General features: G+C 44.7%; 1 protein-coding gene across 2 annotated transcripts; it reads right to left on the reverse strand.

Annotated features, from left to right (window-relative positions):
- Positions 1-12,877: 12,877 nt before the first annotated feature.
- Positions 12,878-118,237, reverse strand: LOC144828395 (vomeronasal type-2 receptor 26-like). 2 transcript variants are annotated; one of them, XM_078686509.1, is made up of 4 exons: positions 117,868-118,237; positions 99,368-99,604; positions 95,822-95,945; positions 12,878-15,159 (listed from the first exon to the last, which is right to left on the reverse strand). In XM_078686509.1, exons 2-4 carry the CDS (start codon positions 99,587-99,589, stop codon positions 14,255-14,257), a joined length of 1,251 nt encoding a protein of 416 aa, XP_078542635.1. In that variant the 5' UTR covers positions 99,590-99,604; positions 117,868-118,237; the 3' UTR covers positions 12,878-14,254. The 2 variants fall into 2 exon arrangements, with proteins under 2 accessions (XP_078542635.1, XP_078542636.1); XM_078686510.1 differs by lacking the exon at positions 117,868-118,237 and adding an exon at positions 117,123-117,268.
- Between the last annotated feature and the right edge of the window lie 25,942 nt (positions 118,238-144,179).

The raw sequence follows: 144,179 nt of genomic DNA on the forward strand, positions 1-144,179 counted from the left end.
TGATTGTGTGACATCAGGCAGAATCTTTGGTACATGATTCTGTATAGTTGATGTGGCTTGTATTTTTCCAGGGGGGGGCCTGGAGAGTCGTGGTGGTGGTGGGTGTTGTGGCCCTCTTGGGTGTCTGGGTGCATAATCAGTGGCTCCATGGCATCTGTTGTTCTTCAGGTGTGGCTCTGGCCTTGGCTTCCTTTTGTGGTGCAGGCTGTGGTCTGACTTTACATCAGGTCAGAGCAGGTATTAGTTTCCTGCTGCTAACGCGTCTTATTGCATGTTTTGTGTTTTTATCGCTGAGCTGGCTGTTCGTTGAGAATATTGCAAAGTGGTGTTGTTGCTGCTTTTTGCATGGGAACGCCTTCTCTACATCTCATTAGCGATAGCTGCTGGGGTCATCTGTGGCGATGTTTTTTTGCGGCTGCTATTGCAGGTAAACTGGTGCTATGGGCTGTTAGCACCAGCTTGTGAATGGGGTGACGAATTTATCGCAATTTGGCTGCAATAAAGTGCTGTTAACTCAGCGATAGCTTCTTGAGAATATGCCTGCATGTTTTAAAAACAGTTTGCATTTCACTGCATGCTAGATTCTCACCCCATAATGGTTTGCTGGGCCTTTGGTTGGCATTGTATTTTTGCCCATAACTTTGCTTGGGGTGGTCCTAATAGGATGCGACCACCACAGTCGTTGAGCATAATATCCTCTTTATATTCAAGGCATCTGGTTGGTCTTCCCCTGGGTTGGGGGGACCCCAAAATCATCACCTCTCTCATTGCTTGATATTTTTCAAAGCTCACTTTTGTGAATTGGTTATATGCTTTTTAGCATGTAAAGGTTGTTATATCAAAGGGTTGTGTGTGCAGTAGCTTACTACAGAGGTTGTGCATGTTATTCATATTAATAAAACAGAAATCTTGTTTTTCAAATATAATGCGGAATAATAAAACAGAAATCATACATATTTTTTATAAAACTTTAAATATATATCTTTACATACTAAAACACACATAATTATTGCACAAAAGTGAAACAAAAAACAAAGCAAACAGTACATATAGTTAAACAATAATTAATGATATCTTTACATGCTATAATGCATACAGTCATCTCACAAAAGTGAAAATGAAAATCTAGCACGCATTGAGAGAGGTGATGACATTGAGGTCCTCCCTAACCTAGGGAGAGAACCAAGCAGATGCCTTGAACACAAAGATGACGACCTATAACCCAGTGTCAAACCAAGTGGCTAAAATAGTCCAAAAACAAGACCCCAACTGAAGAATCGACCCGTGAACACATTACACAATGCTTGGGGTTTGCCACGAGCGACTGGACATCACCCATGTGGTAATTGCACCCGTCCGGGGCCAGGGGCCACTTACTCTGCCCGATTCACTCATTCCTACACTGCCACTGAGCTTAAAGCTCTCCAGGGAAAATAGCCCATCAACACCGATCTTCTCAGTACCTTAAATATTGCCGGGATTTGATCATCTACCCACGTCTCCCTCGCCCTTCTGAAAGATCCTCCCTTATCACATCCCCCCTCGAGCCCTAGGGCCCCACACCCCATAACCTCCTCCCTCCCCCTCAGCTTAAACCACGATCATCTTTCCATCTGGTACTTAAACACTCGCTCGTTATTCAGGCACCATCTTGAGATTTTCCACCTCTTAGACTCCATCAGACCAGACATTCTGCTCCTATCCGAAACATGGCTCTCATCTTAGTCCATGCCAGATATTCTGGCTGCCATCCCTGACAACTACTACATTCTTCAGGCTAACATACCAGATAGGAGGGTAGGGGGGGAGTTGCTGCCATCATCTCCCATTCTCATATATTCACTTCCCTCACTACCCCCAAAACGCCCTCTGCTGATATTTTACTATTTAAACTTGACACTAAAAGCTTCCCTCTAACATGTGCTGTCAGTTATAGGCCACCTTCTCCCTCGCAAAATTTTCCCCAGACTTTCAGTAGCCTGGCAGCAGAGCTAGCAATAAACCATGTCAATATCCTCATTATAGGGGACTTTAATTACTGGCCCAATGACGTGTGCGAGAGCACCTGCTCGAAACACTTCACAGACTTATTAAACGGTCTGAAGTTTTACTGAGCATATTAAAGTGGCCACCCACATCAAACATGGACATCACTGATCTCCAGGTTTCCCCCTGTGCCTGGTCCGACCACTACTTTATATCCTTCAGCCAGGCCAGACTCCGGACAACAGTAAAATTAAATCGGGTGAAGAAGCCACAAAAAACAGGCAGAACACCACCCCTCCGGTCACGACCTCGGAGACATGTTCGGAGTCTAAGCCGAAAACAACCAGTACCACGTCCATGATCTCGGAAATTTGTCCTGACCCCCAGCCGAAAACATACAGTGCCCTCTGGGCCACGAAGCTAGATAATGACCAAGGCGGAGGCTCACTCGGTGTATCATCCTCTAGCCACGCCCTTGAGCAACCTTCTCATGCCACCAAGAGCCCACCGATGGTTCCAACAAAATCGCTATGTCAGAGCATTCCAACCTCAATTCTGTTTATCCCAGAATATATATCCAGAGGGACGGAAGACACATTGAATAGGGGGAACATCCTAAGACTCCTGCACTCTTCAACAAATCTAGCAAACATCAGCACGAATGACCTTTTATTAGTAGGGTTCGAATCGAACACCTCGACCCATCAGCCTGATATAACCAAAACTACCTGGATTTCGCAGGAGATAGCTAACAAAATCTTGGAAGAGGAGCCAATGTTCCAGCAATGGGGAATCGCCTTGAAGCTGGAAAGGCAACCCCGCTATCCAACTCCGCTTTTACCCTCCATTCAACCCCAGCTTAAAAAAAACTCCACTTCAATATGAAAGGGAGCTAGGAGCTGTTCACCGGGGCAACGTGACCGGCACACTATAAGTCCCCAACGGGGTCAATATCGCAATCAAGATACAAACTTGTCGTTATCGGCAGACCCCAATTGGAGATGTATTCAGCGTACTATCGCGACAACGACCGCTGACGTTTGACAGAATGGGCAAGTGCCCGCTAACTTCATGGTGGTACGGAGGGTCACAAGAATCTGCTCATGGAATATCAATGGCTTAGTTAATAAAAAGCACGACCCGGAGCTCATACAATACTTAACCTCATTCGATCTCCTGTTAATACAAGAAACTTGGGAAGATAAAGTATTTGATGTACAGGGATTCACGTCACTCTGTACGCCAGCAACCAAAACTTCAACCTTCGGCCGTTGTTCAGGAGGATTGATGGTATTCGCCTCTATAACGACAATAGGCGAAATTAGGGCTCTGGACTTCCATATAACCCCCCCAAGTGTCATACAGGTGGTAAAGCTTTCACTCCCCCTAACAAAGCAGCACCAGGAAGTTATTATTATAAACACATACATCCACCCCAAATGGAAACAAAAATCAGTGGAAGAGCTGGGGCACGTTCTACAAAAAATAAGGGACTCTGGGGAGTCAGACACCTTCATCTTGGCTGGTGACTTTAACATGCTTCTCATCAGCAATGAGCAAGGCACTGACCTCTCTTATGAGTTAGATACAGCATGGGGCGTGCCGCCGCAAGGTCGAACAAAAAATAACAACCTAACGAAACACTCAAAAAACCTTCTTCGGCAATTGAACACCCATAACTTAAGGGCCCTAAACGGACGCTATGCTGAAGACGATCCACCAGCAGTCACTTTCCACTCTAGCACGCAATCCTCGCATTTGGATTACATGTTCATGTCGTTGGACATGTTCAGCTGGATAACTTCATTTAAAATAGACGTGAGGGATTTCAGCGACCACCTGCCCTTAGTGGCTGAGATAAAATCCAATTCGGTAGATAAAAAAGAACGCTACATTGGCCCAGAAACAGAAGTCAGTGCAAATTTAAAACGGATACGGTGTAGTCTTGATAACATCGACCTTATTGGTTCAAGTGCGAAAACCCTCTTCCACCAAATTCACTGCTCATCCAAGTTGGGGAATGTCTGGCATGACTTCATCATCACCATCGGGGAACAACTGGGTAGTACCAGGCCCTCCAATTCTCGCCTTGTGAGGGGACCCTCAAACACGAGACAGATGTGGTTGGACATGAAAACACAAAAACGCCTGATCAATCAAACTCTGAGACAGATACTAAAGGATCAGGGAAACCCTAGTTTGCAAGTAGTGCTGAGGGAAGGAAAAAAGAAACTCAAACGGCTGAAATGGTTAAGTCAAAAACAAAGGAATGAAGAACTTTGGGGGAAACTTGTTCACGAAGGAAAGCAAAAAAACAGTTCTAGGTTCTGGCAAATGGTGAAAAGAATCCAGAACCCTGACCATTTCGGGCAAAATTCGCACATATCAGAGGAAGTATGGACTAAATACTTATTGTCACACTTTAATAATGACAACATAGGAGATGACAACAAAGTCCCCCTGCATGGAAATCACAAAGCTTGGTCGTGATGGTAACTCCAGCAATCAAAGTGGGACAAGCATGTGTGGATTGGGGGAGTTTAAGGGTATGACCTTACCGCAACTAGAACTTTTAGAAGGGGAAGGCAGACCTATAAGGATCATGGAGACAGGGCTCACGGAATATACCCCAGCAGACATCGGGCGGCGAATCACCAAGGGACGACCGAATGGGGCACCAGGACCGAATGGAATCCCCCCCATGTTGTACAAATCTGACGTAGCCTTTTGGAGTGCATCCTTGGGTCAGGTCTTTAACGAGGCCAGACTTACTTTATCCCTTCCGGACTCTTGGCATGGGTCCATTATTAGTCCAATATACAAACATGGGAGTAAGAGTAACCCGAACAGCTACCGTCTTATTGCTTTGCTTGATATAGAAGCAAAATATTTCAGTGGTCTCATTCTGGAAGAACTATCGGCGTGGGCGTCCGAAAAAGCCATTATCCCTCCCAATCAAACAGGTTTCCGTAAAGGCCAAGGGACAACAACCAACATCATGGCCCTGTCCTTACTGATGGGCGAAGCAAAAACCACCAAGCTACCGCTTACACTGCGGCCTTCGACCATGTGGACCGGAATAAACTTTGGGAAAAACTATTTAATTGGGGCATTCCGAAACATCTCCTAGACGCCCTAATACTTCTCCACTCTAACACCTGGGTTAAAATTAAACTTGGAACTGGCCAGCACCTCTCGAAGCAGATAAGGACAACTAAAGGACTAAAGCAGGGGTGCTTATTAGCGCCAATTCTCTTCAATCTGTTTATTTCTGACTTACCGGAAGAACTTGACAAACGCCGAAATCATGCGCCCAAGCTAGGAAAAGTCACCCTCCCTAGTCTGTTATATGCTGACGATTTAGTGCTGATAAGCCGGTCGCCAATAGGCCTTCAGCATCTTTTGAATTGTACCCATGCCTTCTCGGTAAAGAATGCCCTAGAAATAAACCTCAACAAATCTAAGGTCATGACAGTTAACTACAGGAAGAAAAGGATCCCTTGTTGGTACCTGAACGGAGTAAAACTTGAACGGGTAGCCACATACAAGTACCTTGGCATCATGTTGGATTCTAAGAATACGTCTAGGCCTCAGCTCCAGTCTATTCAAGGGAAGGCAACAATGACCCACCTCGCATTGAAATCTCTAAAGACTAAACTCCCTGACCTCACCCTTAAACCCTTTCTTGAAATCCTCCGAGCGAAACTTCAACCAATGCTCACCTATGGGAGTGAATCGTTGCATGGGAAGGATGCTGCATTGCTAGACGCAGTCATAGCCAATTGTTACAGGGCCATCTACATTCTTCCCAAATACGCGTCTCCGGCCCAAATTCGTTTAGAATTTGGGGTGGTCAAACAAACACTAGAAAGACGGAGTGCATATGTAACTAACTGGCGCAAGATTCGCGATGCAGATCCTGACTCCTTCAATGCCAGCATTTGGGAAGAGCTACTTAGATGTCGCACTTCACTGCCGAGGGACTACCTATTTGGATCTCTTGACATGTTAGGCTTATCCGATATTTGGGAATCCGCCATAGATCACCAGTCCTTCAAAAAGTTGGCAAAAAAATCTGCCAGAATAATTTCTGCAATAGAAGATAAGAAAGATCTAGCCAACAGGGCGCATGGATGGATAACGGTGGGAGACTACGGCAAAATACAGCCACAGGCATATCTTAATATCGGGATGAAAATAAAAATCAAAGAAAAGTTCCTGAAACTGCGCCTTGGAGCTATCCCGATATTGCCGCACCTGCCGCCATGGGAGAGAACTCATGCCTCGGCTCTATGTCGCCTGTGTAAATCTGGCAAGGAGGACATCATCCACATGATATGCATCTGCCCGAGACTAATGGACTTGAGGCACAAGCTGTTGCTACCTTTTTTTAGATCATATGCCGTTCGGACTTGCAGGCAGGCAGTTAAACTGTGTTTTTCCTCCAGTGACATTAAACTGAACTGTCAGGTTGTGAAGTTCTTTGATTTAATGAAGGAAAGACTCAAGCACACCTGAAAGACTCATCGGAATTTAATAACAACCTTGAACTGACAATAGTAACTGCTGTATTTTAAATTATTTGTACTGCCATGGCGTTTTATATTTTTGTAAAGATTTTAATTAATCATATACAAATAAAAATATTACTTACTTACTTACTTACCTATATCCTTCTCCATTATCCTACCGACCGCCACCAAAGCCCCCACGACTGACCCTACCAGTAGACATCCCTTCCCTCTGTACTGCCCTTACCTCAACTCTTCACTCCTCCCCCATTCAACCAACCAGTTGTGTTCACCTCTCACACAGGCTGAAGATTTTAACTCCTGGCTGGCCCAGGCGAGAGATAACTTTGCCCCTCTGAAAGTACTCAAGAAGAAGAGACCCCACGATGCCCAACTCTGGTTCACGAAAAACCTTAAAGACAAGAAACTCGTGCTGCGTCAAACAGAGCGCAAGTGGGGACTAGATGACTGTCCCCTTAAGAAATCTATTTTTCTCACGGCCTTACAGGACTACAAAGGAGCTATCCTTTTAGCTAAAACTGAATATTTCTCCACAAAAGTTTTTAACTCGACCTGGAAATCTAAAACCATCTTTTTGATCGTTGACGAACTGGTGAAACCTGATCGGGTCACTGTCAAACCCCTCCCTTCACAATCCCTCTGTGACTCCCTCAACAGTTACTTTATCGAAAAGATCACTAAAATCAAAGCAAGTATCCCCAAAGCCGTATCACCTCCTGATGTTAATGATGCACCCCGTAACCCCGTTCTGTTTTCCAATTTCCCCATGCTCACTGAAGAAGTTTTTTTTTCTCTCCTTAGGAAAGTTCGGTCTGGCTCTCCCCGGGACAGCTGTCCCCTCACATTGCCCAGGGGATCTTCCTCACATCCCTGACCCCCCCTCTCCCTCCTGAATAACTCCCTCACCTCCGGCGTGGTCCCCAACTCTTTCAAAATTGCTGTGGTCTCGCCTATCCTTAAAAAAGCAGGATCCAATCCTGGGGCACTCTGTAATTTCCACCCAATTTCTCCTCTCCCCTACCTGGGTAAAATTCTGGAGGCCTTTGTGGCAAATTGTCTAAGCACCTTTGTGGAATCCACCCACTATCTGGACCCCCACCAAGCCGGCTTTAGGCCTCAACACTCTACTGAATCCATTGCCCTGGTCGTCCATGATGAGCTCAGAAAGGGGGCCGATCATAACTCCTCACAGGCACTGGTGCTCCTGGATTTGTCGGCGGCGTTCGATACCGTCGACCACGCCGTTCTCCTCGACCGTGTCGAGAGCGCCGGCATCCGGGGGCCACCGCTGAGATGGATCACCTCCTTCCTCCAAGACCGTTTTCAAGTAGTCTCCCTTCCCCCCTTCGCCTCGGAAGGAAAACGACTTACCTGCGGAGGCCTGCAGGGCTCCTCCCTCTCACCCCTTTTGTTCAACTTGTATATCCTTCCCCTGATCTCCGAAATTCAGAAAAGATCAGTGGACATCTTTAACTATGCCGATGGTCTCCAGTTCATTTTCAACATTGACCCCCTCCCCTTCCTCCATTCAAAATGTCCAATCCATCATGACTTTGTTATGTTATGTTATGTTATGTGACTTTTATATAGCGCACGGCTACTCGAGATGAGTGTCCCGGCGCTTTCCACCTGCAACTCAGAGTAAAAATAACACAACACAGCGAAAATGAGAAAAGAAACAAGCAGCAGCACTTGGATGAATTCCAACCAGCTCAAACTTGACCCCGACGAGACTAATCTGGTTTTCACTGGGCCCCAAGGTAACCCCTGGAACTCCACTTTCTGGCCCCTCTCCCTTGGTCCTCCTCCTTCCCCAGTCAACTCGGTCAAGAGCTTAGGCATTACCATCAGCAATGACCTCTCCATGAGGGCTCAAATTCATTCAGTGGTCTCCGTCTGCTTCTTCCACCTGCGCCGTATTCGGAAAATTAGCAGACTGCTGTCACGTAAAGCTCTCGTTCAGGTCACGCTGGGACTAGTCATGTCTCAAATTGATTATGCAAATTCTTTGTATTCCGGCATACCTGCATACCAATCTCACCGACTCCAACTTGTCCAGAATCAAGCAGCCAGGCTTATCCATGGCCAGCCTAAGTTCAGTTTATAGGAAAGACAGGAGGGAACCCATAGACCACGTTGGGATGGGTGTATCATGTAAACAAAAACAATTCCCAACAGGTATTATTTAGAAGGCGGTTTCAATTGAGTATGCCACAGGCATTACTAAGAACAGAAACAAGGAGTCAAAAGGTTTTGAAGAGGAGTGGTATTATTCACCAAGAAAAAAGGGGGCATTCAATAAGCATTTACATTTACAGTTTAGGCAGCACTGTAAAGATTAGATCTTGTGACAACCCAGTGGCACTTGGTGCAAGGTGCTATATACAGTTTCAGTGAAGTGAAAGTGCAAGTGCTTTAAAAACAGCATTGGTGGCGCATAAATGAAAGTATATACATCAATTAAAGCTTCAATTACAAGGCAAGTTACAATCACTTGGAAAACAATTATTTTCTGGTAAGAGCTTTAAGTGCGATATGCGTCATATAATTCAGGCTGTCTGGTCGACGGCGTTTCGATCCCCTTAGGTCGGGATCGTCATCAGGACGGGGTTGTCGATAAGTACAGTGCTGTGGACAAAGGAAGGGTAATAATGAGCAGGGCAGGCTGTAGGGGCGGGGGGGGTGGTGAGGGGTGAAGGAACACATACTCGGATTTGATCGCATCAGGTATAACGTGTGAAGGGGAGGGTGACTGAAGTGGTGGCCGGAAAGGGAAGGAGAGTGAAACTTAGGGGTGTCTAGTGTGGAGGGTTGGCACGTAGTATAAGGAACTTAGCAGTGGGATAGTGATCCACACAGAAGGAATGGGATGTACACTCACAAGTAGCCAAGCAGTGATGCGTGGCTGGCGGCACACAGCGGTAATTTAGGCCGATTGCTGGAGGAAAATAAACTATCATTAGTTAAGGCGGCGGGAGTGACCACAACGTAAAGTAAGATTAGTCCATGTGCATTATTCTATCTTTTACCCTGTGTGTGTAAATGTAAATGTAGTAGTACTTGTATAGCGCAGGAATCGACCCATGAGGGTATCTCTGCGCTTGTACGCATACCGCTGTGGAACCCTTCCTGGCTTTTCCCTGTGAAGTGCCCACTCCTGGGCACCCCCAAGCGTTGTTGGGGCCATTGTGGAGATTAAGCAAGCTATTGCCCAAAGTTGCAGAGTGGGACCCATGATTAGAATAGGCACCGATGCAAGAATTATCAGGTCCGCGGAAATTGAGCACAGGACCTGCCAAGGCGGGAATTGAACCCTAGTCCCGAGCTAGACCTCTGCATCAGGGTCCGCCGCTCTAACCATTGAGCCACACTTCCCACCGTCTGCCTCCCGTACTGCCAGCTCACTGTGTTTATTTTCTCTTATCACATCGCCAGAGTTGGTGATGTAACGGCTCTTCCTCCCTCTGCCCAGAAGCAGATTTTCGAGCCTATGTCATGATCTAAATAACTATGCCATATTAGTGTCTGTTTAACTCAAGCACAACTGTATGCGAAGTTTTAATGGCACGGCGTTTTTTTTAAATGAATACACGGCACTCTACGTGTCTGACTTTTCATGAAATTGTCATTACATAAGGAATATCACTATCTCTTGGGCTATCGATCGGGCACTAATGCGCCTATTTATTCTCACAACAAAACGGCGTATCAACCATTTTGTCAACGTTAAAATGCTACTTTTACCTAGGGTGAAAACATGTATGTCTGACACTGTATGTTAAAAACCATGTGCATGTATATATACGTGTATGTCCGACACTACATGCATGTGCGTAAATGATGACTATCAGGATGTCTGACACTGAAGAAGCAACCCAAGACACCTATTCACAAGGATATATGATATTGAAGTCGCATTTATGTCTTTTCCGCTGTGTTATTTCTTTACAGGGATCAGCTTATATAAGGACCCATAATATGGTCAGTCCTTCTTTTTAAAACTTTTTGTATTCCGTGCTCCTTAGCGTGAGTACCAAACATGCATCACACATGGTGATATTTTTACCACTCACTTTCCCTTAATTGAGAGGTCCTGGCGAACATGTTGACCACCATTGGATAATAAATACAGTCACACCTAGTAATGTTTATCCATTCTCTCTTTTTAATCAGGATCAGGATCAGGATCACCACGAATAAATTTAACAGGTATAATCCGGAGGTATTTTTATTATTCACATTTCACTTCATCACACCCACGTTCACCTCAAAACCTGCTCCACTATATTCAGGTGTCGCAGCACAACTGAGTAGGATTTGGCTACTCAGCTGGGACCCCATGATGAAGCATTACACCAACTAGGTTGGTGTGTGAGGGTTTTATAAAAACCTTAGAGGAGCCATACTTGTCTGTTATACACACTCTTGTCTAAATACGGCTGTCTCCGTTGGTTTATTAATTATTGTCGGGACGTGGACGGTTGTTCTTCGGTCCTGGCTCTCCCTTTTGTTTTTTGAAAGCAGAGAATTTACCTTTGCGTAGCTCGTCCCTGGATTGCTGGCCCCTGCCCTCTTGTGACCATACACACCTGAACCCTGACCATCCCTGGAGAAGATCTCTCTGAATTGTTCCGACATCCGCTATAGAGAAAACTCTGTTGCATCAGGCTCGAACAAGAAGAACTGCGGATGATTTTGGCTGGGCTCAGTACAAGAACATTTTGAAAGAATTTAAACTGTTTTCAGACCTGCAGGTGAAAGCAGGAGGGTTCATAACTTTCTTCACTGTAAAAACAAAAGCAAACGCCCGCTGGTTAGAGCTAACTGGATCTGGATAAGAACTACTGAAGATGCCTAACAACACTGAGCTCAGCATGAATGCTATCAGGGAAGCAGTCTTCAAACACTTCTTTGTTGCTGATCTCCTGTCCACTGCGATTAATTAAACTAACCGGTTCCTGTTTTGCCCAAAAGCTTGTGTCTTTATATTCCGCCCAATGTATATTTTGTTCCTTGTTTCATCTATGTTCAAAATCCTTACATTGTTCTCAAAATAAATATTCCCTTGTCCGGCTGGACATTGGAAAACAAAACCATAGGTCTTATTCAAGTCTATGGGGGAATTTCTTCTATCAACAACTAAGCTAAGGACCTTTGTTCTTTATAATAAAGAATTACCCGAGGTCGGCAGCTACCTAATCGGGTTCCCTTGTACACTATACGGATACATTACATTGTCATGTGGTCCCATAAGGTGAAACACAGCCTCAGTTTGGTTAATTTTTGGGCAATTCAAAATGAAACTTTCATCATGATTAGTGGGTATCTTGCCCATAACTGAATGAACAATTGCAGGACTTACTGTAGGAAACGGGGCTTGCAGCTGCAGGCCACCTCTTGCTGGTTGTGCCAAAAAGGTGGGCAAAACAAATTAAGTCAAGTATCTGTATAAAATAGCTAGAGCATTGTATAAGTCTTTTGTTGGGACAAGATGTTGACTAGCAAAATCAGGGTATGGAGTTTCCCCAGCTAAAGCCAGCCATGTTGCCCCATCATTATTACGAGGGCTCATTCATACAGGTTTAAGTATATGTGGGAGGGTGCCAAGAGTCTAGTATGACAGTGGTATTTCCATGAGTGCATATGCTCTGTATTGAGCTGGTGCTGGAGGAGCTGCATATGTATTAAATATATTTGTAATACCATTCACAGCTTTAAATTCTACTCAAGAATAAAAGCCTTCAAAGCAATAAATAGTGTCCGGTTCTACCACAAAGATAAAAGCACCACCTGCATGAACAAGACCATGATGTATAACGTGCATGGACGACAGGGCTGCAATTCACTGCAATAGCAAAAGTCTGTGGCTCTGCCATAAAGTAAGTAATATGGAAAACAAAGTGTAGCACAAAAAATGGGTTTGAGTATGAAAAACAAATAGAATTACGTGCTTACTGAATACTGGGGAGGATGAATCCCCAACACCACGGACGTCTCTCGGGAGAGGTGTAAGAGTATAATGGATGAGCACAAGCACTACTCAGGAGACTCGTAAATAAGTACCAGACCAAGTGTTGCTGGACCCATGTTACAGGTATTCTGCTTAGAAACAGAACTATGCCGGGATTACGGGACTTAAGTATGTAGGGACTCAGTCACCATACCACATTAGTACCTACAGGCCGAAATCCAGGATTGCTCATAACTTCTTACCTGCCATTCTAACATTCCCAGAAAAACAAGTAAGTTGTCACTCCAAAACACAACCCTCTCGACCCTCTCAGGGATCATAGTAGCAGGTCATTACCTTTCGTTCTCTCACTCAAACATGTCCACAATAAATCAAAAGGGACAAAAAGTAAGTTTAAAATATTTATTGAAACTACCATGCTCTATCATGAAGCAACTGCGCTACATTTGGAACATTTATAAAGGTCAACAATGTGAGTAGCATGATCAATGGACTATACACAATACAAAGCCCTGCCATGTTGGATGACCAATTTTCCAAAGCCTACCCTCACTATCGAAGCACAGTGACATATTAGAGATTTCTGGGATTAGTGTCGGACCCCATACCTGGCATCAAATGGTAGCTGATCTACATCTCAAATGGGGCAGCTCACTCGTACTGGGACTTTTGGTATGCAAGAATTTCTCCTCTTTATTTTCAAGACAGGAAAGTCCCGACTTGTCTGATAAAAATTGCATGTTCAAAAACAGCAGCTGGATTCCTCTGTTATGAGTAGGTGGCAGTGTATGACCACAGAGAAATGCAGGGTGCAGTGTTATTTGACCTTTTATGTTATGTGCAGACTGAATCCCAGCAGAAAAGCTAAACAACCAAACATGTGCAGCTTGTTTGTAAAATAAAGTGTGGTACAGTGTGATCTTTTGTAACATTTCCAAAGCTAAAGCAGCCGACTACATGCAGTTAGACTAACATAGGAGACCCTCAACAGTTCTTCTGTAGAGACATATTGAAATGCCCTTCTTGATAAAGTTAATAGCGCATCCTTTCAACTCCACCCACCTGTAGCCCTTAAAAAAGAGATGAAAGAATCTGAAAGGTGATTTCAGGGGGAAGCATTCAAACATTTCTCCACTGCACCTTACATTGCAAAAGTAGAGCATCAATTTATGATAAGGCACACCTGACCCAGATCTTCATCTGCCTAATCAGCCCACATTTCTACAAAGTAATACATTTAAACATTAAACTAATATTTTGAATTTCTGTGAATATAAAATTCTCCTCTCTAATTCTACATTTATTGAGTTTAAAAGTTAGGCCAGTTGATGGAATTTACAGCTCTTGCCTGGGTCTAGTTGTTGTGCCCTTTCTACCCTGCCCTCAATCTGTGCCCCAGCAGTATTGCAGGTAAACAAGGATGTAAAAATATGCTCTCATGTTATTCTGTCTCCCACCACTAGAAGTGCTAGAGTCTCATTGATCAACTCTGACCCACTCTTACCACTGCATTTACCAGCAGACCAGTTGTTCTTAGGAGTATTGGCTGTGCAAAATATCATTCTCATTCAATGTTCACAGCATTCTTCTTTCCTGGAAGCTCCTGAAAAGTTATGATGAACAAGAGTAAGACGTGTGTACCCAAGAAAATTTACAGAACTATAAAAACTCTGCGGTATGTAAAATACACAAAATGTATGTATATGTGGGAGACTATCTCTCTGGTAGTGTGTCATGTAGGGCCACGTGACAATGTATTTCAAGACTATGTATTACTTTTCAAAACTATATGTTCTCTGGTATCGCTATCCATCTTAAATAAAATGATGTAGCATTTGGGAATAAAGATACAGCCCAGCAGTCCTGCACTAGAAGCCAAGATGGCGAAGATCTCCACAGCCACCATGTTGCGGCCTTTAGTGCTGAGGTAGGCAGGAATGAAGGAGACCCAGACGCTGCAGAACACCAGCATGCTGAATGTGATGAGCTTGGCCTCGTTGAATCGGTCAGGGAGGTCCCTGGCAAGAAAAGCCACCATGAAGCTGGCAAACGCCAAGAGGGCCATGTAACCAATCACACTGTAGAAGGCAGTGACAGAGCCCTGGTCACACTGCACGATGATCCTCCCAGTCTCAGACTGTGTGTCAGTGCCAGGGTGAGGTGGAGAGGTGAGCAGCCAAGACAGACAGATTGTCACTTCTCCCAGTGTGGACAAGAGGACAATAGAGCCAGACACCCGGGATCCCAGCCATCTGCTTAATCTGCTCCCAGGCCTGGTAGCATTAAAGGCAATGACAACAGTGATGGTTTTTGCTAAAACACAAGACACAGCAACAGTAAAAATGATCCCAAATGCAGCTTGCTGGATCAGACAGGTCCATGTCACTGGGAGTCCAATAAATAAAAGGGAGCAGAGAAAGGCCAGCATTAGGGCGGCGAGGAGTGTGTAGCTGAGATCCCGGTTATTGGCCTTTACTATCGGTGTGTCTCGGTGTCTAATAAAGATTCCCAGCACTGCAGCTGTGGCTATAGATAAGGATACAGCTGTGAAGACCAAAACCTCACCAATTAAATCACTGTATGAGAGGAAAACAATGGTTTTGGGGATGCAGCCATCCTTCCTGTCATTGGGCCACTTGTCCTCAGGGCACTTCTGGCAGTTTTCCATATCTAAAATGAAGCAGATATTTTAAAAGTAAAAATAGAAGCCATACATCTTCCATCAATGCTACATGTAGCAGTATGTTTACAACATTGTTAATTACATTTTGATATTTAAAAAATAAATAATTATATTCAAGGGGGTTGTGCTTGTGATTTATTTTCATAATATTATGCTTTTGTGATGCCTCATAGCATTTGGGCCCTAAATTCAGATACTGAGTGACATAAATCCATTGGCCCTCTCTGTTTCCTAATATTTAAACAGCAATTTATTCATAGATGATAAACAAACCTTAGGCATTCTAATTCTAATCCAATTCCACTCAGATATATCGCCAACAGGGAGTTAACAACCATGAGAACAAAGTTCAGATACTTTATAATTGTCACGAAAACAGAGCTGCCTACTCTTGACAATACAAAATTTGGCTGTGCACAGCGTCTTTTTTATTTCAAATATTTTATGAAAATATTTTCCCAGCAGATCAATGTTGTCTGGCTGATTGGTTGAAATTCAGGCAGTGATTGTTGTTGCCTGGTCCTAGGTTATAAAGGTCCTTGTTGGCATGGGTTATTTGCTTGAATTGGCAACTCTTCTGTACTGGGAACCAATGGAGTTGTTTGAGGTGGAGGGGGATGTTTTGCCATCAAGTTTGGAGGGGTCGTGCATGAATCTGGCTGCAGTGTTCTGGAAGGCCTATGGAGGAGCATTTAGGGACCCCGTACTAGACGCCATAGTTCAGCCTGCTCGTGATGAGGGCTTGTGTGCCAGTGCATTTGGTGTTAGTGGGGAGCCACTTGAAGATCTTCCGTAGCATGTGTGGAATGAGGAAACTGGTTGATGAGACTACGTCAACCTGGGATTTTAATAAACAGCTTGAACTAAGGTATGATGCAGAGGTTCCTGCGTGAATGGACTGAAAGGGTGCTGGTCCTAATTCGACTGGCCACCACAAAGTGTTCCAGTTGGTGGAGATTTTGCAAACATCTGGTTTGTTCATTTTGAGCTTCAGGCAGTTCTCTCTCAACCAGTTTGTGATGCTCATCATGCCCCTGTGGAATCTGGCTCTCGTGGTGTTGGGGTTCCAGGAGAGGCAGAGGATAAGTTGAGTGTCGTCTGTATTTGAGTTGATGTTGAGCCTGTGGGATCTGACAATGTTGGCCAAGGATGTCATGTAGGTGTTGAAGAAGGTGGGACTCAGGGATTAACCCATCGGGACACCGCAGATGATTTCCTTGGGCTCTGAGGTAAACGGAGGTAGACAGATTTTCTCGGTTCTTCCGGTGAGGAAAACATGATCCATCTGAGGTTGTTCCTTTGATATTGATTTTGTGTAGCCTAAAGGGTATGTGTGCTGATGTATGTGTGTACAAGAGATATATGACTGAGTATATGGTGTCTCGTTGTGTATATGTGTCTGTGAGTGTCTTTTTTGGTGTGTCTTAGAATGCATGTGAATGCACAGGTGTTATACTGGGTGTCAGTGTGCATTAATGTGTGTTGCAGACTAAGTATTTCTGTCAAAGTCTATGTATGTGAGTACAGGCATACATATAGGTAGTTTGTGAATGTTTATATGTCTGGAAGTATAATGGGTATCTCTTGATATAGACAGTATGAATGTGGTTTGTTTGTGTTTCCTAACGTGTGTATTTGTGTCTCTCTGTTTTTGTCTGGGTAGATCTGAGTGTGTGTGCGTCTGTCAGTGCCTCTATTTTGCAAAAGCGTTAGCATAATATAATTTACACTTCTTTATGAACATTACATATAACTAAATAAAAAAACACCATTAATTAGCACTCAAAAAGTAACTGTGTCAAATTATTTCAGAGCCAGGTGTTCCTCTGCTTCATCAGTGTATTCTTTTTCATCTCATAGCCTTTTAAATCTTTTTTGTTTTGGAGACATTTTTGACAGTTTTCCTTATCTACAAGTGATAATTTAACATTTTTAAAAATGAAAGCAATAAGGTTCATCATTGGTTTTAAATATGTCAGTGCAAGAAAGGATCAGAGTGTGCACAAATATCAATTTCAGGAAATTACTTCATGACTCCTTTGTTCAGAACCTGGGGTAAACTAATTCAAAATATGAATCTGATTTTGCTATATAGACTAGACAATCTCAAGTGTTCACAGGCTTTAAAAGATCCCATTTACTTGTGGGAAAGCATCTTTAACTGGAACTATAGAAGTTATTTGTTAAAGATTTCTCTGCAGAGATCGCTTTCCAAGTTTTTCATTTCTGTCTTTTCAGACTTTGTAATGTAAGATGTAACATATCTAGCAAAAACAATGAAATTGTCTGCTACAACTTGAGGGGCAGATTTACGAGAACTAATGCATCTACGCTTTTTAGCACAGAGACATCAGTTTAATTGCGTCACGAAATAAAACCCTTACGCCACCATGGATGCATCATATTTATAATGTAGTGCGCCATGGTGCAAGGATTGGCAGATGCGTCACGCATCTGTTGGCGTAAAGATAACGCATTGCTGGAGTCATGTTGCAAGCAAGACGCAACTCTAGCAACGCTCAGGAATGCCTATTCCTATTGTGCCACATCACTCCTTACGAGATCTTCAAGCAGGTGTAAGAGTTTTGAAAGCAGTGGCGTCGTAAAAGTGATGCAGTGGAATCTTGTAGATTTCACTGCGTCACTTTTATGAGGCTTTCTGGCATCGGAACGCCCACCCTGCAGACATTATACCTGACCCAGGTATAATGTGATGCAGGGCTTTACAATGTGATGCATATTTCTAGATGCGTCAAATTGTAAATTTGTTACAATGTGGTGAATTGTTTACAACGCCTATGCAACACAAAAGTGACGCAACAGCAGAAAAAAAGTGTCACAAGGGGCTTCTAAATCTGCCCCTGAATTTCCATATTTGCATTTTGCATAGACAAAATGACAGAGCTGTAGACATCGATTAGTTTTGAAGCCTTCCATTGCTGTATGTATTCTTTGAAGATTTACCGGTCACTTTATGCGTGACTGCAGACATGAAACTATTCACTGTTCCTTCTGAGATAACAGGCTTAGGAAATCCAAAACTGACCATTTTATAATATACCGTTCGGCTCTATATCTGCAACAGCAGTACTTTCCACATTTTTAGGATTGGGATCGCTACACTTGCTGCCTAAGGGCCAGATTTAAATGTTGGTGGTAATGGTCCTGCTGTCGACTTTTTGAATGTAAACCAGCCCGCCACCGCGAGGATATACCCACCATGTTTAGGTGTTGGCTGTTTCACAGAAAAAAGACTTCATACAAGCCTCTGTTTCCGCAATGAAACATCGGCCGATTGATTGATATGCTTCCCTCCAGAAATCCTAAACTACTTTACCTAGAGGAGGAATTTTTTGTTGCTGATAAGTAAGTTAGTAAGCTTTTTATTGTTTGGTTGATTAAAATTGCAACAATGTAACATAAAAGTCTTCAGAATGATATCAATATAAAGCCATAGAGTGCAATAAACCTCCATGGTATGTCATTTAAGAAAAAGATTTACAAAAATGATTATTCAGTATAGTAGAATCATTCCATCTTCCTATAGAACTTTAAAACCTTTATGTAATGTTGGTTGTGTTGGGCAATGGCTAGGCTGTTTTATTTTTCATTTTTTAAAGGGAAAGTTTGTGGAACTTTAAAAACATTAACAACTTACATTTCAGTTGGGGATCTGCAGGGTTGAAACTCGGAATAATGGCCTCACTGCATGTCCTGATCCTCCTTGATTTAAAATCAGACATCTATACAGTGACACATGCTTAATAAAAATATGGACAAGTGCAAATCAAACATAAATTCCTCTTTTTTTTTGTCCAGACAATCTGCATGCTGTGTGACTGTTGTATTTCCACCTAGGTTGTTTTGTACTTTTGGAAGTTCACCCAAAAAAGTACCATCAAACATTTCTTTAAAAATACCAAAAAAATACCACAAATGTGAGGCTGAAGTAAGCTCGCCCTGATCAAGAAACCCTCCAACAGTCACACCAACAAGAAAGCCAGCTGGTTCACTAAAGACCTCCGGGCCTCCAAGCAAACCTGCCGAAAGCTGGAGAAGATCTGGCTCTGTGAAAGAACACCGGGCCTCCACACAGCCCACAAGAACACCACCCGCAGACACCATCACCTCATCAGATCTGCCAAAAGGGCCTCCTTCAAATGCTGCCTCGACAACAATGCGCACAACAGCAAAGAGCTCTTCAACATCGTGATGGAACTCTCCAACCCCAGCACCAACACCAACGAGGTCCCACCCTCGTAAGACCTCTGCGACTCGCTGGCCACCTTCTTCCACCGCAAGATTGCAGACATCCATGACAGCTTCAAAGCCATGACCACCCGACAACCACTGAGACCTCCTCCCTCATGACCACCATCTGCACCAACCGCCTGCCCTCCTGGACCAACATCAACGATGACGACACCATCAACATCATGAACACCATCCACTCCGGATCTCCGTCAGACCCATGCCAACATCACATCTTCATCAAAGCCTGCACAGCCATCACAACCCATCTACGGAGAGTCATAAACACCTCCTTTGAGACAGCAACCTTCCCGGAGATCTGGAACCATGCCGGGATCAACGCCTCACTCAAGAAACCCAAGGAGAACCCCAAGGACCTCAAGAACTTCCGTCCCATCTCCCTGTTTCCCGTTCCTGGCAAAGGTCATCGAGAAGACCGTCAATGAACAACTGACCCTCTACCTCGAGGACCCTTCCCAGTCAGGGTTTCGCAGCAACCACAGCCCTGAGACTGTCCTCATCGCCGCCACCGATGACTTCAAGTCCCTGCTGGATAATGGAGAAACGGCGGCATCCTGGTCCTGTCAGCCGCCTTCGAGGCGGTGTGCCACCACACACTATGAACATGACTCCACAACGACGGGATCCAAGAGAAGGCCCTGGAATGGACCACCTCCTTCCTCTACGGCAGAACACAGAGCGTCCGCCTTCCCCCCTTACGCTCCGAAGCCACCGAGATCATCTACGGCGTACCCCAGGGCTCATCCCTCATCCCAACTCTGTTTAACATCTACATGATTGATTAAGCCCCTAGCACATGTACAGTATTGTATAAATATGTGATGAAATGGTCTCGACCTTCTTTTCTGTATTAAGAGCCATTTCATAAATGTAATTTTCGCAAATCATTCAGCCAACGTACCATATATGCATTAACTGAATGTTACCTCTGCTTGAAAAATGTACAGTATGATACTCATCTTTCGTGTATATACCATATACCATTTCAAATGCATTTTTTTGTATTTTGGAGTGGGTTGGAAAACACATGCATCGTTATATGTTTAGTATTGCTTAGTATTTCGTAATGATGGACATTATACGTGGAGTGGGTGTTGTGAACGTATCTAGGACCCTATTTAAATATTCCAGATTCATGCCCTTATGTGGTTATAACAAATCATGTCCTTATAAAGGCATAAGAATCATATCCATATTTAGTCATAGCCAATGCAGTCCAAATACGGCAAGGCAAGGCTACTCCCATAGACTCCTAGAAAGTACAACGCGTTCTTTAAACAAACCAAGCCTCCAGCAGCCCGGGAATTCCTCCTGCTTTTGTTTTGATTTGCCCAAGAACTCCTGGAGTCCTAAAAGAACTGCGAGTTCTTAGTGACGTCTTATGTCCAACCTTACGTCAAACTCGGCACCTTCCAGGTATAAATATACCAGCATCTGCCTTAGCAAACACACAATGGTTTGGAGCCGATCGGCTATCCACTTACCCGAAGCCCAGCTGTAACGAGAGCCGAAGGAAGCCAACCCTCTCATTGACGCACTGAGAGAGACGCTGTCTTTTCTCCTGCCGAGAAATCTTGCTCCAGTGTTTCCAGTCACCCTTGCGGGTTACTGGGAGATCGAGTCCTGAGAAAGAGAAACAAGACCTCCTTCATTCTATAACCAAGGTAAGGAGCTGATTAGATCCTTAGAGAATTCTTGATTCAGATTCTTGGCAAAAACTAACTTAACTTAAACTGCAGCTCACTTACTCCTTCCCACGTACTAGGCTTAGGTTAGGTACACCGGGGTAGGCGTATCTTAGAAGCACCAGTTGAGTACGTTTAGTCAATGATTTTATGTATGTATATATTTTATCCGTTTTAAGTATCTTATGGCTTAGGAACCATATAAATGCTTTTACAGTATTATTTCATAATACTCCTTTTACTGTATGCACTTTCCTTTATGACAAGTATTGCAATTGTGGCAATTCACTTCTCTTGCATGAGAAAGAAGACTGCTCAATAAATAACCACTTTTATTGAAAACGCCCGTCTCTCTATTTCTCTGCACTCCTGGTGAAACTAAGCATGCACGATTGACTGAGTGAAATAGCTGTTTATTGCTTCCGCGACTCTGGAGATATACCCCTTATTCTGGAGGGAGCAAAGTTGTCATGTTTATGCGGTTGTCAGAAACTAATCCCTTCTTGTCTATTCAGGAAAGTTAACTCCTTCCTGTTCACTCGAGAAAGTTTCTAGTGACCTCTGAGCTAGCTGGCATTGATAATTAAGTCAAACATATTCAGTAGAGACCTAGTCGACCTCAGTCCTACGTCTAAACTATTGTTTATGTTATTCCAATGCGCAGAGCCTATTGGGAATATAGGAACTACACTACAATATCGCCAACAGGAGTTAACAACCATGAGAACAAAGTTCAGATACTTTATAATTTTCACGAAAACAGAGCTGCCTTCTCTTGACAACACAAAATTTGGCTGTGCACAGCATCTTTTTTATTTCAAATATTTTATGAAAATATTTTCCCAGCAGATCAATGTTGTCTGGCTGATTGGTTGAAGTTCAGTTCAGGCAGTGATTGTTGTTGCCTGGTCCTAGGTTGTAAAGGACCTTATAGGTGTGGGTTAATTGCTTGAATTGGCATCTCTTCTGTACTGGGAACCAATGGAGTTGTTTGAGGTGGAGGGTGATGTTTTGCCATCAAGTTTGGAGGGGTTGAGCATGAGTCTGGCTGCAGTGTTCTGGATGGCCTATGGAGGAGCATTTAGGGACCCCGTACTAGACGCCACAGTTCAGCCTGCTCGTGATGAGGGCTTGTCTGACAGTGCATTTGGTGTTAGTGGGGAGCCACTTGAAGATCTTCCATAGCATGTGTGGAATGAAGAAGCTGGTTGATGAGACTACGTCGACCTGGGATTTTAATAGACAGCTTGAACTCAGGTATGCTGCAGAGGTTCCTGGCATGAACGGACTGAAAGGGTGCTAGTCCTAATTCGACTGGCCACCACAAAGTGTTCCAGTTGGTGTAGATTTTGCAAAAGGTCAGTACTTTTGTTTTGTTCATGTTGATTTTCAGGCAGTTCTCTCTGAACCAGTTTGTGATGCTCATCATGCCACTGTGGAATCTGGCTCTCGTGGTGTTGGGGTTCTAGGAGTGGTAGAGGATGAGTTGAGTGTCGTCTGCATTTGAGTTGATGTTGAGCCTGTGGGATCTGACAATGTTGGCCAAGGATATCATGTAGGTGTTGAAGAAGGTGTACTCAGAGATGAACCCATCGGGGCACCGCAGATGATTTCCTTGGGCTCTGAGGTAAACAGAGGTAGACAGATTTTCTCGGTTCTTCCGGTGAGGAAAACGTGATCTATCTGAGGTTGTTCCTTTGATATCGATTTTGTGTAGCCTAAAGGGTATGTGTGCTGGTGTCTGTGTGTTCAAGAGATATATGGCTGAGTATATGGTGTCTCATTGTGTATATGTGTCTGTGAGTGTCTTTTTTGGTGTGTCTTAGAATGCATGTGAATGCACAGGTGTTATACTGGGTGTCAGTGTCCATTAATGTGTGTTGCAGACTAAGTATTTCTGTCAAAGTCTATGTATGTGAGTACAGGCATACATATAGGTAGTTTGTGAATGTTTATATGTCTGGAAGTAGAATGGGTATCTCGTGATATAGACAGTATGAATGTGGTTTGTTTGTGTTTCCTAACGTGTGTATTTGTGTCTCTCTGTTTTTGTCTGGGTAGATCTGAGTGTGTGTGCCTCTGTCAGTGCCTCTATTTTGCAAAAGCGTTAGCATAATATAATTTACACTTCTTTATGAACATCACATATAACTAAATAAAAAAAACACCATTAATTAGCACTCAAAAAGTAACTGTGTCAAATTATTTCAAAGCCAGGTTGTTAGACCTGTCAGCCTTAGGGTGGTCTCCCCTACATTTTTGCCCTTTTTGCCTCCCATTTTTATCCTATATTTTGTTGGACTTAGGACACTGGGCACCTCACCACTGCTAAACAGTGCTGAGGTGCAGGTGCTCTTCCCTAAAACCTTGTGAGGCTGGCATATCTGCCACAAGCCACTGCTACCGCAGTAAGGTTTAATCCTCCAATAGGCTAACATTGGGAACCTCCCCTTATGGAATAACTTCTGACAGGGACCTAATAAGTCTATCATGTTTGATCGTGTTGGACTCGGGGCGGGGAACCCTTTCCAATGATATATAGGGTTTGGGCACTACTACGCTTGGGATCCCACTTTTATAAAGGGGACCTTTTCCTGCCTACACTTAGATTAGGCTGCAGACTCCCCCCTCCCCTCTACATACTGATAGCCTGCCTGGGTTGGGAGGTGGGAGTGGTGATTCACACCTTCTTCCCTGGGATGAGCTGTGATGGGCTGCCCACTGTAGCCTTAACGGCCTGTCTCTCGTCACTGTGACAGCTAGGTCAGGGAAGGCAGGGAACATACCAGAACTCCCTGGACTCTTCCAGAAGCCCCTGCCCCCAGACCCTTCCAGAGACTTCCACCACTTTCTAGCCCCTAGACTAAAAAGATATATAAGGGAGGGTCCTGGCCTCACATTCTTGTTACACTGCTGGACCTGGAAGAATCCCTGCTGGAGTGAGGACTGCTGCACAAGAGGGTTGCCACTGGAAAGGAGGCTGACTGCTCCAAGGAACTGCTGCCCCACAACCTGCTGAGCTGCCCTACTGTCTGCTGATCCTGCCCTGCATGGGAGACTGCAACATCACCACCAGAGTGTCTCCACAACATCCCAAAGGAACTACTTTTCTTTGAACAGCATTTTAAAGAGTCTTCAACCTTTTAAAGATTGCCTTTTTGGGACTGCACCCTTTTTAAGCTAAAGGAAACTACCTGTCCTTGGACCACAGCGTTTTAAAGACTGCCCTTTGGAACAGCAACAACACTCTCAAGATTTGCCCTGCAACGCTGTGCCTGCCCTCAGCACTGCTTGCCCCGTGATCCTCCCAGGGCTCTGTGATTGCCTCTGCTTCTGGCGCAAGCCCACTGAAACTGGCCCTGAGGTCACCGCCACTGGGACCGGAGCGCGCTGTGTAGCGCTGAGAAGCGAAGCGCTTTGTGGCAGGAGGCTCCGCCGTTGCCCAGGACTTGGAGGCACTGTTAAGCGCTGTGCTAAAGGAGCGCTGTGTGGCTGTGACCCCCACCCGTGCAGCGCCTGCTGAGCCCAAGGCCCTAGGGGGAGAGGAGCCTCGCACCTGCGTCCGCAACCACCACCCCAGGTAACGCCTCAGTGCAACCAGGCTGCTGCGAAGGGGCGGGGTGCGGGTTGGCCGGGTACCTGGAGTGTGAGCTTTGTGCTTGGCTGGGAACCGTCCTTCACTGACCGTCCTACAGGGGCATAATTACTTGGTAATTTACACTGGGGCATTTTTTAGCATTACCAGCAGCGCCTGGGCAGCCGCACTTCCTACGCTGGGAGCATCATTTCTATGAGAGGCACACTTATTACGCTGCAAGGGAACTTTGGCCTAAGAACCTTCCCCCAGTGAATTTTGACCAGTGAAGGATGGGTGGGAGAAGACTCCAAGGAGGCTTCCCCAGGATGTAGTGAGCTACATGCTGGCCTTCCGTAGCCAAATGGCTAAGTTGTGGAAACAAGCTTCTGACAACTTAGAGGCCAGCCAGGCGGTAATGAAGGAATGGTACAACCGGAATTCCCACCCTGTGGAGCTCAAACCTGGACAGAAGGTGTGGGTCATGGAGCCTGGAGAGCTTAGTGCCCTCCAGGATCGCTGGACAGGCCCTTATGAGATATTGGAGAAGAAGGGCAAGGCCACTTACCTAGCGGACCTTAAACCCCCAGGCAGCCCCACAGGGTGCTACACACCAACCGCCTCAAACCCCACCATGAGAGGTCTGAGCTTACCTTACTGATGGTAACTGATGGGGCCGAGGAAGAGGAAAGTGAACCTCTCCCGGACCTCTTTGCTTCCAAAGAGAAGGATGGATCGGTGGAGGGAGTGGTCCTCTCCCCATCCTTGACTCCTGAGCAACAGAGGGACTGCCGCCAGGTCCTGGGGCAGTTCTCCTCAGCGTTCTCCCTTATCCCTGGGATTACCCACCTGTGTACCCATGATGTGGACACAGGAGACAGCCCCCCTATCAAGTCCAAGTCTTACAGGTTGTCAGATAAGGTGAAGGCCAGCATCCAGAGTGAGGTCACTAAGATGCTGGAGTTGGGGGTGATAGAGCCCTCCAACAGCCCTTGGTCCAAACCGGTGGTTCTGGTACCAAAAGCTGCCCCACCGGGCACCACACCAGAACTTAGGTTCTGTGTGGATTACAGGGGACTGAACTCTGTGACCAAGACTGACGCTCATCCTATCCCGAGGGCGGATGAGCTCATTGACAGGCTGGGGGCTGCCCGATACCTGAGTACCTTTGACCTCACGTCAGGGTACTGGCAGATCGCCCTAACAGATGGAGCTAAAGAGAGGTCCGCCTTTTCCACCCCAGAGGGCCACTACCAGTTTAGGGTGATGCCCTTTGGAATGAAAAATGCTCCTGCCACCTTCCAGCGGCTGGTGAACCGGGTCCTCTCCGGTTTAGAGGCCTTCTCTGCTGCCTACCTGGACGACATAGCTGTCTTCAGTAGCAGCTGGGAGGACCATTTGGGTCACCTCCAGGAAGTGCTTCAGGCTCTGCAGCAGGCAGGCCTGACTATCAAAGCTAGCAAATGCCAGATAGGGCAGGGGTCGGTAGTCTACCTAGGACACTTGGTAGGAGGGGGCAAGGTGCAGCCCCTACAGGCCAAGATAGAAACCATCCTGGCTTGGGAGCCTCCCAAAACACAGACTGAGGTCAGGGCGTTCCTGGGCCTCACAGGATACTACCGCAGATTTGTCAAGGGTTATGGCACTATTGTGGCCCCCTTGACTGAGCTAACCTCTAAGAAACAACCTAGAAAAGTGATCTAGACAGAGGCTTGCCAAAAAGCCTTTGACTCTCTAAAGCAGGCCATGTGCACCGCTCCTGTGCTCAGGGCCCCTGACTTCTCCAAAGAGTTCATTGTCCAAACGGACGCCTCAGAGCATGGCATAGGGGCAGTACTTTCGCAACTCAATGAGGAGGGAAGGGACCAACCAGTAGCCTTCATCTCCAGGAGGCTGCTCCCCCGAGAACAGCGGTGGAGTGCGATAGAGAGAGAAGCCTTCGCGGTGGTCTGGGCTGTGAAGAAGCTGAGGCCATATTTGTTTGGCTCCCACTTCCTGATCCAGACTGACCGCCGGCCCCTCAGATGGCTCATGCAAATGAGGGGCGAGAATCCCAAATTGCTGAGGTGGTCCCTTTCCCTACAGGGGATGGACTTCAGGGTGGATCACAGACCCGGAGTAGACCACGCCAATGCTGACGGTCTCTCTCGGTTTTTCCGCCTTAGTGATGAGAACTCCCTGAAGGTTGGGTAGTTCTCCCCACTTTCAGCTGGGGGGGACATGTGTTAGACCTGGCAGCCTTAGGGTGGTCTCCCCTACATTTTTGCCCTTTTTGCCTCCCATTTTTATCCTATATTTTGTTGTACTTAGGACACTGGGCGCCTCACCACTGCTAAACAGTGCTGAGGTGCAGGTGCTCTTCCCTAAAACCTTGTGAGGCTGGCATATCTGCCACAAGCCACTGCTACCGCAGTAAGGTTTAATCCTCCAATAGGCTAACATTGGGAACCTCCCCTTATGGAATAACTTCTGACAGGGACCTAATAAGTCTATCATGTTTGGTCTTGTTGGACTCGGGGCGGGGAACCCTTTCCAATGATATATAGGGTTTGGGCACTACTACGCTTGGGATCCCACTTTTATAAAGGGGACCTTTTCCTGCCTACACTTAGATTAGGCTGCAGACTCCCCCTCCCCTCTACATACTGATAGCCTGCCTGGGTTGGGAGGTGGGAGTGGTGATTCACACCTTCTTCCCTGGTACGAGCTGTGATGGGCTGCCCACTGTAGCCTTAACGGCCTGTCTCTCGTCACTGTGACAGCTAGGTCAGGGAAGGCAGGGAACATACCAGAACTCCCTGAACTCTTCCAGAAGCCCCTGCCCCCAGACCCTTCCAGAGACTTCCACCACTTTCTAGCCCCTAGACTAAAAAGATATATAAGGGAGGGTCCTGGCGTCACATTCTTGTTACACTGCTGGACCTGGAAGAATCCCTGCTGGAGTGAGGACTGCTGCACAAGAGGATTGCCACTGGGAAGGAGGCTGACTGCTCCAAGGAACTGCTGCCCCACAACCTGCTGAGCTACCCTACTGTCTGCTGATCCTGCCCTGCATGGGAGACTGCAACATCACCACCAGAGTGTCTCCACAACATCCCAAAGGAACTACTTTTCTTTGAACAGCATTTTAAAGAGTCTTCAACCTTTTAAAGATTGCCTTTTTGGGACTGCACCCTTTTTAACCTAAAGGAAACTACCTGTCCTTGTACCACAGCGTTTTAAAGACTGCCCTTTGGAACAGCAACAACACTCACAAGATTTGCCCTGCAACGCTGTGCCTGCCCTCAGCACTGCTTGCCCCGTGATCCTCCCAGGGCTCTGTGATTGCCTCTGCTTCTGGCGCAAGCCCACTGAAACTGGCCCTGAGGTCACCGCCACTGGGACCGGAGCGCGCTGTGTAGCGCTGAGAAGCGAAGCACTTTGTGGCAGGAGGCTCCGTCGTTGCCCAGGACTTGGAGGCACTGTTAAGCGCTGTGCTAAAGGAGCGCTGTGTGGCTGTGACCCCCACCCGTGCAGCGCCTGCTGAGCCCAAGGCCCCAGGGGGAGAGGAGCCTCGCACCTGCGTCCGCAACCACCACCCCAGGTAACGCCTCAGTGCAACCAGGCTGCTGCGAAGGGTCGAGGTGTGGGTTGGCCGGGTACCTGGAGTGTGAGCTTTGTGCTTGGCTGGGAACCGTCCTTCACTGACCGGCCTACGGGGGCATAATTACTTGGTAATTGACACTGGGGCATTTTTTAGCATTACCAGCAGCGCCTGGGCAGCCGCACTTCCTACGCTGGGAGCATCATTTCTATGAGAGGCACACTTATTACGCTGCAAGGGAACTTAGGCCTAAGAACCTTCCCCCAGTGAATTTTGACCATAAGAACCTACCTCAAGTGTACTTTTACCATCCAAGGACACTGTGAGAAAGACATTACCAGCAAGAGCCCTTGGCACACATGAGCTTTTGGTGATTTGATCAGGCCTGGGAACTGGATTCATTCTTATTGATTATTGATCTTGCTTGGAAACTGGAATCCTTTTTTTGTTATTGATCAAGCCTGGGAACTGGATACATTCTTATTGATTATTGATCTTGCTTGGAAACTGGAATCCTTTTTATTATTGATCTTGCCTGGAGCTGGATTTACCTGCTTTTGGTTCTCGAATAATTTTTAGATAAAGAAATTCTTATTCTTATACAAAACTGGTGTGGTGTTCCTTTTGTGAGTGTTTTTACTGTGTCATCGTCGTTGTGTGTTGCACAAATACTTTACACATTGCCTCTGAAGTTACGCCTTTGCTGCTCTGCGCCAAGCTACCAGGTCGGAAGCGGTGGTCCCTCCTTGGACTAGGGTGCATACCCCTGCCAACTAGAGACCCCGGTTCTAACACAGGTTTTCTTCTGCTTCATCAGTGTATTCTTTTTCATCTCATGGACTTTTAAATCTTTTTTGTTTTGAAGACATTTTTTACAGTTTTCCTTATCTACAAGTGATAATTTAACATTTTTTAAAATAAAAGCAATAAGGTTCATCATTGGTTTTAAATATGTTAGTGCAAGAAAGGATCAAAGTGTGCAAAATTATCAATTTCAGGAAATTACTTCATGACTCCTTTGTTTAGAACCTAGGGTAAACTAATTCAAAATATGAATTTGGTTTTGCCATATAGACTAGACAATCTAAAGTGCCCACAGGCTTCAAAAGATCCCATTTACTTGTGGGAAAGGAAATAATATACCGTTTGGCTCTATATCTGCACCAGCATTACTTTCCACATTTTTGGGATTGGGATCGCTACACTTGCTGCCTAAGGGCCTGATTTAAATGTTGGTGGTATTGGTCCTGCTGTCAACTTTTTGAATGTAAACTGGCCCGCCACCGCGAGGATATACCCACCATGTTTAGGTGTTGGCTGTCTCACAGAAAAAAGACATCGGCCGATTGATTGATATGCTTCCCTCCAGAAATCCTAAACTACTTTACCTAGAGGAGGATTTTTTTGTTACCGATAAGTAAGTTAGTAAGCTTTTTTATTGTTTGGTTGATTAAAATTGCAACAATGTTACATAAAAGTCTTCAGAATGATATCAATATCAATATAAAGCCATAGAGTGCAATAAACCTCCATGGAATGTCAATTAAGAAAAAGATTTACAAAAATGATTATTCAGTATAGTAGAATCATTCCATCTTCCTATTGAACTTTAAAACATCTATGTAATGTTTGTTGTGTTGGGCAATGGCTAGGCTGTATTATTTTTCATTTTTTAAAGGGAAAGTTTGTGAATCTTTAAAAACATTAACAACTTACATTTCAGTTCGGGATCTGCAGGGTTGAAACTCGAAATAATGGCCACCCTGCATGTCCTAATACTTCTTGATTTAAAATCAGACATCTATACAGTGACACATGCTTAATAAAAATATGGATAAGTGCAAATCAAACAAATAAAGTCATCTTTTTTTGTCCAGACAATCTGCATGCTGTGGGACTGTTGTATTTCCACCTAGGTTGTTTTGTACTTTTGGAAGTTCACCCAAAAAAGTACCATCAAACATTTCTTTAAAAATACCAAAAAATACCGAAAATGTAAGGCTCAAGTAAGCTCGCCCTGATCAAGAAACCCTCCAACAGTCACACCAACAAGAAAGCCAGCTGGTTCACTGAAGGCCTCCGGGCCTCCAAGCAAACCTGCCGAAAGCTGGAGAAGATCTGGCTCTGTGAAAAAACACTGGGCATCCACACAACCCACAAGAACACCATCCGCATACACCATCACCTCATCAGATCCGCCAAAAGGGCCTCCTTCAAATACCGCCTAGACAGCAATGCGCACAACAGCAAAGAGCTCTTCAACATCGTGAAGGAACTCTCCAACCCCAGCACCAACACCAACAAGGTCCCACCCTCGTAAGACCTCTGCGACTCGCTGGCCACCTTCTTCCACCAAGGAAATCAAGGGGGGGAGTGAAGAGGTGATGCCGGTGGGCACCGAGGTGGGCACGTCCTCCTCTTGTCAGGGTTTTAGGTTAATCAGAAAGGGCCACCTCACAATGGGTGGATGTGTATCCAGATGTCATTGGAATACAACATCTTTGTTAAAATACCCCTCACACACCAAAAGGGCCCTTGGTGTCATGCTTCATCATCGGGGTCTTCCCGTCCCGCTGCGGGACGGGGCAGTGCTGCGACAAGCGAATACACTGGAGCACCTTTTAGATGGAGGTGCTATGTGTTGGGAGTGAGTGTCAGTGGGGTCAGGGGTGATATCTGGTGTGAGTTAAAAAATACCTGGCCTAGTGGAAAAAAAGAATTTTATTAAGCACTGGCTGGTATTATTAAAAGAAAAAGTGAAGCGGAGAGATAGAGCAGGTTAATGGGCTCTCTCTCCTAAGTGGGTCAACATGTTTCGAGGCACGGGGCCTCTTCGTCAGGACCTAGGGGAGATCCCCCTGTCACTCACTCATGTATTCTCCACAAAGGTAGAAAAAACAGTGTATGTACAAAAAAGTGAAAAAAAACTATGTGAGTAACTACAAATTAATAATTACAGCACATATATGCTACCACACTAATAATGTAGTATGCCTGCAAAATAAGAGTAAAAGATTAAAAAATGCGCCGATCCCAAAGTGCGCTTAGCTCTAAATTACCTGTAGGGAAAAAAGAGAGAAACACACACAACAATATTTTCAAATAGGGGATCCAGTGTAAACATTGAGGATTATTGAAGGATTCCTTCAGCACTCACACAGTCAGTCACACACAGAGTAGGTAAACTACATAGGTTCTGAGTAGCCAGGGGTTATAGATATGGAAATGCATACTTATCAATAGAGGGATCAATGCCTCATGAGCCAGCATAAGACTGAAGGGTATGGTGGGGTATCAGCTGCAAAGAAGGAAAAAATGGATATACTGTAATCCTGCCTTAGAAGTGGTATAAGGTAACTCAACTAGGTTGAGTAGGAATACAGGTTTGGTCCTCCTCGAGACGGCTATGCCGTACTTACTGTGCCCCTAGCACGATTGTGCTTCCTCCTTCGTCCGCGGCTTCCGTGGATATGAAGGGGGTGGTGGGCGGTGTGTTTATATACTCAATGGTAATTGGATAATTGATCTATTAACCTTGGCGGGAAGTTCGCCCGGTATGTATGGCCAGCAAGGGAAATACGGGGGCGGCCATGTTAGGATGGTTAGATATAGCCAATAGGTATTGGTTCCTTGGCTGTAGTGCTCATAGACCAACGATCGTGGGCACTTTCTTGGAGTCAAGAGCTAATTAAAGGTGAGAAAGTAGCCAGACCGGGAGGAAAACACCGCAGCGGCGCCCGGTGCTATGCGGTCGATCTCTGCGCATGCGCCGGAGTTAGCACACTGCCGCGCATGCGCGTAGGGCAGTCACTACAGATGGTGCGCATGCGCACCGTGCTTCCCTAATTGTCAATGTGTTTTCACCAGCGCTGCTCAGATTGGACCAGCACAGAAGAGAATGTGGACAGTGTCATGACTATAGGTGTTGGTGAACACACATACTATCAGTATTGATAAGTAAGCTAGAGCAGAAAAGTGCGTTTTATATGCAGCCTCGAGGGGTATGAATTTGGAGGGCGTTTCTAGAAATAGGGGGAGGGGATGTTTACCAATTATTATGACATGGTCCCATATATGTACACCATTCAGCAACCAGGTTGGCTGGAAGGGGTGAGAATATATACGAGGAACATGTAATAAGTCTATGTTGCAGGGGCCATTCTTTCAAACAGGTAAAGTTTTCTTATATACATACAAGACAGAAAAAAGTCCATTTCTGGAAACAGAGGTGTCCACATTGTCATAAAGTACAACACGCCTTACGTGTGTAGTTGGGACCATGGGATATCATCGTTCAGGCCAGTGCGATGTGACCCCAAACGGAACACCCAACGTTGTTCTTTTGATAGAAGCTCTCTATCATTGGGGAAGATCTCAATAACAGTCCACTAATTATTAATTTGTAGTTACTCACATAGTTTTTTTCACTTTTTTGTACATACACTGTTTTTTCTACCTTTGTGGAGAATACATGAGTGAGTGACAGGGGGATCTCCCCTAGGTCCTGACGAAGAGGCCCCGTGCCTCGAAACATGTTGACCCACTTAGGAGAGAGAGCCCATTAACCTGCTCTATCTCTCCGCTTCACTTTTTCTTTTAATATTACCAGCCAGTGCTTAATAAAATTCTTTTTTTCCACTAGGCCAGGTATTTTTTAACTCACACCAGATATCACCCCTGACCCCACTGACACTCACTCCCAACACATAGCACCTCCATCTAAAAGGTGCTCCAGCGTATTCGCTTGTCGCAGCACTGCCCCGCCCCGCAGCGGGACGGGAAGACCCCGATGATGAAGCATGACACCAAGGGCCCTTTTGGTGTGTGAGGGGTATTTTAACAAAGATGTTGTATTCCAATGACATCTGGATACACATCCACCTTCTTCCACCGCAAGATTGCAGACATCCATGACAGCTTCAAAGCCATGACCTCCCGACAAACACTAAGACCTCCTCCCCCATGACCACCATCTCCACCAACCGCCTGCTCTCCTGGACCAACATCAATGATAACGACACCATCAAGATCATGAACACCATCCACTACGGATCTCCGTCAGACCCATGCCAACACCACATCTTCAACAAAGCCTGCACAGCCATCACACCCCATCTCCGAAAAGTCATAAACACCTCCTTTGAGACAGCAACCTTCCCGGAGATCTGGAAGCATTCTGAGATCAACGCCGTACTCAAGAATCCCAAGGCGAACGCCAAGGTCCTCAAGAACTTCCGATCCATCTCCCTGTTTCCGTTCCCGGCAAAGGTCATCGAGAAGACCGTCAATGAACAACTGACCCTCTACTTTGAGGACCCTTCCCAGTCCGGGTTTCGCAGCAACCACAGTACTGAGACTGTCCTCATCGCCGCCACCGATGACTTCAAGTCCCTGCTGGACAATGGAGAAACGGCGGCCTCCTGGTCCTGTCAGCCGCCTTCAAGACGGTGTGCCACCACACACTACGAACATGCCTCCACAACGCCGGGATCCAAGAAAAGGCCCTGGAATGGACCACCTCCTTCCTCACCGGCAGAACACAGAGCATCCGCCTTCCCCCCTTCCGCTCCGAAGCCACCGAGATCATCTGCGGAGTACCCCAGGGCTCATCCCTCAGCCCAACTCTGTTTAGCATCTACATGTCGGCATGACCCCGCTGAATGGATGAGGAACAGCCGACTGAAGCTGAACTCGGACAATACGGAGGTCCTCATCCTCAGATCCACCCCTTCGGCCTGGGATGACTCCTGGTGGCCGACTGCACTGGGAACTGCCCCAACATCCACTGACCATGCACGCAACCTAGGGGTCATCCTAGACTCCACCCTCTCCATGACTAAACAGGTCAACGCCGTCTCCTCCTTCTGCTTCAACACCTTCCACATGCTCCGAGGATCTACAAATGGATACCCACTGAACAGTCACCCAAGCCCTCGTCAGCAGCAGGTTGGACTACGGAAACGCCCTCTATGCAGTAGCCTCTGTAAAACTCCTGAGACGGCTCCAACGCATCCAGAACGCCTCTGCACACCGGATCCTCGACATCCCTTGCCGAAGCCACATCACACCCCACCTGAGAGACCTGCGCTAGCTCCCGATCAACAAGAGGACAACCTTCAAGCTCCTCACCCACGCACACAAGGCCCTCCAAAACACCTGACCAACGTCCCTCAACAGACGACTCAGATTCTACACTCCCACCCACCAGCTTCGCTCCGCAAACCTCTCTGTCGCCACAGTCCCCCACATCCGAAGAGCAACCTTCAGTGGCAGATCGTTCTCTCACCTCGCCGCCAAGACCTGGAACACCCTCCACATCCACCTACGGCAGACCCAAGACTTGGTGACCTTCAGAAAACTCCTCAAGACCTGGCTTTTCGAGCAGTAGCAGCATTCCCCACCCCAGCGCCTTGAGACTGTCATGGGTATGTAGTGCACTTTACAAATTATATGATTGATTGATTGATTGATTGAAAAAGTGGTAGTTCTTGATCACCATCCATTCCGGTGCTTGCCAGCTGAGCGTCTTTTTATCTTCTATTAGGGATTGAAGTTTTGACATTTTGTTAGTAATTCGTCTCAAAGATGTAAAGAGCACGCTTTTGTACCACAATTCTCCCGTCTTGGTGATTTGGGGAGCTTTGTAGAAGAACTTATTTAACAAGGTAGTTTTATCTTTTTCCACTGCTGTACATAGTACTTTATCAATTGGTGAGTGTTCTGAGTTTATCTTTATTTTGTACCAGCTTTTTATAGTGAAATGCATCCTTCCAAATGAGTCATTAAGCAGCCCAAATGAGCTGGTGATGAATTTTTGGGTAATTTGAAAATCTGTTTATAAGATTGTTTAGCAGTGCTTTTTTTTCCATTCATTCTTTTACATAACAGACGATGCTTGATTAGGATATTGTTGGCAGGAAGGTTGCTGCTATCACAAATAGCACTGGTTTGAAGACAAATATTAGTGCACCCGCCCTTTCAAACATGTTGTTTTTTGTTCCTGTTGACTAATTCTGTTATCTAAATAGACTTCTAAATATTTATAGCTTGCATCTTCTTCTAGTGTCTTACCAACTTATCAGATTGTATGTTTACGGCAAGGTCAATTGTGGATCAGTTGGCTTGGTGTTAGTTGTATTGATTTCCAGTTTATTGGTTGTGACATAATCCTGAAATTCTGTTGGCTTCTTCTGGAGGCCTACTTGTGTTAGGCTCATTAATACCACATCATTGGTGTTTGAAAGATGTGACAGGGTTAATTTTCCCAGTCAGGCGGGTGAGAGTTGACCCGGTCAAGACTTTGTACAAGATCAGACATAACCAAGTTAAATGGTTGGGGAGCCAGCACACATCCTTGCTTCAGTCCCCTATTTGCTAAAATCTTTCTGGAAACCCTAGTGCCATCCCCCAGCTTAAATCTTATACAGATGTAGGTGTAGAGTTGCATTATTCCTAGAAGTATTTTGTCCAGATTTTTCCAACCTTCGCATTTCTACCCCGATCTACACTATCAAAGGCTGCATTTAGGTCTACAAACCAAAGGCATAGTTTTTGATTTTTCCTTTTACATTTGTCGGAAATTAGCAAAAGTGGCAAGTATATTTGTTGTTGTTGTGGTCCTTTTCCTAAATCTGGTCTGATTGATTGGGAAAAGGTTTAGCTTATCTGACCACTCAATCGAGTCCGCCAGGATCATTGATACATAATCTTTTGCTCCAGCATTGAGTAGTGTTGTAAGTCTATAGTTTTCTGGATTCGATGGATCTACCCCCTTGTAAATTGGGTTTATTATAGAACCATATGCAGCTTGATGGAGTGCGCCCAAGTTGTTCCACATCCGCGAATTACTTAGAAAGAAGAGTGCCCCAGAATTTTGTGTTGCCTTTGAAAATGGCTTGAGGAATGACATTTGATGGGGGTCTTTGTCACTTCTTCCTCTCCTTATTGTAATTATGGTATCTTCAGTTTGGAAGGTATGGTCGGGAGTGTTGCTACGTGATGGCTACTTTTTCTTACTATGTTAATAGTTGCATTTGTTTTTGTTCCTGCTTCGTTGGCATAGTTGGAAGGTTGATCCATTTGTAAGGTTGGCCCAAATTCTGACAGGATTTCCCCCTCTAATCTTCAGGCAAGGAAATCTACCCAGGCAATCACCTGAACATTGGAATTGTTTTGAGCTTTCATTGTCCTGCTCAGATTGTTAACTAGATCCAAGAAAGCTCTTTTGATTAGCACTGAACACTAGTTCACCTCATTTTGATTTCTTATTTCTTTTCCCTTCCAGGGTAGTTTTTTTAATTCCTTCCTCTGCTGGCATACTTTTTCCCATTCCTGTTTGATCTGTATCTGTAGTTTTGGAATTCCTACCAGCCTTTCCTAGTTCTTGTTTTAATGCTTGCGTTTTTCATGATTGAGATTTATTTTCCTTCCCTGTCTGCCAGGTCTTAACCGCACAGGAGCAGAATGATGCTAATTTCCAATGCCCCTCTTAAAATGTCCCTGATAGGTTTGAATGATCCTTCGCAGATAAGTACCAAGGGGGGAAAGGGGAATGACACAGAGAAGAGACAACTCCAAGCTCACTGTCTGTTCTGCTGTGTTTTCTTCTTCTTTTAAACTTCTGACAGTACTGTAAACATTAACATAAATTTGGCTACCATACCAAACTACTTTTGACTTACTTTTTATTTCAAGCTAAATTACTTGTCTTACCAGAATATGTTTTGAAGTCTACTTCTCATCTTACTTCTCATGTTATGCTTTGTGTTTGTGTTGAGAAGATACCACTTAGTACCCTCTCACTCGTGTCTTTTACAGGAACGACTAGCGTTTAAACCTCCTTCAGCTAGTGTACAAGAAAACATATAGTAAGTATAAGATTACTATTTTCTTTTCGTGGGATTTTCCAACCCTCCAGTATCACTTTAATCTTACTCACTGCAATAAGAACTAAAGTGGATTTTTAGTTGGAGTTCCGCAATTCTGCATTAATTGCTTCTTTTCTATTTCTTTGTGTGGTTATACACACAGGCTCTACTTGGAATTGAGTGTGATTATCTCCTGTATTATTTCTTATTGATTGGCTGCGACAACAGGGCATATGGAATGTCGCACCCCTGTTGTTCAGAGCCCTGTTTCTACGGACATGAAATGTCAAATGCAAGCTTTTAAGTGGGGACGCTGAAGGCTTTAATGGTATTTATGAGATTATAGTCCGTTGACTCCTATCTCCAATTGGAACTCATGCGTTTAATCTCCTTGTGAGTTTCTGTAAGGAAGACTAATAGCGTTCTGTTTTTAAATGAGAGATTCTAATTTTAGGAAATAAACCTTTTAGGTGCTTCTGAGGTTTCTGAGTAGAGACTGTACTGAGAGGAAACCAAGGAATCTGCTATGGGCATGCATGTAAGATGAACACGGGAGTTTTCAAAGCATGCGCAAGGGTTAACACTGACCTTTGACTCAGGAATATTGCATAGCGTCGAAAACGAACTGTGACTTCGGTTTTATTACCAAAACTACCCCAACTAATTTCCACAATGCCAGAAACTGCTCTCCTCAGCTGAAGACTTCAGTGAAGTGTGCCTGGGAATGTTGGAGCGCGCTTCACCAGGCAGTGATTAACAGAGAGAACTATACCGCAGAACAGTGGTGTGCTGAAGCCTGTCGGCGGCCATGTTGGAATTCAGGCGGTACCAACAAGCGCGCCAACTCAAGGGGCAATGTACTGGCAGGTGAGTTTGATAGGTTTCAAAGGGCGAAACGCCAGGGGTGGTCCCTGGGCCAGTCTACCTTGTGCACGTTTAGCATGGTTGCCAGCCAGCTCCAATGTTTTTGGTTTGTATCTGTTTGTGGGTCCGGGTCGATCTTCTTTCGTGGCCGGCTGAGGCTGCTTCCTCGGGCCTTCTACAACACTGAGTAGACCTGAATATTTCCAGGTGAGTTTATTGGATGTTATGGTTTTGAGTGATGAACTATGGCCTTAGAGGTTGGGGGATAGCATTTCTTTGTTTTGTTAGATGTATTCCCAATGTTTCAAAATACTGCGTATGGTTCAGTATAAGTTGTGCTGTATCTTCAGACTGCCATGTGGTTAAGGTGTGTTTAGGCCGTCTAACTTCCTTGTTGGGTAGGAATTCCACTGATAACAGATCTACAGATTCTATATGCTTCAGTCCTGGGATTTCGGCAGTCAGTCTTAATATATTCCCCCTATTAAGAATGTCATGGCAACCTTCCGAATCGTATCATGGAGTGAAGATGATATGTTGCGAGTCCTCATCAAGTTTACTGGGAATGATGCACTTGTCAGGTGATTCCATGTCGTCCTTTTGTGATTCTGTGTACTCAGTTGATATTGTAATAATGTTAGCCAGAAACCAGTCCTTGGATGCTTGATTCCGGTCTAGGAAAGACATGGCTTGGTAGTTCGGACTGGACTGTTCCCATGAGGCACAGGGTTAGAGCTGATTTGCATATAGCCAGTGTCTAACCCAGGGTGGTGTGGAGTGCAAAAAAAAGATGGATTTCGGCCCAGATCCTTGTACTGGGGTGAATGTATGACATTGTTCTACATTCTGTCCATCAACTGTGTTTTTTGCAATTTTCACCCCGAGTGGGCTGGGTATGCTCAGACGTGAGTCCCAGGCTCTCCACACCACTGGAGTCAAGCTATGCAGGCTGATGAAGGCTGATAGCCAGAAACTGGTCCTTGGGTGCTTGATTCCGGTCTGGGAAAGACATGGCTTGGTAGTTCGGACTGGACTGTTCCCATGAGGCACAGGGTCAGAGCTGATTTGCATATAGCCAGTGTCTAACCCAGGGTGGTGTGGAGTGCAAAAAAACAATGGATTTAGGCCCAGATCCTTGTACTGGGGTGAATGTATGACATTGTTCTACATTATGTCCATCAACTGTGTTTTTTGCAATTTTCACCCCGAGTGGGCGGGGTATGCTCAGACGTGAGTCCCAGGCTCTCCACACCACTGGAGTCAAGCTATCCAGGCTGATGAAGGCTGATAGCCAGAAACCGGTCCTTGGATGCTTGATTCCGGTCTGGGAAAGACATGGCTTGGTAGTTCGGACTGGACTGTTCCCATGAGGCACAGGGTCAGAGCTGATTTGCATATAGCCAGTGTCTAACCCAGGGTGGTGTGGAGTGCAAAAAAACGATGGATTTAGGCCCAGATCCTTGTACTGGGGTGAATGTATGACATGGTTCTACATTCTGTCCATCAACTGTGTTTTTTGCAATCTAATTGTAGCACGGCATTCATATTTAACATCTGAGAGATATCCTGATTTATAACTGTTCTTGGCATGGAATGTGTGTGTTTTGTCCTGTCTAAGTGAGTCATGTTTTCTGTCTGTTTCCATATTTTTAAATTTTCCACTTTCAATATGTTTAGTGGATGGATCTATTTTTAATACTTCTGCGGTGTTTCTTTCTTCTTTGACCCGCAGGTGACCTGCAGTCTGTTTTTGTGCATTTGTTGTTTTTAGTTTTTTGAGTATTTTACGGAGTGAATCAGTATCCCCCTTTTTCATCGATGGAGTATCTGATCCCTCAGTTTGCTCAGTACCTTGGCGGGAAACATCCTTTACAACGCAAATTTTACCAGGCAATGCTTTTACATCGCAACTTTTACAACGCAAACCATTACAACGCATTGCGCTGGGGGGCGCTCTAGGATAGGGAATAGATTTAATTTACTATCCAACACCTTCCCTACTATCCACGGGGACTGGAGTTGGAATAGTAAATTAAACTATTCACTATCCAGCACCCCAAAGCGCTATGCGTTGTAAAGGCATGCGTTGTAAAAGTTGCGATGTAAAAGCATGCAATGTAAAAGCATGCGTTGTAATGTCATTCATCCACCTTGGCTGTTTCCTTTGCCCATAATATCTTTTGATATAGTGAGCGTCCATTCTGGAGCTAGATGTTTCTCTTGGAGGTTTACTTTTATGTAGTGTCAAGGGTGTTAGTAGACCCGTAAAATTTTAGGCAGGCAATTAAAAGTTTCATCTCAAATTAGTTTGCTATTTGATTAACCAGTGTAGTTGTTCTGTTCAATAAAATGGCTCATACAAGCAGAAATGTTTAATGCTTAAGTGTATAAAAGTTTAATGCATTTAATATCTGTGCAAGTTCGCCAATGTTTGGAGAAGGATGGTGCCTGAGTCTTTCAGTGTTATAGGAAAAACAGGAGGGGACCCATAAACCGAGTTGGGATGGGTATACTGTGTAAACAAAAACAATTCCCAACAGGTATTATTGAGAGACAATTTCAATTGTGCATGCCTGAAGGCATTACTGAGAACAGAAACAAGGAGTCAGAAGGATTTTAGAGGAACGGTGGTATTATTCACCAAGGACAAGGGCATTCAACATATGTTTACAGTTTTCAACAGCACTGTAAAGATTAGATCTTGTGACAACCCAGTGGCACTTGGTGCAAGGTGCTATATACAGTTTCTGTGAAGTGAAAGTGCAAGTGCTTAAAAACAGCATTGGTGGCGCATAGAATGTGGTATATGCATCAATTACAGCTTCAATTATAATAAAACAAGTTACAGTCACTTGAGAAAATTATTTTCTTGTAGAAAGCTGAAAGTGTCATATGCGTCATTTGATTCAAGCTGTGTGGTCGACGGCGTTTCGATCCCCTTGAGTCGGGATCGTCATCAGGACGGGGTTGTTCTTAATGAATACAGTGAAAAACCAGGCAGGGATGGGTCTGCCGCTGCATTAAGTGCCGTACAGCCACGCCAGATGAGCAATTGCCCTCTGTGCCCCTCCTCTTCCAAGGAGCTGCCCAACCACGTGAGCAGTCCCAGGACAAGACGCTACCAGTGACCAGCACGCATTCATTCCGTTAGCTGTAAGCCACGCATCCCTGCCTGGTTTTTCACTGTATTCATTAAGAACAACCCCGTCCTGATGACGATCCCGACTCAAGGGGATCGAAACGCCGTCGACCACACAGCTTGAATCAAATGACGCATATGACACTTTCAGCTTTCTACAAGAAAATAATTTTCTCAAGTGACTGTAACTTGTTTTATTATAATTGAAGCTGTAATTGATGCATATACCACATTCTATGCGCCACCAATGCTGTTTTTAAGCACTTGCACTTTCACTTCACAGAAACTGTATATAGCACCTTGCACCAAGTGCCACTGGGTTGTCACAAGATCTAATCTTTACAGTGCTGTTGAAAACTGTAAACATATGTTGAATGCCCTTGTCCTTGGTGAATAATACCACCGTTCCTCTAAAATCCTTCTGACTCCTTGTTTCTGTTCTCAGTAATGCCTTCAGGCATGCACAATTGAAATTGTCTCTCAATAATACCTGTTGGGAATTGTTTTTGTTTACTGAGTCTTTCAGTGGACAGCAAGCAGCATGTGCAAGCTTGTTCGAATGTGCAGGTTTATGGAAGTGCCAGCTCCAAGAACTGCAGTTTTACTGGGTTCTGTGGCACCATAGAAGAGTTAGTAGAATTGTCAGTTCCCCCCGATGATGATCCGGAATCTCATAGCATTCTGCCCGCTTCGTCGAAGAATTTGCCAACTTGTGCTAGGAGTTAGAGATGTGTATATGAGTAGTAGTGCTTCCTTGAATGATCTTAACTCATGTTGCATAAATATAGGCCTCACGTACCTGTGTCTCTGTTTTGATTAGCTTGCACATTGATGTACGTTGTGGGCAACTAATTGATAGTGGTAATTACACAGCCTACATGGATCCTAACCCAGGTCCCAGTTGTCCTGCTGGCCCTGTACTCCCTGATTGTTATAGTCAGTAGCCTAAACGATAAAATATTCTTAAATGCATGCTTTCCAATTGCTGCTCTCAAGTATGGTTGGCAAAGAAAGGGTTCATGGGATACTACAAGCTCCTCCGCTCCTCTAATGCGTCTTACCTTGGTTAGGTCCAAATCCCTCAAAGCCTTCTTAGCTTGTGCCTTTCCTTTCCTTTTTAGATGTACTTTGCTAATTTGGAGAGCAGTCAGAGATGTTGGATCCAATTTTAGTGTTGAAGAAGCTAGTTCCAGGTGCTTTGCCCAGGCACTTTTCTTGTCCGAGAACATTGCCATGAGTGCACCCCGCAGGGGCTGACGGTTGACCCAGCTCACCTGGAAGTATTAATTGTTATGTCTTTTTTCAATGCTACGTCCATGCTTGCAAGGTTGAATTCCAGATGTATTAAGGTGCACCAAGCGTGCCTTTGCATGCCAAATACGTTTAGCCTTCCAAGATAAGCAAGGTGGCCATAACTTAGTGTTGGTAGAAGCTCCAATTACTCTTTGCTGCTTTGGATCCTATTGCCTTTATCTGCAGTGTATGAGTCCTCAGCCAAACTCTAAGGTAGTTGTACGTGGAGTCTGTGTCAACCTTTTATGGGCCGCGTGTCCACTGAAGTTGGCGTTTTAGAGGTCATCTGGCAAAAATCAGGACTTTTGTTTTTCCGGCATTTGCATGGAGGGTGTTGTTTTATTCATTTTACTTGGTGTTTTATATAGCGCGGGCATGACCCAAGAGGGTATCAGAGCGCTTCACATTTACATATTCTTAATCTTAGTAAAGTAAGTTTGACACCATCATAAGCAAATAACATGCGTACAACAATTTGAGAGAAAAAATTGTGCTTACAAAATCTTCTGGATGTATGTATGCAACCGATTTTAGAGAGAAAATGTGTACTTTCATCATAATTTTTATCATCATATATAAAGCCCTGACGATTACAAGCAATCGATTAGTATTAACAGGGTGTGTGATAAGGAAAGCAATCAATAGAATCTAGCCAATTTTTATTACGGGGAGGAATTTGTCCATAAAAAATGTCTTGCTCCTTTTTTGATAGCTGAAGTGGATGCGATTTTCCGAATGCTCGATGTGAGTGAGTTCCAAATTCTTGGTGCTGATCCAGAGAAAGCTCTGTCATAAGTTCTCTTTTTATGGAAGAGGACAGGTTTCAGTAAGAGATCTCCATAGCTCTGCGAGATCTGCTGCCTCCTGATAACGTGATTTTCTGGGCGAGGTATAATGGTGTTTTGTAGTGAATCAATATGTGTGTGATACATGTTATCTTCAGTTGGATTCTTGCTTCGTAAGGTAGCCAATTAAGCGCTTTCAGTTGAGGGATGATGTGGTCAAATTTTCTGGAGCCTGTAATAAGTGTTGTGGCCCCATTAGGACATGCTTTTAGTGGGGCTGTTGAAATCTTCGGTAGTCCTGCTAGAGTTGTGCATCCATATACTATCCTTGAGATTACTAATGCCTGGACTGCCATTTTGAGGTCTGAAGAGTCTATGAAAGGTTTCAGTCTTTTAAGATAACTTAAATGGAAGCAGGCCTTTTTTGCCATTGTGTTAATGTGGGATTGCATGTTCAGGTTCTTGTCTAGCACAATTCCAAGAGACATGGTTGAGTATACTAGATCTGGGATACAGTTTAGTGCAGCGATCAGCTTGGTTCATTCCATTATACCCGTCGCACTTTTTTGGGAGGAAATCAGAAGGAATTCTCTTTTATGCGGGTTAAGCTTGAGATGATTATTAGTAAGCCAACGAACGGTCCTTTTTAGGGGCCTGGTTCATGATGTAGATCTCTTCCACCAAAGAAATCTTGATATATGACTGTGTGTCATCTTCATATATGTGAAAGGAGACGTTTGCCTGCTGTAAGATTTCATAAGTGGTTCTACATATAGATTGAATAAAGTTGGGGGCAGTGATTATCCCTGTGGTACACCAATAAGATTTGGGGATGATTCTGATAGCGTTTGGTTTACCATGAATCTTTGTGATCTGTTTTAGAAGAAGGATCTAAACCAATCTAGGACTGTGCCCGCTAACTCCATCCTTCCCTCCATTTGTTCTAGAATTTTGGCATGGTTTACTGTGTCGAATGCAGATGAAAGGTCGAGCAGAATTAGAAGGCACGTTTTCTTGCGGTCTAGGGCAAGTAGAGCGTTATCTATTATGTGAAGAATTGCTGTTACAGTACTGTGATTAGGTCTGAACCCTGATTGGTAGTCATTCAGAAGTTTCAATTCCGAAATGTGTTGACTTAATAGTTGTTGAACCCATTTTTCTATAACTTTAACAAGCATTGGGATGTTTGTGACTGGACGAAAACTCTTGAGGTCTGAGGGGTTCTATGTAGGTTTTTTTAAGATTGGAATGCCTTGCCTTGTGTTTAGCGATACAAAAGGGGATGATGGACAGAGCGTTTGAGCAAAACAAACACTCACCCCCAGTCAAATGATCTGGGTTTAATCCATCACCATTCTTTAGCTTACTCTGCCACCCCAGTTCAGACATGGCCATATGCAAATCAGTCTGACCCTGTGCCTCATGGGAACAGTCTAGCCCGAACTGCCAAGCCATGTCTTCCCTGGACCGGAAACAAGCATCCTGGGACCAGTTTCGATTGATAATCCTCATCAGCCAAGCTATCTTGAATCCAGTGGCAGAGTGAGCAAGGGACTCACGTCTGAGAATACCCTGCCAACTTATGGTGAACAAAGCGGTACAAAAGGGGGTGGTGATGGACGGAGCATATGAACCAATCAAACACTCACACCCAGTCAACAGATCTGGGTTTAATCCATCACCGTTCTTTAGCCCACTCTGCCACCCCAGTTCAGACATGGCCATATGCAAATCAGTCTGACCCTGTGCTTCATGGGAACAGTCCAGCCCGAACTGCCAAAGGGTCATTGAAATGGTTGTTTTGTTTTTTATTGTTGAAATAATACCATCCCCAGTGAAGAAGACCTCCATTGGTTAATCCCAAACACGCAAATCCGACCTATTAAAGCCTGGTCCCCACTGGCACTCCAGATTAATTCAACCACACTAGCTCATTTACTAAGAGTGTGCACCGGCCGAACAAAACCTGACACTCCAGGACAGCTAACATTCAATAGAGTAGGCGAGGAATCCCTTCTGGATTATATCTTGGTGGAATGCAGACCATGGCAAAGGATCCATGACTTCTCTGCGATAATGAGGCATGATAGTAATCATAACGCCTTGATTCTAAAATCGAATCTGCTAAACTGGGGCTTCGTTAATCCCAAATACAATCCCACAATCCAGAATAGTGGAGTAACACTCACAAATAATAGAAGGAATATTAGGTGGGACCAATTCCAACAGTCACCACACAAGCTGACTACAGTCTACCAGACAGTAATCCCAATACTTATAAAAATGTGGTGCATTGCAATTGTAGAGGGTTCTCCCCTAGATCTTGAGAAGGTAGCAGAAACACATTTAGAGCTAACTCCAAAATTGACAAATCTATTCTACCCAGTTGGGAAAAAACTTGGTTTAAAATACCTGGTTCAAAACAAACTGTCAGAAGGCTAAGCAGGCCCTACTAGATGCTGTTAAAGCTAGGGATAAACAACAAATCAAACTAAATTTGGTGTTGTACAATGAGACCATTCAAGAAGCAAAATAAAAACTGGGAACTGGATAGATGGGAAATCCTTAAATATGCACTATCCAACAAAGATCTGAAGACCTTTTGGGCAATTGTTGGCTCAGGTGATATAGAGGGGAAGCCAGCTATTGAGGCAAATATAGCATCTGAAGCCTGGGAGAAGCCTGGGAGAACCATTTACAATCCCCATACACCGACAAGGAAGCTCCAACTGAAAAAGTCGAACCTTTAATAACATCTATTGAGTTTCCTCAAAAAGCGGTCACAGGGATTACCATGCCTGAAGTGTTAAATTCTATTAGCAAGCTTCCTCGTAACAAAGCACCAGACCTAGACAATTTACCTAGGGACCTTTTTTGGAAGGAACCGAAAATCTGGGGCTCATATTTGTGGGCCCTGTTCAATGCCATCATGAGTGGCATGGACCCCCCCCCGATACTTGGCATGGGGCAGAAATAGTCCCAGTCCTTAGAAAAAGGCTGTCCCCTTTTGCCTACCAACTATAGGCCAATTAGCTTAATTAATGTTAGCCAGAAACTCTGCGCTCGGGTTCTTCTTGATCGGCTCCAGGGATGGATGGATGAAGACAAGATCCTGAGTCCCTACCAAGCCAGCTTCAGAAAAAATACCTCCACTGTCGGCCAGATATTTAGACTCCAACTTCTCTTCTGGAAAACAGTGACAATAGAGGGGCAGTCTCTATTTAATATTTGTAGATCTGAAGTCAGCCTTCGATCTTGTACTGAGGGACAAACTCTGGGAGGTACTAAAAGAGTTGGGAATTCCATCTTATCTCCTCACCATCCTAGAGAGGCTTCAAGCAGGAAATTGTGCCCAAGTGAGGGATGGGAAATATGATGAATTAACTCTCCACTTTCCTATTAACAAAGGGGTTCGACAGGGCCTCGTTCTTGCACCCACTTAATTCTGTCCATTCATCAATGGCCTCACTGACCAAATTAGAAAGGTGAAGGACAATGATGCCCCTAGGCTTGCCTCTGGCAACGCCCCAACGTTGATGTTCACTGATGACACCCTTCTACTCTCGAAGACGCCCATGGCAATCCTGTGCATCCTTGATAGCTTTGATGCCTTCTGTAAGAATAGGAGGCTGGAGATCAATACACCGAAGACCAAAAATATGTTCTTCAACCCTCAAGTCTCTCTCCAACCCATCTTTTAACAGCATCTTGCTTGAAAGAGTGACAGTGTTTGATTACTTGGGAGTCATTCTGTCAAAGCATCTGGAATGGGGGCATCAGATTACTAAGGCAAACCTCAAGCTAGCTCAGACAGTGGGAGGGCTCACAAAACTATACTTAACTTCTATATTTAAATCAGCGGGGCCAATAGTTGAAATCTACAACATACAAGCAAGGGGTGCTACATTGTAAGGGGCAGAATTGTGGGGGCACTGCTCAACTACCAGTTTTAGCAAGGTAGAGAACAATTTAATGAGGCAGTTGCTAGGTCTCCCTCCTACCAACCCCCTTACCCCACTACGCTTGGATCTGGGCCTTATGCCTATCAGTGAAGAGATCACCCTTAGTCCTGTAACTTTCTGTCAACGGTTATGGGCAACCCTGGAACTTGCCACTTATCGATTGGAACTCAGAGAGCTCTTGAGCCTCGGTGTCACCACAACAATAACTCGGTTTAGGCATATGAGGGACCTATGTGTTAAACTGGGCAACATAGATCTATGGAGTACACCTGAGGATTGAAGAAATATAAATCGGTATTATATAATATTGGCCTAATGTATCCAATATATTAGGATACCGTCTTTTAGAAATCCCCCCCGTGAATAAACTCGAACCATGCATACATTAAGAATCAGGCCTCAACTGAACAAACGCCATGTTACTTTTATTTCCCTGTACCTCTTGCTCTTGTTAGGAAAACACGTGACCTGCTGTTGAGTAGAGAGCGAGCCTGAGAGGTCGGCCTGGGCTATGAACGGACCATTGATTCTAACTTAGGAAACTCAAGGTCGCATCTGCCTTTCTTGTGGGATGAGCACATTCTTGCAGACGCTGTGCCTGTACTCCCGTGCCCGAGAACAAAAGGGAGGCACCTTTACTGACCTACCCCTGAAATAGTTTGAGCTGAGTTTCAAATCCATCAATTGTGCCTTTTATATGGATTTTCCTGTTGCCTTCATGAGAAATTGTACTTTTCCATGTACGGGGTTTTCATGAGGTATGCTGAAAGTATATGTGCACGGCTTTGAATGTAATCCAGCAGTCTCCTCTGCACACCTTTGAGGGTGAAGGCGAGAGAGAGGCTTCCCTATGTAGGGCGCTTTGCAAAATAAATGATTGAACCTTCTCCATTGCCGACTGACTTATTTGGGTAATAAGGTATATGGGCTATTGGTAAGTATAGCTCTATGGTATATTTTTTCTAGTAATTCAGTTGGCGACTCCGCCGGGACTCCGCGATAGGGTTGTCCCTTCCTGTAAACAGGAGAAGAGGGACAGGGAGGGGTTCTGGTCAAGTGGGTGGATTGAAAAAGGATCCTAATTGAGAAATAGGTTTGTGGTAGAAAAGGAAATTCCACTCTCGAGTCCAGTGACCTTCCCAGCTGCTAAATAACCCTTCGCCCGAGTCCTTCGGGCTTTACCCGGAACAGCTGACCGTGTTGGTCTATAAAGGAGTCGGCAGTGGAGAACACGCAATCAGACCTGAGTGCACCAGGTGAGTTAATTATATTGTTAGTCTTTTGATGACTTTGGAATGAATAAGCATTCCGGAGAAGTGGCTTAAAGAAACAGTTAACTATATATGGAATTGTGTGGTTAGTGAACCACAGGGAATCTGGGGGTCTTACGTGTCAGTGGAGTGACTGCACGGTTGGATGCCCCACAGACTTGTTCGGTGACTATTTGAGCCAACATCGGACGCCTTAGTGTTGCACGCGGGGTGCTCACTCAGCCGGACCCTCTTCGGAAATCCCTAGGAGCAACTGGGTAAGCTTGGGATCTGGAGCTATGCGCCCAACTGCCCGGCCCAACCAGCACAGTACTATGGGATGGTCTGTAAGAGGGTTCGTGGTTTGCCTGTCTGCTGATCTCAGGACAGTCTTTGGACTGTCTTTTTTGTGAATCTTTGGTGGTCTGGAATCCAGCGTGATTGATTCCCTGGACAGGAGTCAACGGGCTCTGTTCGATATGGAAGACATGTCATTTTGTTTTTGAATTCATGACCGAATTGTTTTTATAGATCGAAAATATGCACTTTAATTATGAATAGCAAGTGGGATTGTACGATTTAGGAGTGAAAAGGTATGTGATGAACGGACGCGTCCATGTGAGTAAGTCTGCTTGAAATGGTATGAGTTATTGAATTTATAAACATGTCGTGTTTTAGCAAATTGTGTTTTGGATGCTGCCGTCGTCGGAGTGGACGGCTGGAAGAAAGACAGCCTGCTCCTCCGGAATGTAGTCCCAGTATGTAAAACATGATATTTCTCCCATTTTGTTTAATACACTATGGAACAAGTATACTAAAGATAATTCAGAACTACAATGGCCTTTAACAGGGTCCTTTGATGAAAGAAAAATGTATTATTTACAAAACAAATTGTTTATGAAGAGAAGCCGTCAAACTATGTTCGACTCCTTGAACCTGTGGTTAAAGGAGGCGAAACAACGGCGAATAAGGGAAGAAAAATTGGGAAAAATTAAAGCTGGACAGACTGTTATCCAAAAGGCAGTGGCATATGAGAAGGAAAAGGTAGAGAAAAATATTGAACAAATGGATAGACAATTTCGATTACAGACAGATAAGAGTTATATGACACGGACAGAGACAGAAGATGAAATAGAGGAATTATTAGAAGCCCGTCCACCACCTCCATATGCCCCTCAAGGTTTATATCCAGCGGTCCCAATAGATAGGACAGGAGTGGCTGGAGCTCCTGTAGCGGTGCCCTCAGTTGCTACTGCACCAGTAGCCGTGCCCCCTCCGGCTCCAGTGTTTTCTCCTCCTACCCTTCGGCCAACTAACTCAGATTTGATTACTTTGCGACCTGGGCCGGTTGCTGCTTCTTCCTTACCCCAGGTAATTTTAACAGCCCCAGCCGTAGGACTGTGGTAAATAAATAAATAATACCTCTATTTTTGAATGAATATATGAATAACAGATAGCTCAATAAATAAGAGTCAAGATTCGAGGTAGTAGGAGTTTGCAGGTTTAATACAGCATAAAGGACAGGAACAGGACAACCTGCACGGACAAGATCTGGGATGGCTAGCTAGCACAACTTTAATAACAGTGCACAAGTATATATACTAAAACAATTGCATTACAGTGAATTACAGTAGGCGGAGCAGTGGGTGTAACAAGAGGCGTATACATAGACATGTGATGTAAACGTAACAGAGTATGTCATAAATGGGGCGGAAACATGGAGGGGGCTACCTAAGGAGCCGGGACCTCTAACCTAATGGTGCGCGCAAACTGACAATGACGTGTTACTAGGAGAAGCTGGGGGCTATGAACTCTGTGCTAGGAGCAGAGACTGAAGTCTGGAGAGTCAGGGCGACATGTACCTAAACCCTATCTAGTATCTTATGTTTAGAGAACATGTTGATATAAACTAAAAGTCAGGAGGGGAAAGGCTAACAGACTCTAAGACTGGAGCATGCATTATTCTACATGTAGTGCGTTGAAGAATATTAAATGACCATTAAATGCAGTATTTCTCTTACATGGAGACGTAAAGGCTAGACAATGACGGAAACTATTGATGCGATTCAGTAGCTTAGGAATGCAGAGAAGGAGGGCTGGACTGATAACTAGAATCATAACATACTCTTGGCAGACTCGTAGGCAGAGCCAGGCCGAGCCGGGCACTGTGAGGCAGGAAGTAAGTGAAGGGTCGAGGATACAGGTGGGGGCTGTATCGCTCCTCAGCGAGGGTTCAGGAGACAGGAGCTGAATCTGGTGTCCGGGCCCTTTTGAGGCCTAGAAACGGGGACTTTTCAATGAAATAACGTGCACACTGAGAAACGTGGCAACGCAACTTTACATAGGCCTAATACTCGTAGCTTTCACGAGAACTGGAAACTGGCATACTAGAGATGGACACAACTGTAATTGCGTCTTTAATCAAACATGGGGAATACATATGCATATTAATCATGCACACATAACATAAGATGGGGGACACGTAGGGACACAGAACATGGCAAATTTTACTTTTCCACATTCCCTCCTTGTCACTACGTTTCCATCAGGAAACATCAATATTCATGATACCATCTATCATTTCATACAGTATCATTTGCTCGTCTCGAATTTTCTTGGAACTGGATTTAGAACGGGACTTGGGACTAGGAATACAGGATGTAGCACAAATGCCGCAAATCGCAGGGCCACATTGTAAACAGAGGCAGCAACTGAATATGATCGCTACTGCAATACCCAGAAATGACAATACTTTCCATCCCCAGGCGGAAATTATATTCCAGAACCAACCGGACCATGTCCAGGTGCCTGGATCTTGGTGTAACATATGGGCAATATTATGGAGTCTGGTAATAGCTGAATAAACAGACGGTGCGTTATTAGGAATGAAAATGCAGCAACTAGATCCGATGACTCTACATGCCCCGCCCCTATCGGCCAGTATGACGTCAATGACGAGACGATTCTGGAGCACGACAATTCTCATAAAGGATTGCTCTTCGGTTAAGTTACCTAGAGCAGAAGTAGTCTCAATCACTACTGCTTCAAGGGTTCTCGTTAATCTACGTATCAGTTTACTATTCACGACAGTACCTAAATAGGGGAAGACACCTTTATTGATATCTATGTATTGTTCTAGAGCAGTTTCAGTATAATCGACAATCGGGAGGTCTCTCTTGTGTCTAGTATGTAATAGGTGGGAATTCCTATGATAGTCAGGTGGGGCTAGGAAAACTGGTGGCAGTAGGAAGGCAATGTAACAGGTTCCCTCCCAATCGAGGGGCAGACGAACATATGCGGTCTGACCACAAACAAAATAAGAATGACGTGAAGCTTTGAAAATAGATTTCCTACTGTCACTATACTTGACAATAGTAGTACAATCACTATGGCCTACATGTACGGAACCATTATTTCGGACACATAATTCACCTTTGACTGGTAATACTGACATAGCAGGTAAGTCTGGAGTAGAATCAGACTGAACATTCAGGACCATAAAATTCGAAGAATAATTACCCAAATTATAAACTTCATTTTCTAGATCTAACCCTGTTCTGTGGGGAAGACCTTGCTTGTCTGGAAAACATGTACTGTTAAGAAAAGACATATCTGTTGAGGATGACGTTAACGTGGACCATGCTCCACACGAACCATTATGTGAAAATGGATAAGGAAAGAGTGGCAGAACTCCCTTCGGTGTCTGGAAAGGGGGGAGTCGACCACACACCCAACAATTAGTGGCATTGCTGGTCTGGTGTGAATAATGTAACATGCGGATAAAGGAATTATTACGCATAGCAAGACGATATGAGAGTTCATGAGGAGGTAGATCACTAAACGTGTGCTCTACTGTAACATTAGCAGACTTATTTACATGAGAAACTGGAAAACACAAGTAAAATGCATAACCTGTGCAGGAAATCATAATGCTAAAATATAGCAGAAAACATAAAATAATAATGCAACTTTTAGAGTTCTCACTAACTCTCTCTCTGTGGGGGTCTATTATATACATGTCAGAAACCGGTCTAACCGTTTCACCTAGGGGAGGACTTAGACAATCAAACTGGCTGACTTATTTTACTAGACCTTAATTTTAGCTTGTACTTCTGCTGCGGAGTTTTCTCTAACAGGGAGGAATCTGTATCATTGTCTTTTGCGGGACAGTCCTTAAGAATAGTACTTTGGCAGTCTTTCAAATCCTCGGAAATGTTCTTGGTAACAGGTTTTAGTCCGTAAAACTGTTTCACATGAGACAGGTGGACCCAGCCCTTCCTGCCTTCCAACTTGACGGCAGTACGGGTGGCCAGGAGGACCTGTTTGGGTTCCTTCCAGCGGGGCTCCAGCGGACTTGAACGATCAAAGTTCCTCACAAGAACCATGCATCTGGGAACGATTTCATGCGGTGCCACCTCGGTATTGTCTGGAAATGCGGCGGCAACCTGTGAACGACAAGAGTGTAGGGCAGACATCAAGGAAGCTAGGTAATCTGTCAGCATATTACTTGAAACATCGGTAATACTTCGGGGTCTAGGTGTACCCCACATGTTAGGGGGGCGGCCGAATACGACCTCGTACGGGGACAGACCTAATCTGGAATGTGCGACCATGCGCATATAAACCAAAGCGACTGGCAGAGCTACTAGCCAGTCCACACCTTTCTCTTTACATACTTTTGCAATTCGAATTTTCAGGGTCTGATTATGTCTCTCTACGAGACCGGCTGCTTCAGGATGGCGTACACAATGAAACTTCCACTGGTACCCTAACAGAAGGGAGATGTGTTTCATAAGCTCAGATGAGAATGGCTGGCCGTTATCAGAATATACGACCCTTGGGAGTCCGTAGCGGGGGAAGAATTCACGAACCAACTGCTTGGCAGTGGTCGCGGCTGTGTAATCTGGGACTGGATATGCTTCTGTCCACCTGGACAAAGCGCATACAACTACAAGGACATACTTGAAACCTCGACATCGCTCCATCTGAATATAATCCATCTGGAGGACTTCAAAAGGGTGGTCAGGGGGCTGGAATCCACCTTGTTCCACCGGGACACTTTTACCTGGATTAAACTGGCAACATATCATACAGGTACGGACCTTCTGCTTGGCTGCAGCTCGTAAATGCTTGTTGAACCAAATGTTCTGGATACTATCTAACATAGCTTTTTCTCCTAAATGTGCTGGACTATGTGCGGTATTGATAATGACTTGAACCATAGAGTCGGGGAGAAACCATGTGGCTTTTCCCTTCGTTACCCATCCCTGATCTGTCTGGACCCCTCCTTGTTCGGACCATTTCTTGATTTCATCGGGAGTAGCATGTAACTGGATATCTATGACATCTTGAGTGGGGTCCTTAACTGTCATACAGGTAGTCAGATCTGAAGTATGTGTCTGTGTCGGATTAACTGACATGTCTGGAGTCTGTGCTGTAAGCTTGGCTGTGCGATCTGCTAGATCATTACCTTGAGAAATAATGTCTGTAACTTTCGTATGTGCTTTGCATTTCATGATAGCAATAGATGTCGGTAAGTGTATGGCATCTAACAGAGCTTGAATAAGGAGACCATGCTGAATCTTGGTTCCATGAGAAGTCATGAAACCTCTCTCCTTCCAGAGCACTCCAAAGTCGTGTACGACTCCAAATGCGTAACGTGAATCCGTGTAAATGTTAACTTTCAGGTTCTTGGCGTGTATGCAGGCTTGGGTCAGAGCGACTAGCTCTGCTGCTTGAGCAGACAGGGTGTCAATACGATGTGTTTCTATAACTTCAGTGTCTGTAGTCACTGCATACGCGGCTACTAGTTCTCCTGTACTTGTTCTCATACATGAACCATCCACATAAAGTGTCAGGTCGGGATCTGGTAATGGAATATCTGTCAGATCTTGTCTTGGCTTAGTCATAGTGTTAACTACTTCCACACAGTCATGTGTGGCAGGATTTGAAGTAACTGATGGTAACAGTGTAGCAGGATTTAGAACGTTGCAGCGTCTGATTTCTATGTGTGGCTGGAACAGTGTCAGTTCATAAACTGTTAAACGTGCAATTGTCAAGTGCTGAGTCTGTGTTCGGTTTAAAAGAACTTCCACGGAGTGTGGAACTTGTACTGTCAAGGAGTGTCCTAATACTATGGAATCACTTTGTCTGATAGCTAGTGCTGTGGCTGCAACTGACTTGAGGCACGCAGGCAGAGCCTGGGCTACAGGATCTAGTGTGCTCGAAAAATAAGCACAGGGCTTGTATTGTCCTGCTTGATCTTGTGTAAGAACTGATAATGCTGTACCTTCACGTTCAGTGACGAAAAGTGTAAAAGGCTTACTGTAGTTCGGTGTAGCTAGAACTGGAGCTTGGCATAAGGCTTTCTTTAACTCATTGAAACTAAGTGTATGTTCAGATGTCCAAGGGAGGACAGTCGATACGGCTGCCTCCTGTGTCGTTAACTGTATCAGTGGCTTGGCTAGAAATGCATACTGAGGAATCCATTGTCTGCAATAAGAAGTGAGGCCGATAAAAGCACGTACCTCCTTCTGGGTCTTGGGCTGAGGAAGACTCGCTATTAACTGGATACGGTCAGGTGTCAACTGCCTACCCCTCTTGGACAGTAAGTGGCCTAAATAGATCACTTGCTGGACACAGAATTGAAGCTTCGGAGGGGACACCTTGTGCCCCATCTCGGCAAGGAAATACAAGACTGTAAGGGATGCTCGCTCGCAAGCACGTTCAGAACGGGCTGTGATCAGTAGATCATAGACATACTGGAGCAGGGCAGTGTCAGTTGGCATGTGAATGTTGTCTAGTTGTCTCTTAAGTGCTTGACTGTAAATACTAGGACTTTCTGTGAAACCTTGAGGAGCTCGTGTAAATTGGTAGCTCCTTCCATTTAAACAAAATCCGAAAAGAAACTGGCTGTCTGGATGAATGGGGACACTGAAAAATGCGTTCTTGAGGTCTATGACTGTAAAAAATGAGGCTTCAGAATCAATGGCTGTCAATAGGGAAGAGATATCTGGGACAACTGGGTACTGGGGAATAATACATTTGTTGAGTTCTCGAAGGTCAATCACTAATCGATATACTGGGGGTGCATTTGGATCAGTACGTTTCATGACTGGAATGATCGGAGAATTACATACATTGGAGTTAGTTTCTACAACTACTCCTTGAGCGATGAGCTCGTCAATAATTTTGGATAAGGCTGTTACAGCCTCAGGTGGCAATCTGTACTGCCTGATTCGTGGTAACACTACACCTGGTTTGAGAGTCACACGATGGGGTGTGATTTGCATATAACCTACATCAGTTGGACCTTGCGCCCATAGATGCTGCGGAACATTAGACAATCTCGGATCAAAATCTCGTAATACATAGTGACCCTTGAAGTCACGTAGAAACAGTCGTATTCCCTCGGGGGAGCAACATATGACTGCACCTAATTCTTTCAGTGTTTTAATACCCAACAGATTTTCTGGGCATGACTTCGTAAGTAACAGATCAGTAGTGCGGGACAATGGACCTACTTCTAAAGTAACTGGCTTAGATATCTCGTTTACAATAGGCTTTCCTGAAAATCCAAGGGAAACATTTCTAGAGCCTGAGAGCGGAGCCCCTGGAACTTCGGCGTGACTGATGGTCGTCCTACTTGCCCCTGTATCAATCAGAAACTTTCTGTCTTTCCCTAATACTTGACTATGAACATAGGGACCCTCTTGATCTACAGGAATCTCGATGAGAGGCAAGCCTACCTCCCTCTCTAGGCTGTTTCATGAATACGGCTGATACTCTGGATACTCTGTCTGTGCATACTGGTACATCTGCTGTGTAACATGCTTAGTTGCAGCGATAGGCTGCGGTACTGGAACTGTCTGTTGTGCATTCTGTGGCTGAGAAGTCTGTGAAACTTGTTCTTGTCTAGACGGACGTGGTCTTTCTTTAGTCTTACCGGTGGCTATGTTGTGTTTCAGAACTGCACACTCGTTTATAAAATGACCTGGTTGTTTACAATAATTGCATGTCCCTTTAACGGGAGCTGCAGGATGACTGGCTTGATTCGGACCCCTCTTCTGACTGTCGTGAGGAACAGATTGTGCAACTAATACTTTCATTTTCGTGTCTTTCATACGTTTTCTTTCATGATCTTGCTCTTCTCTGATTCTATTCTGGTGATACTGAAGCATCTGTAACATTTGGGACGGGGTATTAGCTTGCCAGGTACTTTCGACTTTCAAAACTCGATTCTTAACTTGTGGACTTGAATTCTCGACTAATTTAGTAACAAAGAGATGAGGGTATGACTCGCTACTTGTCTTGAGGCCACTGTTTATACTAAAGCATTTCTCAAATCTAGAATAAAAATCACTAGTGTCTTCGTCTTGTTTCTGTTTACAGGCTGAGATTGCATCCCAGTCTTCCTTTTTAGTGGCTAATAATCTTGGCAAAACTTGTATCAATAATTCAGGTAATTCTTTACATTTCTCTCCTAGACCGGTACCTGGTACTCGTATCTTATCTTCAGCTTCTAGAACTGCCCAATCGATCTTTTTCTCTCCCACCTCCCATTCTTTTTCCTTGAGTTTTTCATATACCCCTGCGGGCAACAGGACTTTTAACATTTTAATTATATCTGGATACGTGTATTCTCCCATACGGAGCATGTCTTTTAATTCTCGGTGGAACCCTGCTGGATCTTTGTCATGACAGGGAATTAATTTCTTCATCTCTAAGAGTTCCATCTTTGTAATCGGAGTGTAAACAAACACTCGTTGCATTTCACCATCTGCTGTCCTGACTGGGTGTACTTCACGTAACGGATTCTGTCTATCTATGTAAAAGGGTTTACTTTCTGGGGGTGAGACATGAACAAAATGCGGGTTCAAGAACGTTCTATATTTGTGACGCTGTTCTAGGATGACACTAATTAAATCGGTACCTAGACCTTTCCATCTATACTGGAGTAACTCGTTCAGGACATCGTGTAACGGACCTGGATCAGAATGTTGACCCTCATACAGAGTAATGAGGTGCTGGATCATATACATACCCACCAGTCGTTGCTCGGCTGGAGGCAGTTTCAGAAACATTTGTGCCACTATTTCGTCTGGAAAAGTGGTAGAATCAGTAATCCATCGGACTGCTGATCGGGCTAGTTCTTGTTCATGCATAGTACTTAACTCACTGTAACCGATTCGTGATTTCAGAATGTGATCGGTAGCTTGAAATACTTGTTCTAGAGAACCTTGTTCTGGTGCTGGATGAGGAACAGTTTTCTTGTGCTTTAGGCGTAAATGGCGGTCTGGAAATCTAGATTTTCCTACATACGCTATTCTAGTGGGATTCTCGTCGTCTACCTCTTCAGTAGAAGAGTCATTTTCTTTCTCGTTTACTAGTGCTTCTTTGCGTTTCTCGTGTAACCTTATTATTTCTTTACGAATTTTCTTGTACATACTCTCTATACTACTGATGGTTCTGTGCTTACCCTCGGCTATATTATCACTCCACCTTGTCAGGATTCTCATGTCGGCCGGATCTTTAGTCGGAGAATCTTGTTCTCTTATTAGACAATTAATCAGAAACTTTAATAACATGAGCTGGATCTCAGCTTTCCTTTGAGACATGGCTTCGCCAATACTTTCTGAATCATCCCCTGTACGGATGAAACGATATATTCTGTCTAGATCTCCTTTCATATCCGGTAGGGTGTCCAAATACCCGGTCACCCGTCTTACACGGATGGAATATATAACTGTACTATCATCACCTGCGACTGGATCATAGCGGCATTCAGTAAGAGCTCGTCGGATATCTGCAACGGACTTATATTTGGGCGTGCGCTGTAACGCACATTCATGTAACTCGGCCAACGTTCTACGTTGGTGTGGTGGCGGGGTACCAGGAGGACCTCCTCCTGCGGCCCCTAAACTAGAATCATCGACTGATACTCTTCGTGCTGGCGCGGCGGGAAATTGTAATGTTGGCTGGACCGGGGGTACCGTAGCAGGTACTGCAAGAGGTGCCCCGGTGTCTGGAGGAGCTGGATTTACATTATTTACAGGGACTGGCGGAACAGGATTCGCATATTCTGGGACTGTGTCGTCCAAATAGGACGAAATAAAAATATCAGCTGCGGTCGGTTTGTGACGTAGCTTGATCGGAACTAATGGTGGCGGAAAATTACTGGATGCCTCCGGGGTTGCTCTTGGCAAGCCCTCGGCAAGAAGAGGGTACATACCCTTAATAAGGGCATTCCTCTGTCTGTCTGACTGTTCGGTTTTAACTCGTTCACCTATCTCGATTAATTCCCTTTCTTGGGCTCGTTCTAAGGATTCTCTACTTAATTCTGACTTTCTGATTTCTTTTTCGGTTCTTCTATGAGATTCTTTACGCCATAACTCGATGGCATCTTTCTGTGACTGTCTGGCTTTCTTTTTCCATAATGCTTCTTCTACTCTCATGATGCACTCGGCATCCCATGTACCCGATACGGGCCATCTATACTTTTCTTCTAATTCCTTGGTGTACTCCACCCATAAATCTAGATATAATATGGCACTTATGCCATGCTTCTGATACATAAAATGACCTGGACTGTCCCTAGGCGGGACAGGAACTGCTGCTTCTAGCAGACCTTTTCTGGTTTTTAACTGACGTAATTTCGAGAATAAAGGCATGACTGAACTGTAATCTAGACACAATACAATACACAATGAACACGATAACTACACCACTTTCATACCACGACATTAAAAATACATGAAGAACATTTAAAATAACAGTTCGAACAGAATACTACCTGGAATACTGAAAACAGAATACATGAATCTTCTCGAGAACAGAACTGACTAGAACAGAGACTAGATGCACTGCTGAAACAGTACGAAACTTACCGGTCTCATAAAGAGACACGTCAGGACCCGCATCCACCGAAGTGGACACTTCGTTTTGGGTCTGTGTACCACCAAAACCCACGGACCAGAGTCAATTAGATTGACCCTGTCTAGATACTACCCCAGCAACGGTACTCACCGGGCAGCAAGAACGGAAGGCCTTGGACTGGACTGGACTGCTTCGACGCCGGACGGACGAACTTCGGACTTCAGTTACGGGTGGGCCTCCGGATACCTCGGACCTTGGACTCTCGGCTTGGGCTCTGGTCGGGACTCGCCGCGTTCCTCCACCGCCTCGTCTGGATGCTGGACCGCCACCTCCGTCTCCTCCGTGGGCCTGAGGGATACTTGAAGCAGAAATATCTGCACGTGCACGGTATGGTTCCGTCACAGCTGCAGAGGGTCAGGGGGCCGGCGTGGCTTCACCGGCGCGTGGGGAAAGGGCAAGTCCCTATTCGGGCGCCATTATGTGGTAAATAAATAAATAATACCTCTATTTTTGAATGAATATATGAATAACAGATAGCTCAATAAATAAGAGTCAAGATTCGAGGTAGTAGGAGTTTGCAGGTTTAATACAGCATAAAGGACAGGAACAGGACAACCTGCACGGACAAGATCTGGGATGGCTAGCTAGCACAACTTTAATAACAGTGCACAAGTATATATACTAAAACAATTGCATTACAGTGAATTACAGTAGGCGGAGCAGTGGGTGTAACAAGAGGCGTATACATAGACATGTGATGTAAACGTAACAGAGTATGTCATAAATGGGGCGGAAACATGGAGGGGGCTACCTAAGGAGCCGGGACCTCTAACCTAATGGTGCGCGCAAACTGACAATGACGTGTTACTAGGAGAAGCTGGGGGCTATGAACTCTGTGCTAGGAGCAGAGACTGAAGTCTGGAGAGTCAGGGCGACATGTACCTAAACCCTATCTAGTATCTTATGTTTAGAGAACATGTTGATATAAACTAAAAGTCAGGAGGGGAAAGGCTAACAGACTCTAAGACTGGAGCATGCATTATTCTACATGTAGTGCGTTGAAGAATATTAAATGACCATTAAATGCAGTATTTCTCTTACATGGAGACGTAAAGGCTAGACAATGACGGAAACTATTGATGCGATTCAGTAGCTTAGGAATGCAGAGAAGGAGGGCTGGACTGATAACTAGAATCATAACATACTCTTGGCAGACTCGTAGGCAGAGCCAGGCCGAGCCGGGCACTGTGAGGCAGGAAGTAAGTGAAGGGTCGAGGATACAGGTGGGGGCTGTATCGCTCCTCAGCGAGGGTTCAGGAGACAGGAGCTGAATCTGGTGTCCGGGCCCTTTTGAGGCCTAGAAACGGGGACTTTTCAATGAAATAACGTGCACACTGAGAAACGTGGCAACGCAACTTTACATAGGCCTAATACTCGTAGCTTTCACGAGAACTGGAAACTGGCATACTAGAGATGGACACAACTGTAATTGCGTCTTTAATCAAACATGGGGAATACATATGCATATTAATCATGCACACATAACATAAGATGGGGGACACGTAGGGACACAGAACATGGCAAATTTTACTTTTCCACAGGACCAGCTGTCTTCCCTGGGGGAATGACCACTGACTCGCCACAATGCCCCTTAGGGGGTTTGGAAGGCCGACGAGTTTTAACTCGGTCGTCCTTAGGAACTGAAGAAAGACGGGCCATTGTGATTCAAGCATCCCAGTGGATGCGGAATCCGATTTATACTTTAGAAGATATTTGGAGCACTATGAAAGATTTTGAACCAGTTACGCAACAATTGGCATTAGAACACATGGCAATTCGATTGACTTCCTTATGGGAGCAGTGTTTTGAGGAAGGGTTGGCTCCTCAGATATTATGTGATATCAGGGATCGAGCTTTTAAATTCGAATTACAAGTCGAAGAAGTATTCCAGAATGTTGAAACCCTGATACAATACCGAGAACTAATGCATAGGAAATGGCCAGACTGGGGGGCACAACATCCCATGAGAGAAGTGCATCCTCTTTTCCATCCGGAGATTCCCGAAGTAAGAGATGGAGGTGGAACAGATACCAGAAATCGTGTAGAGGCATGTTTCCAAGAACAGTGGGTTTATACCCCTGGGAAGTGAAGTGAGGTTCTTACATTAAAAGTCCAACACCCTGACCCCCGTAAAAATCCTACAGCTTATTATAAAGAATTAAGTGAAGCCGCAAATTCGGCCATTATGACTTTAGCTGATATTGAGCTATTTTTTGGCCTCTTGATCCCGGTATATATATGGAGACAGGTACATGACTCAGATCATGCTGCAGAACTTGGAGGGACCTGGGATCAGATTAAAGTATGGGTTAAAGATCGGAAGCCGGGTGATAGACCTAAAGATGAGATTTCAGCTATACCCGCTCGAATCATCACATACATGCAAACTCTTATTCCCCCACGAAAAGTGGACTGGGATAAATTAACGGCTTGTAAACAGAAAAAGGATGAAAGTGTATCTGATTTCTTCACCCGATTGGAGAAAGTATTTATTGACTTTAGTGGACAAGACTTGTCCACGGAAGGTGGCATACGATTATTTGTGAATATATTTGTCACTAATTTGTTGTCTGAAGTAATGGCCCGATTACAGGCTGCTGAAAGTACATGGACCACTTCGACCCCTTCAGTTATTCTAAGTATGGCCCAGTCTTATGAACATAGAGAAAAGGAGAGCAAGGAAAAGTCTGATAAAAAGGTTAAGGAGTTAAAAACCCGAGTATTGCTACAACAGGTGAGTAGGGGACAACATACCGGAAAGGGGGGGAAGAGGTTCATTTCCAAGAAGGCCAATGATGGGTCGGGGAGGAGGAATAGGTCCGACTCCGGATATAGGGATAAATCAGTGCTCCAATTGTAGACAAGAAGGACATTGGCGAGCTCAGTGTCCATTATTATATGGACGAGGAGCATTTAACAGAGGAAGAGGATGAGGACGAGGTGGTAGTGATCGGAATAACATGAGACGTGGGGACATGTCCGGTGGGGAGGCAGGAAGAAATTATTTCGATGATCCCCAAGGGAGACAATACTACAATGAGGATTATCGGGAGGACGGACATGAGGGAAACAGTTATGCATGAGACAGCCACGGACAGAGCAGGGGCCACATATCAGTACCAGTTGACCAACAGGGGCCTTATGTAAAGGGGCAATTGATGGGGGCATCTGAGAAGTTTTTGGTAGATACTGGAGCAATGAATAGTTCTGTTGCTCATTCACTGGTCCCAGGGGCTGCTCTGTCTGGGCAAAATAACGTATCAGTGTGTTTCTCAGGAATCCCAGTAGTAAGCCCCATTTCTAAGCCGTTAACATTTACGATCGGCCCGATTACTGTGGACTCCCCATTTTTGCTTACTTCCAGTTGTGGCGAGAATCTGTTAGGATTGGATATATTTTAAAAATTGCATGCTCGCATTTATTGTTCTCCTGATGGTGTTTATTTAACCATGCAGCCTCCGGCTAAATGCACATCTCAATGTTTTGCCAAAATGAACATCATCCACCTGAATTTTCTAAGATTCCCAAGACCCTTTGGGCAACAGGGGACACAGATGTGGGATTGTTAAAAATACCCCCTGTATCTATTACCTGAAAACCAAATGCACATTTGCCATGTATCCCACAATATCGAATTTCGCCAGAGGAGGAACAGGCCTTATTACAGATCATTTGTGACTTGATTAGGAAAGGAGTGGTAGAGGAAACAGCTGCTAATGCTTGTAATAGCCCCATTTTACCGATTTTGAAAAAGGCCCCACTGGACGGTGACCCTGACTATAGAGATACAAACCGTTTTGTGATTGACCTCAGAGAGGTTAATAAAATAGTCATTCCCCAATATCCTGTAGTCCCCGATATCACTTCAATTCTCACTATGATTCCCCCTACTGCCCAGTATTTCTCAGTGATAGATTTGAAGAATGCTTTCTTTAGCATTCCGATCCACCCTGACAGCCCTCATATTTTTGGATTCTCATTATCTGGCCGCAGTTTTAGATTTTGTCACGCACCTCAAGGCTATACTGAGAGTCCCAGTATTTATAGCCAAGCACTAAAAGCAGTATTAGATGAATTAGTCCTACCTCCTGGTAATGTTCTCATCCAATATGTGGATGATATACTGGTGGCGTCCGACACAGCGGAAGGTTGCAAAGAGCCCACTGTAAAATAATTGACCCATTTAGCAGCTAACGGTAATAAGGTATCCTTCTACAAATTTCAATATTGTCGACAGGAAGCGGGGAGACGACTAACTCCTGAACGAATAACCGTTATTACTAATATGTCTGTGCCTCGTACTCAACGCGATGTTTGTGCTTTTCTTGGCATAACCTCTTACTGTCGCCAATGGATTCCTAATTTTTCTCTTCTGGCTAAACCCTTGTTGCATTTGATTACCAAAGATGAGCATGAACCTTTGCCCTGGACGGATGAATGTCAGGATGCTTTTGAAATCTGCCCTTCGCTCTGCACCTGTCTTGGGTACTCCGGACTACCGAAAACCTTTTGTACTTTATGTACATGAGGTGGACGGTTGTTTACTTTCTGTGTCAACACAAGGTTTTGGCGGAAAGCAACGACCGTGCGCATATTTTTCGGCAGTATTGGATAATGTTGCCAGAGCCCTTCCTAGCTGTTTAAGGGCTACTGCTGCTGTGGCTGTGGCCATTCGACAGTCGGAGGGGATTGTTTTGAATACTGACCTCACAGTGATGGTACCGCATGCTGTGGGTATACTATTGAATCGAACAAAAACCCAGCACCTTACTAGTGCACGATTGACTGGTTACGAATTAACTCTATTTGCACCCCACATTATTATCAAATGATGTGCCACTCTGAATCCAGCCACGTTACTGCCCCTCCCTTCGAGCGATCAAAATGACGATGTCCCTGATTGTATATTTCGGACTGAAGAAGAAACGAAGGGACGAGTAGACCTCACTGACACCCCTTTATCTGAACCGCAAGGGGAGTTGTATGTGGATGGCTCATGTTTTAAGTTACCAGATGGCACGACAAAGGCTGCTTATGCTATAACTACTCTCAGAACAGTAGTGGAGACCGCTCGGGTTTCCCATCACTCAGCGCAAGCAGCTGAACTACTAGCATTATTGAGAGCATGTGAACTGAGCGAAGGTTTAAGAGTAAATATTTTTACAGACAGCCTGTACGCCTTTGGTGTAGCCCATAGTTTTGGGTGGCTGTGGAGGGAACGAGGAGTTCTTACCTCCCATGGTCAGAGGATACAACATGTCCCTTTGATTGAAAGACTGTTGAATGCTTTAACCTTACCAGAGAAAGAGGCCATTATCAAGTGTAGTGCCCACAAGAAAATTATTGATACCACAGGGGAGGGAAATACCTTTGCCGATCAGGTAGCAAAAGAAGCAGCGCAACTAAAATGTCTGCTATGTTCCCCAGTGTTTCAGCCAGATGGGTGGCGGAGAATACAGTGTTTGACAATACTATTGAAAGTGTTAAAGGACTGCAGAAAGAAGCTACTCCTGATGAAATAATGAAATGGGAACAGGAAGTAGGGAAATTGGATAAAAACAATTGTTGGATTGATTTGAAAGCGATGGCTTTTGCCCAATGCACTGGTGTATGCAGTAGTTGTGATGGCCCATGGTCCCACTCACATTGGTGCAAATGGTATTTGTGCCTTATTAGACCCTGTGTGGAATAACCCGAATATTCCAAAAATTGCTGCCCAGGTGGTTAAATACTGCATGGTCTGTTTGCAGCATAACCCTGGAGGGAGGGAAACAGTCCTAAGTGGGAATTGTATGCCTCCTTCTTTAGCGTTTGAAGTAATACAAATGGATTATATTCAACTCGAAAAGGGTGAATAATCTCAAATATGTGCTGGTGGTGGTATGTGCTTTTAGTAAATGGGTTGAAGCATATCCTACCAAGGATAACACCGCTATGGCCACTGCAAAAGCCCTAATCAAAGAGTTCCTGCCCAGATTCGGTTTGCCTCGAGTCATTTGGACAGACAACGGGGTACACTTTAATGCAGAACTTGTCAAACATGTTTGTAATGGTTTACAGATAAAACAGAAATTTCATGCAGCATGACATCCGCAGTCTGCAGGACTGGTTGAGAAATATAATGGTATACTGAAATTAAAGATGGCAAAAATTCAAGAAAGCACGGGCTTGAGCTGGCCCGATGCATTACCCCTAGCGTTAATATCATTGAGAGTAACCCCCCATTCAAGAGCCGGACTGTCACCTTATGAGGTCGTTTTTGATCGATCCGGCTAATGTGTGGGGTGTCCCGAGACCTAGGTCCTTCCGTGATATTGATTACCCTATGATGACAGATTATCTGTACGCTTTAACTAAAGATTTGCGTTCCATTCATCAACAGGTGTCAGCTGTATTGCAACCGCTGCCGGAGGGTCCCGGACATCGTTTAGAGCCAGGACAGTGGGTCCTCGTCCGAAATTATCAGCGGAAATTGAGTTTGGAACCAAGGTGGAGCCGTCCCTACCAGATCCTTTTGGCAATGCGGACAGCAGTGAAAATGGACGGGAAGAAGCACTGGATTCATGTCTCCCATGTGAAGAAATTGCCCCTTCCACTCCCTTTTGATCAGCAGAACCGAGATGAAGTTCTAACGCAAGAAGGAGAGCGGAGGTTGAGTTTTGTGCCTTTCTCAGAAGCCCTTGAAATCGGGCAAGAGGAAGGATTGTTGATACCACAAGGAGACGAATCGGCCTCAGTCCCTGAATCTTTTGATAAGGCTGATTCCTCAGAGGCTTCTGAAAATCTTGTTGCACCGAATGTCCCTGCTGTTGTGTTGTTTCATGACCAGGAGCAACCTGGCCATCTTCGATACAATTTACGGCCCCGAAAACAACACAGTACCCCAGTTTCGGATTTTGCGAGATAGGAAAAGACTTGAGCTGTAAGGTTGGAGATAGCTCTTTACTGGTGTACTGAGCGAGACACTGGACTGATCCCGTTGAGAGCTTGGAACTGTTACATTGCTCTGTTCAGAAAGAAAGATTGAGTTACATTAAGGGCCTAAATTGCAACGGTGAAATTAAAGTGAAGAAGTTCCTTTTTGATGAACAATAGGAGCCTGCCAGTGAGGCTCTAGACGGACACAGGGAGAAGAAACCCTCTAGCAGTTGGTTAGCACCCTTTTCTGAGTTTAGTTTGGACTTTTAGTACCCCTTTGCCCGCTTTGCCCTTGAAGACGAGCGACCCCTCGCTCCCCGACCTTTCTCTGAAAATATCCCCATGTTTTCTGGTTGGGCTACCAGAGTGAAGGTAGCCTTTGTAATAATTATTACAATAATCATGATAATATTAATGAGTGTTTGTATATTTAGAATTTCAATATCCTATGCACAAGGTATTAGGTACCACAACAGCTTCGCCTGAACATTACTGTTATACTTTGCCTCCCCATAAGGAAAGACATCGAGAAACGTATGCTAAAAATGTGTTAATTGAAATGTTACATGAAGCTCATAGCACTACAAATAAGAAACTGTTGGGTATGTGGTCTTTTGCCATCTGTAATGCATCGTCATGATTTATTCATTTCTCTGCCATTATCACATTTAGCGAGCTGTGAGGCCTGGTTTCAGTTGCTATCCCTTATGTATCTACATTATGTAGCCGACCCCAAAAGATATACCGAAAAAGATTATGAAGCTGTTTTAAGATATATAGAACAACATCAGGGATTTGATGCATTAGGAAACCAAGGAGAGGGATCTTTAGACTCAGATGCCCGTATGAATATGTATACCACTTATGAGAATGCTACGTGGTTGAAGGAAGAAATTATGGATTTTGAGGATTTTAACTCAACGCAATATTTTCAGTATTTCCAAGATCTTAATGTCACAGATGATAAGGCAATGCCAGTTCCCATTTTAAATAGTACTGCTTCCTTTTGTATTCAAAGTAAAGGTCACATTAAAGAAGGAGATAGTAGATGTAACTACACCTACACTTTGCATACCGACAGCACTCCGCCCTTGATAACTCCACCTAATGTGTATTTTCTATGTGGTGAGAACGCTTACACTTGGCTTCACCGAGGATGGGCAGGGCAGTGTTACCTGTCTTTCCTTTATCCTCCAGTATATATAGCCCCTTCTAATTATCATAAGAATCATCAGCTGACTAAACAAAATTCAGATCTCTCCCGAGCTAGTAGACGTATCGATACTGATAGTACTGATCAGACTGACACCGCAGCACAGCAGTTTGTGGATATAGCCAAGGGTCTTTTACCTATATGGGGTCCTATATTTACTAGTAGAGACGTTAGACGTCTCTCCAGAGTGGTAGAAAATGTAGTTCAAACCCCTGCTGGAATTTTGACTAATCTGACAGTAGAGCTTCAGGCTACGAGGCTCGTTTCACTTCAAAATCGGATGGTGCTTGATGTCATCCTAGCTGATCAAGGAGGAGCATGTCGCGTGATCGGCAGCTCCTGTTGTGTGTATATCCTTGATTCTGCTCCTACTATACATTTAGCTATTCAGAAACTTCATCGCTTGGCTGCGGAAGTTCATGCTGACACTGGTACTTGGTCCTTAACAGGGTGGTTCTGGAACCTCTTGTCCACTTGGGGTTGGAAGATCTTTATGATCCTGGCTGGAGTAATTGGGGTGGTATTTACTTGTTGCCTATGCCTACATTGTGGCACAGCATGTTGCTCTCATTGCGCTGCCAAGCTTACTTCCTTGTTGACAGTTTCGCGCCAGGGGAAAATAGAGAAACAGTTAGTGCAGAAGGAAGTTACAGACTTATTGCAAATAGATGAAGGTGTGTTTTTGGAATAACACCTGTCCCTTTTTTGTATGTATATTGGCTACATCACGCCAAAAGGGCGGTCTGAAGAAATATAAATCGATATTATATAATATTGGCCTAATGTATCCAATATATTAGGATACCTTCATTTAGAAACCCCCCCGTGAATATACTCGAACCATGCATACGTTAATAATCAGGCCTCGACTGAACAAACGCCATGTTAGTTTCATTTCCCTGTACCTCTTGCTCTTGTTAGGAAAACACGTGACCTGCTATTGAGTAGAGAGCGAGCCTGAGAGGTCGGCCTGGGCTATGAACGGACCATTGATTCTAACTTAGGAAACTCAAGGTCGCATCTGCCTTTCTTGTGGGATGAGCACATTCTTGCAGACGCTGTGCCTGTACTCCCGTGCCCGAGAACGAAAGGGAGGCACATTCACTGACCTACCCCTGAAATAGTTTGAGCTGAGTTTCGAATCAATCAATTGTGCCTTATATGGGTTTTCCTGTTGCCTTCACCAGAAGTGGTACTTTTCCATGTACGGGGTGTTCATGAGGTATGCTGAAAGTATATATGCACTGCCTTGAATGTAATCCAGCAGTCTCCTCTGCGCACCTTTGAGGGTGAAGGTGAGACAGAGGCTCCCCTATATATGGCGCTTTGCAAAATAAACGATTGAACCTTCTCCATTGACGACTGACTTATTTGAGTAATATGGTATATGGGCTATTGGTAAGTATAGCTCTATGGTATATTTTTTCTAGTACTTCGGGATCATGCCTGTTGACTTCACGGTTGGAATTGGTTAGATCTTATAGAACATATAAACTTTCTGCCACCCAGGAAAGCCCATCTTGCAGCTGTCTTCATGCAGATCAAAGACAAGTATAACATGGAATCTTTCCTGGAGGCATTCAACCAAATTTGGCTAGGAAACTGTATGTACAGTTTATACTAGGGACCTTACCACTTCATGCCTTTGCAAACAAATGGTCCAACACCCACTCTGGTGGATGCCCTGCTTGTAATTGTAAGGAAGAGACAGAGCTAAATGCTCTTTTATTCTGCGTGTCTATATATTACCTCAGCATCGCTGGCTTATCCAACTGCGTAGTAACCTAGGTTTTGTGCGTTGCGCTGAGGCATTAAGAGTTTTAAAGTATGATACTCAGGCCCCTATTGACTTCGCTGCATCTCGTTTTTAGGGCGAGGCCTCCGCCCACGTAAGTGGGAGGAGTTTCGAGATCCTAATGTTAAAGAAGAGAAAAAAAAAGTATCTCCTAGGGCTTTGGCGAGACAAATTCCACACATTCCTTAGTGTGTTCTGTCATCTGGCCAGTGATTCGTCTTCGTTGTGGTGTCGTTTTAATAGGCTTGAAGTGATAGGGTAAATGTAGTTTCCGTCCGCCATGTTGGGCATTTTTCGTTCGTGTGCGCGCAAAGAAGTACATTAATTATAATTAGGAGCTGTCAGGGTGCCTCCGTAAGTGAATCCAGATGGCCGGGCGCGTTCACCATTCAGCAGCGCTCAGCGCGCAGCTGCTGCATGCCAGGCCGGGAAAGGGCTTCATTAGCCTCACTCATCCGGCGCTGAGACAGGCCCCCTCCCTCATCTGTATCGGCGAAACAGGACAGATGCAATAAAGAGTGCCTAGGAGCTGGCTAGATGCACCATGGAGCGCTTCGAATTGGGTAAAAGATGCCCGTTTCAAAGCAGCCACATGCAACTTAACATACTTACAAGCGGGCGTGTGTGTGTTAGAAACCAACTAATGTTAAACTATGTGTCCGCTATCACTCACTCTCTTCTCTCCACTACTGAACAGACAGAATAAGAGGGCCACTCTGGTCAGTCACTCATGAGTGACACTAAACTCTTCCCACAAGACCTCTGCAAATTATTGTGATCAAGCACTTCCTCACAGATGGTACCCGTTCGGTAAAGCGCTTTGGCGACGCGTCAGAGGCATGAAGCTCTATATAAGCACAATTAACATTACAGTTGCAGAGATATAAAATCGTCAGGTTTCACCCAATAGTTGAGAAAACTACACCATAAATAACAAATTACATGATGTTTGTTATATGTTTTACATAGCAAACATTTTCAGGGCTCGGATTGTGCATGGCTCTAAGAGCCAAGCCAGAGCCTGAGCTTGGCTGTCCCTGTTAACTTGTTTCCTCTCTCACCTCTAACCCCAAAACCCATTTTCAATTTTAAAGACGGTGAAAACAACATTTCGACATGCTGACGTTGAGATTGATGGAGCACTTAACAGGTGCCTTCTCCGTGGCCTCTTCTGCCGTGATTGGGTGGGCCAAAGTTCACATTTGGGTGGGCCTGGCCCCTGCTTTGGCTCCTCGTAACCATGGGCAGAAGGAGACACTGGCTGAAGAACCATTAACTCACTGATGTACTCGACCAGCGTTCAACCCTGTTGCCTCGTGAATATACAAAGATTGCAGCAACATTAACCAACTGAGCTATCTTACCCGGATACGAGGGTGTGATCTGCAAATTAAACACGGAGCTTAGAGAATGTACAGTCGCTCACCTAGGTTTGTCCATTGGATTCTTCCCTGAGACCTGCAGGCTACACCCATACCTCAGCAGCAGGAGCATTAACCCTCAGGACTGTTTTACCAGCTAGTGCGCTTCCATTTGTTTTCGGGCATAGCCGCCTGCGTGTGATGGGACTACGGGCAGTGCAGAGTGCAGAATCAGAGTGCAGAATCAGAGTGCAGTTTGAGAGTGCAGAGTGCAGATTGAGAGTGGAGAGTGCAGTTTGAGAGTGCAGATTGAGAGTGCAGTGTGAGAGTGCAGTTTGAGAGTGTAGTTTGAGAGTGCAGTATGAGAGTTGAGAGTGCAGATTGAGAGTGCAGTTTGAGAGTGCAGATTGAGAGTGCAGTTTGAGAGTGCAGTTTGAGAGTGCAGAGTGCAGTTTGAGAGTGGAGAGTGCAGATTGAGAGTGCAGTTTGAGAGTGCAGTTTGAGAGTGCAGTTTGAGAGTGCAGATTGAGAGTGCAGTTTGAGAGTGCAGTTTGAGAGTGCAGTTTGAGAGTGCAGTATGAGACTTGAGAGTGCAGATTGAGAGTGCAGATTGATAGTGCAGATTGAGAGTGCAGAATCAGAGTGCAGAGTGCAGATTGCAGTTTGAGAGTGCAGTTTGAGAGTGCAGTTTGAGAGTGCAGAGTGCAGTTTGAGAGTGGAGAGTGCAGTTTGAGAGTGCAGATTGAGAGTGCAGATTGAGAGTGCAGTTTGAGAGTGCAGTTTGAGAGTGCAGTTTGAGAGTGCAGATTGAGAGTGCAGATTGAGAGTGCAGTTTGAGAGTGCAGTTTGAGAGTGCAGTTTGAGAGTGTAGTTTGAGAGTGCAGTATGAGAGTTGAGAGTGCAGATTGAGAGTGCAGATTGAGAGTGCAGTTTGAGAGTGCAGTTTGAGAGTGCAGTTTGAGAGTGTAGTTTGAGAGTGCAGTATGAGAGTTGAGAGTGCAGTTTGAGAGTGCAGTTTGAGAGTGCAGTATGAGACTTGAGAGTGCAGATTGAGAGTGCAGATTGATAGTGCAGATTGAGAGTGCAGAATCAGAGTGCAGAGTGCAGATTGCAGTTTGAGAGTGCAGTTTGAGAGTGCAGAGTGCAGATTGAGAGTGGAGAGTGCAGTTTGAGAGTGCAGATTGAGAGTGCAGTTTGAGAGTGCAGATTGAGAGTGCAGAGTGGCAGTGAGTGCAGACTGAGTGCAGAGTGACAGTGAGTGCAGACTGAGTGCAGAGTGACAGTGAGTGCAGACTGAGTGCAGAGTGACAGTGAGTGCAGAGTGACAGTGAGTGCAGAGTGACAGTGAGTGCAGAGTGAGTGCAGAGTGAGTGCAGAGTGACAGTGAGTGCAGAGTGACAGCGAGTGCAGAGTGACAGCGAGTGCAGAGTGACAGCAAGTGCAGAGTGACAGCGAGTGCAGAGTGACAGCGAGTGCAGAGTGACAGCGAGTGCAGAGTGACAGTGAGTGCAGAGTGACAGTGAGTGCAGAGTGACAGTGAGTGCAGAGTGACAGCAGAGTGACAGTGAGTGCAGAGTGACAGTGAGTACAGAGTGACAGTGAGTGCAAAGTGACAGTGAGTGCAGAGGGACTGTAGAGTGACGAGAGAAGTGGATTGAAAGACTTGAGTTTCCCTTTTTTTCTTTTTATTTTTATGGCACTGTATGTTGGTATTTCTTATTGTATTAACTATGTATAAGGATCTTGATTAATATTTAATGCTTTTTTAAATTTATGTATATGTATATGTGCTTTTATGGTGTTTTTCAATCACCGAATAAAGATTCTTGAAATGAAATGACTGTAGAGTGAGTGCAGAGTGAGTGCAGAGTGACAGTGAGTGACAGTGAGTGCAGAGTGACAGTGAGTGCAGAGTGACAGCAGAGTGACAGTGAGGGCAGAGTGACAGTGAGTGCAGAGTGACAGCAGAGTGACAGTGAGTGCAGAGTGACAGTGAGTGCAGAGTGACAGTGAGTGCAGAGTGACAGTGAGTGCAGAGTGACTGTAGAGTGAGTGCAGAGTGAGTGCAGAGTGACAGTGAGTGACAGTGAGTGCAGAGTGACAGTGAGTGCAGAGTGACAGCAGAGTGACAGTGAGTGCAGAGTGACAGTGAGTGCAGAGTGACAGCAGAGTGACAGTGAGTGCAGAGTGACAGTGAGTGCAGAGTGACAGCAGAGTGACAGTGAGTGCAGAGTGACAGTGAGTGCAGAGTGACAGTGAGTGCAGAGTGACAGTGAGGGCAGAGTGACAGTGAGGGCAGAGTGACAGTGAGGGCAGAGTGACTGTAGAGTGACAGTGAGTGCAGAGTGACAGTGAGTGCAGAGTTACAGTGAGTGCAGAGTGACAGTGAGTGCAGAGTGACAGCAGAGTGACAGTGAGTGCAGAGTGACAGTGAGTGCAGAGTGACAGTGAGTGCAGAGTGACAGTGAGTGCAGAGTGACAGTGAGTGCAGAGTGACAGTGAGTGCAGAGTGACAGCAGAGTGACAGTGAGTGCAGAGTGACAGTGAGTGCAGAGTGACAGTGAGTGCAGAGTGACAGTGAGTGCAGAGTGACAGTGAGGGCAGAGTGACAGTGAGGGCAGAGTGACTGTAGAGTGAGTGCAGAGTGAGTGCAGAGTGACAGTGAGTGCAGAGTGAGTGCAGAGTGACAGTGAGTGCAGAGTGACAGTGAGTGCAGAGTGACAGTGAGTGCAGAGTGACAGTGAGTGCATAGTGACAGTGAGTGCAGAGTGACTGTAGAGTGCAGAGTGACTGTAGAGTGCAGAGTGACAGTGAGTGCAGAGTGACAGTGAGTGCAGAGTGACAGTGAGTGCAGAGTGACTGTAGAGTGAGTGCAGAGTGAGTGCAGAGTGACAGTGAGTGCAGAGTGACAATGAGTGCAGAGTGACAGTGATTGCAGAGTGACAGCAGAGTGACAGTGAGTGCAGAGTGACAGTGAGGGCAGAGTGACTGTAGAGTGAGTGCAGAGTGAGTGCAGAGTGACAGTGAGTGCAGAGTGAGTGCAGAGTGACAGTGAGTGCAGAGTGACAGTGAGTGCAGAGTGACAGTGAGTGCAGAGTGACAGTGAGTGCAGAGTGACAGTGAGTGCAGAGTGACAATGAGTGCAGAGTGACAGTGATTGCAGAGTGACAGCAGAGTGACAGTGAGTGCAGAGTGACAGTGAGTGCAGAGTGACAATGAGTGACAGTGAGTGCAGAGTGACAGTGAGTGCAGAGTGACAGTGAGTGCAGAGTGACAGTGAGTGCAGAGTGACAGTGAGTGCAGAGTGACTGCAGAGACAGTGTGTCAGGGTGCACATTGTGTGAGTGTGGAGAATGAGTGTGCAGGGCAAACAGTGTGTGACTATGCAGGGTGACATTGGGAGTGTGCGGGTGAGCAGTGTGTGAATGTGTAGGGGCAGTGTGTGAGTGTGCAGAAAACACCACACACACATACACCACACACACATAACGCACACACAAACCACACACCTCAGTCTCTCAACACCACACACTTGTCACCACTCAATACAACACACTCACCACCACACTCACTCCCCAGGCTCACCCCCACAGACTCACCACCACACACTCACCAGCACACAGAAAACAACACACACAACAACACACCCCCAGCCGTCAATGAATGCTTTCACCATGCACAAACACCAACAACCATCATCCATCTGTGCACGCTTTTACCAAGCACACACCCACCAGCCGTCAGTGCACCCTTCCACCAAGCACACACACCTCCAGCCGGCAGTGCACTTTTCCACCAAGCAATCGCAGTATGGTACACTTTACTTTTAAACATATTCATATAAAGCACAGCATGCCACCATTGGTAAAATTACAATTCAACCAAGATACTTCCACTACACACCACATGCACACACTCCATAACACATGGCAAAAAGACATTGGCATTTACAATGCCATTAGCTCAAACTCAAATAAATCCGAGCCCGATTGCATTTCTAATGCTTGTTTAAATAAGCTAATAACAATGATTGCAGTACTTTAATTCCTTTGATTCCTTTTTTAAGTTAAAATTATGATTACAGCATTTTAATACCAATTTTCCAATTTCATTCTGGTTTTATCGATTACATTTTAATTGTAAACTGGCATGCATCTTTGATCATGTTCTTGCAACAGATGAATGTATTGTACTTCACTACTGGATCAGGACTAGGCCCGAGAAGAATTAACAATGCACTTTAGTAATCTCAATAGGTTTTTAAATGTACAGTTTTGCTATAATTGATAGATGAATTCATTGTAAAGTTATGTATTATCCTGTATTCAACTGTGCATATTTCTGGCGTTTTTATGACTATGTACTTTTATGGTCCTTGAGACAGAAATAACGTTATTGAATCTGGAGGACCCAGTTTGCATATGATGTTAAAAGTATTTGTCGGATGGTCTAAAAAGACACCTATCGGCACCCCATCTGGCCCAGGGGCTTTTGCGGGGGTTCACGGCGCTAGGCCAGATCTAATCTCTTCTATATCTAACACCAACAGTTCGCTAATTATACAATGGTAATCTCAAGCAGGCGTGGGAAACTCCTCTTCAGCTATTTCAAATATTTTGCTAAACTGAGTCACCCACGCTTCCTCTCCTACGTGAAGCTCTGAAGTAGGGTTTTGGGCACTAACAAGAAAGGGGGCACTTATCTCTTTCCAAAAAAGGTCTAGCTACTATTTTATATTGCAGCTTCTCGAGGAGCTTCCTAAGCATCCTCTCCGATGCTCTTTAGTCTGATGGTTCGTGCCTCTCATTACTGCTTTTGCAGCCTTGTGTAGTGCTTTGTAGTCTGATGGTACGTGCCTCTCCTTACTGCTTCCCCAGTCTTGAGTAGTGATTTGTAGTCTGATGGTACGTGCCTCTCCTTACTGCTTGCCCAGCCTTGTGTAGTGCTCTGTAGTCTGATGGTACGTGCCTCTCCTTACTGCTTCCCCAGTCTTGAGTAGTGATTTGTAGTCTGATGGTACGTGCCTCTCCTTACTGCTTGCCCAGCCTTGTGTAGTGCTCTGTAGTCTGATGGTACGTGCCTCTCCTTACTGCTTGCCCAGCCATGTGTAGTGCTCTGTAGTCTGATGGTACGTGCCTCTCCTTAATGCTTTCCCAGCCCTGTGTAGTCCTTTGTAGTCTAATGGTACGTGCCTCTCCTTACTGCTTGCCCAGCCTTTTGTAGTACTTTGTAGCCTGATGGTACATGCCTCTCCTTACTGCTTTCCCAGCCTTGTGTTGTGCTCTGTAGTCTGATGGTACGTGCCTCTCCTTAATGCTTTCCCAGCCTTGTGTAGTGCTCTGTAGTCTGATGGTACGTGCCTCTCCTTACTGCTTGTGCAGCCTTGTGTAGTGCTTTGTAGTCTGATGGTACGTGCCTCTCCTTACTGCCTGTGCAGCCTTGTGTAGTGCTTTGTAGTCTGATGGTATGTGCCTCTCTTTACTGCTTGTGCAGCCTTGTGTAGTGCTTTGTAGTCTGCTGGTACGTGCCTCTCCTTACTGCATGCCCAGCCTTGTGTAGTGCTTTGTAGTCTGATGGTACGTGCCTCTCCTTACTGCAAGTGCAGCCTTGAGTCGTGCTCTCTAGCCTGATGGTATGTGCCTCCCCTTACTGCTTGCCCAGCCTTGTGTAGTGCTTTGTAGTCTGATGGTACGTGCCTCTCCTTACTGCTTGTGCAGCCTTGAGTTGTGCTCACTAGCCTGATGGTACGTGCCTCCCCTTACTCCATGCCCAGCCTTGTGTAATGCTTTGTAGTCTGATGGTACGTGCCTCCCCTTACTGCTTGTGCAGCCTTGTGTTGTGCTTTGTAGTCTGATGGTATGTGCCTCTCCTTACTGCTTGCCTAGCCTTGTGTAATGCTTTGTTGTCTGATGGTACGTGCCTCTCCTTACTGATAGCCCAGCCTTGTGTAGTGCTCTGTAGTCTGATGGTACGTGCCTCTCCTTACTGCTTGTGCAGCCTTGTGTAGTGCTTTGTAGTCTGATGGTACGTGCCTCTCCTTACTGCTTGTGCAGCCTTGTGTAGTGCTTTGTAGTCTGATGGTACGTGCCTCTCCTTACTGCTTGCCCAGTCTTGTGTAATGCTTTGCTGTCTGATGGTACGTGCCTCTCCTTACTGATAGCCCAGCCTTGTGTAGTGCTCTGTAGTCTGAAGGTATGTGCCTCTCCTTACTGATAGCCCAGCCTTGTGTAGTGCTTTGTAGTCTGATGGTTCGTGCCTCTCCTTACTGATAGCCCAGCCTTGTGTAGTGCTCTGTAGTCTGAAGGTACGTGCCTCTCCTTACTGATAGCCCAGCCTTGTGTAGTGCTTTGTAGTCTGATGGTACGTGCCTCTTCTTACTGCTTGTGCAGCCTTGTGTAGTTCTTTGTAGTCTGATCGTACATGTTTCTCCTTACTGCTTGTGCAGTCTTGTGTAGTGCTTTGTAGTCTGATGGTACGTGCCTCTCCTTACTGCTTGTGCAGCCTTGTGTAGTGCTTTGTAGTCTGATGGTACGTGCCTCTCCTTACTGCTTGTGCAGCCTTGTGTCGTGCTTTGTAGTCTGATGGTACGTGCCTCTCCTTACTGCTTGCCCAGCCTTGTGTAGTGCTCTGTAGTCTGATGGTACGTGCCTCTCCTTACTGCTTGTGCAGCCTTGTGTCGTGCTTTGTAGTCTGATAGTACGTGCCTCTCCTTACTGCTTGCCCAGTCTTGTGTAGTGCTTTGTAGCCTGATGGTACGTGCCTCTCTTTACTGCTTGTGCATCCTAATGTAGTGCTCTGTATTCTGATGGTACGTGCCTCTCCTTACTGCTTGCCCAGCCGTGTGTAATGCTTTGTAGTCTGATGGTACGTGCCTCTCCTTACTGCTTGTGCAGCCTTGTGTCGTGCTTTGTAGTCTGATAGTACGTGCCTCTCCTTACTGCTTGCCCAGTCTTGTGTAGTGCTTTGTAGCCTGATGGTACGTGCCTCTCTTTACTGCTTGTGCATCCTAATGTAGTGCTCTGTAGTCTGATGGTACGTGCCTCTCCTTACTGCTTGTGCAGCCTTGTGTAGTGCTTTGTAGTCTGATGGTACGTGCCTCTCCTTACTGCTTGTGCAGCCTTGTATAGCGCTCTGTAGTCTGATGGTACGTGCCTCTCCTTACTGCTTACGCAGCCTTGTATAGTGCTCTGTAGTCTGATGGTACGTGCCTCTCCTTACTGCAGGTGCAGCCTTGTGTAGTGCTTTGTAGTCTGATGTATGTGCCTCTCCTTACTGCTTGCCTAGCCTTGTGTAGCGCTCAGTAGTCTGATGGTACGTGCCTCTCCTTACTGCTTATGCAGCCTTATGTAGTGCTTTGTAGTCTGATGGTACGTGCCTCTCCTTACTGCTGGTGCAGCCTTGTAGTCTGACGGTACGTGCCTCTCCTTACTGCTTGTGCAGCCTTGTGTATTGCTTTGTAGTCTGATGGTACGTGCCTCTCCATACTGCTTGTGCAGACTTTGTGTTGTGCTTTGTAGTCTGATGGTACGTGCCTCTCCTTACTGCTTGCGATACAAAAGGGGATGATGGACGGAGCGTTTGAGCAAATCAAACACTCACCCCCAGTCAACTGATCTGGGTTTAATCCATCTCCATTCTTTAGCTCATTCGGCCACCCCAGTTCAGACATGGCCATATGCAAATCAGTCTCTCCTTACTGCTTGTGCATACTTTGTGTAGTGCTTTGCTTTGTCTCTGATTCAACAGCAGTATTTGCCATATTAGTGGGACTGGAATCGCAGCACTTACTCTTACTGCCAGAGGCTTCTTTTTTTAGACTCTTTGGGAATTTGGTGGTAACTTACTGCTAAATGAATGACAATGCTGACTCATGACTGTCCTGACTAAATGTAGCTTCACCTTTGACCCAAGGTCGCGTATGAATGCATGGGAGACCTCTAGATTGATATTTAGTAGTTATGACCTCACCTGGAGGAGTATCTTTTTGTTGCTGATCAAGTGGAGTATAGCTTGAAATCTATCATCAAAGTACCTAGAAATATTTGTTGAATGCTTTGTTTTTTGTTGTTGTTGTTTTTTTAAGGGATTGACCTGTGTGTTAGCTCTGTACAAGTTACAAGCTATACATAACAGGTCCTTACACACCTAATAGGTGTTAGACCTGGCATCCTTGCCATGGTTTCACCTAACTTTTTGGTCTCTGATCTCCTGTTTTTCCATCTCATTGTTGCTGCCTTTTAGGATTCTGGGCACTTTGCCTCTGCTCACCAGTGCTAAAGTGCAGCCACTCTGCCATCTAAACATGGTAAACATTGGCTTAACCACAATTGCCATGTTTAAATTACTTTCAAGCCCCTTGTAAAGAACACTATAAGTGCCCAGGGCATGTAAATGAAATGCTGGTAGTGGACCTGCAGCATTGATTGTGCCACCCACTACAATCTCATTTCAAACATGTATCAGGCCTGCCATTGCAGAGCCTTTGTGTGCAAGTTTAAACTGCCATTTTTACATGGCAAGGCCATCCACTCGCCCGGCCCAAACCTTCATTCTTTTACATGGAAGCCACTCCTAATATAGACCCTGGTTAGCCCTAAGGCAATGCATTTAAGAAGTTAGACATGTACTTTTAAGTTTAACATGTCCATGAAGTGAAAAACTGCTCAACTTTTTTTTCACTACTACAAGGCCTAGCATTGGGGTTACCTTGATGCATCCTTTAAGTGTAACTCTCGATTGGGAAAATGTTGAAATATGGAGTTTAGTGTACCAGGACTCACAATTTAACATCACAACCTATGTTAAAGTATGATTTTAAATTGGTAGTCAAGTCAAGTCAAGTCGATTTTTGGTAGAAAATCATAAAAGACATCAAGGTTAAAACACAGTACATATCATCATTTTTCAAAGATAAAAAAGACAAGCCAACAGTAAAAAAATATAAAAACACTTTGCATAAAAAGCAGGAGAGCAGAAAAAATAGTTCTACTGTGGTAGTTACAACTTTCTGGCCCTTATCATCCAAGCCCACCCTAGAAATTTTGCTACAGCTATTACAATGGCATGGTCCGTATTTTTCCTGAGCATCCTAAGAGCTGCAGAGGCTACCCTAAAACCCAAGTTTTTACATGTTAGGACTAGCCATTTCAAATGTGGTTGCCTATAGGATGGGCAAACAAAAAAGAGATGCGCAGTTGTTTCCCTCATGTCTGGACAAAACGGACATAGGCCATCGCAGCCCCATTTCCAGCTAAGCATAAAGGACCCTCGTGGTAGGGATCCCCACCCTGAATTGGTGATATAATTTTCTTTTTAGGGTGCTCCTAATGATGTCCCAATATGGCTCTAAAAACAAGGACAACTTAAACTCCAAGAATCCATTTGCTAAAGTGCTGTTGCTCTGGGATAGTTGCCGCTGATCGATATAAGACCAGTATGCATCTTTTATTAGCTTCTTGGAGCGGACACCACCGAAGACGGAGAGTCCCACAGGTTCCTTATCCCCATTGCTGTTGGTGTGGACTTGAGTTCCCTAAGCCACTCGATTCTGTCAGAGGTGTTTATTGACTTGACTTCGCTCAAAGCCTGGGCGTACTGGGCCAACTCGGGGGTCATCCACAGCCGGCGCCAATAGGCTATAGGGCGAAACCGAGCCTGATCTCGAATATTCCTGCTTCCAGTGTCCAGATACAAGGGGAGCAGTGGAGTGGATTTAGGGAGTTCTTAAAGAGCTCTAAGAAAGTTGTTGTGTGCTACGGCAAGGGGTGTTAGGTCTCTGAAGCACCATAACTCCGCACCATACAGAATCGAGGCCCCCACCTTATTGTTATAAATTTGGAGTGCTGGAGCGATGGGCTTAGATTTAGATTGCTTGTGCTCTCTAAGCAGGACGCCCACCAACTGAGAGTGCTTAAAATTCATGATGTCAATATGAGGTTTCCAGGAAAAGTTTTTGCCTATAGTTAAACCTAGGTACATAAATGCATCAATTTGATCCAGGGGGACCTGATCTAAACTAACCCTCCCACTCCCTATTTTGGTCTTGGGAAAGACCATAAATGTTGACTTTGACACATTTATAACTAAATCCTGGTCACGGCAAAAGGCCTCAAAACAGTTGAGTGTGTCCTGGAGCCCCTTTTGTGTTCGCGATAGCAACAGAGTGTCTGCGAACATCAATAGGGGAGTATGGAGACCCCCAATTCTAGGTGCGTCTGTTGCTTGTCTATCAAAGTACTGCGTAACCACATTGATAAACAAAGAAAAAAGGGTAGGGGCCAGGACACACCCATGACTGACTTCCATTCCAACCTTAAACTTGCTTGTCACTTTCCCCTGCTTCCCCCATCGTACTTGGGCATAGTTTTCTTAGTGGAGCTTGGCAATAATATTCAAGAGTACTGGAGATAGCCTCATCGTGCTGAGAGCCTGCCATAATTTGGCCCGCAGAACCAAGTCGAAAGCTGTCTTTAGATCGATAAAAGCAGCATATAACGACCCCCCCGCCCAGAGTTACTACCTTCCAGTGAATAGCCATAAATCGAGAGGCCTGGTCGACAGTACTAGTGTGGGATAAAAAAACGGCCTGAAAAGGTGTTAAAATTTCGTTTTCCTCGATCCAATTTTGGAGTCTACCCAGGACCAGTCTAGCTACCACTTTCTCAATACTATCTATCAGGCTGAAGGGCCTGTAGTTGTTCGGGAGGGAGCAGTGTCCCTTCTTGAATATGGAGATAATCTCCGCTCCTGCCCATGTTCCTGGCAGTGATGCTCCACTCGCCACAGCATTAGCCAGAAATAGAATATATGAGGCCCAGGTTTCGGAGTCTGATAGAAATAGATCCGCCGGGACACAATCTGGTCCGGGGGCTTTTCCACTAGGAATAAGTTTCAAGATTCTTAAGATCTCTGTTTTTGTAAAAAGGACAGCAGGTTCCATAGGAGATAGGGGGTCACTGGGGGGTCCCCTAAATTGTGCTTCAAAGTATGAAACCCAAGTTTCTGGGGAGACATTATTTTCAGGGGTATTATAGATGCGGCCCCTTCCCCATTTGAGGGTGTACCAAAATCTGATCATATTCCTGTCCTTACTAGCCTCCAGCAGATCCAACCAATATTTCTCCTCCCAAGCACTACGGGCTATCTTTTGCTGCTCTCTATATGAGCGACAAGCTAGTCTGATGGCATGCCCATCAGAAGATTTTATGGCCGTAGCCAAAATCTCGTATGCCTTCCTACATGAGCCGTTGTACCAGGAGGCTCTACTGGGTTGGGGTCCCTTCCTCTCTGACTGTGGTTTTGTAAAATACAATTTTAGGTCCCCAAACAATGCTTCGTGCATACCGACCAATCTGTTATTAATGGACTCCTGGGAGTCGCAGGCTTGGAGAGAAAGAAGGGCAGCATCGATGAGAGCTTTAATTTGATCCCTTGCATCTTCAATTTCAATGGCATATTGCCACCGTACTCTTCTCATGTTATTAGCGAGAACTAGCTTGCCTAAACTAGTGTTGCTGGACCGTTTGGGGAGTGATGTGGCCGGGGATAGGGATTTGAGACTCATAACTAATGGTTCATGGTCACTTTCACATCTCGGGAGTATCACCATGTCCATCAGCGGCGGCCAAAGGGGCATACTCAGAATAAAATAGTCAATACGACTACTTCTAGTGCCCGAGCTGAAGGTATTCCCAGCCAACCTATCCGACATAGTTCTCCCGTTTGCGGCCCTAAAGCCCTTAGCAAGGCAAATAACCTTAAGATGCAAAGCTGCATCAGTCCATCTATTTATAGGCGGGATTGAGATCCGTATCTTCCCCATCTAAGGGCTCAAAAGTACAATTAAAATCTCCTGCTAGGATGACATTAGTTGAAATACTTAAGGTATCTAAAAAACATTCTAAGTCTATCATTGCTGAAGAGATTTTGCCTCCCGCGCATAGTAGCCCAAGTCTCTTGAAAGAGCAGAATATCATACAGCGCTACAAATTCTGCCCAGTCAGCCGAGCCGAATTTTGATGAAAGGCCCGCAATGTTCCTCGAAATCATGGAGGAGTTTTGCTGGATCGCTGTCTGCTGGGAGGGCAAAGATGTCAGTTTGGGCCCCAATGTATCTTCTCTCCCTAATAACCTACATTGGGACCCCGTATAATTATCTAAAGCTGGAGAAACTAGCATAGGGTCAAGGGGACTCATACCAAAATTCTCAGTTATTAGAACAACCTCCTTTGAAATTGGTGGATTCGAGGAATCATACTGGTACCTCAGCTGAGAGCCCCACTTTGTACTGACCTTGTGACTAATGGCCACATTCGATGTGGGGTGTCAAGATGGAAGTATACCCTGAGGAGCATTAAAAATTCATCCCTCTTCCCTTAAAGGGTTTCTGTTGGGGGCACAAATGCTCTCCAATCAATCAAGCGCCTCTAGTGACATCAGGGGGTCAAATCTATTCCTCAGACACAGTGCATCTTGGATTCCAGGGGAAGCACCTATCGTTGATTGGCTGGGACCCATCCCACCATTGGGGCTAGCAATTCTCCTGTGATTTTCAGGACCTCCGCCATAACTCTGTTTTCCCATCTGATAAAAGAAACCCAGGGGAAAAGGCCTGATGCTGCTCATCTGGTTTGAGGACCCCCATCAACTACTCTGTGATCCCTAAAGTTTACTATCACACAGTCACTAGTGATGTCCTTGTGCCTGTTCCCCAACACGCTTACCCTTCGAACAAACAACATTTCTCCCATTTCCTGTGAGTGGTCTGTTCCTATTCAGCCAAAACGTTGTTTTGTTCATTAATTAAACAGATGATTCTTTGCGGTCTGGCTTCAACTCAGGTACCCCCGTTAATATAACAACATAAGGGGAAGCCTCAGGAGGTAAATTAATGCAAGGTAGAAAGTTGTTTTTCACTTTGGGTGGCAGCCCCCTGGGCTGCCCTAACAACGGGAGTTCTGGAATAGGCCGCTTGTGGGTTGTACCTTGCGGGATAATTGTTAAAGGATCAGTAGTTGCCTCATCGATACTTGAAGGGTTTCTGTTTGAGATGGTACTTATTTGTTCATGTTGGGGAATAGAAGGCAATGTTGGCCCTGTTATAGAATTTGCTTGATCAGCTAAGGGTCTACTAGATTGAGCTGGGAGCGATTTCGCAGGGATGGCCTCAAGACTGTTAAAGTTAGTTGGTACAGGTGTAGGCATTGTGCCGCCCATGTCCCCCCCCCTGTTTTCAATAGAGTCACCACTTTGTCCAGCCGGCTCACAATCAATTTAATCTGTAAGTTGATAACCTGCTCGAAATGGGATTGCCAGCTAGGGGGTGTAGATGGTCTCGGCACATACTCCATATTTACATCTGCTCCCACACTAGTTGCTTTGGTCTGGGCAGGATTACTTTTACCCTTCTTACGCTTGGATTTCCTAAGGCCAACCCCCTTTTTCTTTACAGATAGTGTCTTTCCCTCAGTTCTGGGTTTTCCCAAGTCTACTTTGTTCATCATCTGGGCACAGGGAATCTCCATGGTTGGTGACACTAATACATCATGTAGACTGTTGGGGGTAGCATGGGCCTCAGGATCTTGGGGCGTGGGAGTAAAGTCAATTTGCGGTAAGCGTTTTTCGGTGCGCTCAATTTTGCTGGACACCTCGCCTATGACTATTCAGAGCATTCTATCGATTGCAGTGGGCTGAATAGATGTGAAGGAGAGGGTTCCCTTTTGCTTGGGCGCTAATCGAGGATTTGGAGAGGTACTATGACCCAATTTAGATGACCTTGTTTTTTGTTTAATGTATTCAAGTGGAGTAGTTATGGTATTGTTGGTAGTCTTAAAATGCCACTTTTAGAAAGTTGCCATTTTCTTACTTTAACCATCCTATGCCTCTGCCTGTCTCTGATCACACATATAGAGATGATGAAACCTGGAATTGGTGTATTCCCGCTAGACAGGCATACACAATGGGAGCTTAGGTGTGACATTGCATCCTGCTGACCCATTACCAGGCTCTTGGGTTTTCCTGAGCTAGATGGGTGGATAGAGCTGAAATTTACACTTGAATAGTGCTGTGCCTCTCCTTACACAAAAAATTGCATACACCCCCCGTGTTTGGATACTGGGAACTTCAAGGTCTCTCCCACTTCAAAGGCACAATTGGGTGTAAGTACTGAACCCCATTCCCTACTAAATCAGAACTCTACTGGAACCAAAGACCTCTGCCAGGAAGAAGGCTTACTGTGCTGCCAGGAGGGACTGCTACTCTGCAACTGCATTGCTGTGCTGGCCTATGGCCTGATGCGTGCTGTGCTGTAGGAGGGACTGCTACTTTGCTATTTGCATTGACTGCTGCTTCTTGCCTGCTGTGAAAATGACAGGTATTGTTCTATACATCCTTTTGCCCATGATTCTCCTAGGGCATGTTGGCTCGCTGCTTGTTCCAGTCCTGGGCCTCAGAAGTGGGTGTTTGCAGTCTTTTCCCTCTTGACGTTGATACATCAAGGGACTTTGTGGCGATCGGAAGCGCTGCATCCCCCCTCTGACGTCGACACAGCATCTACTCCACAACATCGCCTCGACGCCCGGCACAGCTCAACTCCGACAAACATCGGAGTGACGATTGCTCAGCTTGATGATAATCAAAGTCGATGCATTTCTATTCACTTCAACGGAGTGTGACAATGATGCAGGACCCTCTTTGTGTGGCTTGACAGAGATGCAGCGGACTACGATAAAAGCTCCATCGAAGGTCTGTCTGGGTCCTGTAGCCAGCCTACCCAGCCTACCCACAATTGTGGTTGGCCAGGATTTTGGATTTGCACCTGTGCCTTGCGACCTTAAGTAACCTTTTGACCGCTAGTGGCTTATAAGCATTGTGTTCACATTCAATATTCAAAAATTCATATCTCAACGTCTACTCATTGGATATTTGTCATTTTGGTCTTATTTTACTCTGATAAATATGTTCTAGTTTTCTGAACTGGTGTGAAGTCTTTTTGTGGTATCATTCACTGTGTTAGTGTATTCAAGTGTTGCACACATCATTTACACATTACCTCTTAAGTTAAGCCTTCCTGCTCTGCGCCAGGCTACCAGAAGGTGAGCACAGGATGATTTAGGCTGTGTATCTGACTTACACTGACTCGGATTGTGGTCCCTACTTGGATATGGTGCATGCTTCTGCCAAATAGAGAACAGTTTTAAGGCAATAGGGATTGCATGTGGTGAGTGACTAGCCTATTTCTGAACAGCTCTTTTCAGATCAGACCAAGTGTTTTGACAGGAATGTTGTATTATTGTGATGGGCGGGCCTTTCCTTAAGAGCTGTGTAGACGGTGAAGAAGGGGCACAGTTTGACCTTTCACATCTTGGGGTTATCTGTGGCAAGGAAGTGGACTATGTGTATGAATTAATCACAGGGTAAAATATGTGCATTGTAGGGGTTTCTGTACATGAAATGATAAGGTATGGCGAGGGACAGGACTCTTCTTCAAGAGTTTAGTACAGAACCAAATTGATAGACCACAGAGACGTCCTACCAAATACAGCCTACGTGTACTTAAAGTGTGTCCTCTCTGGGTTCAGCTTTGTAGAGGTTGGAAGCTGGGCATTGTAGGAACTAACCTGTATAATAGGGTTTTAGTGTGATGAGCTACAGGGACAGGAGAATTGTTGAGAATTAGAGATATATATATTTTTTATTTAATTGATGTTCTTATATATTTTTATTGAATATACTGTATTTGAATGTAACGTTTTTAATATCACTTGTTCTAATGTTATAGTTATTTTAACAGTAAGATAGATAATGGATAATTAATTTATGGTTTGCAAAAACCAAATAGATTTGATTGAACTGAACTGATGTATAGAAGTTAATAATCTTTACATTGGTAGTATCTAAATTAGTATTAACGTATGTTATTTTTTTATATTTTAATCTTTTCTTTTAGGAAGTAAATATATTATTTATTATTTTGATAAAACAAACAATATTTTACATGTTTGAAAATATTTTTTTATTTATACATACTGTTAATTTTTAGTGTTAATTAAATTAAAAAACATTTATTAGATAGGTGCTGGAATAGTAAGTTGCAACCTGCTACTCTAAAAACATTATCTTTAATGGCTTCAATTGGAGTAGGAATAGCACATTTCACCCCTTCAGTGACCCACACTTTCCCCTAAATGGTTTAGATTGGAGTAGAATTAGTAAATTTTACTCCTTTCATGTCCAACACCTTCCACTAAATGGCTTAGATTGGAGTGGTGATAGTAAATATTACTCCTGATGTGTACTACACCTTCCCTGAATGGCTTAGATTGGAGTGGAAATGGTAAATATTACCCCTGATGTGTACTACACCTACCCTGAAAGGCTCAGATTGGAGTGGGGATAGTAAACGTTACATGTTTAGTGTCAAACACCTGCCTCTAAATGGGTTAGATTTGAGCGAGAACAGTACAATTATCTGTTTAGTGACCAACAGCTTCTCTTACATAGCTTAGATTGGAGTGGCAATAGTAAATGTCACCCCTTTAGTGTACAACACCTTAGTGTAGAAAACAGTACCCACAATGATATAAATAGAAGTTGAGTAGTTAATGTAATCATTTAACTGTATACAATGTGTACTGTAATATTTTTATTAAAGGATAATATTAATTATAATAATAATCTTTATTCAACATGTGTTGCAGCCATAAAAGAAGCAACATTAAAAGAGAATATAACCAGCAGTTGATTTGTTAGCAGCATAATGCCAAATGTGCAAAGAACCGCAAGTTAACATTAAAAACATAAGTGAGAGTGCAGATACATTAGAAATACAGAGACCTATCAAAATGACCCCTGTTGAAAACCAAGAGCAAATTAATAGGAGCCATCTTATCACATATACTGCGCAAAATAGCCAATCGCTTTTCATTTTTAATCACCTCTGGAATGTCTAGATTTTAGTGCAGCAATTAAAAAATTAACCACAGGAAACACCGTAAGTACATTAGGCAGAAGCTGTAGATACAGTAAAGCTACACGGGAATGCCTAAATCTAATTAATTTTAAAATCAATTTAAGAAACAGTCGCATTGGATGCGAAAAATATTTATATAGAAAAACAAAATGTGGAGACCTCTTGTCGCAGCCACAGGGACCTCTGTCCTCTACGTGTGTGACAAAGCTGGTGTGTGGTGCCAGTAGATGATATAAGAAGTTCAGTCTTTAACAAGTTAATACAAATCTGTCATGAGCATTTGTTAAAATCAATAGATAGGGCTCCATGCTCACCACTGATTTCACAAGAACATGCCCTCTTACCATAGGTTTTCTGAGCCCTTTTTCTTCCTGGAGGCCATTGCATGCTTAGAAAATACATTTTTCACTATATGCTTATCCTGTGGGTTCACTGTATCTTATCCCGTAAAGATATCTGCTCTGCCTAGAACTGTAAGGGTATCATTAACATATCATAGACAAGGGATTTTTAATCCATGATCGAGTGACTGACAGTCCTCAATCACTAATCGATTAAGACCCGCCTCCTGACTAGTCCAGATCTTCACACAACGTAACAACAGTTTGATCGCCACAAGATCCAGTATATACTTCATTACTAGTTCTTTGTGTACTGTGTATGGAGCCGTACCCTGGGGCACTTTCAAAATTGTTCTAAGATATTTAGTTTCTGTGGTTTGAAGTTTGTTGGCGACTGAATAAGCCCATACCTCACTTCCATATAGCGCCTTAATAATGCAGAATGAGTTGTACAATTTTAAGATTACCCTAAACTATGGAAAACTACTTTGTTGGTGTTATTTTCTGATGGCCTGCTTGCCGAATTCATTAATATAGGATTTAGACAAATTCGCTACCAGGTCCATCAAACTCATAAAGGCCATGAAACCATCTAATACCACCTGCAGACCGCTAGGTGTTTGTGCTAACAATACTGCATCATCTGTGTACAACAGGACTGGTACCAGTCTCCTGGCTAATCTGGGGCTATCAGCCTGTAAAGTGATCAAAAAGGCTTCCAGACCATTAATTCATTACGTAAATAAAAAAGGGGCTAATGTGCATCCCTGTCTCACCCCTCTAGAACATTTAAAATGGTCAGTGACATTCCCATCCTATGTGTATCTAACTGCAGCAGTGGTGTTAAAATGTACGGTCATTAACACACTTGTGATTATATGGTCGACACCTAAGTCACCAAGCAGGGACCATGGTTTTCAGCGGTTCACCCGATTAAATGCAGCGGTGAGGTCCAAAAACCCACAGAAAGAGCTCAAGGCTTCGCTATAGTATATTTCGATATCATAAGATCGAGGTTTAGGCATTGGTCTGTAGTTGACCTACCTATCCGGAACCCATATTGTATCTCTGAGATAATATGATTGGCATCCGCCCAGTTCGAGAGCCTATTTATTATTACCCGGCCAAGGACTTTAACTGTGGCATCAATGAGAGATATAGGGCGGTAACAGTGAGGGTTCTCCTTGTCCCCTTTCTTGAAAATCGGGACAATGGTGCCCATAGACTATGAGGGGGGCATTATTCTCCTCACACCGGTGTTTAGAACCCTAGTTAAATTGTGGCCCAGACATCTATATTGTCATGAAAACGGTTCGGGGGGTATCCAGTAGCAAAGGATAAAGGGTACATATTAGATGTAACAATTAAATATTTACATTTATACATACAACATAAATATATATTCTTTTTATTTTAAAAGGTACTTGGCACATTTTTTTACTTTAATAATTGGTTATAAAAATGTTGTCCACTGTATATGTTTACATTTATTAAATTATATATTTAAAATAAAAAAAATATCTTTTATTATTAATACTATTTTAATATATTTGTCAGATACAATCCAAGTTATATATTCTTTCACAACATTGTTTACACATTTTTCAATTTTTTTTACTTAATATGGTACATTTATATTTTCAAAATATATACATTTGTGCAATATATTTTGTTTTTCCAACAGGTTTAAAAGTATTTTATATGTATTATAAATAATACTTATTTCATAGTATTATTTACTTTACATGACTGTTTTATATTTTTTCATTAAATATTAGGTTTTTTACATGAGTTTAAAACATGTGTACACAATTTTAGTCCTATCATTTTGTATAGGAATATAATCTTTTTCATTTCATTTAGCAGTATTTTTTTCTTTTTTTTTTACTGTTCAAAGGGCTTTGATAGTATATTCCTGTCATTTTTCAACACTTTTTTTAGGGACTATGTCACGGTAAGCTGTTCGCTGTTCATTGGATAAGTTAAGACTAGTTAAAGATTAGTTGTAGTGTGCAGTTATTTTATATAATGGTATGTTGAATGTTTTGTATATATTTAATGTAATGTTTATATAATATTTAAAAATAATATTTTCTGTGAGTGAGTATTGTATTTTTTTACAGGTTTATAGATCTGAAGTTATCCTATGGATGTGTGGATTTTGTGTTTTTTTTCCAAAGGAAATGTATTTGGTTTCTAGCAAACCAATATATATTTTTTTTTTATATGATTTTTCAGGTTTTCTTGAGGGTCCCCTTTTTGAACTTTTTTTGTAATGTTTCCTTATGACCGTGGATTGCTTTGGTAGATTTTATTTAGACCTAATTTATTTGTGCATTTTTTATCTTTTTTGGATTTTTTTTCTGTATTTGGTTGATTATAATGTGGAGGAAAATGTACACCCACACCATAGTACGTTTTAATTAGACAATTATCTTTAGAGGGGAAATAATATGTTTTATTATGCATGTACATTTGCTGTAATAACAATGGTTTTTTTTATATTTCTATGTGTTGCATTTACTGATTTTATGTTATTTTTATTTTTGTGGTTAGTGGTTGATATTTACAGCATTTTAATTCATCAGTCTTTATTTTCTATTTTACCTATATGTTGTTTTGATAGATGTCGAAAAATAATTTGTTTAATATTTAGTTAAAATATTTTACTTATGTTGGTGCTCACCTTTGTTAAGGTTTATTGATTAGTGTGTAGGTAGTTTGTGTTTTTGCTATTGATTCTCAGTCAAATTGGGACAAATTGGGACCCGCCTCCTGACTAGTCCAGATCTTCACACAACGTAACAACGGTTTGATCGCCACAAGATCCAGTATATACTTCATTACTAGTTCTTTGTGTACTGTGTATGGAGCCGTACCCGGAGGCACTTTCAAAATTGTTCTAAGATATTTAGTTTCTGTGGTTTGAAGTTTGTTGGCGACTGAATAAGCCCATACCTCACTTCCATATAGCGCCTTAATAATGCAGAATGAGTTGTACAATTTTAAGATTACCCTAAACTATGGAAAACTACTTTGTTGGTGTTATTTTCTGATGGCCTGCTTGCCGAATTCATTAATATAGGATTTAGACAAATTCGCTACCAGGTCCATCAAACTCATAAAGGCCATGAAACCATCCAATACCACCTGCAGACCGCTAGGTGTTTGTGCTAACAATACTGCATCATCTGTGTACAACAGGACTGGTACCCGTCTCCTGGCTAATCTGGGGCTATCACCCTGTAAAGTGATCAAAAAGGCTTCCAGACCATTAATTCATTACGTAAATAAAAAAGGGGCTAATGTGCATCCCTGTCTCACCCCTCTAGAACATTTAAAATGGTCAGTGACATTCCCATCCTATGTGTATCTAACTGCAGCAGTGGTGTTAAAATGTACGGTCATTAACACACTTGTGATTGTATGGTCGACACCTAGGTCACCAAGCAGGGACCATGGTTTTCAGCGGTTCACCCGATTAAATGCAGCGGTGAGGTCCAAAAACCCACAGAAAGAGCTCAAGGCTTCGCTATAGTATATTTCGATATCAAAAGATCGAGGTTTAGGCATTGGTCTGTAGTTGACCTACCTATCCGGAACCCATATTGTATCTCTGAGATAATATGATTGGCATCCGCCCAGTTCGAGAGCCTATTTATTATTACCCGGCCAAGGACTTTAACTGTGGCATCAATGAGAGATATAGGGCGGTAACAGTGAGGGTTATCCTTGTCCCCTTTCTTGAAAATCGGGACAATGGTGCCCATAGACTATGAGGGGGGCATTATTCTCCTCACACCGGTGTTTAGAACCCTAGTTAAATTGTGGCCCAGACATCTATATTGTCATGAAAACGGTTCAGGGGGTATCCAGTAGCAAAGGATAAAGGGTACATATTAGATGTAACAATTAAATATTTACATTTATACATACAACATAAATATATATTCTTTTTATTTTAAAAGGTACTTGGCACATTTTTTTACTTTAATAATTGGTTATAAAAATGTTGTCCACTGTATATGTTTACATTTATTAAATTATATATTTAAAATAAAAAAAATATCTTTTATTATTAATACTATTTTAATATATTTGTCAGATACAATCTAAGTTATATATTCTTTCACAACATTGTTTACACATTTTTCTATTTTTTTTACTTAATATGGTACATTTATATTTTCAAAATATATACATTTGTGCAATATATTTTGTTTTTCCAACAGGTTTAAAAGTATTTTATATGTGTTATAAATAATACTTATTTCATAGTATTATTTACTTTACATGACAGTTTTATTTTTTTTCATTAAATATTAGGTTTTTTACATGAGTTTAAAACATGTGTACACAATTTTAGTCCTATCATTTTGTATAGGAATATAATCTTTTTCATTTCATTTAGCAGTATTTTTTTCTTTTTTTTTTACTGTTCAAAGGGCTTTGATAGTATATTCCTGTCATTTTTCAACACTTTTTTTAGGGACTATGTCACGGTAAGCTGTTCGCTGTTCATTGGATAAGTTAAGACTAGTTAAAGATTAGTTGTAGTGTGCAGTTATTTTATATAATGGTATGTTGAATGTTTTGTATATATTTAATGTAATGTTTATATAATATTTAAAAATAATATTTTCTGTGAGTGAGTATTGTATTTTTTTACAGGTTTACAGATCTGAAGTTATCCTATGGATGTGTGGATTTTGTGGGTTTTTTCCAAAGGAAATGTATTTGGTTTCTAGCAAACCAATATTGAATTTTTTTTTATATGATTTTTCAGGTTTTCTTGAGGGTCCCCTTTTTGAACTTTTTTTGTAATGTTTCCTTATGACCATGGATTGCTTTGGTAGATTTTATTTAGACCTAATTTATTTGTGCATTTTTTTTTATCTTTTTTGGATTTTTTTTCTGTATTTGGTTGATTATAATGTGGAGGAAAATGTACACCCACACCATAGTACGTTTTAATTAGACAATTATCTTTAGAGGGGAAATAATATGTTTTATTATGCATGTACATTTGCTGTAATAACAATGTTTTTTTTATATTTCTATGTGTTGCATTTACTGATTTTATGTTATTTTTATTTTTGTGGTTAGTGGTTGATATTTACAGCATTTTAATTCATCAGTCTTTATTTTCTATTTTACCTATATGTTGTTTTGATAGATGTCGAAAAATAATTTGTTTAATATTTAGTTAAAATATTTTACTTATGTTGGTGCTCACCTTTGTTAAGGTTTATTGATTAGTGTGTAGGTAGTTTGTGTTTTTGCTATTGATTCTCAGTCAAATTGGGACAGTTTTAGATATTTCAATGCAAGTGGAGGGAGTCCTTGTTCTGTTTTACTGCATTTTCTATAATTTTTTCTAGGAAGATAGTGTAAGTAGTAGGGCTGCACTCAAAGGTATAACATCCTGCTTAAGCTATTTGTACTATAAAGATTAATTAGCTCACTTTTAGGACTGCTCAGAAGTTTCCCATGCATCATTAAGGGCCATATTACGAGTTTAACTGTCCTACTGCCATAGCACCGTGTCTACCCCTGCAAGCAGCTCACCCGCTGGTGGTCCAAAGACCTCTGTATTAGGAGTTGACCACTGGCTCAGTGATGTGGAGGCATGGGTCTTGCAGCAGTGGTGAGTACTTTTCCAAATATATTGATGCCTGTGTGCCTGTGTGTGCATTTCGACTGCATATATGTCAGATGCACACATATGCATGATACATGTGGAAAAATACCATATAACCATTACCGGGGATCAGCCCATAAATGACTCACCTGTAGATCATCAAAAACACAGTCATATTCCTTGGGGTGAAGATCCTGCTGTGTGGAGGTGGGGCTGGAGAAGGGAATCTAGTTCGACAAAAACAGGGTCATATTCCTTGGGGTGAAGATCCTGTTGTGTGGGGGGGGGTCAGGAAAAGGGAATCTAGTTTGGACTCTGCCTAGAAGAACAAGAAAGGGTTGAGTAGACACCATAAATCCTTTGTCACCACCACATTGAAGCTGGCGGTGGGACTGCCATGGTCCGCTCGTGGAACAGGCAACTCGCAAAATGTACAGCTGTGCAGCTCCCCAGTACCGATCTATGGCGGCTGCATTTCCCTGATCGCGAAAACAGCGGTCCAGCTACGGTCTTCGACATGGCGATCTACCCAACTTTTGATACTGTGGTCGGCTGATGAGCACCCTATGCTCCGACTGTCTTCTCCAATACGGTGGTACACAGGACTGCCAAACTCATAAAAAAGGCCCTAAGTGTTCGCGTTTGCCAGAAAATAGCATTATGTGGCAGATATTGATGATTGGTCATGGAAGTGTTCCATTGTCATTGACATGGCATTAGGACAGAGGTGATGATCCATCATGATGGGGAAGAGGTAAAAGAGGCAGAGGAGATAGCCTGCTACTCAGGAATGCAGTTATCATTAGTGCAGCAGGTATAGTTGCATTCGGATCAAAGAGTGTGAGGGGCTCACAACACCCCAATTATGGGGAGCAGTTTGTTTAGGATATCTGTTTTTGTTTGATGCATTTGCTGTTTTATAAGTCTCATATTTGGTGCGGTTCCTAAGCTATAGCTCCGATGCCCCTTTTCTTTAAAGATAGACAGTCCTAATTGTGATGTAGTAGGCCCCTGAATCCCCTGGGCCCCAGTCCTGCTGCATCTGCTCCTTTATGATTCTCAGCAGTGACCACTTTCACTTGGCAGCAGTACCAGCGTCACTAATGAATGTCCCTTTTAAAAAAACAAAAACACTTATATTGTCCCCTTCTTTGGGGTATCTCTCTGAAGAAGTGGTCTCTGGCCATTTGTAAACACAAAAATGAGTCCGTATACAGTGCTCCCTATTCTGGGTCTTCTCTTTGACAATATCTATGAATCTCGCTCCTTTCCTCTGTCTCCTAAACCATTTCTGTGAGGACCAAGGATCGGGAGGATTAGGGCTCTGCATCTGAATGCAACCCTGCTGGCCTTCTACCTGCCACCCCATGGACTCAGCTTTCACAATGCACCTGAATGGTAAATACTGACTTTGAGATGCCTGTGCCTGAAATCGAAGTGTGTGGTGGTAGTGCAGAAAGTTAAAAAAGAAACCAGCATTCTTACCAGCCATTGATTGATTGAGTCACTTAAAGCCGGGCCACTGGAATTATGAGTTTATGCAGCAGCAACATTTTCCACTTAATTATAAGTTTCCTACATATGCTACATAATCTGCAGAGTCTACACTGATGTATTGTTTGAACAATGACTGGTCTCAGTGAGGACACATTCTTCATTTCTCTGCCGCAACAAAGACAGATAGCACAAATGCCAGCAGTCACATAGCTAATTCATCTATTTTAAGTACTGCAATGCTTGGTCAGTACTCTCCAGTCCCTTCTCCGGATCGAGAGAGAAGAAAAATATATTTTAAATTAAATCTTAAAATAAGTAAACTACTGTGCTGGTTTAGCACCAGAAGATTGTCACCCTCATACTGTTTAGAATTTTTTTTGTATTCGAGATATCTCTTGCACAGCATTGTTCCATTGCAGTTAATCAAACATAATCTACACCCACAAGAGGGATATATTTGTAAATAATTTTTATGCCACAATATTTATGTTAGATGATATTATCTGGCATGAAAATATCTGTGACAACACACCAATTAAACTCCTATTAAACAATATTGACACAAGAGCTAGCAAAATAACACCCTACTTAGTCCATTTGTTGAGAATTATAACAACTACTTTCATACATGCCTGTGTTCCTGCTCATGTGAGTACTTTACACAACACGCCCTTGGTCTGTAAGAACTATAAGGTATTCACTCACCGGTCCTGTCTGAAAACTCCCCTTCGGCACACGGCACACAGTCGAAGCAGCAGATGGGCCTCCCTTCTATTGGAGCCTTTCGGTACCCAGGGAGGCAGCTCTGAGTACAGACAGAGGAAGGAATCTGTAAGGAAAGAGGGAATAAAATAAGAGATGAAAATTTGATGTAAAGTCTGAGCTGAGGCCCCAGGAGGCAGCTCTCACTGCAGACAGAGCGAGGAATCTGTGAAAAAAAGGGAAAAGAGGACTCAGATTAGACTGAGCTGAGGGAGAAGAGTATCCAACACTCACAAAGGCAGGATGTGAAACACTTCAGTCTACACAGAGGGGACACTGCAAATCTCACAGTATGAACAGGGTTTATTGTGTTCCTTTCTAAGTTATTACCTGAAGGCACCAAGCGTTGAGAAGCAATATTACCATGTACCAAAAATAGAATGTGGAAGATACTACATGCCTGTTTAGAAGTTTCTATTTGGGCAAAAGGTATACTGAACAAGCATTTATCGGTATGTTTCAGAGAATTCTTGAATGTGATCTGCGGGCTATTAAGGGTTGGATTGACAAGTGAGCATCTAATTTTGTGGAGGACACATCCTCAGTGCTATATTGTGAATACTAAAGATGTGATCTCTATGCCAAGGTACCTACTGTGGAGCTATGCCCAGATACCACGTTCCCTCAACACACACATACATCTTTGACCAGCAGCTAAATCTTATCCAATGCATAAAAAAAGTATTGACTTTATGATGCCAGTGTTTATCCCAAAATCCAATCCACCCACTGAACATGAGGAATAACAAGAGAATTAATAGTTCCCTAAGAACAAGGTGGGACTCCCAAAGTAAGCCCGCCTGGGAGACAGAGATGCAGGCTTTAAACCCTACTTCACACTCTGTCACTGAGGATGGTGGGAAAGCCTGTTAGTTACAAGAGATGCTACTGAAGGAGTCAGTAGATCACAGGAATAGACTCATCTGTCTCCATGACAAGCAATCATTTCAATCTACTGAGGTCCACTGTTCCCCATTGTAGCCATACAGGCACTGGCTGTGGGCACTTTTGCCCTCTGCTACTGTCACATCCCTCTGTAGTTAAATATCTAGACAGAGTATGACTTAAGGAGAGTGGGAGGGATAGTATCGAGGAGAGGGGGAACAGAGACCTCAGAAAAAGCAGGAAGGGTTCATGTAAAACCTCAAAGGAGACCTGTGTGAGTAGCATCACTGGAATGAGTCTTTGAACAGTTAGTGAACTCTTTATGTGCACCATTGATATTTGACTAAACGTAACTCATTTGTCTCCATATTTTAGTCTGTGGTCATACTGTAGAAAATGTTTACAGTTATTGATGGTAAACTACTCGCGTGTATGTGTCCCATGTCACGCTGCCCCCAGCATATCATAAATAATAGCATTTGATTTCTATATATTAAGAATAACCAACTTATGTTATACTGTGTAGCTGAAAATATGTATTTTGTTTTATATATGTTAAGATGATATTCACACTTAAGTAAAAGATCAACAATTCACATGAGATGATTCTTTTGAAAAAACTTGTCTTCAAATTAAGACCAAGAGGCAAAGGATCCAGGAAAGGGCATATGTAAGAGCAGAGAATGTAACATGGGTGATGCAGTGTTAACATGCATGTTTGGAGCAAGAGGCACTCCTACATCTAGGAACTTTTAAATGGCAGCTTGCATACTTCAGTTGTATGTCAGAGTATCATACACATTATTTAGGGTGTTTTATTTATGTCAGATGGTCCTCTGACAAGGGTGTTATGGTATGAGGCTCTTTGCTTCCAGTCTCTTAGAGCCCCTGAGATGTCCTGAAGTGTGAGGGTCTCTGCGGACTGTGCTCTTGGACTCTAAGCTGGGCACCAGACATCAGACTATCGGGGGCCTCAAGAAGCTTAGCACCAGTGCACGGTTAGAGCTTCTTATCCTGGCCAAGCAGGGGAGACCTCCAGGGACCAGCAGGACCCCAGTCCAGGCTTTTTAGGAGAAGGTCAGAGCTTCTTAACCAACAAAGGCAGGAGACCCCTTTCTGGGCCTGCAGGATCCTACCCAGGGCACTTTGAGGCAAGGCTGAACAGAGTATGGCGGGGCATGGCCGGGGCTTCCACCCTCCACAGATGCAACATAGTAGGTCCAAAAAGGATGACCAAGGCCAGGGGCTTCAGTTGGGGCGCTGACTTGAGGCCTGGTCACAGGTTCTTAATAGAGAAAGGCAGGGGGATAACCTCCTTGGACTGCTGGACTCCATTCACAGCACTTTCATACACAGCCGGCTGCAGGACAGAGACCAAGGCTGGAAGCTTTCATCCCTCACCCAGTCAGATCTCAGACCTGGGAACTTGTCAGAGATTCTCAATCCAAACAAGATTGGAATCCACCCTGGGCCTGCTGGATCCCATCCTCAGCTTTTCAACACACAGGTGGTCAAATCATTGAGCTCAGGGCAGAGAGTTCCACTTCTAAGCATTGCAGAGCTGTGACCCATGATCAGGTCAGAGCTTCTTAACCTGGTCAAGCATAGGAGCCCTCCCAGTCCCTGTCTCAAGTGCTTTCATACACAGTAGAATGGCTAATAGAGCCCAGATGGGGTATTTACCCCCTGCTAACCAGAGAACTGTCCAGGGGTTTGGTCAAAGATTATTCACACATCCAAGAAGGGGAGCCCTCTCCTAGACTGCAGGATCCTGTCCCAAGCACACCTTATGATACTCTTGACCAGCACAAAGGCCCCAAGTAAGAGGGTCCTAACCCAGGGACCACCAGAGCACTACTCATTACCCCCATGACAGAAGGGGACATTCAGGAGAAACGATCCAGCTTCCTAGAACCCCTAAATGGGATTGAAACTTTAAATGAGTCTTCATTCGGACTTCTGGGGAGTTCAGAACTCTGAACATCGAGTCATATCAAGGAAATGATGTTTGTTGTACATGTAATTATGTTAGGTACAGAGATATTGCTGGCATGGCACATTTTGCATCACCCATGTAGGTGTGGTAAATGTTACACAGGCATATCTTCACACACCCTCCTATTATAATTTAAACAACCCTATTAACCCCTTCCCTGCTGCCATCGGCCGCTGGCCGTTGCGAGCACTACCTCGCTGGTGCTGCGAACGGCCGACGCGGCCCCGCCCACTAGTTCAAACCGCCGCACTGCTGCGAAAAAATGGTTGCGGCTAACGGGTTAATAATATCTGGGCATTGACACTACCAACATCGACATTCCAATCAACCATCACTCTTATTTTTCACTCACTCAATTGCTGACTCATTATTTCACCCACTCGTTCATTCATACATGCACCTTATGAATGTTGTCTAAATTTGAGTCTGCACATGACATGAGGGTATATTTACTTACTTATCTATTTAGAAATGTAAACAACATCTTTGCAAAGTTTTGTCATAGCAGTTACAGAGCATGAAGTTATTTAATCCTATTGCAGGCATGGTACGAGCACCTAGATGGAATATTATATGAAGATATACCCAGGTGGGAGTCTCACACTCACCAGTTCCATGTTGGGTCCCTCAGAGTGCCATAATATGGAGCTTTGGTTGATTGAAAGTTGGTGCCCTGGTGAGGCTGAGAGGTCAAAATGTCCAACTTTGATGGCAGATATTGATCCATTGGGAAATTTAACCCAGTTTAAAATGTCATACTTTGCTGACTTGACACTTGTTTCATCCAAAAGAATGTTGTCACCAATTGGTATCTTAAAGTGTGACTTCATAAGAAACTTGTTCACCTGTTAAAAGAGGAAAGTAGGTATTAGTTAGCAGGGGTGTAGAATCATTGGGAGAAGATCTTTTAATAAACTGGATGTGTAGGAAGGACATACATGTTTAATGCTCAGATGCAGTTTATCTCAGTGATCACATGTAATAAAAGTAATACCTACCTCAGCTCGATTGAAGATAACCAGGCTTTATGCAGATATCCCCTCACTTTTGGCCCTATTTTTGACTGATTCCGGTGTTTTCTGAGCCAAATTGTGTCCTCCTGGGCCCTGCTAACTTGTCCCAGGGTGAGTGCTCTGTTTACTAAGAGATATGGACATTAGGACTAGTCACACTTGGCTCTGACAAACTACCTACAAGTCCCTGGTATATGATAGGGCTACAGGAAAGATTTTGTTCTTATTTATGCTATCATAATCTCACAAAGCTACGTATAGCATAGGGGGATGTAGTATGACGGTCATCTGTCGATATGATGAAGCGCATTGAAGACTTGTCAGCTTTAAGGTATTCTTCACCCAAACTTTTTGCCTCACTCCTCCTATTTTTAGCTGATTCCATTTTTGATTGCCTTATACTTCTGCACAGTTTACCACTGTTAATTAGTGCTAAAGTGTTTGTTCTCTCTCCCTTAAAGACGGTGCTGTTAGCTTACACCCATTTATAATATTAAATGTACCGGTAGGTCCCTAGTAAAGTGCTACTACATGTACCCAGGGTCTATAAACTAAATGTTACTAGTGGGCCTGTAACCCACTTGTTAGATTTGGGAGTCTCTAGTTGGTACAGCTAGGTACCTGTGACAAATAGGGACTCTTGCCTCTAATAAGGGTAAGGAGGTACACTCCTAAAATAACCCCTGTTCACCCCCTTGGTAACTTAGCACGAGCAGACAGGCTTATCTCGAAGGCAGTGTGTAAAGCATTTGTGAACACATACAGTAACCCAGTGACAACACTACAGATGGACACCATACCAGTTGTATATTAAAAATAAGTATCTTTCATATAGATTTAACACAAGACCACAAACAACAAAAATCCACAATACTGAACTTAAAATGGTAGAATTAGATACTAAAATGCAACACTTTGAGTCAATGTACCTTAAGATGCGTAGGGTCTGACAGGTAAACGAAACCAGCCAATCATGGAATAATTTTTTCATTTCATAAGGCTTTATTCGGAACAAAGAAGCAATATCCATAAAAGCACATAAAATTTCATAACAGTATTACATTAACCAATACAAATCATGGTAGAGATTTACAAGAACAGAATAAATAATTAAAAAAACATACTTTTCCTTGCCTTGATTGCTTTATGAAGGAATGTGGCAAAAAAAAACAGACATCGGGGTGGTACATGTTAAAAAGCAGCTTCATAGAATCATATACAGTACTAATACCAAACTTGAGAAATAGGGGTTTTAAATAAGCTATGCGAAAATTTCCATAAAGTTTACATAGCAGTAAAAAGTGCAGAGTGCTTTGTGTAGTAACGTTGTCGCAAGGACACGGGCCAGCCGGATGCTTATTATTTAGAGGAAAAGCCACCAAGTGGTGCACAATCCCAAACCTCAGCCTGGTTAAAACAAACCGATGAGACGCTCTGGTTACTTCACTTAAAAATAGTTGGTATCCCACACTCTCATTAAATCTAGCATGAAACACACAGGTGGAAAGATTAACACTATTACTTAGCCGCCTCTCTGACTTGTAAGTCAGGAAGACATTCTTCATTACAGTTTTAGGCAAACCGGAGGCAGCTAGTCTGTCCACTTTAATGTTAAAGCCATAGATCTCTTGGTAGCTATCAATAATATATTTAATCCAAAGGATCTTTAAGTAGTTGTCAACAGAGAGGCAGTCGCCAATAATGGCTCTGTTTAGAGTTGTCTCTTCTTTCATCCAGATCGCGTGCCATAGCATTAATGGTCTTAGGGCGATCAGATCGGACAGGTGTTGAATACCGAGCTCTCGGTGGACCAGGTCGTTAGAAGCTGAAGTGGGCAGGCACAAGAGTCTCTTTAAAAAATGATTTTCCTCTACTTGTAAGCTCCCAGCTGTGGCAAATCCCCAGGCCCCGGCACCATAGAGGGCAATGGAAAGACATCTCGATTGATAGATTTTTAACATGTCTTTAATCCGTTTGTCCCCTAATTTGGCGGCAAATTTAAACACCCCATGGGCACTTTTCGCCATCTTTGCCCGAACGTTATTAAGGTCACTGGCCCAGCTACAGTTCTTAGAGAAAGTTATACCAAGGTAGCTGAAGTTGTCCACTTGTTGGACCTTATGTCCATCAATAAAATACGAATGGGGTTTCCCACGCCTTGTTCCACATTCCATGGTATAGGTTTTGGACTTATTAATTACCAATTTTCTGTCCTTTATAAAAAGCGAAAACCTATCCATCAAACGTTGAAGGCCTATAGGGGTCCCGGACAGTAACACGGCGTCGTCCGCGTAGAGTAATACCGGGACGTCGAGATTATTGGCTTTTGGAGAATCTGTCACTATCGTCTTTAAAACGCTATCAACTTCATTAATGAAAAGGGTGAAAAGCAGTGGGGCGAGGACACACCCTTGCCTTATACCTCGTCCAATCTTGAACTTATTAGTACACTCCCCATTTGGACCATAGCGTACACAAGTGCGCAAATTGACATAAAGTCGGGCCAAAAAGTAGACAATACCCTCGGGTGCCCCCATATCTAGCAGTGTAGCCCAAAGGATGGCATGGTCCACCATGTCAAAGGCACTGCTCAGGTCTACAAAGCAGAGATAAAGAGAGCCCGTCTTAGCCTGAGTGTACTTTCCTATCAGAAGTTTGAGATTTAGACATTGTTCTATGGTCCCTCGCCCCTTCCTAAAGCCATATTGGCTATTTGCAAGGATGCCTTTTAATGAGGCACGTTCTTCCAATCTGATTAATAGCACCCTGCTCATTATCTTCACAGAGGAATGTAATAAGGAGATGGGGTGATAATTCTTCACGTCCCCCCTATCTCCTTTCTTGTGAATTGGTATAATAATAGATTCCTCCCAAGTTGGCGGGACACCCTTAAACACAGCAGCGTTAAAAACGTTGGCTAACAGTGGGCCCCATAGCTCAGGGACTAATTTATACACATCGATGGAAACCCCATCGGGGCCTTGAGCCTTCCCCCCCATTACTAGAACGAATGCTATCTATGACCTCGATGATAGTAATATTCAGCGGGACAATAGGCCAACAATCATCATAATCACACAACAATCTATCCGAGTCAAAGATTGTTGAAAAGTGTTTCACCCAGGTTTCCATTTCAACATTGGATGTCAATTCAGGCACTATATCATCTTTAAGAAATGGACCGTTGATTGTAGCCCAAAATAAAGAACAGTTAGAAGTTTCAGCAGCCTGTGTGAGTTTATTCCAGGCCTCTTTCTGTAGCTCAATCTTCCTGCCCTTTACTGCCGCCTGGTAAGTGTGCCTATGCTGGGTGACCACACTTGTGACTCTTGGTTTAACTGCCAATGCCTCTTTTAACTCCTTTAATGCATTTGTGGAAGCATGATCGAACCACCCCCTTCGATGGACTAATTTGACCTTGGCAGATTTAATAAGTTTACTGTCAATGATAGAATTAATTTTAATAAAATTAAGGACAGTATCAGCATTAACATCACTCTCAAGAATAGCAATGATTTCTACTAAATATTTTTTAACAATTGAATTAGACGTCATTTCAGCTTTGTCCCCTTTCCATCTAATTCTGGTTCCATTTGGTCTATGTGGTTCGATATTGACAATGACACCTGAACTAGGTACAAGTGTTTCTTTCCATAGGGTGGCCTCAATGATAATACAATTATGGTCGCTAAGTATATTATCCACGACCTGTGGTATATAAATAAACAATACCGGATCTATTTTTGAATGAATGAATGAATAACAGATAGCTCAATAAAATAAGAGTCAAGATTCGAGGTAGTAGGAGTTTCTGCAGGTTTATTACAGCATAAGGACAGGATCAGGACAACCTGCATAGAACAGGGGTAACAGGGCCCGGCAGCTGCCGGGGCTGGGTCAGGAATGAGCGCGCTAACTTTTAATAACAATACATCAACTTATATACATAGCGCAAACACATAGCATTACATTGCAGTAGGCGTAGCAGTGGGTGGAGCAGAAGGCGTGACGTGTAGCAGTCGCGAAAGATAACAGTAAAAAGAGGTGTAACTGGGAGTATACATAGACATGTGATGCAAACGTAACAGAATATGTCATGAAATGGGCGGAAACATAGGAGGGGGCTACCTAAGGAGCCGGGACCTCTAACCTAATGGTGCGCGAAAACTGGCAATGACGTATTACTAGGAGAAGCTGGGGGCTACGAACTCTGTGCTAGGAGCAGAGACTAGAGTCTGGAGGGTCGGAGCGACATGTACCTAAACCCTATCTGGTATCTGATGTTTAGGGAACATGTTGATATAAACTAGAAGTCATGAGGGGAGAAGCTAACTTGACTCTAAGACTGGACCATGCATTATTCTACATGAAATGCGTGATGAGGAATATTAAATGACCATTAAATACAGTATTTCTCTAACATGGAGACGAGAAGGCTAGACAATGACGGAAACTATTGATGCAGTTCAGTAGCTTAGGAATGCAGAAGAGGAGGACTGAACTGATAGCTGGAACTATAACATACTTTTGGCAGACTCAGAGGCAGAGCCAAGCTGCACCGGGCACTGCGAGGCAGGAAGTAAGTGAAGGGTCGAGGATACAGGTGGGGGCTGTATCGCTCCTCAGCGAGGCTTTCAGGAGACAGGAGCTGAATCTGATGTCCGGGCCCTTTTGAGGCCTGGAAACGGGGACTTTACAATGGAATAACGTGCACACTGAGAAACGTGGCAACATTACTTTACATAGGCCTGATATTCGTAGTATTCACGAGGACTGGAAAACGACATACCAGAGGTGGACACAACTGTAATTGCGTCATTAATCAGACATGGGGAATAACATATGCATATTGGTCATGCACACATAACATATGATGGATGAGGCGTAGGGACACAGAACATGGCAAAATTTACTTTTCCACATTCCCTCCTTGTCACTACGTTTCCATCAGGAAACATCAATTTTCATGATACCATCTATCATTTCATACAGTACCATTTGCTCGTCTCGAATTGTCTTGGAACGGGATTTAGAACGGGGCTTGGGACTAGGAATACAAGAGGTAGCACACATGCTGCAAATCGCAGGGCCACATTGTATACAGAGGCAGCAGCTGAATATGATCGCTACTGCAATACCTAGGAAGGACAGGACTTTCCATCCCCATGCGGAAATTATATTCCAGAACCAACCGGACCATGTCCAGGTGCCTGGATCTTGGTGTAACAGATGGGCAATTTTATGGAGTCTGGTTATAGCTGAATAAACAGACGGCGCGTTATTTGGAATGAAAATGCAGCAACTAGATCCGATGACTCTACAGGCCCCGCCCCTATCGGCCAGTATGACGTCAAGGACGAGACGATTTTGCAAAACGACAAATCTCATAGCAGATTGTTCTTCGGTTAAGTTACCTAGAGCAGAGGCAGTCTCATTTACTACAGCTTCAAGGGTTCTTGTTAACCTACGGATCAGTTTACTATTCTGGACAGGTCCTACAAAGAAGAAGAAACCTTTATTGAAATCTGTATACTGTTCTAGAGTAGTTTCAGTATAATCGACAATTGGGGACTCCCTTCTATGTCTAATGTGTACTAGATGTGTGTTTCTGTGATAATCAGATGGGGCTAGGAAAACAGGTGGCAGTAGGAAGGCAATGTAACAGGTTCCCTCCCAATCGAGGGGCAGACGGACATATGCAGTTTGACCACAAATAAAATAAGAATGACGTGAAGCTTTGAAAACAGATTTCCTACTGTCACTATACTGGATAACAGTAGTACAATCACTATGTCCTACGTGTACGGAACCATAACTACGGACACATAATTCGCCTTTGACTGGTAGTACTGAAATAGCAGGTAAGTCTGGAGTAGTATCAGACTGAACATTCAGGACCATAAAATTCGACGAATAATTACCTAAATTATAAACTTCATTTTCTAGATCTAAACCTGTTCTGTGGGGAAGACCTTGCTTGTCTGGGAAACATGTACTGTTCAGAAAGGACATATAAGTTGAGGATGACGTTAACGTGGACCATGCTCCACATGAACCATTATGTGAGAATGGATAAGGAAAGAGTGGCAGAACTCCCTTCGGTGTCTGGAAAGGGGGGAGTCGACCACACACCCAACAATTAGTGGCATTGCTGGTCTGGTGTGAATAATGTAACATACGGATAAATGTGTTGTTGCGCATAGCGAGGCGGTATGAATATTCGTGAGGAGGCAGATCACTAAACGTGTGCTCTACTGTAGCATTAGCAGACATATTTACATGAGGAACTGGACAATACAGATAGAACGCATAGCTGGTGCAGGAAATCATAATGCTGATGAATAATACGAAACTCAGAAAAACGATACATTGAATCGAACTTCGACTGACTCTCTCACTATGGGGGTCTATTTTATACATGTCAGAAACAGCCTAACCGTTTCACCTAGGGGAGGACTTATACAATCAAACTGACTGACTTATTTTACTAGACCTGAGCTTTAACTTATACTCCTGTTGCGGAGTTTTCTCTAACAAGGGAGGGGTTGTAATAATGTCTTGTGCGGGACAGTCCTTAAGAGCAATATTCTGGCAGTCCTTCAAATCCTGGGAAATGTTTTTGGAGACTGGTTTCAATCCATTGAAAAGTTTAATATGAGAAAGGTGGATCCATCCTTTCCTGCCTTCCAACTTGACGGCAGTACGGGTGGTCAAGAGGACCTGACGTGGCTCCTTCCAACGTGGTTCCAGCGGACTTGATCTGTCAAAATTTCTGATCATCACCAAGGAGCCTGGAACGATCTCGTGCGGTGCCACCTCGGTATTGTCTGGAAATGCGGCGGCAACCTGTGAACGACATGAGTTGAGGGCAGACATCAAGGAAGCTAGGTAATCTGTCAGCATATTACATGAAACATCGGTAATACTTCGGGGTCTAGGAGTACCCCACATGTTAGGGGGGCGGCCGAATACGACCTCATACGGGGACAGACCTGATCTGGAATGTGCGACCATGCGCATATAAAACAGAGCAACTGGCAGAGCTACTAGCCAGTCCACACCTTTTTCTTTACAGACTTTGGCAATGCGGATTTTCAGGGTCTGATTATGTCTCTCGACCAGACCGGCTGCTTCAGGATGGCGTACACAATGAAACTTCCACTGGTACCCTAACAAAAGGGAAACGTGCTTCATGAGTTCTGAGGAGAATGGCTGACCGTTATCAGAATATACGACTCTAGGGAGTCCATACCTAGGGAAAAATTCACGAACCAACTGCTTGGCAGTGGTCGCGGCTGTGTAATCTGGGACTGGATATGCTTCTGTCCACCTGGACAAAGCGCATACAACTACAAGGACATACTTGAAACCTCGACATCGCTCCATCTGAATATAATCCATCTGGAGGACCTCAAAAGGGTGGTCAGGGGGCTGGAAACCACCTTGTTCCACCGGGACACTTTTACCTGGATTAAACTGACAACATATCATACAGGTGCGGACTTTCTGCTTGGCTGCAGCTCGTAAATGCTTGTTGAACCAAATGTTCTGGATACTGTCTAACATAGCTTTTTCTCCTAAATGTGCTGGACTATGTGCGGTATTGATAATGACTTGAACCATAGAATCGGGGAGAAACCATGTGGCTCTACCCTTCGTCAACCATCCTTGATCTGTCTGGACCCCTCCTTGTTCAGACCATTTCTTGATTTCATCGGGGGTAGCATGTAACTGGATATCTATGACATCTTGAGTAGGGTCCTTAACTGTCATGCATGTAATCGGATCTGGAGTATGTGTCATGTTAACTGGAATGTCTGGAGTCTGTGCTGTAAGCTTGGCTGTGCGGTCTGCTAGATCGTTACCTTGGGAAATAATGTCAGTAACTTTCGTATGTGCTTTGCATTTCATGATGGCAATAGATGTCGGTAAATGTATGGCATCTAACAGGGCTTGAATAAGGAGACCATGCTGAATCTTGGTTCCATGAGAAGTCATAAAACCTCTCTCCTGCCAGAGCACTCCGAAGTCGTGTACAACTCCGAATGCGTAACGTGAATCTGTGTAAACATTAACTTTCAGGTTCTTGGCATGTATACAGGCTTGTGTCAGAGCGACTAGCTCTGCTGCTTGAGCAGACAGGGTATCAATACGGTGTGTTTCAATAACTTCAGTGTCAGTAGTCACTGCATACGCTGCGACTAGTTCTCCTGTACTAGTTCTCATACATGAACCATCCACATAAAGTGTCAGGTCAGGATCTGGTAACGGAATGTCTGTCAGGTCTTGTCTTGGCTTTGTCGTAATGTTAACTACTTCCACACAATCATGTGGGTCAGGATTTAAACTAACTGATGGTAACAGTGTAGCAGGATTTAAAACGTTGCAGCGTCTAATTTCTATGTGTGGCTGGAACAGTGTCAATTCATAACCTGTTAAACGTGCAATTGTCAAGTGCTGTGTTTGTGTTCGGTTTAAAAGAACTTCCACGGAATGTGGGACTTGTACTGTCAGGGAGTGTCCTAAAACTATGGAATCACTTTGTCTGATAGCTAGTGCTGTGGCTGCAACTGACTTGAGGCACGCAGGCAACGCCTGGGCGACTGGATCTAATGTGCTCGAAAAATAAGCACAGGGCTTGTATTGTCCTGCTTGATCTTGTGTGAGAACAGATAATGCTGTACCTTCGCGTTCAGTAACGAAAAGTGTAAAAGGCTTACTGTAGTTCGGTGTAGCTAGAACTGGAGCTTGACATAGGGCTTTCTTTAACTCGTTGAAACTAAGTGTATGTTCAGATGTCCAAGGGAGGACAGTCGATACGGCTGCCTCCTGTGTCGTTAACTGTATCAGTGGCTTGGCTAGAAATGCATACTGGGGAATCCATTGTCTACAATAAGAAGTAAGGCCGATAAAGGCACGTACCTCCTTCTGGGTTCTGGGCTGGGGAAGACTCGCTATTAACTGGATACGGTCGGGTGTCAACTGCCTACCCCTCTTGGACAGCAAGTGTCCTAAGTATACCACTTGCTGGACACAGAATTGAAGCTTCGAAGGTGACACCTTGTGCCCCATCTCGGCAAGGAAATACAGAACTGTAAGGGATGCTCGCTCGCAGTCACGTTCAGAACGGGCTGTGATCAGGAGGTCATCGACATACTGGAGCAGGGCAGTGTCAGTTGGCATGTGAATATTGTCTAGTTGTCTCTTGAGTGCTTGACTGTAAATACTAGGACTTTCTGTGAAACCTTGAGGAGCGCGTGTGAACATATAGCTCCTTCCATTTAAACAAAATCCGAAAAGAAACTGGCTGTCTGGATGAATCGGAACACTGAAAAATGCATTCTTGAGGTCAATGACAGTGAAAAACATGGCTTCGGAATCAATGGCTGTTAATAGGGAAGAGATGTCTGGAACAACTGGGTACTGAGGAATAATACATTTATTAAGCTCTCGTAAATCAATCACTAATCGATATACTGGGGGTGCATTCGGATCAGTACGTTTCATGACTGGAATGATCGGAGAATTGCATACATTGGAGTCAGTTTCTACAACTACTCCTTGAGCCATGAGCTCGTCAATAATTTTGGATAAGGCTGCTACAGCCTCAGGTGGCAATCTGTACTGTCTGATTCGGGGTAACACTACACCTGGTTTGAGAGTCACACGATGGGGTGTGATTTGCATGTAACCTACATCAGTTGGACCTTGCGCCCATAAATGCTGCGGAACATTAGACAATCTGGAATCAAAATCTCGTAATACATAGTGACCCTTGAAGTCACGTAGGAACAGACGTATTCCCTCTGGGGAACAGCAAATAACTGCACCTAACTCTTTCAGTGTTTTAATGCCTAATAGGTTTTCTGGACATGACTTAGTAAGTAACAGATCAGTAGTACGGGACAATGGACCTACTTCTAGAGTAACTGGCTTAGATATCTCATTAACTATTGGCTTTCCTGAAAATCCAAGGGAAACATTTCTTGAGCCTGAGAGCGGAGCCCCTGGAACTTCGGCGTGACTAATTGTGGTCCTACTTGCCCCTGTATCGATCAAAAACTTTCTGTCTTTCCCTAATACTTGACTGTGAACATAGGGACCTTCTTGATCTACAGGTATCTCGATGAGAGGCAAGCCTACCTCCCTCTCTAGGCTGTTTCATGAATACTGCTGGTACTCTGGATACTCGGACTGTGCATACTGGTACATCTGCGATGTAACGTGCTGTGTTGCAGCAATAGGCTGCGGTGCGGGAACTGTCTGTGGTGCATTCTGTGACTGAGGAGTCTGTGAAACTTGTTCTTGTCTAGGCGGACGTGGTCTTTCTTTAGTCTTACCAGTAGCTATGTTGTGTTTCAGAACTGCACACTCGTTTATAAAATGACCTGGCTGTTTACAATAATTGCAGTTCCCTTTAACGGGAGCTGCAGGATGACTGGCTTGATTCGGACCCCTCTTCTGACTGTCTTGAGGAACAGATTGTGCAACTAGCACTTTCATTTTCGTGTCTTTCATACGTTTTCTCTCGTGTTCTTGCTCTTCTCTAATTCTATTCTGGTGATACTGGAGCATCTGGAGCATCTGGGACGGGGTATTTGCTTGCCAGGTGCTTTCGACTTTCAAAACTCGATTTTTAATTTGTGGACTTGAATTCTCGACTAATTTGGTAACAAAAAGATGAGGGTATGACTCACTACTTGTCTTGAGACCACTGTTGATACTGAAACATTTTTCAAATCTAGAATAAAAATCACTAATATCTTCATCTTGTTTCTGTTTACAGGCTGAGATTGCATCCCAGTCTTCTTTTCTCGTTGTCAATAATCTGGGTAAAACTTGAATCAGTAATTCTGGTAATTCTTTACATTTATCTCCAAGACCGGTACCTGGTACTCGTGCCTTGTCTTCAGCTTCTAGAGCTGCCCAATCGATCTTTTTCTCTCCCACCTCCCATTCTTTTTCTTTTAACTTTTCATACACCCCTGCGGGTAACAGGACCTTTAACATTTTAATGATATCTGGGTAAGTATATTCTCCCATACGGAACATGTCTTTTAATTCTCTATGGAACCCTGCTGGATCTTTGTCATGACAGGGAATTAATTTCTTCATTTCAAGAAGTTCCATCTTTGAAATCGGAGTGTATACAAACACTCGTTGCATTACGCCACCCGCCCCTTGGACTGGGTGGACTTCTCGTAACGGATTCTGTCTGTCTATGTAGAATGATTTACTTTCTGGGGGTGAGACATGAACAAAATGCGGGTTCAGAAACGTTCTATATTTGTGGCGCTGTTCTAGAATGACACTAATTAAATCGGTACCTAGACCTCTCCATCTATACTGGAGTAACTCGTTCAGGATATCATGCAACGGACCTGGATCAGAATGTTGACCCTCATACAAAGTAATGAGGTGCTGGATCATGTACGTACCCACCAGTCGCTGCTCGGCTGGGGGCAGTTTCAGAAACATTTGTGCCACTATTTCGTCTGGAAAAGTGGTAGAATCAGTAATCCATCGGACTGCTGATCGGGCTAGTTCTTGTTCATGCATGGTACTTAACTCGCTATAACCGATTCGTGATTTCAGAATGTGATCGGTAGCTTGAAATACTTGTTCTAGAGAACCTTGTTCTGATGCTGGATGATGAAAAATAGACTTGTGTTCTAGACGTAAATGGCGATCTGGAAATCTGGATTTTCCTACATACGCTATTCTGGCGGGATTCTCGTTCTCTTCCTCTTCAGGATCAGAGATACTTTCTTTCTCGCTTACTTGTGCTGCTTTACGCTGGTCGTGTAACCTTATTATTTCTTTACGAATTTTCTTGTACATACTCTCCATGGCACCGACGGTCTTGTGCTTACCCTCGGCTATATTATCACTCCACCTTGTCAGGATTCTCATTTCGGCGGGATCTTTAGACGGGTAATCTTGTTCTCTTATTAGACAATTGATCAGGAACTTTAATATCATGAGCTGAATCTCGGCTTTTCTTTGAGACATAATCTCGCCAATACTTTCTGGATCATCCCCTGTACGGATGAAACGATATATTCTGTCTAGATCTTCTTTCATATTCGGTAAGGTGACCAGATACTCGGCCACCTTTCTTACGCGAAATGAATATAAAACCATATTATCCTCGCCTGGGACTGGATCATAGCAACATTCGGCAAGGGATTTTCTTATTTCTGCAACAGACTGATATCTAGGCGTACGCTGTGATGCTTGTGCATGTAATTCGGCTAACGTTAAACGCTTGTGTGGCGGCGGGGTTTGAGGAGGACCTCCTCCTGCGGCCCCTAGACTGGAGTCGTCTACTGAGGCTCTACGTCCTGGCAGAGTGGGAAATGGAACTGTAGGCTGGACCGGGGGTACCGTAACAGGTACTCCGGTGTCTGGAGGAGCGGGAAGTGCCTGATTTGCAGGGACTGGCGGAGCGCGAACAGGATTCGCATATTCTGGGACTGTGTCGTCCAAATAGGACGAAATAAAAATATCAGCTGCGGTCTGTTTGTGACGTAGCTTAGTCGGAACTAATGGTGGCGGGAAATTACTGGATGCCTCTGGGGTCGCTTTTGGCAAACCTTCGGCAAGGAGAGGATACATACCCCTAATAAGGGCATGCCTCTGTCTGTCTGACTGTTCGGCTTTGACTTGTTCACCTATCTCGATTAATTCTCTTTCTTGGGCTCGTTCCTGGGATTCTCTACTTAACTCCGACTTTCTGACTTCCTTTTCGGTTCTTCTATGCGCTTCTTTACGCCATAACTCGATGGCATCTTTCTGTGACTGTCTGGCTTTCTTTTTCCATAATGCTTCTTCTACTCTCATGATACATTCGGCATCCCATGTACCCGATACGGGCCATCTATACTTTTCTTCTAACTGTTTGGTATACTCTACCCATAAATCTAGATACATTATGGCGCTTATGCCATGTTTCTGATACATAAAGTGACCTGGACTGTCCCTAGGTGGGACAGGAACTGCTTCTTCTAATAAACCCTTTCTAGTTTTTAACTGACGTAACTTGGAAAAGAGCGCCATTGTAAACTTGAATCGGAACATAATACAATACACGAAAAACAATAACAATTGGGAAAACAATTCAGGCATACCACGACATTGGAAAGACATTAAACAACATTATAAATAACAGTTCGAACAGAATATTACCTGGAATACTGAGAACAGAACAGAACAGAATGTCTCGAGAACGGAACAGACTAGAATTACTGGATGCACTGCTGTAACAGTACGGAACATACCGGTCCCATAAAGGGACGCATCAAGACCCGTATCCACCTAGGTGAACACTTCGTTTGTGAGTCTGGGCACCACCAACCCACGGACCAGGAGTCAATTTAGATTGGTCCTGTCTAGATACTACCCCAGCAATGGTACTCACCGGGCAGCACGGAACGGAAGGCCTCGGACGGGACTGGACTGCTACGACGACGAACTTCGGACTTCGGACTTCAGTTACGGGTGGGCCTCCGGATACCTCGGACCTTGGACTCTCGGCTTGGGCTCTGGTCGGGACTCGCCGCGTTCCTCCACCGTCTCGTTCGGATGCTGGACCGCCTCCTCCGTCTCCTCCGTGGGCCTGAGGGATACTTGAAGCAGAAATATCTGCACGTGGCCGGTATGGTTCCGTCACGGCTGCAGAGGGTCAGGGGGTCGGCGTGGCTTCACCGACGCGTGGGGAAAGGGCAAGTTCCTGTTCGGGCGCCATTATGTGGTATATAAATAAACAATACCGGATCTATTTTTGAATGAATGAATGAATAACAGATAGCTCAATAAAATAAGAGTCAAGATTCGAGGTAGTAGGAGTTTCTGCAGGTTTATTACAGCATAAGTACAGGATCAGGACAACCTGCATAGAACAGGGGTAACAGGGCCCGGCAGCTGCCGGGGCTGGGTCAGGAATGAGCGCGCTAACTTTTAATAACAATACATCAACTTATATACATAGCGCAAACACATAGCATTACATTGCAGTAGGCGTAGCAGTGGGTGGAGCAGAAGGCGTGACGTGTAGCAGTCGCGAAAGATAACAGTAAAAAGAGGTGTAACTGGGAGTATACATAGACATGTGATGCAAACGTAACAGAATATGTCATGAAATGGGCGGAAACATAGGAGGGGGCTACCTAAGGAGCCGGGACCTCTAACCTAATGGTGCGCGAAAACTGGCAATGACGTATTACTAGGAGAAGCTGGGGGCTACGAACTCTGTGCTAGGAGCAGAGACTAGAGTCTGGAGGGTCGGAGCGACATGTACCTAAACCCTATCTGGTATCTGATGTTTAGGGAACATGTTGATATAAACTAGAAGTCATGAGGGGAGAAGCTAACTTGACTCTAAGACTGGACCATGCATTATTCTACATGAAATGCGTGATGAGGAATATTAAATGACCATTAAATACAGTATTTCTCTAACATGGAGACGAGAAGGCTAGACAATGACGGAAACTATTGATGCAGTTCAGTAGCTTAGGAATGCAGAAGAGGAGGACTGAACTGATAGCTGGAACTATAACATACTTTTGGCAGACTCAGAGGCAGAGCCAAGCTGCACCGGGCACTGCGAGGCAGGAAGTAAGTGAAGGGTCGAGGATACAGGTGGGGGCTGTATCGCTCCTCAGCGAGGCTTTCAGGAGACAGGAGCTGAATCTGATGTCCGGGCCCTTTTGAGGCCTGGAAACGGGGACTTTACAATGGAATAACGTGCACACTGAGAAACGTGGCAACATTACTTTACATAGGCCTGATATTCGTAGTATTCACGAGGACTGGAAAACGACATACCAGAGGTGGACACAACTGTAATTGCGTCATTAATCAGACATGGGGAATAACATATGCATATTGGTCATGCACACATAACATATGATGGATGAGGCGTAGGGACACAGAACATGGCAAAATTTACTTTTCCACAGACCTTAGGGGCCTTACACCGGGGAATAAGGTTGGAGGACATGCAAATAAAGTCGATTACAGTATTTGCGTTCCTGCCCGTAAACGTGGGGATTGTATCACCTAGATAATTCTTTGCGTTGGCCAGAATTTCCATATCATGGGAGGCCAGGAGTTTATTCAAGGACTCCCCATAGTGAATATGTGGAAAATGAAGCTCAACATCCCCAAAATGGTTCGTAATCCCACAGACCCTTTGGTTGGAGAGGGGACAAACAGCAGTATTGAAATTCCCTGCCCAAATAAAATCAAAAACAACATTAGATCCCCTAGTAATATCATCCAGGGCACTCTCCAGGGCAGTTACCACCAGGTGCCTGGAGCTATCGAAAATATTATTATAAAAATTGATTAATAGAATATTTCTACCATGCGCCTGATAAAGCCATAAAATCTGGGAATGAGCCCCAACCAGTACGTGTTTCTTCACAGTGATAGGAAGTTTTACAGGTAGCAATACCAGGAGCCCTCCCTTAGCTCTACCAGAAGGGGAAGCCACAGCGGGTAAATGATATGAGACAAAACCTTTGTAACTAGTTAGGCCTTTACACCAAGTTTCCTGGAAACAAATTATATCAAAAGTGTTAACAAACTCGGGCTAGCCCTGGAAGTCATCCTTTGACGCTAATCCTGCGATATTCCAGCTAGCAATTAAACATGACGGAGGTCCAGTGGCTTCGTCAGATCTAATAGTGGGTAGGCTTAATAGATCAGTCCCGGGCAATGCGCTTGTGGAAGGTGGGATTACCCGCTGCTCTACCTCTGCCAACGTACCATCACTGCGGTCGCCATTAGCGACCCCAAGACTAGATGTGGTACTAAAGTTGCCACTTTCACGTACGTTAGCTAAATTTTCTGCTATTTCAACCCCCCTCCCCGGCCCCAAGGAGAGGGGCTACTACCCCAAATAGAGAATGGGACAGGTCAGATTCCAGTCAATCATTAAGGTCTAAGCCACTCAAAAGTTCGTATCGGTTAGATGTGGCAACCTCAAAGCCGGTGGGCATGTTAAAACCTCTACCTCTACCCCTTGTAGGATCATTGGCGGGCTCGTGGCTTAAATGCCTATAGAAGTATCCCAGTGGTCAAAGTGAAATTCCCTGTTCGTGATGGGGTAGGGAAGTAGCTCTTAACAATGCAGTGGTGGCGAGATGGGGGCTTCGGAAATTTACAATAATACAATCGCCACTAATATATATGTGAACTGCCTATCCAGTTAGTTCTTCTGGTAGTTAAGATCTGGTCTGATAATGCCACTGGGAAACCACACTCTCGATTAAGCCATGACACCGTTTTGTTCTTCAATGATTCATGAGATTCTGGGTTATTTGGGTTCCCGGTCACTCTTTCTGGTGGGATGTTTGTCAAGACTGCCACATACGGTGCACAGTCTGATGGTAGATCAGGCTGTGAATTGACAAGAAGTTTAGTCTTCCCTTCGGTTGGCCCCCGGCTTTTTCTCTGGGGCTATTATAGTTGCTGTATCTCTACATACTGTTAGCGGGGGTTTAGTTGCGGGTGGAGCTACTGCACATGATCCCCGAATGGGAGCCTTAGATGTCTCATTGTTAACTCCCGAATCCTTATCTACTACTTGGGTTCTAGCACTTAAATCCATATAAGGTCCCAAAAGGCCTCCTAATCTAACCACTTCCGCTGTGATAAAATCAAGTTTGTCCAATAAAGGTTTAACTATCTTGTCGATCTTACTATCTATTATGCCAATCAGAAAATCTAGTTGCTCAGTATCTATTTTGACCGGGGTATTATTGGATATTAGGTCAGAATCACAGACAACATTATTAGGTGGCGAATCTACTCTTTTTTTATTTCTGTTTCCCCCCCCCGTTTGGATTGAGTGTTCCTACTAATGTTTCTACTTGATCTGAGTACTCTCTGCACTCTAGGTACCGGGGAGCATTGGACTGGAGAATCATGGGGAACGTCCGATGAAGCCTGATTAATAGCTAGATCGGTAGGTACCACCATAGGTGAATTTACTGCATGGTCATGATTACAACTAACATCCAGTGGCGAAATAGACAGGGAAATAGATGGTATAGGCGAAGTAGGTTATGAGGCTTTGGGGCTCCCCCGACCCATTGACAATCGCCGATCTTTGTTAATATTGTCAACCACTTTGACAAGATAATTATCCAGTGTGGCTGGACTGGGAGGGTTATTACCAGATTTTACTTTAGACATAGTTATTATCCAAGGTCCTCAAACAACCAATTCACGATTAACACAACTTGATTTCAGAACTATGCTACTAGTGGGCTTACTACGACTCTTTCCCTCGAACCTTAAAAACAATCCTAAATATAAACAAAATGGATTAAAATCTCACATGTACGTGTTTGGAAGGCTCTGCAACCCCGTCTGAACATGCAATGTCCACGAAAACAACAACCAAAGTCCGTGTCCCTGCCTCGTTCTGTCACAGACTGTCTGCCCTTTGTCCGGGCTTTGTCCGGGCTTTGTCCGGCTCGACCCGCGCTGCGGGAGCCGGAAGTGACTATAACTACAGGTAAGCGGGGGGGAGGGCTCCTCGCAGGTGCAGTCACGCACTGAATCCTGGTCTCTCAAGTCCCGTGCGGAGTAAGTCTTTGGCAGATTCGGCCCCCTCCCCTGTTAGGAACTGATGGCCCTCTGAATAGAGCCCCTCTGATGATGAAAATAGCTCTGGTGTCCAGTAACACACCGGACGAAGCGGGACCCAATGACTCAGCTTCTCTGCTATAACTGCAAACAGAAAGATGATGACAACTGGGTGCCCACTCGAAAATCCTGGGACACCACCTGTTGCTGAACGTAGCCTGACAGTCATCTGACAGTGACCAGCAGTGACCAGCAGGACCAAAGTCAATCACACCATTAAGGCACAGGCGGGCACAGGCGGGGCACAGGCAGGGTAAAGATAAGTCATGGCAGATTAGAAAAAAAAGACAGGAGTGAGGCAGAAAGAACTTAAACAGCAGTCCCAGTCGAAGATGTGCAAAAGAAAAAAACCCAACAAAAAAAAGCGGCAGAGTCTCGGCACAGTCCTAACACAGTCCCCGGTTGCGTGATCCAACCCCCGAGGGCAGACTCACTTGCTCTCCTTGTGTCGACCGCGTCCCTCTTCCATTACGCTCTTCACCTTTGCCCCACCCTGCTCAGTTTTTCTCAGCCTCAGCCCAGCTCGGCTTAGGCTCGGGCTCAGGCGCGATTCAATCTCGGCGCATCGACCCCCCGGAAATGCGAGCAGGCGTCCGGACAGGTGAGCGGTCGGGTGAATGAATGTCAGGGACTTCTGAAATGGGTCGGGAATCGGGAACCGGGAACCGGCCAGCCGCTGGTTTTTTTCGCGGGCACACAACATTCAGCATTCAACGTTCAGCGCTCATCAGTCTTTCAGTGCACGAGCGGCCAGCACACGAGCGGCCATGATCTAGGGGCGGAGACTCTGCTTTTCCTCCTCTCGCTGTATGCTCCGTCCTGGTTGTCATGGAATCACTAATCCATAAATCAATTTTACAATAGGGAGCACTTGCACTGTGGCACTTGACCGCAGTGGCACAGTGCCCAAAGCATTCAACACCAGCAAAAACACATGAGGCAACAGCAAAAATAGAAGGGAGACCCACGCCAAGGTGCCAGGTCTAACACCAATTAACAAGCATTTTGAAACAGTCTTGTGCCTGCCATTTCAACCTGCCAAAATAAACCTCTTGCCAGTCCTAACTATTTGTTAAAAAAAATATAGGTTACCCCTATGGTACTCCCTAAATAGCCCATTGGGCAGGATGCACTTACTTAAAAAGTGGGACATGTACTTTTAAGTTTTACACATACTGGTATTAAGAAACTCTCTCCCATAGGATAACATTGAGTTACCTTATTAAATTTAATAAGAAAGTAGGAATGTTGAGTTTTGTCTCTAAGGACTTGTAATCTTAAGCCCTCTTTAACTGTAAAGCCAGAGTCTATGTCAAACGTCTGAAAATGCTACTTTAAAGTTGCAATTTTCTTGTCCAAACCACTTGGTACCTGCGGCCTATATTCTGTGTCACATGACTAGGGGCCTTATTATGAGTTTGTCTGCCTGTCCCCAATTGGAAACCCAGTGGTTGGCAGTCTGCTGGTGGCTTCGGGGGTCCAGCAGTGGTCTTCAGGGAGGCTATCCAGCCAACTCTTAATATGGTGGTTTGACCAACGATATCTCTACGCTCGAACCATTACCACCGATACGGCGGTCCAAGGGACCCCTAAACTCGTAACAAGGCCCTTCAAGTAGGTTGGCAGTTGGCTTTTGTGTCTCCCTCCCAGATATTGACACAAAAGAAAATTGGTGTTGGCAGGATGAGACATCTCTGTCAGGATGACTGGGGGAGCTGTAACCTACTATACTTCCGCATCAAAGGGATTGATCCAGCACACTCAGAAAGAATATCACACTAGTCTATTGTGAACCCAGACAATCCAGCGAGTTAACTTGAGAAGCTTCTCTCACTTCAAAGTGGGCGCCAGGCATAACTATTGGACACTCAGACCCAATGCTTCATATCACCTCTGCACCTGTGCTGCCAGAAGGTGAGCCCAGCTGCTCTCCTATCATACTACTCTGCTGTGAGAAGAGCTGCTCTACTGTCAGTCTGCCTGATGAGGAAGTACTGATTATGTACCTTAAACCTAAGACCACCAAGGTGACTCCAAGGGCTTGTTTACTCACCTCTGGTTCTGAGATACAGGGACACAACAGGCTCCTTTGCGCTGGTACAGTTTGACGCATCCTGATGCAGGACAGCACATTGCACCTTCAGTTTGATGGCTCTTCAATCACTGACACAGTGCAACACACCAAATGCAGACAACAGTTGTTGACATTTGAGTAGGGTTTCTTCGCTTCAGCCAATAACCAATCACCCAATTTCTCACAGACATGAAGGGAGACAAATGTTTTAGTACCAGTGACTCCTTTGTCAGTGCAAGTCTGTTCATCTGCTCTCACAAAAGCCACAAAACCATATCTCCTGTTGCTGAATGAGCATAGCTTTCACAGGCTTGTCATTAACTTGTGATCTGCAGAGCTACTGCTGGAGGGTAATTTGGGATATTCAACATATATTTTTCACCTAAGCCACAGCTACAGGGGCAGGAGGCTTCTAACCCACATAGGAGATATCTAAGCATGCGTTACTGACCCATATAGGAGATACATGTGCATAAGTTACAGCTAAGAAAGGGTGAAAGACGGGAGGTTCCCTCAGTGCTCACCTGATAATTAACACATTATATTTAATGCAAAAAAATAGAAGTGATCCACACAAAGGAGGAATGTTCACCGAGTTGTGGGGGTTTGAGAACATAACGGAGTTAGCCACATCTGAAAATAAGTTTATGAGAGATCTGGTGGCCCTCCCAGTTTCCACCCCGTTAATCCCACTACGGTTATACCTGGGTAGGCGTCCCCTCAAAGATATAGTGTGTCTGCGCCCACTACTTTTTTGGGTGCGCCTAAGGACCCGGGAACTCTCTAACTATGCTGCAGTTCTAGATGAGCTTATCTTGCTCAACACAGGTAACAAGATCAAGTGGTTGTTCAACCTGAGACAGTTGGTTGTGCAACTGGGCTTAAGTGATTCATGGACAAGCCAAACACCGCCCCCTAAGTCAGCGATCAAGAAGCTCTACTGGGACTGGGTACAGGAGATGGCCATACGCAGAAGTGAAGGGGGCCCTCTCTCCCAGCGATTCCTTGAGATCAAATGGATAAGAAAACTTGAACCCTTCTTAGACTTCATAGAGAAACCTCTGGACAGATCACTTTACCTAAAACTCAGGCTCGGGACTTTACCGGTGAACAATTTCTCTTCCGGGTGGAAAAACCTAGGTGTTTTATCTGAAGCCTGTCCTGGATGTGCAGCCCCCAATAAGTCTGTGGTGCATTTTCTTTTTGCCTGTCCGGCATATAGGGTTGCCAGGAAGATATGGTTAAAACCACTATGCATGGGGTTGGGCCTTAGATGTCACAAAATGGCCCTACGGGTCCTCTGCACTGATACGTCTTCTATCGCTATGGTGTGTGGGGTAGCTAAATATTTGGGTAGTGCATGGCAGACACGCACAAGGAGGGCCAAGCCTACCCCCCATTTAACCTAACCGCCAGATGGCCCCATGGCAGGAAGTGCCTTTTTATGGTTCTTACGTAATTGTTTTTAGTGTTTATTTTAGAGATTTAAAAAACTGAGTAGTATGTGATGTTGTATGTATATATAGGATTGGTGGGTCCCTGCTCTCTTATCTTTTTAATGTACTGTATAAATTGTATACTTTAATGATGAAATTTTTTATCGAATAAAGTAAATACAGCAATGGAATGCTCTATTACTTACCGGTAATCTTCATTACTCCTGGTCCCGTTGTCCTCGGCCCATTCAGAAACTTATGGAGATAACCATCTTCCAGACAGAAAATAAAAACAAGAGGAATGCTGGGATATCCCTACTGCCCCTCCCCCCGGGAGTATAAAGGTAGGATCTACCCAGCAGCCCTCCTGTACAAACAAGCCCAGACAGGAAGGCCGGCCGCCCGGGAGGGAGGGAGGGGCGTATGAATGGGCCGAGGACAACGGGACCAGGAGTAATGAAGATTACCGGTAAGTAATAGAGCATTACCCCCAGGTCCCTTATGTCCTCGGCCCATTCAGAAACTTATGGAGAAATACCAAAGCAGAAAAAGCCGGCCTTCCCAACCCAACAGAAGCCAACCCAGGAAACCACACCAAGGCTGCAACCGCAGAAGGAAAAAGGAAGAACCGGGGAAACCCCAGGCAGAGTCCCCGACAAGAGGGACCCCCACCAGACCAGCAGACACCCCACAAGAGCAAGGGCGCACAGCCAGACGACCAGACCGGCCACCACAGAGGCCAACCAGCCCACCGCAGGAACACCCGACAGCCAACCAGCGAGAGGGTGAGCACAGACACCCAAGCCACCACAGGCAAGGGGACAACAGCAGAAGAGAGGCCAAACAAAGAGAAAGGCCAAGAGCCACCAGGCCAACAAGCCAGAAACGGGCAGAAGAAGACAACCCACGCAAGAACAGGCAGGAGACAAGCGGACCAGAGGAACCAAAGACCCAACAAAGAAGAACAGCGGAAGCCCACCAGAACCCAACCCGGAAGGCAAGACCGAGCCCAAGGCCAGGGAAAGAGAGAAAACCCAGACACCAGGGAACGAAGAGCAAACCCCAGGAAGCCAAGCCACCAGGTCCCGCAAGACGAGGACACAAGGCAAAGGGAACCAGCACCTCCAGGAAACCCGAGCAGGAACAACCAACAAGGGCAACCAACCAGGACAAAGAGACCCGGAAAAAGAGGAAAGGGAACCGAAGAAACCCCAGGAACCCCAAAACAGAACTCCAGCCAAAGCGGAGGAAATGGGAGCAGGAACCAACAGCCCGAAGAAGGCAAACCTGAACACCAAAGCAGGAGTGCGACCGGACGGGCCAAGGACCCGGAGGACCCAAGACAACAGCAAGGGAACCACGAAGGACACAACAACCACAGCCAAGCCAAGCCAAACCAGAGACAGGCCAGGCACAAAGACCCCAAACAGCCCAAGCAAAGGACCGGGGCAGAAACCCAGAGGCCAGAGAGACAGAGGCAAAACCACCCCAGAGGACCCCACAGAAGCAACCGCAGCCAGGGAGGAAAGCACAAGCAAACCACACCCCACAGCCCGGCAAGACCCAAGGCAGGGCACGCACAGGGGACGAACCCCGCACGGCGAAAAGCCGCAACCAAGGATACAGACAGGAAGCCAAAGCCGAAGCCCAAGCAACCCGCAGAACCAACCCGAAACAAGGGAAGGACAAAGAGGGCAAGACCCCAACAGAGCACAGGCCCGAGAGCCAACAGCCCCGCCGAAGCCCCAACGAACCCCAGAAGAGGCAAGAAGGGAAAACAAGAAGGCAACAGTGTGACGGCCAGAAACAAGAATCAGACCGGAACACACCACACCCACAAGCAACCGGAACCCCACGACACAGGGACCAGCCACCCCACAGGCAGACAGGACACCCGCAAAGAAGTGCCAAGCCACCCATGAAACGCCCAGAAGAGACACAACCAGGCAGCCCAGGACCGCAGAAAGAGCACAACCAGGCAACCCAGAGCAGGACGCACAAACAGAAGGCAGACCAGCCCAGAACAGGAGCCAACAGGGAGGAAGCCCAAGGCAACAGGCCACCACAGAAAGCCACGGCCGAAAGCCAAGCAGAAGCAAACGCAGGCCACAGCAACCAGCGCAGCGCGCCCCCCACACGGCCAAGCAACGGGGAGACGCGCAGAGCGGCCCGGAAGAAACGGGGAGGCGGCGCCCCCGCCCCAAAGGGCCGAGAAACCGGAACACCGGCCAGGAGGAAGCCATGCCGCCCAGCAAGCCCGGCAGGCCGGGAGGCAGACCCAGCAGACATCCTGCGAGACAAAAACCCACAGGCCCAGGAGAGGCAACAACAACGGCCACCCCGCACCACCACCAAAACCAGAAGAGGCAGGGAAGAAAACCAAAGGAAGAAGCCAACCGCACCCCGCAGCTCCAGGCGGCCAGGCAGAAACCAACCAGGCCAGACCAAGCAACCGAGCAGCCATCGGAGCGCGGGAACAACACACCAACCCCGAGAATAGGAGGCATGACAGGACCCGGCAGCCGTCAGGAGGCCCCAGGCAGTCAACACAGCAGACATAGGAGGGGATGCCAGGAAACAGCAGAACCCAGCAAAGGGAAGGCCACAGCACCAGAAGGACCAAGCAGGCCCCCACCACGCACCACGCCCGACAACACGCGCAGGCCGGGAGGAACAGAACAGCCGTACCCAAGGCAGCACAAGCCACCCAAGCAGAGGCAGAGGGGAGAGAGCACCCCAAAGAACCAACAGCACCAACGAGAGGAACCAGGCGCAGCCAAGGAAAAGGAGGAATAGGACCAGGAACCAGGAGCCCAAAAAAAACGGACAACTACACAGAGGCCAGGAAGGGGAGAAACAGGACCCCCAGGCAGGGCAGAGGCCACAACAGCCAGCCCGCAGCGGAGGCAAGGCCACCAATGAAGAATAGCACGGCAAGCCCACCGAAACGAGGGGAGCCCACAGGAACCCCCCCCCCCACCGCGCAGCGGCCCCAGAAGCATGAACAACGACCCACCACCAGACGGGGCAGAGAGCCGGAAGCAGAAGGCAACTCAATCAGGCCGCCTCAGTAGAAAAAGAAGCGACATCGACACCGGAGCACCAGAGGGCAAGGCGCAAGCAAGCAGGCAGGAAAACCCCAACCATACAGGGAACCCAAGAGCAAGCAAAGGCAGGAGCAGCGAAAAGAACCAGACACCATAGAGGCGACCGGGACCCCCTCCAGCCCGCGGCAGCCAAAAATGGAAAGGGCAAACACCCCCAGAGGCGCCAAGACCCAAAGCCGCACAAGGGACCGGAGGACCGACAGAGGGCAAAGCGCCAACCAATACAGCAAAAGAAAATGCCAGTCAAGGCAACCCAGGAGGCGGACGAGCAGCAGCACGGCAGCGAGGAGCCTACAACAAGGACAAAGGCACCCACACCCAGCCGCAGCGAAACAGCCAGGCAACAAAAACAAGGAACGTACCCCGCACAGTGACACACCCAGACCCCTGCACAACAAGCGTACAGCAAGGCCAAAGGAAACCGCACACCCAGAAGGGAAGAGGGCCACAGAGCCACCAGACCCAGCACAATACAGACGCCAAAGAACCGCCAAACAAGCCATCACGGCAGGCAGCAGCTCACACACCCAACCAGACCCGGGCGCAAGAAAGCACACCAGAAAACCGGGACCCAAACCCCCACGCCGCAAACGCAAGCGTGTCGAGAGGACAGGAGGCCTGAACCAAGGGTGGCAGAACAAAAGGCGGCAGAGCCCAAGACAAGAGGGCAAGACCGACAGTGAGCCAGGGATAGAGCAGCCCTCACCACAGCGGCAGGCAGCACACCCCCCAGACCCGGGCCCAACAGAACACGGGACAAGCAGTGCAGGAGCAAAAAAACCCTGCCGCATACCCCCAACCAAGAACGCCCACGACGAGGTGAGCAGAGGGGGCGCAGGGCAGCATGTATCGCAGCACCCACACAAAAGGAAGCTCCGGACATAAGGAAACCTCCGGGACCAGAGCCAGCAGCCAAGAGGGCAGACCAGAAAGCCCCTTGTTATGTTGTTCCTTAATAAACTACACCATTCAACATAATTTGTGTAGTATTCAACGTCACACCCCTGCAAACATGAAAATGAGCATCAGGACAACAAAGGACTAGGAGGCATCCAAACGCTGGTAACACAGTCAACACAAGCCGTAAAAGCAGACTGCAAAGCCACACTGCACGAACACACCGCAGGCAGAGAAGCATCAACTGAGCAGCCACCGGGTGGACAGGCAGAAAAAGCAGCCCGAGATCGAGCAACACGCTCCGAAGCAGGCCACATCAGCAGCGGCAGCCTCGAGACATCCGGCATAGAACACAAACAGCACCACCGAAGTTGTGTATAGAGGAAGCAGGTGCCGGACCGGCAGCGTTGTACTGAGACACCCAGCCCAAGTGCGGAGATGGACAGCAGCACTACACACTCACATAGGGTAAAAAACACCGCAAAGCGGGACTCACCCGGAGCGGGGGCCCGAGCAGCAACAGAAAGGCCCCCACACCAACAGCCGGATCCGGGAACGAAGAGCCAGCGCAGCGCGTCTCCCACCCGGCCAGGCTCGGGGAGACGCGCACAGTGACCCGGAAGCAACCGGGAGGCGGCGCACCAGCCGCAAAGGGCCGGAAACCCGGAACAACGGCCGTGAAGAAGTCAATCCCCCCCCAGCAAGCCCGGCAGGCCGGGGGGGGAGACACATCAGGAAATCCAACCCCTGCCCGCGAAGCCAGGCAGCCGGGCAGGAGGAGCCAGAAGAGTCTGCACGCCACTCAAGCCCAGCAGGAGCCGGTGCAGCCCCTCATCACCAACAGCATCCAACAGCCATTCTGTCGAAGACAGAAAAAAAGAACAGGAGGGCTGCTGGGTAGATCCTACCTTTATACTCCCGGGGGGAGGGGCAGTAGGGATATCCCAGCATTCCTCTTGTTTTTATTTTCTGTCTGGAAGATGGTTATCTCCATAAGTTTCTGAATGGGCCGAGGACATAAGGGACCTGGGGGTAATGTTCACCGTTCATCCACAAATAAAAACCCTAAGCAAGATACTGTGCATATTCGTATAAATCCAATTGGCACACACTGATCGTTTGAATGTTCATTTTGTAATCACAATAAACTCTTCAGTTAATACATTCTTTAACATTTTGAACTCCACCCATCAATTATTATTTCAGTTCTTGGACTCCACAAGACATTTTTTTTGCTTGTTCACAAAGCTGATTCTTCCCAGTAGCCAACACGTATTCCGACGAGATTATTGACTTCGTCAGGGCTACAAAATGCAGAAGATTTTCTAAACTACACATTAAAAAATGTTATATTATAATGCAACCCTAATTGCCACGATTAATAAATGTCGGTGTATTTTACAGCATGTCTACAATGTAGACACGTGCATGCGCACAACGTGGGCAGATGTGAAAACACATATATCACCATACAATTACATCTATTAATAAAGTCAAAGGAATTGTGTTATTAGTCAAGGGAAGATGGGTGTCCATAGAAAATAACAACACCTTCTGATATACCATTGACTAACCAATATAATTCTGTATTTCATAGAAATCACAGGGCTAGGGTAATCTAATTCTAGAACCCACATGCAGGGGAAGAGCAAAAATGGGGCATTAGGCCCTTTACCTTGTTGTCTCTAAAAAACTCAGACTAATTGCACAGCTGTGTCATTAATGAAGATCCCAATTCCACCTGTGCAATGTAGAAGTTATTTTTGTCAGTAAACTCGTCTGTCAAGATATATATATCGGGGCGTGACTTGGGCGCTGTTCGGGATGGCAGCCGGTTGATCTCACTCCCGACCGAGATCGAAACCAGATGAGAGGAGCGGCGTATGGAGACCTCTACGGTGACTCATGGACTCATCTTTCGTCATCGGAATGCCTTCTCCTTTCAGGGACATTATTTTATTTCCACGGTGAGCCCGCTAACGCCTGAAGTCCGCCTTTGTTATGCGGCGTGCTCCCTCTGTGGATCGCGGACGTCATCTTGTGCCTTTTTGCGCAGCTACTTGCACCATTAACTATGCCGCCTTGACTGCAATGACTGTGGTTTCTTTGAGGAGGAAAAAAGCCAGCTAGTTTCCTCAGCATTTATGCCTCACTGTATTAAAATCAACTTTGCTCGGTGAAGTGCGTCATTTTTCCAACCAACTGCCATTTTGTGTTTCCTGCTATTTTGGCTTCAGAGCGACAACCAGCTTCCTCAGAATATTTTGTTTTTGCCTGCAATGCCTGTAATTTGTGTGAGGAGGTCTGGGGTCACTTATTTCCTCATGTATTCTTTCCCTTGGCTCTAAGCTTTGCCTGTGAAGTGATTACTTTATACATGAGACTGTCACGTTGTTTTTCTGCATTATTTGACCCTAAGTTACAGTTTTCTTAAGTGGTTTTTCTACCTGAGCAATACTTGGCAGTACTATTCACTGACATTTTCTTTGCCACATGTACTTTTGCATAATATTTCTCCACATGGAATAATCTCTTTTGTGCACAGTTTCCTGTAATACCTAATTCTACATCAGATCAATGTGTGAAGACTTTCATATGCTTGGACTCGTTTACTATGCTGGTACTATGCTGGTTCCTCCTCTTGAACTTTATCTTTTTGATGGGGTGCTCATCTTTTAACACAAAGCTATTTGTCACCTTACAATCCTCACATGTCTGTTCAACTGAGAAGCTACAAGCATTCAGTTTGCTCCACCTTGGTTTGTTTACATGCAACTTTTTCTCAATGACTCATGTTCTAACTGTTTTTTTGGCTGACTGGCAGATATAATCTAGTGCAGTGTGGTAATATTAATATTCCTTTTCTCTCATGCAGACAGCAGGTTCAACAGTCACTGCACTTTTTCCATTTTGCTCACTACGAGACCTGCTTTTTGTAGCCTCCACTTACTCTTATATTACTTCAACTTACATGGTGCCTTCTTCTTCATTGGGTCAAATGAATCCCTCAGCAAGTATGGCCTTCTCCCGCAAGGACACTAGTCAAATCACTCCTTCAAAACATAACCGGAAGGAGTCTAGTTCACCTACCAAGTCACTATTACCTATATCATTGGAGGATCTCATGGAGGAGATAAGAATTCTCAAGCCCTTTGTTACGGACACTAACGCCACTTCTCAGAAATTAGACGAGAAGTGGTCTAACCTAGATTCTAGAGTGTCTGCTGTGGAACAGCGTGTTAGTGATACTCAGGATGCTATACCTCAAGTTATGGCTATGTCCAAGGAAATAGAGCTACTCCAGACGCAAACAGATGATTTGAAAAATCACAACAGACATAACAATCTCCGTATTTATGGAATTTCGGAAGGAGAGGAAGGATCCGATATGATGCTCTTTTTGAAAACAGTAATTCTCAAGATTGTTGGTCTCAAAGATGGTACATCTCTCAATTTACAATGTGCACATCGTATTGGCCCTAAAACTGGTGGTCTATCTTCATCATCACTAGCCGGTCGTTCTAGAGGAATCATTGTTTTATTCTTGGAATACACTGAGTTGTTAATGTTTTTTTCAGCGGCAAAGTCAAGAAAACAGATGTTGTGGTCTAGCCAAAAAGTCTTCTTCTCTCAAGATGTAGCCCGTACCACTGCAGCTCGTCGCAAGGAACTCCTTTCACTTTGCCCGGCTCTTCGATCAATGAATGCTAGATATGGTTTGGTTCACTCCTGCTTCTTCAAGGTTAACTATAAAGAGAGATCATATTCTTTTGACCGTCCTGAGGACTTGAGACAATTTATCTCACGCCATAAAAGGGAAGAGATGGATTCTGGAGGGTCTTGAGTCTCACGATTATGCTTGTTTTGTCATCTACTTTTCAGTTTGATGTTCCTATTCTAGTTTTTTTAGGTTAACCATCTTTCGTGATGTTGTCGCTTATGTAGTTTGGTTGTTGTTTTTTACTACTAGAGTCTGTTCACCATTTTTTTTACAATCATTCCATATTGTGATTGTTCTTTGTTTTTCCTTGTAGTTGCCTTTCATGTTCTGCCGACCCATTCCCTTGATGTCTTCCTCCATCCTGCCCCTTCATCCCTTCCCTAAGGCCTCATTGTTTCTGCTTAATCTGGTAAGTGGTAAGCTTTTGTTTGATATTTTTGACCATGATTGTTTACGTGTTTTATTCACACACATGTAGTTGGTCTCCCCTGATTTGTTATTATCTATTTCCTCTTTTCTGTTATGTAGTAGACTTATCTGATCTCGGTCTCCGGGGTGATTTTGGTGTCTGTCCTCTCCCACAGCTCCCTGCCGCTGATGTCATTTACCTTATTCTGGTTATTTATTCTGTTCGTCTTGACTGAAGTCTCTCGCCTTCTGGTCAACTGTTCTCTTTTTAATTTCTATTTCCCTTATCTCTCTTTTCTTTTGTCTTTCTTTCTCTCTGCTTTTTTTTTTGCTTTTTTCTTTTACTCTCTCATGTCTCTCCTCTGGTGCTACTTATTTTTCTTTGTTTTTGTTTTCTACTTTCGATTATCTGATTATAGCTTCGCTGTTTTTTATTCTCTATTTACTTTTTTAAATTACCATTTTGTACCTTTTTCTTTTTTCTTGTATTAATTCTAGCATTTTTGGACACCTTTATAGTGATTCTATACTCTTGTTGAATTGTATGATGATTGTGTCGTTATTGATGCTTTTCTTTGTCTTGCAATGACTGAAAATGTTCGAATTCTCTCTTGGAATGTCAAGGGATTGCGTAACCCAGTTAAAAGGCAACCTGTTCTCACTTACCTTTCTAAGCTCCAGTGTAAAAAAGCAATGCTACAAGAAACGCATCTTAATGAAAATTATGCTAATTCCCTTAAAAAACAATGGGTGGGGCATGTTTGCAGTTCCCCTTCAAAAGGTAGGAAAAACGGAGTAGTTATACTATTTCATAAATCCTTATCCCTTACAATTGATAAAGAAGAAAGAGATGATGATGGTTGTTGGCTTCTTCTCCACACCACTAATAAAGGTCCTCAGGTTTCCCTGCGTAAAATGTATGGCCCTACAGGCATAGATTCACAATTTTGGTGATCCTTGTTGCGTACCCTTCATGCATGTTGTAGGTCTAATCACATAGTGGGTGGTCACTGTAACCAGATTATGAACCCTTTTACAGATAGGAAATCTTTCTCTAGATATATTCCAAATAAAATGCAAAAAACATTTGTTAGGACCATTAGTACAAGGGGCTTAACTGATGCATGGAGAATATGTAACCCTGATAGTTTAGAATACACTTTTTATTCCCCCACTCACAATTCTACATCCAGAATTGATTATATATTTTTAAGCCCACATCTCCTTCCCAATTTACTACATGCAGAAATTGGCTCAATTCTTTTTTCTGATCATGCCCCTGTTTTGATTAGTTTAGATCTTCCTTCTCAATCCTCTAAATCTCGTCGCTGGCATTTCAATAATTATATCCTAAAAGAGCCTTCTTTTCTTGAGCAGTTCAAAGGATTTATTTCTGAATTCTTTACTCTTAACATCAGCCCAGGCATGCCCTTTCATATGTCTGGGATTCTTTCAAACACAGCTAGAGACTTTATTATAGATTATGTAGCTCGTAAACAAAAACAATATCGCAAGGAATACGTTGCTTTGCTTTCCTCCATTTGAAATTGAAGCATGCATATTTTTCTTCTAAAACTGAAGACACCCTTAAGACTTTAATCCAAGCAAAGCTAGATTTCGATAAGAAATCTACAGAAGAAGCCTCAGGGACTTTGTTAAAAGTTAACTCTAAATGTTATGGTGGCCGCAATCGTGCTGGTAAATTACTGGCAAATCACATAAAGATTAAATCTCAAAAATCTAGAATAGTAAAAATGATTGATGATCTGAATAAATATTGCAGTGCTTCACAGACTTCTACAAGACTCTTTTTACTCCTGAGTCTTCTCCTTCAGATGCTGATTTGGATTCATTTTTTAACTCGTTACCTCCCCAATCTTCTCCTCTTCCTGATTGTTTCTTATTAGAGAAAGACATATCTCTCTTAGAGATTAAAACAGCTTTTTATCTCTTTTCCAATATTTTCTCCTTAAAGGCTCCTTTCTTGAGACTATGATTTGTCTTATTCCAAAAAAAGATAAAGACCCTTCTAGATGTTCCAATTAACGTCCTATATCTTTGATTAATCTTGATTGCAAGTTCTTTGCTAAGGGATTGGCCCTTCGTATCAATCAGGTCCTTCCGGATTTAATTAGTTCTGAACAGACGGGGTTTGTAAAGGGAAGGAATATTACTGATAACTCCAGAAATTTCCTAAATATCATTCATCTTGCCTCTAAGTCCTCTTCTCCTACAGCGGCCATAGCATTGGATGCCGAAAAGGCTTTTGACTGCGTTCATTGGCTCTTTGTGATGTGCTCTCTTAAATGGCATGGTTTTGGTCCTTCTGTTTTATCCCTTATAAACCTATTATACTCTTCACATTACACCTCAGTTTTTGTTAATGGTTCCCAATCTTTTTATTTTCCTCTACAAAGCGGCACCTGTCAAGGATGTCCTCTTTCCCCATTACTTTTTATACTCTCTCTTGAACCCTTTCTCCATTCTCTACGGCATTTCCCAACTTTCTTAGGCTTTAGACATAAATCTGTTGAAATTAATATTATGTTATCTGTTTCTGATCATTCTTCTTTGATGCCCGCCTTTACCGAGCTTCTTGTCTGCGAGTATGTCTGGCTATAAATTAAATTTTTCCAATTCTGAAGTACTTCCCTTTAAAAAAATTTGCTTAAAAAGCATGTTTGAAGGTATTGATTTTAAATGGAACACCACCACTATCACTTGTTTAGGAATTAAATTCTCTCCTTCCCTTACAAATACAATTCTGGTCAATTTGGATGAGGTTTTATCTAAGGTAATAATATGGCTGATAATTGGTCCCCCCTTTTTTTCATGGTGCGGTAGATTGGATTCAATTAAGATGATGATGCTCCCTGTTATCAACTTTTACTTATCCATGTTACCGGTTAAAATTTCATTGAAATCTTTTAAAACCCTCAATGGAATTCTGAGTAAATTCCTCGGGAATGGTAAGGAAGCCCGCATTTCTCTTGCACTTCTCTCTGCTCCCAAAGATAGAGGTGGTGTTCATTTTCCCAACTTTCAACAGTATCATTCCTCCTTTCTACTCCGCCAAATGTTACCTTATCTATCTACTTGGGAGACTTATACTACTGTATGGTATAGACTGGAGGAATCGTTGATTTCTCCTTTCCCTTTTTCCATTTTAGCCAGCTTTAATCATCCCCCTCGTTCTCTTAACTACCCAACTATTTCTAAACTTATCTCCACTTTCCATTCAATTAAGGGTAAATCTCATAGTCCTTTACAGCTATTTTTGGATTCCCCTCTTTGGCATATTAAGCAGACCCCCCAGGATATAGCGGCATGGACTAGCAAATTTAGCGGCACAAAAATGGAAATTTAGCGGCACAAATATGGAAATTTAGCGGCAATTTTGCGGCATTTTATTTGGCCATATTTCCTACAACAAACACAGATATCTTAGTTTTTTTCGTTATTTAACAACATGAAGCTATGTAGGTATACTAATGTAAGCATTTCTCCCTAGAAACACTCTTGATTGTGGGTTTAAGTAATTCCCTTTTCCTACAGCTTGACAGTTACACGAAATGAATGTCCACAATGTAGTGGTAAAGCTCTGGTTTAGGGGTTACTTTTTGTTAAAACCTCCTGAACCTCCATCTCTCCCTTCATTCTCTGCTCAACCTGCCCTTCTTTCTGTACTTGGCCTTTCCATCCTACCTTCTCTCTTCCTTCCTCCTTTCCTCTCCTCTCCCATCCCCTACCCCTCTTCTCCTCTCCTCCTCTGCCGGTCACCCTCCCCAGCCCAGCCCGCCCCTCCTCTCCTTAGCTCCACTTGCTTCATGTACTCTCCTCCCCTTCTCTACCCTTCCCACTACCCTCCTCTCCTCCCCTCAATTCTCCTCTCTCTACTCTTCTCTCTCTTCTCTCCTTCTCCTCCCTCCCTCCCATCCTGTCCCCTCCCCTCCTCAGCTCTCCTCTCCCTCTCTTCCCTCCCTTTCTTCCCGTTTCCAGAAGGGGCCCTGGCACTCGTCTCGCAGGCCTCAGTCAGTTTTCCAGGCCTTATCTTCAGAGGTGCGAGCCGGCAATTAGTCTGCGTGAGAGTTTTTATGAAGGACAACATAAATAGAATAACTTCAAGTGTGAAGTTATTGCAAGATAGAAAAGTTGAGGTGGTCACAGTGACGACGTGACACACTAACACTCACCAAGCTAAATCTCACAACAACAACAACAACCAAAATAATATTAATCACAAAGGCGAAACTGAAAGCATTTAACAATGCTTCTTATCCCTTATTGTGTCCTTTGCACCAGGCATTTCACTGTTTTCAACCTTCAGAGAGGCCGGGTCGGCCTTGCACATCTGTATGTTTCACAGGGTCACTAAGCTGGGAATAGCTCCTCAACCACTCGAGGCCCCTGTTTGAGTGACCACAGCATTAGCACCTCACCTTCCTGAATAAAGCTTTGTTTGCTACAGTCCTGCTGCTTGTACCCCCGATTCTGCTGCCTTCACGGATTTATCAAGGATGAGCAGAACAGCTACCGCAGGGGCAGAAACGTCAGCAGGCATGGTGTGTTCCACGCATGGAAGACACGGAGAGATAATAGCTGAAGGTGAACCTTTTCTGTTTGCCTGGCATAAGCCCTCTGGAAATGACTGTGCCTGATGAAAATTCCACACGCCCCACATAGAAGAGTCCTTGACCCCCTTCCAGCACATGGTCTAGCGTGACTGTGTGCGCGCCGGTGACATGGCTGTACTGCGCCTGGGGGGGCACAGTTAGCATTCGCCCTGATCGCCCATCAGGGCCTTTCATTCCCATATTGACCCTCGGCTCCAGGGGAGAGGGCGGGGGCTCGCCCCAGTCACCGGGAGGGTCTCCAGCGGGGAGCCAGGCGCGGGAGGGGCACTTCAAAGCCCTTCACAGTGAGCTGCTAATGCCCCATTAAGCTGCCCCATTAAGCCCGGAAAGTTATTCTTTTGTGTCCTTCCCGCCCGCCCCAATAAACAATGTAAGTGGGCCCCCAGGATATGGCGGCTTTTGTAAAAACGCCGCGATTTCAACAAAAGTGCCAATTTCGCGGGCACTTTTGTAAAAATCGGGGCATTTTTACGAAAGTGCCGATTTCGCGGCAAATCGCGAAATCGCGAAATCGCGAAATCGCGATATCCTGGAGGGTCTGATTAAGTATATTAAAATTTCGAACCGCACCATTCTTTGTAAAACATGGGCCACCAAAGGGATCTTTCAGGTTAAACAACTAATACAGGATTCTCGCAGGCCTTCTTTACAAGAAGTCCAGTCAACATTTGACTTACCCTGCTCTTCCTTATTTAAATACGAATCTTTACGAATAAATCTAATGGATCAAATTTCTATATTCTCTAGCTCTCCAATTCCTCCTCAAAATCTTCTGATTGAACCTATAACCATTTCTCCTTTTATTAGTTTATAAATACTAACACTTTCCCACACTCAACCGCCCTAAAAGTAAAATTGAGCTGTTGTGGGAATCTGAGCTACAACATACGCTTTATGTTCAAACATGGAACTCCATATGGATGTGCATACATCATACCTCATGTAATTGAAAGATAACTCAGACTCTTTCTTATTTTCATCACAGACTATTTTTAACCCCAATATCACTCTCCAGATTTAATTCAGATTTATCCCCAAACTGTTGGGTATGTCCTACCACTCTTGGCTCATTTAAGCATTCCTTTTTTCTTTGTCCTAATATTACAAGTTTTTGGACTAACGTTTGTAAGGCAATATCCTCTATTTGCAATATAACATTTCCCTTTGACATCTACTCTATTTTTCTGGGTAGTAAATCCACTAACCGGTTGGGCACTCACAAGGGTGGCACATTTGTTGATTTGTTAATTGCTATTACTTTTCAGGTAATTACCTCTAATGGGAAGGATGCTTCTAAAGTCTCTTTTTCTGTTTGGTGGAACCTTCTTTGTTATCACCACAGTCTGGATAGAGCCTCTTCCAAAACTTCTCAGCAACTTATTCGTAAGGACGCTGTCTGGTCTCCGCTTACTATTTATCTGCATCTGCACTTCATAATCAATTCAGTTACTTCATTTTTCAACCACCATAAGTACTGTATAATTACACTTTTGTTCCTTTTTAGATTAAATATGATCTCTATACTTTAATCTTTTAATATATTAACAGCTAAATATATTCTTCTGTCTTTGCTCCTGTTTCTTCTTTCTTTCTTTTTCATTTTTCTCTCTTCTACTTTTCCTTCTTTTTCTTTTTCTTTTCTTTTCTTCTCTCTTTTCTAGTTCTTCCCCTTTTTCTGCCCAAAATTCAAAAATGTAAAATGCTATTTTGTCTTCAGGTACAATTTTTATATTATTGCTTTTCCATTTCTTGGAATACGTGTATGTTTAATGTAGTTTTATTAGTCATTTATTCCATCAAATCATCTAGTCAGTTTGTCAACGCACAGCTAATTTTTCTATAAGCATTGCTAAATATTGTACCTATGTTTATATTTCTTTCAATAAAGCTCCTTAAACTAAAATAAATATATATATATATATCCAGCCAAAAGAAGATTGCCTCCTATGGAAGACACCACACCACTGGTTAGTGTTAGCCCATTTTCGTTTAATAAGAGAACAGCAGCATGTAGGTAATTCAGTCCAACAAAATTAAATTGTCCTGCCCGACGCGTTTCATCGTAACTTCCTCAGGGGCATTGAACTCGAGTCAAGCAGCAGCATACTTTTGGCGGCAACTCAATTATTCAAATACCTTGCCTCAGTGGGCGTGGCCCGTGCAACACGGCCTCATGGTACTTGTAGTGCCGTCGTTTTCCTCCAGTGAGTGACCTGCCGCTGACTCGAAAATCATGTGAAATCTTTTCCCAGTGGAATGTGGCATAAATTACTGTCCCTGCCACGGTTGAAGTCTCTTAAAAACCGGCACCAGCGCCTTATGTTGATCCGCCGGTTGACGGATCAGCAGGGATGCTGATACCAACGCCTTCCGCTGATCCACCGATTGACGGGTCAGCATGGGTCCTGGAAAGCAGCAACGGAGCGTCTTCCGCGGCTAAGGCCAGCCGCTCAACATCCAGCCAAAAGAAGATTGCCTCCTATGGAAGACACCACACCACTGGTTAGTGTTAGCCCATTTTCGTTTAATAAGAGAACAGCAGCATGTAGGTAATTCAGTCCAACAAAATTAAATTGTCCTGCCCGACGCGTTTCATCGTAACTTCCTCAGGGGCATTGGTCTCGAGTCAAGCAGCAGCATACTTTTGGCGGCAACTCAATTATTCAAATACCTTGCCTCAGTGGGCGTGGCCCGTGCAACACGGCCTCATGGTACTTGTAGTGCCGTCGTTTTCCTCCAGTGAGTGACCTGCCGCTGACTCGAAAATCATGTGAAATCTTTTCCCAGTGGAATGTGGCATAAATTACTGTCCCTGCCACGGTTGAAGTCTCTTAAAAACCGGCACCAGCGCCTTATGTTGATCCGCCGGTTGACGGATCAGCAGGGATGCTGATACCAACGCCTTCCGCTGATCCACCGATTGACGGGTCAGCATGGGTCCTGGAAAGCAGCACCGGAGCGTCTTCCGCGGCTAAGGCCAGCCGCTCAACATCCAGCCAAAAGAAGATTGCCTCCTATGGAAGACACCACACCACTGGTTAGTGTTAGCCCATTTTCGTTTAATAAGAGAACAGCAGCATGTAGGTAATTCAGTCCAACAAAATTAAATTGTCCTGCCCGACGCGTTTCATCGTAACTTCCTCAGGGGCATTGGACTCGAGTCAAGCAGCAGCATACTTTTGGCGGCAACTCAATTATTCAAATACCTTGCCTCAGTGGGCGTGGCCCGTGCAACACGGCCTCATGGTACTTGTAGTGCCGTCGTTTTCCTCCAGTGAGTGACCTGCCACTGACTCGAAAATCATGTGAAATCTTTTCCCAGTGGAATGTGGCATAAATTACTGTCCCTGCCACGGTTGAAGTCTCTTAAAAACCGGCACCAGCGCCTTATGTTGATCCGCCGGTTGACGGATCAGCAGGGATGCTGATACCAACGCCTTCCGCTGATCCACCGATTGACGGGTCAGCATGGGTCCTGGAAAGCAGCACCGGAGCGTCTTCCGCGGCTAAGGCCAGCCGCTCAACATCCAGCCAAAAGAAGATTGCCTCCTATGGAAGACACCACACCACTGGTTAGTGTTAGCCCATTTTCGTTTAATAAGAGAACAGCAGCATGTAGGTAATTCAGTCCAACAAAATTAAATTGTCCTGCCCGACGCGTTTCATCGTAACTTCCTCAGGGGCATTGGACTCGAGTCAAGCAGCAGCATACTTTTGGCGGCAACTCAATTATTCAAATACCTTGCCTCAGTGGGCATGGCCCGTGCAACACGGCCTCATGGTACTTGTAGTGCCGTCGTTTTCCTCCAGTGAGTGACCTGCCGCTGACTCGAAAATCATGTGAAATCTTTTCCCAGTGGAATGTGGCATAAATTACTGTCCCTGCCACGGTTGAAGTCTCTTAAAAACCGGCACCAGCGCCTTATGTTGATCCGCCGGTTGACGGATCAGCAGGGATGCTGATACCAACGCCTTCTGCTGATCCACCAATTGACGGGTCAGCATGGGTCCTGGAAAGCAGCACCGGAGCGTCTTCCGCGGCTAAGGCCAGCCGCTCAACATCCAGCCAAAAGAAGATTGCCTCCTATGGAAGACACCACACCACTGGTTAGTGTTAGCCCATTTTCGTTTAATAAGAGAACAGCAGCATGTAGGTAATTCAGTCCAACAAAATTAAATTGTCCTGCCCGACGCATTTCATCGTAACTTCCTCAGGGGCATTGGACTCGAGTCAAGCAGCAGCATACTTTTGGCGGCAACTCAATTATTCAAATACCTTGCCTCAGTGGGCGTGGCCCGTGCAACACGGCCTCATGGTACTTGTAGTGCCGTCGTTTTCCTCCAGTGAGTGACCTGCCGCTGACTCGAAAATCATGTGAAATCTTTTCCCAGTGGAATGTGGCATAAATTACTGTCCCTGCCACGGTTGAAGTCTCTTAAAAACCGGCACCAGCGCCTTATGTTGATCCGCCGGTTGACGGATCAGCAGGGATGCTGATACCAACGCCTTCCGCTGATCCACCGATTGACGGGTCAGCATGGGTCCTGGAAAGCAGCACCGGAGCGTCTTCCGCGGCTAAGGCCAGCCGCTCAACATCCAGCCAAAAGAAGATTGCCTCCTATGGAAGACCCACACCACTGGTTAGTGTTAGCCCATTTTCGTTTAATGTTCTTCCATAGGAGGCAATCCTCTTTTGGCTGGATATATATATATATATATATATATATATATATATAATATATAATATATATATTTATATATATATATATATATATATATATATATATATATATATATATATATATATATATATATATATATATATATATATATATATATATATATCCAAGGATCCTTCTTCAAAGAAAAAGGCAGAGGCCCAATATGGGGACAGTAGAAGTCTCTTTAATGCAGGTACAGCAAAATCAGCGGGCGAATGCATTTCGGCCGTGTGGCCTCATCAGCGCCCAGAGTGTGACGGGTGGTGAGTGAAAATGCTACTGCAGGTTGACGCCCCAATTAGAGTGCAAATAGGCTCCACCTACTGATAGTTCTGGCATGGTGGAGTGCACTCCAAGTCCCAGCATGCAATGTGTTGGCAGGGACCACCGCTGGAATGCGGAACCAGGTGAACCCACAAGCCGCTCTCACCGCTGTCCCGAGCTGCCATCCGCATCTGCAAGGCCTCCGGTGTCCCCAAAACCGCACAACCACCAACTGTCAGTATTTAATCCACGGGGGCGGGTACAACAATGTGTCCAGCCCAAAGCGGAGTTCAGTGACTCCGACACCGCTTGCATTCGTCCAGTCATGGTGGGCTCAGTCGTTCCGATGTGTCGGAGAAAGGTAGGTTTTGCCGAGGCAGAACAGCGCCAGCTAATGACCTCGCCCAAAGTGTGCAGGGACCTCTGAAGCACGTCGCAGGCAAAACGTGCATAATATGTCCAAGGATCCTTCTTCAAAGAAAAAGGCAGAGGCCCTATATGGGGACAGTAGAAGTCTCTTTAATGCAGGTACAGCAAAATCAGCGGGCGAATGCATTTCGGCCGTGTGGCCTCATCAGCGCCCAGAGTGTGACGGGTGGTGAGTGAAAATGCTACTGCAGGTTGAGGCCCCAATTAGAGTGCAAATAGGCTCCACCTACTGATAGTTCTGGCATGGTGGAGTGCACTCCAAGTCCCAGCATGCAATGTGTTGGCAGGGACCACCGCTGGAATGCGGAACCAGGTGAACCCACAAGCCGCTCTCACCGCTGTCCCGAGCTGCCATCCGCATCTGCAAGGCCTCCGGTGTCCCCAAAACCGCACAACCACCAACTGCCAGTATGTAATCCACGGGGGCGGGTACAACAATGTGTCCAGCCCAAAGCGGAGTTCAGTGACTCCGACACCGCTTGCATTCGTCCAGTCATGGTGGGCTCAGTCGTTCCGATGTGTCGGAGAAAGGTAGGTTTTGCCGAGGCAGAACAGCGCGAGCTAATGACCTCGCCCAAAGTGTGCGGGGACCTCTGAAGCACGTCGCAGGCAAAACGTGCATAATATGTCCAAGGATCCTTCTTCAAAGAAAAAGGCAGAGGATCAATATGGGGACAGTGAAGTCTCTTTAATGCAGGTACAGCAAAATCAGCGGGCGAATGCATTTCGGCCGTGTGGCCTCATCAGCGCCCAGAGTGTGACGGGTGGTGAGTGAAAATGCTACTGCAGGTTGACGCCCCAATTAGAGTGCAAATAGGCTCCACCTACTGATAGTTCTGGCATGGTGGAGTGCACTCCAAGTCCCAGCATGCAATGTGTTGGCAGGGACCACCTCTGGAATGCGGAACCAGGTGAACCCCACAAGCCGCTCTCACCGCTGTCCCGAGCTGCCATCCGCATCTGCAAGGCCTCCGGTGTCCCCAAAACCGCACAACCACCAACTGTCAGTATGTAATTCACGGGGGCGGGTACAACAATGTGTCCAGCCCAAAGCGGAGTTCAGTGACTCCGACACCGCTTGCATTCGTCCAGTCATGGTGGGCTCAGTCGTTCCGATGTGTCGGAGAAAGGTAGGTTTCGCCGAGGCAGAACAGCGCCAGCTAATGACCTCGCCCAAAGTGTGCAGGGACCTCTGAAGCACGTCGCAGGCAAAACGTGCATAATATGTCCAAGGATCCTTCTTCAAAGAAAAAGGCAGAGGCCCAATATGGGGACAGTAGAAGTCTCTTTAATGCAGGTACAGCAAAATCAGCGGGCGAATGCATTTCGGCCGTGTGGCCTCATCATATATATATATATATCACCACTTGATTGTCTCCCGTCTATCTGGTTGTTTACTCACCCTATTGTTATAATGAAAGACATAGCTTTCCTGACATTGACACATCCAAGGTAAGGTAGTTCCAATGTTAAACAACATTCTGTAAATCACCCAAATATTAGTATGAGATGGGTATGTTATCCTTTTATTGCAATCTTGACTGAAATCCAATGCCTGCGTGTAGCATTCAACTCACCAGTGGGTAGTATGGCTATCCCCTGTGCCGATTACGCACCGGTAGGTATATGAATTCCTGGTCCTGTACTGGGTCCATGTAGGCTCTGTAAGATGTACAGTGAGTCAATGCTGTCAGTCAAGGTAGTTCCCAATCTTTCCACTAAAGCATTGCTATGATGCATGTGAGCAGAATCATACAGCTTACTGATCTCAGCCAAAGTTGGTCGCCGGGAGTGCATGTTGTTTAACATTGGAACTACCTTGCCTTGGATGCGTACAGGCCAAGAACGCTATGTGTCTCTTATTAACAATAGGGTGAGTAAGCAACCGGACAGACTGGCAACAATCCCATGGTGATAAATATATCTTGACAGACAAGTTTACTGACAAAAATACCTTCTGCATTGCACAGGTGGACATGAGATCTTCTTTAATGGCACAGCTGTGTGCTATTAGCGCATCTTTTTTAGACACAACAAGGTAAAGGGTATGATACCCCATTTTTGCTCTTCACCTGCATGTGGGCTCTAGAACCAGATTACCCTGACCTGGTGATTTCTATCTAATACAGCTATGTATGAGTTAGTCAAGTGTATATCAGAAGGTGTTATTTTCAGTTGAAATCCACAATTCCATTGACTTTATTAATAAATATAATTGTATAGATCCCCCATACTGCCAGAATCCGAGAAGCATCAGAACGAGGATGTGTTGATCAAGCGCCAAAGTCAAGGACTCATACCAACGGAAGTAGATAGTGACCCCGCTGTCATAACCAATTTGTACAATTTAGATCTCTCGGAAGAAGAAAAGAATGTAGTATCATAAGGACTGTCTTTCTGCACAAGAACTAATTTTAACTGTAGCCAGACATGTATAGGCTTCTATAAATGTATGAGGAATTTAAAGTTGAATAACGTTTTCTACAATCAAACAGAAAAACAAACAAAAAGAGAACTAGAACAGGGAGCAACCATCCCCCTTGCTTCTGAGGATTTAAACCCTCTGCATGAATGACACCAACTAGAGAGGGAATGTAAAGACATGGGACTTTCTGACTCCATAAGAGACAGTGCCAAAATGTTGGGCTTGGACATTTACAATAGCATCAAAACCCCATTTAAGCCCAAATCCACATTTGACCCCCGTATACCTAAATACTCAATTGATGTATTTACAGACTTAGTGGTGAAAGATCTGAAAGCATTATCAATTGAATACAGTCACTCAATCAATCAATCATAGCATTTGTAAAGCACACTACATACCCGTGAGGGTCTCAAGGTGCTAAGGGGGGGAAATGCTGCTACTATTCGAAGAGCCAGGTCTTCAGAAGTCTTCTGAAGGTCAGAAGGTCTTGGGTCTGCCATAGACGGATGGGTCGGTTGTTCCATGTCTTGGCGGCGAGGTGGGAGAATGATCTGCCTCCGGTGGTCACTCTTCGGATGCGTGGGACAGTGGCGAGGGCACGGTCTGCGGAGTGGAGCTGGCAGGTTGGGGTGTAGAAGCTGAGTCAGCTATTAAGGTATGCTGGTCCGGTGTTGTGGAGTGCCTTGTGTGCATGTGTGAGGAGCTTGGAAGCTATCCTCTTGTTGACAGGGAGTCAGTGTAGGTCTCTCAGGTGGGGTGTGATGTGGCTGTGGTGGGGGATGTTGACGATCAGACGTGTGGAGGCGTTCTAGATGCATTGGCGCCTTTTCAGGAGTTTGCCCGAAGTTCCTGCTTAGAGGGCATTTCCATAGTCCAGTCTGCTGCTGACGATGGCCTGGGTGACCATCCTTCTTGTTTCGGTCGGGATCCACTTGTAGATCCAGCGGAGCATGCGAAGAGTGTTGAAGCAGGAGGAAGAGACGGCGTTGACCTGAGTCGTCATAGAGAGGGTGGAGTCAAGGATGACCCCTAGGTTTCGTGCGTGGTCGGTGGGTGTTGGGGATGTTCCTAGTGCAGTCGGCCACCAGGAGTTGTCCCAAGCTGAGGGGCTGGATCCGAGGATGAGGACCTCCGTCTTACCTGAGTTCAGCTTCAGTCAGCTATTCCTCATCCAGTCAGTGATGGCCTTCATTCCTTCATCAAGGTTGGTTTTGGCGTGTTCGTAGTGTGTGGTGGCAGATCGTGTCGAAGGCGGCTGACAGGTCCAGGAGGATGAGGGCAGCGGTTTCTCCGTTGTCTAGCAGAGTCCTGATGTCATAGGTGGCGGCGATGACGGCAGTTTCGGTGCTGTGATTGCTGCAGAACCCAGACTGGGAAGGGTCTAGGATGCTGTTCTTCTAGAGGAAGCTGGTCAGTTGTTTGTTGATGGCCTTCTCGATGACCTTTGCCGGGAATGGGAGCAGGGAGATGGGTCAGAAGTTCTTGAGGTCCTTGGGGTCTGCCTTGGGTTTCTTGAGTAAGGTCTTGATCTCTGCGTGCTTCCAGCTCTCCAGGAAGGTCGCTGTCTCGAGGGAGATGTTGATGGCTTTCCGGAGATGGAGTGCGATGGTGGCGTTGGCTTTGTTGAAGATGTGGTGTGGGCTGGGGTCTGACGGGGATCCGGAGTGGACGGTGTTAATGATCTTGATGGTGTCGTCATCGTTGATTTTGGTCCAGGAGAGCAGGCGGTTGGTGCGGATGGTTGTTGTGGGGGCGGGCGTCTCAGTGGTTGCAGTGGCAGTTGTGGCATTGAAGCTGTTGAGGATGTCTGCAAGTCGCATAGGTCTTGCGAAGGTGGGATGTCGTTGGTGTTGGAGCTAGGGTTGGAGAGTTCCTTCACGATGTTGAAGAGCTCTTTGCTGTTGTGCGCGTTGTTGTCTAGGCGGTCTTAGAAGGAGGCCCTTTTTGCGGATCTGATGAGGTGAAGGATTCTTTAGGGGGAACAGCCACAATGACAAAATATATGCTATGGTTGTGCAACAGATCAATAGCCGAAAGGTAGTTGTAGTTCGTCAATCTGACAAGGGGGGTAAAGTGGTTCTTTGGCCGCTTGATATGTATAACAAGGAAGCTAGGCTGCAATTAAGGGATATTAGATGCTATCAGAAAGTGCCCAACAGTAACCGGGTAGAGTCTAAGAACAAGTTTCACAAAGACCTAGCCATATGGAGAGGGTTAGGCATGGTATCGCAAGAAGAGTATCAGTTTCTTAATGTAGACAACCCTATGACACCTATACTATATCTCATCCCAAAAGTACACAAGAATGCAGAGGTCCCCCCTCGTAGGCCTATAATTTCAGCAAGAGTTAGTCTATTTGAACCCACATCTAGATTCTTAGACTATTTTCTACAGTAGTTTGTTAAAGAGATCCTGGCCTACATACAAGACACAAGGGATTTCCTGAGGAAAATTGAAAACATTGTATGGAGGGACACATTTCTCTTAATCTCACTTGATAAGTCAGCCATATATACGAGCATACTCCACGAGGATGGTTTGAGATCAATGAGGCACTACTTAAACAAAAGATCTATAACACTATACCAGTATTCTGCCATGTTGGTTGAAATGGGGATGCCTTGAA

This window comes from Lissotriton helveticus, chromosome 4_1 (assembly GCF_964261635.1).
Source record: "Lissotriton helveticus chromosome 4_1, aLisHel1.1, whole genome shotgun sequence".
In the NCBI taxonomy this organism is placed as follows: Eukaryota; Metazoa; Chordata; class Amphibia; order Caudata; family Salamandridae; genus Lissotriton; species Lissotriton helveticus.

What these genes read in the sequence shown, in the direction of transcription:
- LOC144828395 (XM_078686509.1), bottom strand. Translation starts at nt 99,589, where the DNA reads ATGAAGTCACACTTTAAGATACCAATTGGTGACAACATTCTTTTGGAT. An exon ending in AGGGACCCAACATGGAACTG is followed by an intron (nt 95,946 to 99,367) that starts GTGAGTGTGAGA and finishes CTTTCCTTACAG; the next exon opens with ATTCCTTCCTCTGTCTGTAC. An exon ending in GGAGTTTTCAGACAGGACCG is followed by an intron (nt 15,160 to 95,821) that starts GTGAGTGAATAC and finishes GCTTCATTTTAG; the next exon opens with ATATGGAAAACTGCCAGAAG.